The sequence below is a fragment of the Mirounga leonina genome, unplaced genomic scaffold (genome assembly GCF_011800145.1).
Source record: "Mirounga leonina isolate KUSES-001 unplaced genomic scaffold, KU_Mleo_1.0 Mir_200, whole genome shotgun sequence".
In the NCBI taxonomy this organism is placed as follows: domain Eukaryota; kingdom Metazoa; phylum Chordata; class Mammalia; order Carnivora; family Phocidae; genus Mirounga; species Mirounga leonina.
In genome coordinates this window covers 15794357-15915903 of record NW_023270503.1, presented here as the reverse complement: position 1 = coordinate 15915903, position 121547 = coordinate 15794357, and the positions used below count along the sequence as shown (strand labels likewise).

Genomic DNA, 121547 nt, shown 5'->3' with positions numbered 1-121547 from the left:
AATTTAAATTTTTAAAAAAATAGTGGGTTATGTCTACATGACCATCCCCCTTGGACCTGAGACTGAAGCAGGCTTCTTGGGCAGAGGCACCCTGCACTTACCTGTGGTTCGCTATTGGGGAGAAAGCATTCCTGTGTGCCCCTGGACATGGAGAAACATGACAGGCTTATGCCGGATCCCGCTGGATCCCCCACCAGTGCATATTGTTCTCCTGTTGCTTCTGCGAGGTGTCCTTTGCCGGAAGAAAATTTAGCCACTAGTATAATTATTTACCAAGTCTTGTGAGTCCTTCTGGCGTTGAATTACAACACATTTGAATTCCCAACCTCACAGGGTCTCTTTCATTAGAAGTTAGGGTGTTAGGGGGCACCTGGCTGGCTCAGTTGGTAGAGTATGTGACTCTGGATCTTAGGGTCTGAGTTTAAGCCCCATGCTGGGTGTAGAGGCTAATTGGAAAAAAAAAAAAAAAAAAAGGAAGTTAGGATACTAGTTGGGAAAGAATCTGAGTTTGAACATTAGGATGGCCACATGGGCAGATTCCAGTGAATTCCAGATTCCTTAAACCTTTTTTGCCACTAGAAGCAGCCCTTCCATCCCTGCCCAAGGAGGTCAATCTCCTCCTGCCCTAAGATCTTGTCACGAATTCCAAGATGCCCAAAGCCCTCTTTCTGCTACATTACATTCACTCTCAACCCACACCCATGCCTTCATGGGACGTTCCCTGTGATCAGTTCACGTGGGGAGGAAGTCTGGGGCTTAGTTTACAGATAGTTCTGCACGGTGGGCATGCATCAGCTGAGAGTGGACAGAGTGGAAATCCTCCCAGGGGACAGAACTTGGGACGAGGTACCCATTTGTTCATTTTGCCTGGAAGGAGAGATGGTCAGAAGAAAGGGTCTGTACCAAATCACCATTTGGCTGGGTAGTTGGACTTGGAAAGAACACAAGTGAAAAAATCAAAAGGCCTGAGGAAGAGATATGAGGATAGACCTTTGAATGGCAGAATATGAAGCTAAGTTGTGTTCCACGTGAGTGCTCACCAAAGAGCAGAGGAAGATTTTAATAATCAGATGGATAGAACGACCCATTCTGTAGACATCGGCCAGCCTCCTTCCCCAGCAGCTCCTGGGGACTCAATGCCAACCAAAGTAGCCGTAGTGACAGCAATGGAGGTTATACATTTGCTCTTGGACATGGACTTGTGCTCACCAAGAGTGACCTGGCCACAGCTGCTGCTGAGTGCCTAATCTGCCAGCACAAGAGACAACACTGAGCCCCTGATACGGTGTCATTGCCCGAAGGGATCAGCCAGCTTCCTGGTGTTAGGTTGATTACATTGGACCACTTTCATTATGAAAAAGGCAGCAAGTAATTCTTATTAGAATTGACACTTGCTCTGGACATAGATTTGTCTTCCCTGCCCACAGTGCTTCTGCCAAAACTGCCATCTGTGGCCTTAGAGAATGTGTCATCTGCCATCATGGTATTCACAGCACACGAAATGGAGAAGTGGGTTCATGCTCATGGCATTCACTGGTCTTACCATGTTCCCCCATCATCCTGAAGCAACTGCCCTGAAACATGGTTGAATGAGTTTTTGAAGATTAGGTTACAGTACCAGCTAGGTGGCGATACCTTGCAGGGCTGAGGTGATATCCTTCAGCATGTGGTATACGATCTAAATCAGCATCGTGCTTCTCCCACACCCTGGACCCAGGAGTCCAGGAATCAAGGCATAAAAATGAAAGTCACTCCTCCCCTTTCAGCCCTGTTGATCCAATAGTCAAATTTTTGCTTCCCATTCCTGCAACTTTAGCTTCTGCTAGTCTAGAAGTCTTAATTACAAAGGGAGAAATGCTTTCACCAGGAGACACAGCAAAGATTGCCTTGAAATGGAGCTTGAAGCTATCATCTGGAGTGTTTGGGCACTGAATAAAAAGGCAAAAGTACTGTCTGGAGTGATCCTGACTATCAAAGGGAATTTGGGTTGTTACTACATAGTGAGGATAAGGCAAGAGAATGCCAGAGATCCTTTGTGGTACCTTATAGTACTCCCATAGCCTCTGATTAAAGTCAAAGGAAAACGGTAATAACCCAATTTATACTGGTAATGGCCCACACCCTCCACAAAGGTTTGGGTCATTCCACCAGGCGAGGAACTATGACCGAGGGGCTTGCTCAGGACAAAAGAAATAAGTAGTGAATGATGGTAGTTATAAATACTAGCTATGACCTCATGACCTGTTGTAGAACAAAGACTGTAATGGTTACGAGTGTTTCTTCCTTATTGTGATTTGAATATATTTTAATAAACATTAGCCAAATTTTTAAAATCTCTTCTCTCAATGCTTTATCTTCTAATTTAAGATGTGCTCATAATAGGGCGCCTGGGTGGCTCAGATGGTTAAGCGTCTGCCTTCGGCTCAGGTCATGATCCCAGGCTCCTGGGATCGAGTCCCGCATCGGGCTCCCTGCTCAGTGCAGAGCCTGCTTCTCCTTCTCCCTCTGCCATTCCCTCTGCTTGTGCTCTTCTATCTCTCTGCCAAATAAATAAATAAAATCTTAAAAAAAAAAAAAAATGTGCTCATAATAAATAACTTTATGTGTAAGCATTTAAGTTATAAGAGGAGTATGAACCAGCTCGGAAAAGAATGTACATTCTCCAAAGACAAACAAGGGTCTTTAGGGAGAAGGTCAGTGTGGTTTTGGCCGTACGGGGGATTTTGTATCGTGTTGCGCAGAAGCGTGATTTTGTTACTGTCTTTATTTGGAGAGTAAGTCTGGTTTAGGGCAATGCATACAGGTGCCAAGTCGAAAAGGGATGGACTGTGGGGTCTTTGTAATGTTTCTACTTGCCTAGGCCAAATTATATTCTCCAGAATTACCTTTCCTGTATGTTTCTGATTAGAGCGGCCCACAAGACTAGAGATTCTCGTGGAGATTTGGAGGATGGAAATGAGACAGCGGCCAATTTTAGCTCAAACATGCTGTCATCTGTCTGCCCGCTCAGCTCATTAGCAGCCAGGCCTGCCACGGCTCCACCTTCCCTTGGATCCTCCTGGAGCGTCTCTGCCTCTTGGGCCAGGTGAGTGTGCTTAGCTCTATGATGAGAACCCACCTGGCATGAGTTTCCGTCCCGTGGACTGTCCTCATGGACTCCAGCTCACGGGATGCAGACTGCTTTTCCTTCTCTACTTTAGCTCTACTGTCCCTTCCTGACTGCCGGCCCTCTGTCGCTCAGTCCCCAGCATCACATATTGAAGGCACCAGCCTGAGGAGGACTGCCCACCCAGCTCCCACACTGCATGAGTCCAGCCCCTACACACGCACACACACATGCATGTGCACGCACACAGTTCCACTTCTCTGACTGAATCCTGACTGATACCATAAATCAGATTCAGTTACTCTTCAATGGATTCAGCGTTCCCCACAGCTGGACTCTGCATGTATGGCAACGCCTTTCTCCTCTATACATTGAGCAGCAACTTAATCGATGCAGAGCCCTGGGTCACATCTCGCCTTCCCTGTTGGCATCAACAGTTGCTGAGAAATTTGAAACCAACGTGACTTTGGTTTTTTGTTTGTTTGTTTTACTTTTATAAACACTTAATTTTGATACCTTAATGCTGTACACTTCTTTGTTTGATCTTACAGATTGGTAACTTCAGGTGGTACATTGATGTTTGTAGGGTTTTTTTTTTAAAGATTTTATTTATTTATTTGACAGAGAGAAAGACAGCTAGAGAAGGGAACACAAGCAGGGGGAGAAGGAGAGGGAGAAGCAGGCTTCCCGCTGAGCAGGGAGCCCGATGCGGGGCTCGATCCCAGGACCTTGGGACCATGACCTGAGCCGAAGGCAGATGCCTAGTGACTGAGCCACCAAGGCGCCCCCATCTGGTTTTTTCTATGAGCTTAAAAAAAAAAAAAGACCAATTTTTTTTTTTTTTTAAAGATTTTATTTATTTGACAGAGACACAGCGAGAGAGGGAACACAAGCAGGGGGAGTGGGAGAGGGAGAAGCAGGCTCCCCGCTGAGCAGGGAGCCGGATGCGGGGCTCGATCCCAGGATCCTGGGATCATGACCTGAGCCGAAGGCAGACGCTTAACGACTGAGCCACCTAGGCGCCCCGATGTGTGTAGTTTTTAATTAATTTTGCCTGATATTTAGTGAGCTTTTTGTGGTTTTCTTTAGTGAGGTTTTTTTGTTTTTGTTTTTTTTGAGAGAGAGAGAGTGAAGAGGGAGGGGCAGAAGGAGAGGGAGTGAGAGAATCTCAAGCAATGTCCGTGCTGAGCACAGATCCCGACAGGGGTCGCGATCTCAAAACCTTGAGATGGTGACATGAGCTGAAATCAAGAATTGGACACTTAACCAGCTGAGCCACCCAGGCGCCCCCGTTCCAGGTACTTTTAACCAAGACTGCCATCAGCAGGTAGTAGCTAGTACTATGGTGCTAATCATTTTGCAACTTATAAATGTATCAAATCAATACACTGTACACCTGAAATTCACACAATGTGTCAATTGTATCTCAAAAAAAGCTGGGAAAAACAAGACTACATTAGCATCACTACTTCACTTTTTGGTAAACTCTGGTCAATTTTTTAAAAAGATTTATTTATTTATTAAGATTTTATTTATTTATTTGAGAGAGCACAAGCAGGGGGAGCAGAAGAGGTAGAGAGAAGCAGGCTCCCCGCTCGAGCAGGTTGCCCAACGTGGGGCTCGATCCCAGGACCTGGGGATCATGACCTGAGCCGAAGGCAGACGCCTAACGACTGAGCCACCCAGGCACTCCTAAGTTATTTATTTAAGTCATGTCTACACCCAACGTGTGGCTTGAACTCACAACCCTGAGATCAAGAGTCGTACGCTCATCCAACTGAGCCAGCCAAGTGCCCCAAATTTGGTCAAGTTTTGACATTTCTAAAGTGCTTTTATTTTCTGTAATTTTGTTTCTCCTTATTTTCCCGTTATGCCAACTGGCGTTTCACCTTCTGACTGAAGTCTCCTCGTCTGCTTCTTCATTTCCTATTTCCTGGACTCCGTTTTTGCTCTAATCTCGAAAGGGAGCAAAGTATTTAGACTTTCCTAATACAAACCTTCAAAGGAATGTTCCTCATCTATCTTTTGTATCTTGCGTTAACTTCTTGAGTTTCGGTTTTTGTGTGTGTTTTTCAGGTTCGTGTGTTTGCCTACGTCTTTTTGAATGAGGGTGGTTATGGGAATCCTCTAATTCCCCTTCCAGTTCATCTGGTTATTTCTTAGATTGTTCACTGAGTTCTTATTCAGGAAGATTGGATGTTGTGGATCTATATGATCCATTTAGTCTTTCTGCTGCCTGAGGAAGATGGATGCTAGCAGGTTGGGCAGTAATTACTGGGAATGTATTCCCTGTGGACCACTAACAGCAGAAACACTCAGATTTTGTTGTGTTTCCTGCTTCAGGATGGACCAACCACTTTGGTAAAGAAGCAAAGTCAAGAGACACCTAGGGAGTCCTTGTTTGCTGGGTGTATTAGTTATGTATTGCTGCATAATAAGGTACCCATAAACTGTGACTTACAACATTTATTATCTGGTAGCTTATGTAGGTCAAGAACGTGGGTATAGCTTACCTGGGTCCTGTACTTGAGGGTCTCCCGAGGCTGTCAGCAAGGTGTTGGCCGGGGCTGCAGTTGAGACCCCAAGGCTCCAGTGGGGAAGGACCTGCTTCCAAGCTCACACTCAGGAGGTTGTCTGAGATTCAGTTCCTCCCAGGCTGTTGGACTGAGGGCCTCCCCCAGTTACTTGCCCTGGGAACCTCTCCCTAGGGCAGCTCACAGTGTGGCAGCTTGATTCATCAGAGCAAGCAAGAGAGGAGTCAGAGTTCAGGCAGGATCAAGGTCACCGTCTTAGATCTCAAAAGTGCTATCTCATCGCCTTGGCCTATTCTGTTCTTTAGGAGCAAGTCATCATGTCCAGCCCACCCTCGAGCAGAGGGGATTACAGAAGGGCATGAGTACCAGGAGCTGGACCATCATCAGGAATCATTTAGAAGCCAGCTGTCATGGTGGGTCGACACTCGGTCTTCTCGTATTTGCTTCTGTCTTTCCTCACCTCAGATCTCTTCTTGTCAGCAGCAGGGTCCGTGGAGAAAGCGTGGTGACACGTGGCCTGTGGGCTCTCCTCACTCCCCACACTCCCCACACTCCTGCAGTGGAAGAGTGAGCTCACCAGGCTGTTTTCCGTCTGTCCTGACACCTGCCCGACTCGAAGTCCATCTTAAAAGTGGGAGGAATAGTAGTGCAACCCTTAAGAATTGCTTGCACTCCCTTTGCACCACACTGCATTCCTGCCTTGAAGGGAGGCGCTGTGTCTCACACCTGCTTCTCTGAAAGTTTGGTCCAGATGAACAACAGATAACATGAACACCGTGTCACAGCCTTTGGACATTTATTCTATACTAGATGCTTTGTGTGGATTTTCACATCTAATTCCTGAAGGCTTCTGAAGTCAAGTACAATAATTTGTTGCCCTTTTATTTTTTTATTTTATTTTTTTTTTTTTTAAAGATTTTATTTATTTATTTGACAGAGAGAGATAGCAAGAGCAAGAACACAAGCAGGGGGAGTGAGAGAGGGAGAAGCAGGCTTCCCACCAAGCAGGGAGCCTGATGCGGGGCTCGATCCCAGAACCCTGGGATCATGACCTGAGCCGAAGGCAGACGCTTAACAACTGAGCCACCCAGGCGCCCCTGTTGCCCTTTTAAAGAATAGAAAACCTAGGCTTGGAAAGATCACGTAACTTGGCCGGGGTCCCATAGCTATGAGTGGCAACTCTGGAATGTAAGTGTGTAAGCACCATATAAAGTGTCAGATACGCTCAAGCAAACTCATTGTTTGGGGTTTGGTTTCCGAGAGAGGGTGCTTTAGGTTACTTTCTTTTCATCCCAATTCATTTTGTGAACTTGATTCATTAGTGATTACAATGTTGGATTTGGATTCAGATTCAACCTTTTTCTGGCAAGCACCATCCTGGGCAGTTTTCCCTTTTTGTTCTCCTGAGAGAAAGATTTAAATATGCCCAGTTTACAGATGAGGAAACTGAGAGGCAGAGCTCACACAGCCCACGAGGGGCAGAATAAAGAAAACGTATTTGTTTCTCAACTCATTGTACTTCCTGCAATGGTTTTTTCCTTGTTTTGCTTCTTTGTTCATTTAATACATTTTAACTTTAGGATTCTCCCTTCAAATATGCTTCTCTAATGGCTTTCTCGTGGCCTTACGTTCAAATCCACAATCCTTAAGTAAACCTGGAAGACCTAATAGAATCATCGTCTTCAGTCTCATTTGGTGTCTCTCTACCCCCAGCTCTTTGCACTGCAGCATATTAGAAGATGGGTTTTTGGAAGGATCCTATAAATTGTATTCTTCCCTACCCACCTTCTGAAACAATTGGAAAACAAAAACAAAAACGAAAAAAAAAAAAAAACCAAAAAACAAAGTCGGCAGGTAAGAAAACTGAAATAGATTGGAGGACATAGCTCAGTGTTTGAGTCAAAATCCCCAATCCCCAGTCTTGACCTTGAACCAAACCATCTAAGGGAAAGGTAGGCATGTGTAGGGCAGACACTGCCTCCCACTCATCCCAGTAGAGAGAGAAAAAGAAAAACCAAATCCTGAGATCCAGGACCTTTGCCAGATTGGATCTACCAGTCAAGAAATGTAGGCCAGTGTGTCTGCCTGCTGTGATGAGTTCTGTGGCCCAGCTCTTCCAACCTCCAGCCCACCCTCCAAGACACCATCCTGACTGCAGAGGTCAGAAAGCCAAAAACTGTAGCCACAGACTCCTTTGTAGCTAGGGTTCTGGTTGGAAATAGGTGCACATTTGATGGCGGCCCCTTCTGATTTTTGTTATTGTTGCCAGCACGTCAGGGTGTGGAAACATGAGATTTTTCTGCAGCAACCTTCCAGCACCCATCTTTGGCGCATATCAACGGGCTGTTGTGGCAGCTTCTTGACTAGGGTCTCCGGGTCCCTGACTTGCAACTGTGGAGGTCTGCGTTCAGTCCAGCGGAGGGCTCAGAGGTAGTACAGCTCCCCTCGTGGGCCATTTCTCCTGGGCTTTTGACGTCACCCCTGGAGACCTTATCCTTGAGCCAGCTCTTCACCGCTTTCCAGTCTTTCCAATGATGTAAGCATGAATACCTGGGAAATCCTTTTCTGCCCCAAACATCTAGAGAGCTTTCTGTTTCCTGCACTAAACTTTGAATGATACCATGGTCAGTGCCTGACAGTTAGCTTTTTAGACTGTAACACGAATGCCTGCCATTAACTGAGCCTTGGACTGCCAAGGCATCCCTCTCAGATACATCCGTGTCCAATGAACGTACCACCAACTACACACGTGGATAGAGAGCCAGGCCGCCCCATCCATGAAGCTCCCCTTTTAGAGAGCCCTGGGTGACCTACATAACTGGCCACGTGAGGGACCCTGCCTTTCCCCTCCGGTGCTCTGATTCTCCCTCTTATGTTTGATTTTTTTAAGTTTTTCCTTTTTTTTTTCGAGATATAATTGATAAGCAATATTGTGTAAGCTTTAGGCGTGCATCGTGTTGATTTGATACATTTATATATTGCACTGTGCTTACCAGCACAATGTTCACCAACACCTGTCATGTCACATAAATTTTTATGTGGTGAAGACAGTTAAGATCTAGTTTCTTAGCAACTTTGAACTTTATAGTACAATTGACTGTAATCGCTATGCCGTGCATTAGATCTTCAGAACTTTGCTTTAAATTAAACCAATAAAGAATGAACTCATGAAACCCTCGGCCCCCATCCTCAACCCAGAAAAGGCAGAATCCCAGGTCTGCTGCACTCTCTTTATCCCTGACCTCCGGGTGTGGCCCTCAGGCTTCTGTGTACCCTCCAAGGCTTGTGAGTAATAAACCTTGTTTTGTTAAGGTTCCCTGAAGGTCATTGGGAGGTGCATCTTGCAGCCTAGCGGCCAGTTGGCTCCAGTAGGAGGAGGGGAGGCCTGCAGCAGAACCAGGGGTCCAGGTGAGTGCCCCCAGGCCTTCCTAGCCGGTAGCCTCACAGCACCATCAACAGGCTGAGACCATCGCAAAACAGATACCCATCACGTAACTCACCCTTCCTCACGGGGGACCATTAAGGAAGGGCCCGAGGCCAGGATTCTTTAGAAACCAGAACTAGGGAAGGGCGCCTGGGTGGCTTAGTTGGTTAAGCGACTGCCTTCGGCTCAGGTCATGATCCTGGAGTCCCGGGATCGAGTCCCACATCGGGCTCCCTGCTCAGCAGGGAGTCTGCTTCTCCCTCTGACCCTCCTCCCTCTCATGCTCTCTGTCTCTCATTGTCTCTCTTGCAAATAAATAAAATCTTAAAAAAAAAAAAACCCAAAAAACCAGAACTAGGGAAGAGGCATTTCTCCTCCCCACCCCAACACCCAGTACTGGACTAGTCACGTGCCCTTCTCACCAAAATACCTCCTGCTCCTCCCCACCTGGTTACTTCTTCCTTAGCTTTCAGGTCTCAGCAAAAACAGGACCCCCCCTCCCAGAAGCCTTCTCTGGTCCCCCAGACTAGGTTAAGAGTCCCCTCCCTTGCCTTCCTAGCACTTTCCCTGTACTCTGTAATCCTCAGGCTTCTTATGATGATGTCCTTGGGTCCCCGGTACAGGGCAGGCCTTCAGTGTTCATTAGATGGCTGGCTGGCTGACATTCCAGGGTGGGGTTGGAGGAAGAACCGGATGGACCTCCTCCGGAATGTGAAGTGTGACCCCTGAGCTGCATTCTTGGTCCACTGGAGTTTGCTCTGTTGCAGGCTCTGACCTACGTCACTTGCTTTGGCTGGGAATTCAACATTTCATGACGACACCCACTTTTTGCTTCATCTGTTTATAAAAATTTGCCACATTTCCTCCTTCCAGAAACTTGGTCTCCTCACGGGTGCTGCCCTTTTTCCAACTCTAGTGGCAGATGAGGTTCACCGTAGCGGGATCCTTGGGAGCAGTGTCTTCAGTGACAGCAAGAAGGAGGGCATTTGTCACGAGGAACTGTCCTGTGACTTAGGGCTGCCTGTTGCCAGGTTGGACATTATGGAGGTCCATATTCATGCAGTGGTGTAGATAATCAAGCAGATTGTAGGTTGAATGTGCCAGGACTAAAAGCCTTCTCTGTCTTAAAATGGATTTGTTTGAAATCTTAAGAGCACTTCAACTACCTGGACGGGTCCTCTCCAACTTCACCTCCATGTCGTCCCCAGATTACTAAGACTCTCTGTTACCTGGTGCAGCTTCGGATGTAGGACTGACTCCCTGAGGTCACCATTATCTGTTCCCCCCAGCAGACTGGAGAGCTCTTCACGGGAACAGAAAGTGTCTTATTCGTCTCTCTATCCCAAGTCCCTGGCCCAGTGCCTGACACATAGAGTGCTTGCTTAATCTTTGCTGAACTGAACTAAATTGTGAGCATCATATTGGGAGCATGGAGCCTACCGAAGACATGGAGGAATACATGTCCAGTTTCATTTGGGACTTCGGTGATGTCAGTTTTCCTGTGGCCATGCAGTCCACCGCAGACTCTGGTGGCTGTCTGCATGAGACACCATGCACCTGCCCTTTCTCCCATCTCTCAGGATACCCTCCTGCCAGGTGCGCCTTCATCACCTGGAGAGCTCTGCCTGCTTGACCTTTAGCATGACCTGATGTGGGAAACAAAGGCAGGAGGAAATGCAGATAAAATTAAATGTCCTTATAACCTGCAGCCCTTGGACAAATACTCCAGGCAGGCAGAGAAGAACCTTCCTCCAGGAAGCTCCCAACGGTCTTAATGTGAATGCCTTGCTGGAGGAGAAAACCACCTTAGCTTGAGAATAGCCAGGCCTCCAGGATCCTCTGAGTCTTCTTTAGCATATGAAAGTCCTTTTAGAACTTCCCTTTGTCTTACCTCCTCCAATCCCAAAGTACAGAATCAGTTGCTCCCCATAATCCCGAGGCAGCAGCTCGTTCTGCCCACAGGTCCTATCCTATAAAACCACATTTTTGCACCAAAGATATCTCAAGAATTCTTTCTTGGCTATTGGCTCCGTACCCCAACAACACTCCAAACCACGTCAGCCCAACTGGGAACCAAACTTGGGTTGCATTATTTCCGTTATCTCATTAGGGTCTTGTTTCTTGACTTGTCAGGTCTTGTGGGAGATACGTAGAACTCTGATTGATCGGGTCATCAACAGACACTTTGGTGTTTTATTATTTTATTTTATTTTTTTAAGGATTTTATTTATTTGACAGAGACAGCGAGAGAGGAGCACAGCAGGGGAAGTGGGAGAGGGAGAAGCAGGCCTCCCACGGAGCCAAAAGCCCGACGTGGGGCTCGATCCCAGGACCCCAGGATCATGACCCGGGCCGAAGGCAGACGCTCAATGACTGAGCCACCCAGGCGCCCCCACTTTGGTGTTTTATTAAGTGAAACAAGTTTTCTTGTGTTTTTTTCCTTAAAAATGTTTGACCTTGAAATAATTTTGCAAAAAAAATTTGCCCTTCCTACCTTATCATCTTACAATTTAATTTCTGACTGCCATACCATGCTAACAGCTAACACTTATTCAGCACTTGGCATGTATGAAATGCTGGGCGTTTACAGGCGTCATTTGTCTTATTTATTCTTTACACTGACCTCATGAACTGGACACCTTAAAAAAATAAATTGTCCCATTTTATCTATGAGGAAATCAGTTTAGAAAGATGAAGTATAAGCACTTCTGATTTTGATCCCTACAGAAATTTAATTTTGATATGTTTTTAAACATCATGTGTTTCTATTTCATGCCCTACCCTGTTTTTCTTTTTCTTTCTCTTTCTTTTTTTTTTTTTAAAGATTTTATTTATTTATTTGAGAGAGAGAGAGCTCATGAGAGGGGGGAGGGTCAGAGGGAGAAGCAGACTCCCTGTTGAGCAGGAAGCCCGATGTGGGACTCGATCCCGGGACTCCAGGATCATGACCTGAGCCGAAGGCAGTCGCTTAACCAACTGAGCCACCCAGGCGCCCTACCCTGTTTTTCATTGAATAATATTGCATAGAAAATTTTCCAGTGATTGGAGCTTCCAGGTTGGTGAACAGATCGAAGTGCTGGGAGGGTGACATACTCAGAGAGGACATGGAAGCTCCACACCCGTCACCCCATGCCCCGCCCTAGGCATTCCTTCCATTTGGCTGTTCCTGAGTCATATCCTTGCTAATAAACCAGTAATAGTAAATAAAACAGCAACCACAACAACTTTCCAGGTACTTATGTAAATTTTATAGTTCCCATTTTCTGGACTCAGAGTAATTCTATGAAATTGATTTATAATGATTTATGTCATTGTCTTTATGTTTATGTTAGCTTCTCTTTACATTTACTGCCACAAGCATTCTTTATCTACCGCAAGATAATATTTTGAAATGTTAATCCTTGAGATGTTCTTCTCTATCTTACTGAGTGTATGATCCTTCACCAAATCATCCAGGGTCATCTAAAATGCCTGAAGAGGGGCACCTGGTTGGCTCAGTCCAAGGAGCATGCAACTCTGATCTCGAGGTCATGAGTTCAAGCCCCACATTGGGCATGGAGCCTACTTTATTTTTTTTTTAAGATTTTATTTATTTATTTGAGAGAGAGAGAGAGAGCACACAAGCAGGGAGAGGGAGAGGAAGAGGAAAAAGCAGACTCCCCTGCTGAGCAGGGAGCCCAATGCAGGGCTCAATCCCAGGACCCTGGGATCATGATCTGAGCGGAAGCAGATGCTTAACTGACTGAACCACCCAGGACCCCTGGAGCCTACTTTAAATGAATGAAGGAAGGAAGGATTGGAGCTATTAAAACAATGCAAATAGGGGCGCCTGGCTGGCTCAGTTGGTAGAGCATGCTACTCTTGATCTCAGGGTTGTGTGGGGGTGTAGAGACTACCTGAAAAGAAAGAAAGAAGCATTAGGAACCATAGCTTTTGATTTGCAATAGAAAGGAAGAGGTATTTGAGAATCAAACAAGACCCTGGAAGGAAAGGGCAGAGAATGTGTACCTTAACAACACATGGTGTCAAAGATCAACAAAGCTGGACCCTAATTAAAGTGGTGAGTGTGAATCTAGAATAAAGATTGAGGATAGTAATGCTCTGGCAATAGGGACTGAACTCACCTTCAGTTTATGCAGAGGTCTGAAATAGAATTGTAAATTTGGGATCAGTGGTGTATCAATGGCATGTTGGTTGCCAGCCCAATATTAATTCTCTTCTTGTTTCCTAATTGAGATATAATAGATATAGCAAGTGTGTAAATTTAAAGTGTGCAACATGTTGGCTTGCTACATTGATACATTGCAATAGGATTACTATAGCAGCATTAGCTAACGTCTCTTTCATGTCATATAATTATCATTTCTTTTTCATGGGGAGAACAATTAAGATCTAGTCTCTTAGCAACTTCGAAGCTTATAATACCGTATTGTTGACTATAATCACTATGCGGTGCATTAAATCTCCAGAAGTTACTTACTAGTTGCAAGTTTGTAACCTTAAACGTTTCCCCAGTTCTCCCATCTCCTAATCCCTGGTCACCACCATTCTACTCTCTGGTTTTATGAGTTCAGCTTTTTAAAATTCCACATATAGGGGCGCCTGGGTGGCTCAGTCCGTTGGGCATCTGCCTTCGGCTCAGGTCATGATCCCAGGGTCCTGGGATCGAGTCCCTCATCGGGCTCCCTGCTCAGCAGGGAGTCTGCATCTCCCTCTCCCCCTGCTCATGCTCTCTCTCTTAAATAAATAAATAAATCTTTAAAAAATAAAAATAAAATGCCACATAAAAGTGATATCATACGGTATTTCTCTTTCCTTGTCTGAATTACCTCACTTAGCATGGTACCCTCGAGGTCCATCCATGTTGTTGTAAATGGCTGGATTTTCTTCTTTCGCATGGCTGAATAATATTCCATTGTATCTATGTAAATTCTCTGCATTCTATCAGTCTTAAATTGCTCAGAGTGCGGTGTGCTTAGTTAAAGATACCTTCCTCGACTTCCCAGCTGCTAGGAATGGCCAGGTCTGCCCAATGGGAGGTAAGCAGAAGTAGGTGGATAGATTACCAGGATACTTTATACAAAGGGAGAGAGGAGACTCGGGTGCATTTATATCTTTTCCCTATCTGCCCAGAACGTAAACTTGCTAGAGGCAGAGCATCCGTCTTGTGATATAAGGCCAAAAGAGCATGCAAATGCAAGCTACATGTGAGGATGCTAGAGAAGAACAGAAGAGGGTTCCCGGGACAACGACGACGTTGTAGAGCTGCTGTACCAGCCCCCCATCACGTATTTTCAGTCTTACTAGAAAAATAAGCCCCGTGTGGTTAAGCTACTATAGTCACTTTTTCTGTTGCATGTAGTCAGATGCTATCCTGCTACTGAAAGCTGCTGAATCCAAGGGCCTTGAGATGGCCCAGGGAGAGTCCAGACTGTGAGGAGAGAGGGGGGCCTAGGAAGAATCCTATGGGAGCTTGAAACACTGAACAGCCAGGCAGAGGAGGTGGACTGGCAAGAGAACTTGGAGAAGTAGGAAGAAACTTGAAACTGGTGTTTAGCAAGGAGTGCTTGGAAGTAAACATCAAGAAAACCAGGAAGCAGAAAAGTTAAAAGAGGGGTGCCTGGGTGGCTCAGTCAGTTAAGCATCTGCCTTTGGCTCAGGTGATGATCCCGGGGTCCTGGGATCCAGCTCCACGTCGGGCTCCCTGCTCAGGGAGCCTGCTTCTCCCTCTCTCTTTGCCCCTCCCCCTGCTCGTGCTCTCAATTAAATAAAAATCTTAAAAAAAAAAAAAAAAGAAAAGTTAAAATAATCATCTCATAGCCAGATTACCTGGATTCAATCCTGGTTCAGGTCACTGCTACCCAGGTGGCCTGTGCCTAAATCTCCTCATTTGTAAAATGGGGATAATAATAATAATAATCGGGGTCCCAGGCTGGTTCAGTCGGTACTGCATGAGACTCTTGATCTCGGGGTTGTAAGTTCGAGCCCCACATTGGGTGTAGAGATTACTTAATAAAATAAAATAAAATAAAATAAAATAAAATAAAATAAAATAAAATAAAATGAACAATAGGCTATTGTGATGGTTAAGTGTGAAGGGCATACAATAAACCCTCAGTCAGCATTAGCTGCTGTCATTCCACAGAAGGAGGAAGGTTTTTGTTTTTGCATTTTTGTTTTTGGTAAAGGCTAATCCCTCAGGAGGTCTGCAAATGGTGTTATCCTCCACGGAATTAACCGACACGAATCATCAGGCAGGCCTAATGAAAGACCATCCCCCCGTAGGGTGGTGCAGAGTTCCTCCTCTGAGTCTGGCTGGCTCATCCTGTGGTTGTGTACTGGTAAACAGCTGTCCGTTCAAAGAAGCATTTAGAAGCATTTGTTGAACCCCGTGCACGTGTAGGGGCCGCGTTGGATGGTGGCAGGATACAAGGATGTACAATAAGTGTGTGCGCACGTGCATGGGTGGGGAGAGCCCTCTGGGGCACCAACTGCAACTGCTACCTTTTTTCTGCGGGGCTTGAGCCAGGACAGATGTGACCTTCAGGAGACACCTCAGGAAACCTGAAGATGAAGCTAACCTGGCATAAGGCAGAGCCCAAGAAATGGAGAGAAATGGAGAGAAATGGAGAGAGTCCCAAAGCAACGAAATATTTGAGCCCTGAACCAAATAACATCTGAAGGGAGGAGTATTCTCCATCTTTTCCTCTGGGAGCCTATGAATTGCTTAAACCATTTTGAGTTAGATTTTCCTTCACTTGCAACTGAAACAATCCTAAATGATACAAGTGATACCTAATCATATTTGCCTCCTGCCTTAAATTTCACTGCTTTGTTTGCAGTTGTTAATGCTCAATTAAATGAACCGTTGACATTGCCTAGCTAGCCAGTTTCGGAAACTGGAGTAAATCCTAGGTCCATTTTTCACAAAATTATATTATGGAAAATTGCAAACAAATACAGTCGTAGAGACAATAGTATAATGACCCACCATGTTCCCATCACTCTGTTTGGACAATGATCAACACATGAACAAACTTATTTTACCTATTCTACCTTCCACCCCCCAAAATGGATTATGATTATTTGTTTTTTGAGAGAGAGAACGAGAGAGCACATGAGTAGGGGCAGGAGGGTCAGAAGGAGGGGGAGAGAATCTTAACCAGGCTCCACGCTCAGCATGGAGCCCGACATGGAGCTCAATCTCATGAACCCCTGAGATCATAACCTGAGCCGAAATCAAGAGTTGGATGCTTAACCGACTGCGCCCCCCACCAAATGGATTATTTTTAAAGCATATCCCATGCTTTATTTTATTTGATCAGTGTGCTTGGGTCACAGGATGGCACGGTAACTGACAAGGAGCAGACAGAGCAGAGGTCTAGACCCCTTCAAGCCCCAAGACTTCTCTAGCAAAAAAGTCCCCTTGAGGCTGGAGAGGCAAAGTAGTGACTTTCCATTACATCCATAACAGTGAGGCCGGGGAGAGAGAGGGAGGGATCAGGGGAAGCTTTTAGAGAGGAAGAAGGATTAAATTGAACCCTGTGGGGGCGCCTGGGTGGCTCAGTTGGTTAAGCGACTGTCTTCGGCTCGGGTCATGATCCTGGAGTCCAGGGATCGAGTCCCACATCGGGCTCCCTGCTCGGCAGGGAGTCTGTTTCTCCCTCTGACCTTCCTCCCTCTCATGCTCTCTGTCTCTCATATTCTCTCTCGCAAAAAAAAAAAAAAAAAAAAAAAATTTGAACCCTGTGAGCTGGTTAGAATGTAGGTACCTAGAAAGACCAGAGAATAGGATTTATTTTTATTTCTAATAAGACAATAAGTGTAATTGTTAAGAAAACATTGGAAAATAAAGAAATATAAGAAAAAATAGTCATTAGGAGTCTCATTAGCCAAAAAGGTCACTGGGGTTGGTTTTCAGTATTTGGTTGTTTTTGCTTCTTTTTTTCCTCTCTCTCTAGGTTAGTTGTAACTGTACTGCAAATCTATATCTCTGTATTTTTATTTAACAGGATAAGCAGTTTTCTGTTACTGTGGACTCTTTGTAAACCTAAATTTTAACAGATGCATAATAGTTCATTAAGAACATATTCCATAGTTGATATGCTCAATCCCCCGTATTTTGGCATTCTAATTCCATTTTTTGTGTGTGATTACAAATAACCATGGGATGAATATGGTTTTGTTTAAAACTTTTTCTGTATTTAGCGTATTTAATTACTATGGACTGCCAAAAGCAAAATTACTGGTAAAAGAGTATGAATATTATAAAGAGTGGGGCATTTCTTTTTTCTTTCTTTTTTTTTTTTTTTTGCCCCCTGCCCATCTGAGTGGGCATTTCTAATACTGATTTTATGCCATCTTGTAGTGTTATATAGTAATCTCAAGAGGTGTTCCAATTTTTTGAAGATAAATTGATAGACACGGATGAATTTTAAGAATAGAAGCCCTAGAGTATATGACAAAGAAATAGGATTTTTTTTAATTTATTTTTTTTAAAGATTATATTTATTTATTTGAGAGAGAGAGAATGAGAGACAGAGAGCACGAGTGGGAAGAGATCAGAGGGAGAAGCAGACCCCCTGCCGAGCAGGGAGCCCGATGCGGGACTCGATCCTGGGACTCCAGGATCATGACCTGAGCCGAAGGCAGTCGCTTAACCAACTGAGCCACCCAGGCGCCCAGAAATAGGATTTTTAACTGGGCACACAGCTGTCTAGAAAAAAAAGGTCTACATTGGCCAACCTCCCTTGTAGCTCAGCGCGACCATGAGACTAAGTTTTAGCCAATGGAATAGAAGCAGAAGTGTTCTCTTGGTAGTGGATGGAAGCCTTCCCCATTAGGTATTTTTTGTCCTCTTTTTCCCTTTCTTTCATTTTACTGGCTAGAAAGTGGATGCCACCTTGTGGGGGTAATGAGCATAAGGACCAAAACACAGGCATGATGGGGAGGGAAGCCAGAAGAAGCCAGGGTCCTGAGATCTCTGAAGAATAGAGTCACCATTCCACTTTCCCACCACTTCCCTCTCTGCATGGGAAAGAAAGTTCTGTCTTAAGCCCCAGGTGGTTTGGGTTTTCGACCCCACAGAGCCAGACCTAGTTCTAATACAGTGTGGTTTTAGAAACTAGGAACGGCATTGCTATAGTCTGTTTTGTAAGCCGGGAGATGTTGAGAATTACTGCCATGAGAAGCATTTCAAATGTGTTTTGAGACCATATCATTAGGTTTCGCTTCTTAAGTCCTCCTGATCCCAGCACAAAATCTAGTGTCAGGAGCAGGTAATTCCAGGTTCAACGGTGAGATTCATGATGTGCAACCTCTAATACAGTTGTCTTGAGTGTAAAGGAAAAGAAAAGACTTGGGGCAGGGTAATCTTCTCCCAGTTTACCTTGTTTCCAGAGATTACCATCCCCACTCCAAGAACTATTAAAAGGCCCTCTTGAGAGAACTGCAACCAAAAATAAAGTGGCATTTGGCATCTCTCTGGGAACACATTTAACTCTGCTCCTAGAAGAATAACCTGTTTTAATTTGCTAAAAAGCTCAAGTCAAGCCGTGTTTTCATCTGGGCTGAGAAAAGGAAACCACTGAGAAAATATTTTAAAATAAAAATGCCAATCTAAAAAAGAAGTAAAATGCCAAGTCCAAAGAAGGTTGTGTTAGAATGTACTTCGGTTACAGTAAATCAGGTCTGCTGAAAACACACTTTGGGATTTAGATCTAAAATACATTAGGATTGGGGAGTCAGGGTTTTTTTTGTTTCTCAAAAAAAAAAAAACTTTAAAAAAGGATGGTTATTGGGGTGCCTGGCTGGCTCAGTCAGTATGGTGTCTAGCTTTTGCTCTCAGGGTCGTGAGTTTGAGCCCCACGTTGGGTGTAGAGATTACTTTTTAAAAAAAAGTTATTTGTGGACGTGGCGAAGGGAATGCAATATTTTACTGTGATGTTTAGAGCAATCGTGGTGCTCACTGTTCCCTGCCAAAGTTAGAATTCAGCAGCAGTGCAAATCAAGGTCAGACTCAAAAGCAAAGAGCTGCACCCAGGTGATTCTCTCCAGAATTAAATAGGAACGTCAAGTTAGCTTAATGTGACATCCTCTGGTGTACAGAGCTCTCTCTCTTTTCCAAATTCCCTGCTTACTGTCCCCTCTACCAAACCACATGGGAGGGGTCCGGCCAGCTTCTGCAAGATTCCCTCTTCCCACCTAACTCACTGTGGACTGAAGCTCCCGGGGTATGCACAACCCTGCAGTCCTCTCTCGAGTGAGCCGAAGAGCGGCCGTGCAGTCTGTGATTCTGCACATGGCAGCATGTGAGCCCGAGCCAGCCATCCTCTTGCCAGTCTGCACACCTCTGGACTACTCCAGTCAGTTGCCACCCACCTGGGGAGAGCAAACAAAGTTCAGTGTTGTTTTAGGCAAAGCCTAACAGAGGCGGCAAATGTGTCTCAAAGGAAACCAGGCAGTGCAGCCCAAAGCCAATACGATTACAAGGAAACATGCAACCATCCTCGGCCATTCTCTTATTATGATAAATAATTAACCCTCAGCGGGTCAAATTGTCCATTTATGTATGGACTTTAGGAGGCTTCTTGTATTATAAGACTTTCTCAGAATAGATATTTACCTCTAGGGTAAAGGAGACCGTGGCAATGAAATCTATACTCTCTTGGGGAGCGGGAGCGGGAGCAGGGGTGGGGGTCAGCCCCCCATTGAACTTGAATCAGTGATGGGTGTTACTATATTCCCGTGTATTCAGCCAGGATAACGGCTCACTATTACCTTGTGCTTTCTAAAAGCCACCTGCCTCTGTGCCTTGCTCACTTTCCCTTTAAGAGTTGTTAGTGTTTCCGCTGGTAAAGTTCCAAGTGCCCTCTGGACTAATTGGCACAATGTGAGAATTTTCCAATTTGGAAGAGAAAGAGCCTGTTCTCCAGGGAAGGCTCTTCAAGGTAATTGCTGAGATTCACGCCACTACCTTTGGCAGCTGTCACAAGAGACAAATCCCTCTTGCTGTTAGGAGCTGCTGGAAACCCACAGATGGAAAAACAGGAGCTCAGGGCAGACTTGCCAAGACCTTTGGAGCCGATGACCTTTCGAAAGGGAGGAAGTGGGGAAAAGGCCAGTGCAGGCAAAGGCAGCTGAATGACCCCTCCCCATCCCCCACACAAGCCCCACAGCTCTGGCTAGACTTTTCCACTGTCCTCTTTCTGAAGAGCTTCCGTGAGGCCAGGGGGCAGTAGAGGGAGCTCATGTATTAACCAGCATTCCAAGCAGGGAGAGAACAGCACTGCACTTGGAACAAATATTTGAACAAATCACGTGGGCTAGAGGGAGGGCCCAAAGGACGTACTGTATAAGAAAAGGTAGTGGTGGGGCACCTGGCTGGCTCAGTCCCTAGAGCATGGGACTTTTGGTTTCGGGGGCCTGAGTTCGAGCCCCACATTGGGTGTAGAGCTCACTTAATAAGTTAAAAAAAAAAAAAGATAGTAGCTAACCCAAACAAGGCTCCAAGAGGAATGTGTGTGTGCCCAGGGGATGAGGGGAAAGTGAGAAGCAAAGACACAGAAGAGAGGGGCGCCTGGGTGGCTCAGTTGGTTAAGCCACTGCCTTCGGCTCGGGTCATGATCCTGGAGTCCCTGGATCGAGTCCCGCATCGGGCTCCCTGCTCAGCGAGGAGTCTGCTTCTCCCTCTAACCCTACCCCCTCTCATGTACTCTCTCTCTCTCTCATTCTCTCTCTTAAATAAATAAATAAATCTTTAAAAAAAAAAAAAGACACAGAAGAGAGAGAAGGCCTTTCTGGACCACCATCTGCTACCCTAGAGGGCAGGGAAAATGTGTGGGAAAAAGGCCAAGAGGGGGATGAGTGTAAAATGGGTGGCAGGCTGGAAAGAAGGGTTGAAGAATGAAAATGGAATAATGGTTTTCTGTGAGTCGTGGGCTGTAGGTCCCCGCCCCAAGCTGTGGTTTCAAATCTTCATTCAAGTTGGTGGTGCTCCCGGTTGTGCGTGTGGGTGAACACAGTCTTTTCGGAAACTGAGGAGGTGCTGGGTTCTGCGGTCAGTTGACATGGGGTGAACAAAAGAGGGAACGGTGCTGGACACAGGAGGTAGGAAAGCCCCAGCAGGGCTGGGGCGCTTTTGCTCGTCTGCACATTGACATCACAGTCCTGGAAAATGGCAGGAAGGAGGTGGTGAGTCACCAGGCTGGACGTGGATTCAGCACTGCCTGACTCCACAGCCCCTGTCCCATTATCTGGACAGTCCTGTCCCTCGTGCACAGGCCTTTGGAACTGTTGCAGCTGGTGCCTAAAAGCTGATGCCTCTGTTGTGTTAGGAGGAGCATAACATGGGTCCATGTGTTCTGGAGCAAGATTCTCTGGGTGTGAACTGTAGCACAGGGATTGACTCGACCTTGGACAAATCATTCTGATTCTCTGTCCTTCAATCTCCTTGTCTGCAAAAGCAAGACAGATATAATAGGGCCTTCTTTGTATCAGGGGGAGTAAGGAGATTATGTACATATGAATTTTAGCACAACGCCATAAATATTCGTTGTTATTTTCATTACTTTCTAACAACACGGGACCATGCCATGAACCATCCTGGAGTTCAGCAATGCTGATGCTATCCTTTTATCTAGCTTTCTGATTCACAGGAAGAATTCAGGTTCTGGAGTCAGATTTGGTTCCCATCCCAGCTCTGCCTCCTCTAGCCGTGTCACTCTGGTCGCATGCCTTAACCTCCCTGTGAAAGGGGTGAAAAACACCTCCTCTGCCCTGCAGGTTGTTGGGAAGATGAACTACCATGAAAAGTGCCTGGCCACATGCTGTCCATTTGGTCTGATCGTCAAGTGGCCCAGTGGCTCCCCTTGATGACATACATATTCTAAACAGCTCTGGGGTCTCCTAGACTTCTCATACTTTTCCCACATGTGGTTAAGTTTGGCTAAAGTTAAACTCACTTGTTGGTAACTGTTCCCTCTGTGTTCTCTGGACATGCCGTTAGCCTCGGCTTAGATCTTGCCGGGCAGGTTGGCTGAAATCTGACCAGGTCAGTTCTCGAGAAATACTATGGGCTGTCTTGAGAAGCACTAGGAAACCTAAACTGGCTAAGATGGAAAACACGAAGTCAAACACATTTATTATGAGCTACCCGTTTCCCTTTCTCCTCCAGCTCTGGGTTGTTATTCATGATAGCTTTGTCTCCCCAGCTTCTGGGGACCTCCCCAGAGGCTGTCCCTGAATGCTGCCATCTGAACTCTTTACTCCTCCTAAACAAGGATGCCAAGTCCCATTACAGCCCCTCCACCAGAAGGCTTGATTTCTCTCAGGGTGTCATGGGGACCAAGATATTCTGTTGGGCCATTGAAAGAGTGACCACAGAAAGCGGAAGGACTTGAGAACATATATATCCCAATACAGGTGCTAGAGATGCATGACAATTGCCCCAGAAGAATGAATCTGAAGGCTAATGGTGGCTAGCTCTAAATGTGGGGTAACATGGTCTTATCCTTTTCTTCAATCTGTATTTTATAATCTTTTCTACAATGGAAAGGTATGGCTTTGGCAATGGGGGGAAAAATGACTGTTAAAGATAAAATCGATATTCTTAGCTGGAAAATTTATCCGACAGACGTTTACAAAGCCTGTGGTTATGGCCAGTGCTGGGCTTGGCCCTGGATGAACAAAAGGGATACGAAAGACTGGTGCACTCGAAGAAACTGCAACGAGCTGAAGAAAGCCTTCAGTAAACAAATAAATATGTCATGACAAATTGGGATGCAGGCAACAGAGGAAATGACCTGGCTGCTGGGCTTGACAGTAATGGGAGGAAGCCGTGCGTGATGGAACCTACTTGAGAAGGTGGTTAATAGGTGCCGTGTAGGCCCAGACCTGAAGGAAGAAAAGGAGTGTGCAATGCAAAGAGTAGGCGGAGGGGAGTTCCAGACACAGGAAGGGCCTGCAGGATGGTCCAACAGCAAGAGCGAGCTTGGCACTTGGGTGTGTTTGGGGAGTGGAGGTGGTATTGTGGAGGGGCAGGGCCCAGCTCATGTAGAGCCTCTAAGCCTTGGCAAAGATTGGGGTCTCCATTCTAAAGGCAAGAGGAAGCCAGCTAGGAGGTTCTTGAAAGAGAAGAAAGAGGCCAGAGTGACATCCATGGAGCTGGAAAGAGGTGCGTGGGTTTAGGGCATTTTAAAAGGAAAACAAATAGAACATGCTATTGGATCAGAGGTGGGAAGGAGAGGGAGGGAGGTGCCATAGATGGCTTCCTGTTTTCTGGCTTGGAATTATCTACCAAAGTGAGGCAGACTGTGGGAGGAACAGGTTTGGGCATGTTAAATTTCAGATGTCTGGGTTTATTAAAAGGGCAGCATTCAGAGGTGACTCAGCCCTCTGATGTTATGAAGTCCAATGCAAACAAGAGAAACAATTCACCAAATTGCTTTGGCATAACTTAATAGCTTTATAAAGGTTTAGTTCCCTATTTATACAACTGTTAAGGATCTAAAAGAGCCATGTATAATTTTCAGTTGTACTTTATTTCATTTTATGGGTGACGGTATGTGCCATGGGGGCATTTGGTAGTTTGGGGTCCCATAAGGATAATGGGTATAATCCTCATGAATGTTAAAGATCTAATATAGATAGACTACACAATATATTGAACTGATTTCCAATACAACTTTCTGGAAAATGTAAAGTGGCTGGTGGGTGTATGGTCTGTGGATACACGATAATTATCCTTTATTTAGCACTTACTCTGTGCTCCACATTCTGTGACACACACTATAAGTATCTCACTTCAGCCCCACATTATTTATCATCCATTTTACGTGTGAGAAGAAAAAGCTCAGAAAGGTTAAGTAACTTGCCCACCACGGTCACAGAGCTAGGAAGGGGCAGAGTCTGTATTGGACCCAGGTCTGAGCTGACTAGAAAGCTTGGATTTCTGTGAAGCAGATGCTGTCCTTGGTTACAGAACAGGTGCAAGCAGAGGCCGAAATGGGATTGAGAATGAGAGAGGTTTATTGGGGAGTGACACCCACAGATGGACAAGACCCAGTGCAGACTAGTCAAAGTCTCTGCCAGCCCAACATGGAGCTCTGAAGCAAAGACTGCCCATTTCAAGGGGTCCTGCATTTGGGCAGAGATGGGTGGGCCCTTGTACCACTACTGCAGCTCACTCATTGGCTGGGGAGAGCACTCCAAGAAGAGCATGATCTCAGCTTGAAAACTGGGCTGGCCCCTCAAGGCTGTCAGTGAACTGCACTCCTTGCATCAGGCGCTTAAGATCTCCTTAAATGGGGATCTGAGCAGTGCATCTCCCTGTCTATCACATGCTCTAAAAATTCTTAAAAATTCCTGAAAACCCCTTTCATCCAAGAGAAGGGTGTTTGTGAGTTATCTATTGGTGTGTAACAAATTGCCCCAAAATGTAGCAGCTTAAAATAGCAAGCATTTGTTATCTTACAGTTTCTGTGGGTCAGGAGTCCAGGCATGGCTTACCCGGGAGCCTCTGGCTAAAGGTCTTCTGTGAGGTTGCAGTCAAGCGTAGCTGGGGTCACGGTCTCATTCGAAGGCTCAACTGGAAGGGAAATAGGCTTCTGAGCTCACTTGTGTGGTTGTTGGAAGGCCTTGGACCCTCATTGCCTAGGCCTCTCCACAAGACTACCTCATGACATGGCTTCCTCCATGGTGGTGGAGGCGGGGGGGGGGGGAATTCCTCCAGGGGAAGCAACCGAGAAGCAGTGAGAAAGAGGACCCACAGTGGAAGTCATGGCTTTTTATAACCTACTCTCGGACTTGACATCCCATCACTTCTACCACATTCTATTTGTTAAAAAAGAGTTAGCAAATCCAGGCCATACTCAAGGGATATACAAGTACAAGAATACCAGGAATATTCAGAGGCCCTTTCAGAGGCTGCCTACCACTGGCAGGTGCGTATTCAAATAAACAACACTAATGAGGGGCACCTGGCTGGCTCAGTGGGTAGAGCATGCAATTTCTGATCTCAAGGTCTGAGTTCAAGCCCCATGTTGGATGTAGAGCTTACTTTAAAAAAAAATAATAATAAATAACGATAATGACAATAATGAGTTTACCCACCATGTGGTGAACATTTGCTATGAATTAGGGGTGGTATTAGGGCTTCACATGTATCACCTCATCCCTACTCCTTTATTTTTATTTTATTTATTTATTTTTAAGTAGGCTCCAAGCACAACATGGGGCTTGAACTCACCCTGAGATTAAGAGTCACATGTTCTACCCACTGAACCAGCCAGGTGCCCCCCTAATCCTTTATTCACTCGGGATCCATCAGCTAGCGGGCACTGCGCTGCTGAAAACAGAAAGACAACTGAAGTACGGTTCTTGCTCTTGAAGTGCTCATGTCCAGAGGTATAATTGGTTTCAGTGTTACAAAGGAGGAAAAGAGGGGTCACACGGTTAGCAAGTAAGTGGCTGAGCTAGGAGGCCAAACAAAGCTGGTCGGTATGACATCAGGCCACTAATTTTTGTGAAGATGGCATACTCCTGAATCCACAAGCTTGAAAACATTGCTAGTCTAAGAACAATTGTGAGGAAGAAACAAGTCACAAAGAATACATACAACGTAATTCCATTTATATGAACTTCAAAAACAGGGGCTTGCTTAGTGGTACACAAATAGACACACTGAACAGAACAGCCAAAAGTGATTTCCACAGATTAGGGTGGTGGCCATCTCCGAAGGGAGGAGGGGAATGTGAGGAGGGGTGGGTCCACTAGGGGCTTCTGGGGAGCTGAGTACTCTTCTGGACCTGGTGGTGGCCGCCCAATTTATAATGACAAATGCAACTGTACCTAAGTTCTGTTTGCTCCTCTGTATGGATGACATATTTCACAATAAATAAAATTAGAGTAACGAACAATCGTATGGTGAGGGATGTTACTGGCCAGGCGCAGGTACCCAGCATGGCAGGCAAAGAGCCACAGGGGGCAAAAGGTCTTTTTGCCTTCTGCAAATGTCCCATGCAGGTGAACCCACAGCTGGCTCACCACTATGGTAAAGGAGGTCTTTTGTGCATTAGACACAAAATAAATTCTGAGGAGGACAGTGCTTGGTGAGATCACCTTGCCGTTTGATCCAACGTGTCTGAGCATTCCTAAAAGGGCTGCCGAAGAATGAGACCCCATTCACGTTGTAACAATAGCCACTTGGAGCTTTCCACAGCCAAGTGTGACTCTGTACAAAAGCGTGAGGGAAAGCTCCCTCCCAGGTACCTCAGATTAATTAGGCTTTACTTTATTCTCTTTATGAGCCTGGCAGAAAAGTAGAGTGAGGTGGGGTGGGGACGGGGCACCTGGCTGGCTCAGCCACAAGAGCATACGACACTTGATCTTAGGGTTGTGAGTTCAAGCCCCACATTGGGTGTAGAGATTATATAAACAAACAAACTTTAAACAAAAGGGCAGAGGGGACTTCTGGGTTGGGTTTTGTTTGAGACTCTGGAGCCAGACCAGTTGGAAATACATGAGAGGAATTTGGAGGTCAGTCTCTGTCCACAAGAAGGATGGGGAAGAGGGAGGGGACTGGGAGAAGATGTCCTATCTCCTTTGGGGATTTTGAGCTCATTCTATTCAGTCCCACCTTGGTCAAGAGGGAGCTTAGCTTTCTGAATTACCAGCCCTCTCTAGATGCTTCCTGGGCTCCTGACAGTGTTCTATATATAGACTTGGGGGGGGGGGTTACTTGCACTTGAGGCAGGGTCACATGGAACTGAGGTGTGTTTAGGGCTGAGAAGAGCATCTCTTCAGTATCAATGTGTGTGTGTGTGGCAGGGGTAGGGGGAGATGTAGGATTGCCAGATAAACACCTGTTAAATTTAAATTTCAGATAAACAATAAATAACTTTTTAGTATAAGTATGTCCGAGGTGTTACATGGGACATACTTTTTTTTTTTTTTTTAAGATTTTACTTATTTATTCATGAGAGAGAGAGAGAGAGGCAGAGGGAAAAGCAGGCTCCCAAGGAGCAGGGACCCCGATGCGGGACTCGATCCCAGGACCCTGAGATCATGACCTGAGCCGAAGGCAGACGCTTAACCATCTGAGCCACCCAGGCGCCCCATGGGACATACTTAAGCATAATTCATTGCTTACCTGAAATTCAAATTTAACTCTTCAACTCAATATCCTGTATTTTTATGTCCTAAATCTGGCCACCTGAGGGGAGGGCGTTCAGCATCTGACGGCCAGGTACAGGCAGGCTGCTCCTGAGCGCTGTGCAGCTGGCGGTGGATGTTGCTTGCTTGATATGCTCATGATCCCTGCTTTTCTCCCCTTCCCCAGGCTTCGGGGGCTTCAACCTAGTGCGCAGGCTGTGCACCTGCTCTGCCACGGGATGTTTAGTAATATTAAGGAATTACTGCTCATTATGTTGTGTGATAATGGTATTGTGGTTATGCTGGGGTTTTTTTAAAGGAGGTCTTAACATCTTAGAGATGTATGCGAAAATATTTATTAAAAATAAGTCAAGGGGCGCCTGGGTGGCTCAGTCGTTAAGCGTCTGCCTTCGGCTCGGGTCATGATCCCAGGGTCCTGGGGTCGGGTCCCACATCGGGCTCCTTGCTCGGTGGGGAGTCTGGTTCTCCCTCTCCTTCTGCTCCTGCTTGTGTCCCCTGTCTCTCTGTCTCTCTCTGTCGAATAAATAAATAAAATATTTAAAAATAAGTCAATAAAATATTTATAGGGATGCCTGGGTGGCTCAGTCGGTTAAGCGTCTGCCTTCGGCTCAGGTCATGATCCCAGAGTCCTGGGATCGAGTCCCGCATCGGGCTCCTTGTTCTGCGGGGAGCCTGCTTCTCCCTCTGCCTCTGCCCCTCTATCTCTCATGAATAAATAAATAAAATCTTTAAAAAAATAAAATAAAATAAAATAAAATAAAATATTTATAAACAAAGTGATAAGCTATTTAACATTTGCTTCAAAATAATATGACGGGGGATAGCTATTGTGAAAAAAGGCCAGTCATGGTGGTCTGGGACTAGCACCAGAAGGTGGAAGAGACTGCAAAGGGGCACAAGAGAATTTGGGGGATGATAGAAATGTTCTGTATTTTGATTATGGCAGTGGTTTCAGGGGTGTATATATCTGTTAAATCTCATCAAAGTGTACACTAAAATGGATGCAGTTTATTATAAGTGAATTTTACCTCAATAAGGAAATAACCTCGATAAAGGGATGCCTCAATAAAAGTACTAGTTGGAAAACTAAAATATGAGAGGGGAAGTGGACAGGGTTATGGGTGAGACAGGGTTGGCCACAAGTTGGTTCCCAGTTGGTGGGGCTGGGTGGTGCTTACACATTGGTTTCATTATACTGATTATCTCCTTTTTGAACTGTGTACAACATTTTCCATAATAAAAAGGTTTTCAAAAGATAATAAGGGCAAAAGAAGAAAATTCTAAATTAGATGTTTTGGAATTTCTCAATAATGTAAAAAATATCATTGGAATTAGATTTGGTTGATTGAGTCTGATTCATTGGAATTAGATTGATAACTGTGAATGACTGACATAAAACTTTTATTATCTAGAAGGAGTCTGTATTCAGATTTCCTCTAAGTGACTTTGAATTCTCACCGCACATTAAGGAAAAAAAGGAGAATCCAGAAAAGCAAGTATGCATAATGGTACAGCCACTTTGGAAGACAGTTGGGCAGTTTCTTAAAAGCTAAACATAGTCTGACCATACGATCCAGCAATCACACTTCTTGGTATTAACCCAAATGAGTTGGAAACTTATGTCCACACACAAACCTTCATATGAATGTTTATAGCAACTTTATTTATAATTGCCAAAACTTGGAACCAACCAAGATGTCCTTCAGTAGGTGAATGGATAAACAAACTGTGGTACATCCAGACAGTGGAATAGTGTTTGATGATTAAAAAAAAAAAAGAGCCACTAGGGGGTTGGGTGGGAGAAATGGGGAGACATTGGTCAAAGGGCACAAACTTCCATTTATAAGATTAATAAGTTTGATGATCTAATGTACAACATGGTGATTATAGCTAATAATACTGTATCATATAATGAGGAATAGAAGCAGAAAAATGTTCATCTTCAGTTCAGAAGTTTGACCTATGGCCGGCATAGTTTTGATAAAGATCAAATATGTGCTGCTTGCTGCATTCTTAAAGGGTCTCATGACCCTTAACTCACTGATAGCTAATATCAAACTGAATAATAAGCACCAGCGAAATCTTACAAAAGTAGTTTTACATGTAGAAATTCGAAGACATTTATGATCATACACTCCCTGCATGACCTCTTCCCTTTGGGCACTAAGCATCTGACCACCAGCTTCATACAGCAAAAAGTACAGCTCTTTCTGCACACGGGTCCTGCCCCCCATGCTATTTAAATAACCTTGCTAAGTTGCAGGGTAGAACAGCTCAAGAATTCTTTCAACTATCCTGCACCATTTTGGGTGGCCCATATGGGGACAACAGAATGAGTCCAAGAATGTTGGTGTGACTTGATAAGTCTTCTTTACCCCCAGTCTTTGTTTCTTACCTGAAAGGGACCAGTGGGAGCTATTACCCAGTTGAGGCACTCACCCAAGGGGGACTGCTCCCTTGGGACTGGATCATGGCTAAAGCTCACAAGACAGTTGCCTGGATTAGATAGGAGTTCCATACTTTGGGTTATTTTCATGTTTCTCATTTGTCCTTCCCCATGGGCTGTTTGGTATTCTCCATCCTGCTCTCAGATTGAAAGTACTTCTAGCTTAGATATATGATGTCTACTATGATATAAAATAGCTGCCCTTCTTAACAAAGGCCGTGGCCTCTACCCCATCCATTAATTAGAGGCTTACAAAGGGTAGTATCATTGGTCGCCAAATATATCAACTCACTCAAAATGGAAAGAGGCAGCCAATCTCTGTGGCACTTCAGTCCATTCACCAGCATCTACTGTAGCCTAGGATGCAGCAGGGAAGTAAAGGGAGGTCAACATCCCTTCTCGAATGGCACAAAGGTGTCAGAGCAGTTGAGAATGAGGGACACCTCCCACCACTCTGAACCCCAGGAAACTTTAGCAGTATTCCTGATGGGGCACCATTTGGAAGCTGAGGGGAATTATGGTAATGGACTCCTAGTTAGTTAATGTACTCTCTTCATTTTATGGGAATTAACTATGGGATCAGCTTCCTCGATCCCAGAGGATTCCCCTTTGGCCTGTCTCCTAGCACACTGGAGTCAATTTGGACAACAGGATTTGAAGAAGAAGCGCCTCATCTTCTGTAATAATGCCTGACCTTAATATTCGCTGGAGGATGATGAAAAATGGCCCATTAACAGGTCCCTAATACCTCAATACTATTTATCAATTAGACCTTCTTTACAGGCATCAGGGAAAATGAACCGAAGTCCCTTACAACCAGGCCTTTATGCCAATGAGTCAGGATCCTAATCCAAGAGAGACTTGTAGGATGTGTCTGGTAGGATACCAGGCCCCTCCACCTTTAGGTGCTTTAGATGATGATTGTTTAAGTAGACTACCCCAATCAAAGAAACCAACTGAGTCAGACAAACAAGAAAATCAATCAGTAGAAGAAAAAGTTGAAATAAACCTGCAAGTTAAGCCCAGGTCTCCTAGTAACTCCCCCTCCATACAAACCTTTGGAGACTTCCACTTCTAGTCCAGCAGGACATACTAGAAGTGGAACATCATACCCCCCAAACACTCAGACTAAGGCAGGATTATCTACTTCAGGAAGTAGCAAATGGGGCAATGGGCACAACTAAGGTCCATGTCCTATTTTCCATGTCAGATCTTGCTCAAATAAAACAACAATGAGAATGATACTCAGAGGATCTATCCAAGTTTATAGATGGATTTCACCAGGTGTCTCTAACGTTTGATTTAACCTGGCAGGATATCTGTATTATTCTAACACACTGTCGAACCCCAGAAGAAAAGGCCCAAATTTGGGCTGGGGCACAAAAATTTGCAGATAAGCTGGCAACTAGGTATAGAAATCATTACCCAATAGGAGGAGACACTGTTCCTAATGCTGAGCCTCATTGGAACTACCAAGAGGACAGATCTGGCAGAGAAAGATGAGACCATATGGTCACTTGTTTATTGGAGGGAATGAAAAGAGGATTTTCTAAATCTGTCAATTTTGATAAAGTTAAGGAAGTAACCCAGGCAGATGATGAAAATCCAGCCTTGTTTACTAGAAGTAATTTGTAAATATACAAATTTAGACCCAACCACACTGGAATGAATGGCTATCTGAAATATGCATTCTATGAGCTAGTCAGCACCAGACATTGGCCATGAATTGACAAAAATGGCCCTAGGCCCTCAAACTCCAAACCAGTGGCTTCTGGAATTGGCCACTGGAGTCTTTAATAACAGAGATATGACTCTAAGACAGGAAAAGGACTGCAGGGCGAAAATACAGGGCAGAACGTAGGCTTAAATCCTGGCTGCACTGCCATGGATCCCCCATAAGGCCAGGCTAGCCAGGAGCAACGGAAAAAGCTGGTATCAGACAGAAGGCCAGGTAAGACCCCATGCTATAGGTACAGCCAAGTTGGACATGGGAGTAAGGAATGTCTTGATAAATGCCCTTCACCAAGACCATGTCCTGCCTGCAGGGCAGAGGGACATTGGAAAAGGGACTGACATTGTCACCAGAGGGAGAGGAAGACAGGAACTCATTCCATTTTTTTTTGTTTTTTAAGATTTTATTTGTTTATTTGTCAGAGAGCGAGCACAAGCAGGGGGAGCGGCAGGCAGAGGGAGAAGCAGACTCCCCGCTGAGCAGGGAGCCCGATGTGGGACTCGATCCCAGGACCCTGGGGTCATGACCTGAGCCGAAGGCAGACGCTTAACGACTGAGCCACCCAGGTGTCCCAGGAACTCATTTCCCAGCTTGAGAGCAACAACTTGAAGAGATGGCATGACAGGGCCCTGAGGCTGGTCTGGCTCCCTTGAATGTCAAGATGGCTGAGCCCTGGGTTACCCTGGAGGTGGTACGTAAGTTCATTGATTTTCTTTTTTTTTTTCTTTTTAAAGATTTTATTTACTTATTTGAGAGAGAATGAGAGAGAGCACATGAGAGGGGGGAGGGTCAGAGGGAGAAGCAGACTCCCTGCCAAGCAGGGAGCCTGATGCGGGACTCGATCCCGGGACTCCAGGATCATGACCTGAGCCGAAGGCAGTCGCTTAACCAACTGAGCCACCCAGGCGCCCAAGTTCATTGATTTTCTTATTGATACAGGAGCCACTTACTCTGTCCTTGTTCAGCATTCTGGCCTGACCTTTCTAAACATAAAATTACTGGAATAGAAGGAGAACCTAACTCATGCTTACAAACTTTTCCTTTAACCTGTAAATATAGAGACCAATTAATTACCCACTCTTTCCTGGTTCTCCCTTCTTGTTCCACTCCCCTGTTAGGAAGGGACCTCATGTTGAAGTTGGGAATCTAGTTCAAACTAACTAGACAGGAGGATGGTCTCTTCTCCTTGCTGATTGAAGAAAAACTAGACATCCATCCTGGAATTTCCTCTAACGTTTAGGAACAAGTAGACCCACAAGTTTGGAATTGTGATATCCCCGGGAAGGCGATAAGGGTCCATCCCATCAAAATAGCTCTAAAGGACCTTGCTACTATTCAATGCAAAAAACAATATCCTTTTAAGACAGAAGCCAGGACTGGCCTCCAACCACTCTTAGATACATTTCTTAAATGTGGAATTCTTAAACCTTGCCAATCCCCTTATAATACTCCCATTTTGCCTATTAAGAAGCCTAATGGAGAGTATAGAATGATATAATAGAGCAATTAATGAAGCTGTCATCCCTATTCACCCTATCGTGCCAAATCCTTATACTATACTAACTCAAATTCTGGGCCATACAAAATGGCTTGCCGTGCTTGATGTAAAGGATGCTTTCTTTTGTAATCCCTTAAGGGAAGGGGCCCAGCCTCTATCCACCTTTGAATGGACTCCATTAGGAGAACACCAAGCCTGCCAGCTTACATGCACAGTCCTACTGGAGAAGTTAGAGACAGTCCCCATTTGTCTGGCAATGCACTCAGGAGAGAACTGAACTGAGAACTGAGACTTCTTACATGGCCTCAGGAAACAATAGTATATCAATGATATTTTACATCTTTCTTTTTTTAAGGTTTATTTATTTATTTATCAGAGAGAGAGAATGGGAGACAGAGAACATGAGAGGGAGAAGCAGACTCCCCACCGAGCAGGGAGCCCGATGCGGGACTCGATCCCGGGACTCCAGGATCATAACCTGAGCCGAAGGCAGTCGCTTAACCAACTGAGCCACCCAGGCGCCCCTATCAATGATATTTTAATATGTAGCCCCACAAAAGAGGCCTCAGACTATAATTCTACTGTTGTACTAAACTTTCTTGGGGAGAGAGGATACTGAGTATCATTGAAAAAGGCTCAAATTTCTTTCTTTTTTTTTTTAAGATTTTATTTATTGATTTGACAGAGAGAGACACAGCGAGAGAGGGAACACCAGCAGGGGGAGTGGGAGAGGGAGAAGCAGGCTTCCCGCTGAGCAGGGAGCCTGATGCAGGGCTCGATTCCAGGATCCTGGGATCATGACCTGAGCCGAAGGCAGCCGCTTAATGACTGGGCCACCCAGGCGCCCCAAGGCTCAAATTTCTAAACAGAAGGTACAGTCCTTAGGATGTGAATTAACTCCTGGACATCATTCCCTGTCAATCAAGAGAAAAAGAGCTATAATAGAATTGGGGTCACCGGCCACAAAAAAACAACTCTGAACCTTTTTAGCAATGGCTGGATTTTGCAGCCTATGGATCCCAGGGTTTGGAATCTTAGCCAAAACTCTATATGAAGCCACTAAAGGGCCAGATGAAGAGCCTTTAAAATGGGATAAAGAACAACAGGAGGCCTTTCAACAACTAAAAACGAAACTATCCTTGGCCCTGGCTCTAGCTTTACCAAACTTAGAAAAGCCATTTACCTTATTCGCTGCTGAAAGACAGAAATACTAACACAAAAATGAGGGTATGAATCAAGACCTGTAGGATATTTTCCAAAGCCATTGACAAGGGAGCCCAAGGATGGCCAGGATGCCTTTTAAGCAGTAGCACGTACTGCACTACTAGAAGCATCTAACGGGACAGCCATTGACAGTGATGACTCCTCACCAGGCTCAAGGAGTTTTAGAAACTAAAGAACATCAATGGATGACAGGGGGATGGCTAAGTATCAAGCTATGTTTTTAGACTCCCCCAACGTTGTTCTCAAAATCTGTCAAACCCTAAACCCGGCATCCCTCATGCCTGCATCAGACCATGCGACTACTGCCTCTGTACCTGACTGTGAAGAGGTAATAGAACTAGTCCCTTCCAGCCATCCAGATCTAAAAGATCAAGCCAGGGGGGGCGCCTGTCATGAAGCGTCTGCCTTCGGCTCAAGTCATGGTCCCAGAGTCCTGGGATCAAGCCCCGCATCGGGCTCCCCGCTCAGTGGGAAGTCTGCTTCTCCCTCCCCCACTCCCCCTGCTTGTGTTGCCTCTCTCGCTGTGTCTCTCTCTGTCAAATCAATAAATGGAATCTTTAAAATAAATAAATAAATAAATAAATAAATAAATAAATAAATAAGTAAGTAAGTAAGTAAAAGATCAAGCCATAGACAACACTGACAATAGTTGGTTTACGGGCAGTAGTAGTTTTATAGAAGGAGGACAAAGAAAGCCTGGCTACACAATTATTAATGAAAACTATTGAGGCCAACCCATTACCAATCAATGTGGGGTTTTTTTTGTAACTTTTTTATTGTTATGTTAATCCCCATACATTACATCATTAGTTTTAGATGTAGTGTTCTATGATTCACTGTTTGTGCATAACACCCAGTGCTCCATGCAGAATATGCCCTCCTCAATACCCATCACCAGGCTAACCCATCCTCCCACCCCCTCCCCTCTAGAACCCTGTTTGTTTTTCAGAGTCCATTGTCTCTCATGGTTCGTCTACCCCTCCGATTTCCCCCCCTTCATTCTTCCCCTCCTGCTACCTTCTTCTTCTTTTTTTTTTTTCTTAACATATATTGCATTATTTGTTTCAGAGGTACAGATCTGAGATTCAACAGTCTTGCACAATTCACAGCGCTTACCAGAGCACATACCCTCCCCAGTGTCTATCACCCAGTCACCCCATCCCTCCCACCCCACCCCCCACTCCAGCAACCCTGTTTGTTTCCTGAGATTAAGAATTCCTTATATCAGTGAGGTCATATGATACATGTCTTTCTCTGTTTGACTTATTTCGCTCAGCATAATACCCTCCAGTTCCAACTACGTCGTTGCAAATGGCAAGATCTCATTCCTTTTGATGGCTGCATAATATTCCATTGTATATATATATATACCACATCTTCTTTATCCATTCATCTGTCGATGGACATCTTGGCTCTTTCCACAGTTTGGCTATTGTGGACATTGCTGCTATAAACATCGGGGTGCACGTACCCTTTCGGATCCCTACTTTTGTATCTTTGGGGTAAATACCCAGTAGTGCAATTGCTGGGTCATACAGTAGCTCTATTTTCAACTTTTTGAGGAACCTCCATACAGTTTTCCAGAGTGGCTGCACCAGCTTGCATTCCCACCAACACTGTAGGAGGGTTCCCCTTTCTCTGCATCCCCACCAACATCTGTCATTTCCTGACTTGTTAACTTTAGCCATTCTGACTGGTGTGAGGTGGTATCTCACTGAGGTTTTGATTTGGATTTCCCTGATGCCGAGCGATATTGAGCTCTTTTTCATGTGTCTGTTGGCCATTTGGATGTCTTCTTTGGAAAAATGTCTCTTCATGTCTTCTGCCCATTTCTTGATTGGATTCTTTGTTCTTTGGGTGTTGAGTTTGATAAGTTCTTTATAGCTTTTGGATACTAGCCCTTTATCTGATATGTCATTTGCAAGTATCTTCTCCCATTCTGTCGATTGTCTTTTGGTTTTGTTGACTGTTTCCTTTGCTTTGCAAAAGCTTTTTATCTTGATGTAGTCCCAATAGTTCATTTTTGCCGTTGCTTCCCTTGCCTTTGGCAATGTTTCTAGGAAGAAGTTGCTGTGGCTGAGGTCGAAGAGGTTGCTGCCTGTGTTCTCCTTTAGGATTTTGATGGACTCCTGTCTCACATTGAGGTCTTTCAACCATTTGGAGTCTATTTTTGTGTGTGGTGTAAGGAAATGGTCCAGTTTCATTCTTCTGCATGTGGCTATCCAATTTTCCCAACACCATTTGTTGAAGAGACTGTCTTTTTTCCATTGGACATTCTTTCCTGCTTTGTCAAAGATGAGTTGACCCTAGAGTTGAGGGCCCATTTCTGGGCTCTCTATTCTGTTCCCTTGATCTATGTGTCTGTTTTTGTGCCAGTACCATACTGTCTTGATGATGACAGCTTTGTAATAGAGCTGGAAGTCCGGAATTGTGATGCCGCCAGCTTTGCTTTTCTTTTTCAACATTCCTCTGGCTATTTGGGGTCTTTTCTGGTTCCATACAAATTTTAGGATTATTTGTTCCATTTCTTTGAAAAAAGTGGATGGTATTTTGATGGGGATTGCATTGAATGTGTAGATTGCTCTAGGTAGCACCAATCAATGTTTTTTTTTTAAAGATTTTATTTTGGGGACGCCCGGGTGGCTCAGCTAGTTAAGCGTCTGCCTTCGGCTCAGGTCATGATCCCGGAGTTTCAGGATTGAACCCTGCATCAGGCTCCTTGCTCAGTGGGGAGTCTGCTTCTCCCTCTGCCTCTTCCTCTGCCTCTCCCTCTGCTCCCTCTCCCTTACAAATCTTTATTTATTTGAGAGAAAGAAAGAGTGCGCAAGTGGGGGCAGGGGCAGAGGGACAGAGAGAAACTCAAGCAGACTCCCTGCTGAGCACGGAGCCCTCCTTGGGGCTCAATCCCATGACCCTGAGATCTTGACCTGAGCCAAAATCAAGAGTCGGATGCTTAACTGACTGAGCCACACAGGTGCCCCAAGATTTTATTTTTGAGTAATCTCTACACCCAACATTGGGCTTGAACACACAACCCCAAGATCAAGAGTCACATGCTCCACTGACTGAGCCACCCAGGTGCCCCCTGATCAATATTTCAGCTCAAAAGGCAGAACTGATAGCTCTCCCTCGAGCTCTTCAGTTGGCTAAAGGCCTGAGTTAATATATATATAGATTCAAAATACACCTTTCTTGTACTTCATGCATACCGTGTCATCTGGAAAGGAAAGGGGATTATTAACTAGTGATAATTCCCCTATTAGATATGGACCTGAAATTGTAAATCTATTAAAGGCAGTTCATGTCCCTAAAGAAGTTGTTATAATATATCTTAGAGAGGACATCAAAAGGGAAAACATCTAGAATCTAAAGGAAATAATCTAGCCGATCGGGCAGCCAAACTGACAGTTCACACTAAACTATTTACGAGTCTACCAGTCTCTAATCCCTTAAGCACTGTTGTTCCCATGTATACTATAGAAGAGAGCAACAGAGCACTTGGGGAAGGATCTACTAAAACTGCCAAGGGATGGTATAAGAATGATAAAGGAAAAATCTTTGTCCCTAAGGAAAAACAATGGAAATTAGCAACAGGCCCACACCAGGCTACTCATATGGGAAGAGAAGCTTTATGGGATTTCACCAAATCCTTGTTTGATGGAATAGGATTAAAAGCCCTTTTACAAAAGGCATGTAAATCTTATATGGTATGTGCCCAGGTTAACTGAGAATGTTCATAACAATCACCCCCCCTTTCTAAGGTTTTTAAAAATATTTATTTATTTATTTAAAGAGATTTTATTCATTTATTTATTTGAAAGAGAGAGAGAGAGAAACAGCATGAGAGGGGGGAGGGTCAGAGGGAGAAGCAGGCTCCCCACTGAGCCGGGAGCCCGATGTGGGACTCCATCCCAGGACTCCGGGATCATGATCTGAGCCGAAGGCAGTCGCTTAACCAACTGAGCCACCCAGGCACCCTTTTTATTTATTTCTGTATAAGTTTCTTTTTAAATTTTTTATTTTTTTTAAAAGATTTTATTTATTTATTTGACAGAGAGAGACCCAGTGAGAGAGGGAACACAAGCAGGGGGAGTGGGAGAGGGAGAAGCAGGCTTCCCGCAGAGCAGGGAGTCCGATGCGGGGCTCTATCCCAGGACCCTGGGACCAGGACCCAAGCCAAAGGCAGACGCCTAACAACTGAGCCACCCAGGCGCCCCTATAAGTTTCTTTTTTTAAAGATTTTATTATTTATTAGAGAGAGAGTGAGAGAGAGAGCACAAGCGGCAGGAGGGGCAGAGGGAGAAGCAGGCTCCCCACTGAGTGGGGCTTGGGACGTGGAGCTCCATCCCAGGACCCCGGGATCATGACCTGAGCCAAAGGCAGATGCTTAACCGACTGAGCCACCCACGTGCCCCTAACATTTTTATTTATTTATTTATTTATTATTTTTTTAAAGATTTTATTTATTTATTTTAGAGAGAGAATGAGAGACAGAGAGCACGAGAGGGGAGAGGGTCAGAGGGAGAAGCAGGCTTCCCGCCGAGCAGGGAGCCCGATGCGGGACTCGATCCCGGGACTCCAGGATCATGACCTGAGCCGAAGGCAGTCGCTTAACCGACTGAGCCACCCAGGCGCCCAATATTTTTATTTTTAAGTAACCTCCACATCCAACATGTGGCTCAAACTTACAGCCCCAAGATCAAGAGTTGCATGCTCTATCGACTGAGCCAACCAGGTGCCCTGACCAGCACCTCTTTTAATATTTGAACAAAGACATGGAACATATCCTAGAGAAGACTGGCAAATTGATTTCACACAAATGCCACCTTGTAAGGGATATAAGTATTTATTAGTCTATGTAGATACCTTTACTGGATGGGTGGAAGCCCTCCCATATAAGACAGAAAAAGCTACTGATGTAACAAAGACTTTATAGGGGAAATTATCCTTGGTTTGAGCTCCCTTGATCTGTTCAAAGTGACAATGGTTGAGCCTTTACAGCCCAAGTAACTCAACAGGTAGCCCAAGCCCTTAAAATTAAATATTTTTTGCGTTCAACCTGGCATCCTTAATCAACAGGCAAAGTTGAAAAGATTAACCATAATTTAAAAAGATACCTTACAGGGCACCTGGGTAGCTCAGTCAGATAGGCATCCAACTCTTGATTTCGGCGCAGATTGTGATCTTGGGGTCGTGGGATTGAGCCCATGCTGGGCTCCACACTCAGCACAGAGATTTTCTCTCTCCCTCTCCCTTTGCCCCTCCCCCTGCTTGCTCTCTCTCTAAAATAAATAAATAAATAAAACCTTAAAAAAAAGAGAGAGATCTTACTAAGATGAGCCTGGAAAGACAAGAAAACTGGATAACTCTTTTACTAATAGGTCTCTTAATAAGAACCACCCCATGGGAAGGGTGCCTGGGTGGCTCAGTCAGTTAAGTATCTGACTTTACCTCAGGTCAGAATCTTAAGAGTCCTGAAATAGAGCCTTGTGTCAGGCTCCATGCTCAGTGGGGAGTCTGCTTGTCCCTCTGCTCCTCCCCTGACTTGGTCTCTCTCTCTGATAAATAAGACAAAAACCCCAAAAAAACAAAAAACACCCTATGGGAAAGATTGGGGTTAAGCCCTTTTGAATTAATATATGGTAGACCTTTCCTTACCATTGACTTATCCTTGGGCCCAGATTATAATAACCTCTTAAATTTTTCATTAGAAGCTGGATTAATCCATAAAACTCTCAACAAATATAATAATAAGGTACTGCCAAAACCAGACCTAAGGAAACTCAAATTTCTTTGCAAGTAAGCCCTGGACAACTAGTCTATTTAAAAGATTGGAAGGCAAACAACTCTGGAGAACTAATTCCTAAATGGAAAGGACCTTACAGGGTCATATTAAGCACTCCCATTGTGGTAAAACTAGAAGACCACTCGACATGGGCTCATATTTCCAGAATTAAACTTATAACCCCCTTCAATACAGGCTGACAACAAACTGGACAATGTGCCCTCTTATCCTGTGAACCAGTGGAAGATCTCAAACTCTTCTTCAAACAACAAGATAAGAAAAAATGAAGGTCTTTTTTCTTCTGCTTGCTATCTACAAACCATACCTAAATGGTAACTCTTTTCTACAATGGGCACAGCATTACTCTGAGCTCCAAAACCAATCTTCGTGCTGGATTTGCAGCTTACTGCCCATATCAAGCACTTCAGGCCTCCCTTGGTGGGTTTCTCCGTGACAAGGTACAGATTGGCATTATTTACATCAATACGTCACTGATAGGATACATCATCCTAATACCAGCACATATAAGGATATTTCTTTCTTTCTTTTTTTTTTTTTAAAGATTTTATTTATTTATTTGACAGAGAGAGACAGAGTGAGAGCAGGAACACAAGCAGGGGGAGTGGGAGAGGGAGAAGCAGGCTTCCCGCTGAGCAGGGAGCCCGATGCGGGGCTCGATCCCAGGACCCTGGGATCATGACCCGAGCCGAAGGCAGACGCTTAACGACTGAGCCACCCAGGTGCCCCCATATAAGGATATTTCTATCAGTAAAAAGATGTTTCTTGCTGGCCTGTGTTACATGGTGAATGTTACATGGGACTGTCCAGGCCATAAGAGACCTTTCTCTTATTCTCAAACTACCAGAATTTTAACTGAATATGCCAATCCACAGATAGGCTCAGGAAGGATTATATCAAATATAGGATGGATATATGTGGTTTATTCCCACAGTAGGACACCTAAGCCAAAAGATCCTTTTATGCTTGGAACAGAAAAACCATACCCTTGATTCATGGCCCAATAATACTTGCCAAATGGGATGGCTCCCTCCAGAAGCCTGGGACCATACCCTTATTTTAAGGCAACCAATTGGTTTGCTACTGACTGGACAAGGTGACCAGACATCAGATGGCTAGCACCTCATGGAACACAATGGTTATGTGGGTCAAATTTATGGCCATGGCTGCCACCAGGCTGGAGTGGAAGATGTACTGTAGATTATTCCTGGACGCATGACTGTGGCAATTAGACTATCGTAAGTCCAGCTAATCTCCCATATCTAAAACAATGATGGACAAGGTCTGCATTCCATGGGTATGACCATCTGACATCTATTTTTCTTCCATCAGTAGGTCTATAAGATGGTATATGGCACATGGAGGCCCTTGATAAATACACAATTAAGGCCTTAAATGGCTCTCAAGATAGCATTATATTATTAAATACTAAAATGACCCAATTGAGTAAAGCAGTTACAAAATAGAAGGGTATTAGATGTCTTCACAGCAGTGCAAGGAGGAATATGTACCATTATTAGAGCAGAATACTGTGTCTACATTCCAGATGATGGCAAAAATATAACAGGGTTACTTACTGATATGAAAAATCAAATGGGTGCTCTTAAAGGCCTCACATTGTCACTTAATGATTGGTCACATTCCTGGTCAGGAGGTGGACTATGGTCTACACTAAAGGGTCTTACTACTCTTCTTATTTTCATCATTGTAATAATCCTAACGTGTTGTCTCTTTTGCTTTGTTCTCTCCTCTTGTTAAGATACATGCAAACAGTTCCTGACTCCTTTGCCCAGCCAACAGATGGCCCTTACTACTCCAAACAAATTCACCCTGATGTCTACTCTTGACTCTACAGCAATGGCCTCCCATTATAGTTACTTGTAAGGACAGATAGTGACCAATCTTGGTCCAGAGGTAGGAATATCTCTCCAACCCCATCAGCTTGAAGAAGTTGCAGGAGATGAGCCCTTTGTCCTTCAACAACCTTAAAGATTTAAGGACTGAAAATTGGTCAGGGGAGAAATGATGAGGGATAGAGGCAGAAAAATGTTCACCTTTAGCCCAGAAGGATGGCCTAAAGCCTGCATAGTTTTGATAAGGATCAAATACGTGCTGGTTGGTGCATTCTTAAAGGGTCTCATGACTGCCTGTACATCTCACCTATAGTTAATATCAAACTAAATAATAAGCACCAGAGAAACCTTGAGAAAGTAGTTTTACGTGTAGAAATTTGAAGACATTTATGATCTCATACTCCCTGCACATCCCTTTCCCCTAGGGCACTAAGCATCTGGTCACCAACCTCATACAGCAAAAAGTACAGCTCTTTCTGCCCATGGGTCCTGTCCCCGTGCTACTTAAACTTACTAAGTTGCACCATAAAATGTCTCAAGAATTCTTTCTTGACCATCACGCTCAATGATCCCGCAACACACATACTCAAATGTTGCTAAGAGAGTAGATCTTAAATATTCTCACTACAAAAAAGAAGTGGTAATTATGTGATGGGATGAGGGTGGTAGTTAATACTATGGTGTAATCATTTTGCAATTTATAAATGTATGCAGTCAGTATGTTTTTTTTTTTAAAGATTTTATTTATTTATTTGAGAGAGAGAATGAGAGAGAGAGAGAGAGAGCACAAGAGAGGGGAATAGGAGAGGGAGAAGCAGACTCCCCGCCGAGCAGGGATCCGGATGCAGGACTCGATCCTGGGACTCCAGGATCATGACCTGAGCCGAAGGCAGTCGCTTAACCAACTGAGCCACCCAGGCGCCCTGCAGTCAGTATGTTTTATACCTTAAAATTACACAATGTTATGTGTCAATTATTTCTTAATAAAGCTTGGGTAGGGGGAGGTGGGGGAGGGGGAGGGAGAAATGAGCCACCAAGCCAGGAAAAGACATAGATGAAACTTAAATGTGTATTTCTAAGTGAAAGAAGCCAGTCTGAAAAGGCGACATACACATGGTATGATTTTAACTATATGATTTTCTGGAAAAGGCAACCTGTGTAGTGGTTGCCAGGGGCAAGAGAGGAGGGATGGAAGGGAGGAATGAATAAGTGGAACACAGGGGATTTTAGAGCAGTGAATGACATTATACATTTGTCAAAACCTATTGAACTATAAGGATGCCTGGGTGGCTCAGCTGGTTAAGCGTCTGCCTTCAGCTCAGGTCATGATCTCAGCCCTGGGATCAAGCCTCAATGTCCTCGGGCTCCCCGCTGAGGAGAGCCCGCTGCTTCTCCCTCTCCCTCTGCCCCTCCCCGCCCCGCTCATGCTCTCTCTCTCTCAAATAAATAAATAAAATCTTAAAAAAAAACACCAAAACCGTATAGAACTATCTAACAGAGGGAATGAGGCTTAAGGTAAACTGTGGGTCTTAGTTAATAATAAGGTATCAATATTGATTCATTAATTGTAACAAATATACCACACCAATGCAAGATGTTAATAATAGGGAAAAGTGTATACTTGGGAGAGGGGGTATATGGGAACTCTCTGTACTTTCCACTCAATTTTTCTATAAATCTAAAACTGCTCTAAAGAAAAAAAATCAAGTCTGTTAATTTTTAACAAAATAAGGGAAATAGAAGAAAAAACTCAAATTATATGCTTTGGAATTTCTCAATAAGGGAGAGTTGCTTTTAAAAAATCATTTAACTTGCATTTGGTTAACTATGAATGACGGGAAGAAAATTATCACCTAGAAGGACTTTACATTCAGATTTCCTCTAAGTGACTCCATGTTCTTGTTGCACTTTAACAGGGAAAATGGAAATCCTACAAAAATGTAAAAGACAGGCAGAAATATCCAGTCATTCTACTCTGCAAATGTATGCTCCAATCTCTCTCTTGTTTAGCCCAGCAGTATTATTGTATGTAACCACCCTGTGTTTGCTGCCTTTGTTTTCTGGTTCCAGGGGAAGGTGACTCATATCCACAAAGGGTGGGTGTGCAGGGAGGCCCTCCAGAAATTTGAGGAGAGTGAGGAAGAAGTTTGAAATATTAATTACAGCCACATTTACAAACGCTGCTGATATGGCTGGGAATTGCCTCCAGAGGTTGGGATACGTTGCTGTTGGAAGTGGTCTCAGTTTTATGGCTTCTTTTTTTTTTTTTTTAAAGTAGGCTCCATGCCCAACGTGGGGTTTGAACTCACAATTCTGAGATCAAGAGTTGCAGGCTTTTCCAACTGAGCCAGCCAGGCACCCTGGGGTTTATTGCTTCTTAACTGTTGAAAGCCAGCTTCCCGCCAAGTGTCTGGGAGGACACACCCAGTTCCCCAGCTCTGGCTAGATTTGACAGTGAAGGGTTCTCACTGAGCTTGCTGGCTGGGAACTGAGCCACCTGTCAGGAGGGAGAACGGGTCGCACTTAACTCGAGGGTGCTCCCAAGTGGCTGTGGACCAGCAACAGTCCCCTGCAGAGAGAGGGAAGATGTGTGAGCCAAACTGTAAGTATAGAAGTATCAGTGGGTAGAGAGCTGGAGAAGTCCAGGGTGCAGAATCCTTGACTGTAACTTCCATTAGTGGGTTGGACATGCCAGCATCACAGGGTAAACCAGGAGCTTAGAACGACTCATCAATCACTAATATTTATTCAGCACTTAATCTGTACCAGGCATTGGGCTAAATGCTTAAATGCAGTATCTCATGTATTCTTCGCAATGATCCTCGAGGCAGGCACCCTTTGGATCTCCACTTGACCGACGAAGAGTTGAGGCACAGAGAAATTAAGTCACTTGCCCGGGTCACCAAACTATTATGTGGTAGAGCAGGGAATTGAGTCTGGCTTGCTGGACCTGAGACCTTGTCTTCTTACACGCCACGCCAGTGAGGAAAAGGCAAAAAGATTAGGAAGAGCAAGGGTTCCTTAAGTGGCTACGGTGGCTTTCAGCTATAACTGCTTGATATGGGCTACAGATGGGTCTACTGATAAAACAAGAACCTAAGTGGGGCCGGCAGGGGTGGGGGGGTGGGCGGGCTAGGATGGCGGAGAGCTGTGATGAGGGCTCTATTGCAGCAAGAAAGCTTTTCAAGGTCAGAAGTATAGTCTTGGTACTACCAGTGCCTAGCATGGTGGTGAGCACATAGTAGGTACTCAATAAGATTTGCCAAATGAATGCAGGAAAGACCTTTTTTGGGCCATCACAGCCATTTACATGGAATTACCCCTAGGGCCCTGGTAAATATCCAATTGCCTGCTGATGATACTCTTTTTTTTTTTTTTTAAAGATTTTATTTATTTATTTGAGACAGAGAGAATGAGAGAGAGAGCACATGAGAGGGGGGAGGATCAGAGGGAGAAGCAGACTCCCTGCCGAGCAGGGAGCCCGATGCGGGACTCGATCCCGGGACTCCAGGATCATGATGACCTGAGCCGAAGGCAGTCGCTTCACCAACTGAGCCCCCCAGGCGCCCAACCATTTTAATAATTTTTAAGATTATAGTTCAGTGGCATTAAGTACATGTTGTGCATGCTGATGATTTTTAAATGATACACAAATTAAGAAAGCAACAATGCCTTTCCTCCCTAAACTGGTCAGCATTCGTATTGGTCAGGACGTCATAGGTTATGCTGTGGTAACATAAAACTCCAAAATGGGGACGCCTGGGTGGCTCAGTCCGTTAAGCGGCTGCCTTCAGCTCAGGTCATGATCCCAGGGTCCTGGGATGGAATCCCACATCGGGCTCCTTGCCATGCGGGGAGCCAGCTTCTCCCTCTGCCTGCCGCTCCCCCTGCTTGTGCTTGCTCTCTGTCTCTCTCTTTCTCTCTCTGATAAATAAATAAATAAAAATCTTAAAAACAAAAAGGAAACCCCCCCCCCAAATCTCAGTAGCTTTAGAAAAGCAAAGGTTTAGGGGGTGCCTGGCTGACTCCGTTGATAGAGCATGCAACTCTTGATGTCAGGGTCAAAATTTCAAGCCCCACATTGGGCATGTAGCTTACTTACAAAAAAAAAAAAATAAAGGTTTATTTCTTGCTCATGCTTACATGTCCATTGCAGGTCGCTGGGTGTTCTGTCCCACATCATCCTCACTTTGGGAGCCAGGATGACGGGAGAAATAATACTTTTTAAGGGTATAGTTCAGTGGCGTTAAGTACACGTCGTGCATGATGATGATTTTTAAATGATACACCACTTAAGAAGGCAGCGGGGGTGTTGCTGGTTGCTGTGGCAGAGAGAAAGTAGTGGCCAGTCTTGCACCTGCTTTTAAAATGTCTGCTCACATGTTATTGGCCAAAGCCAATACCGTAACCATACCTAACTTCAAAGAGAATGTGGAAATAGGCTCCTATCCTGTGTCTGGAAAGAAGGAAACAGAAAATTTGTGAAGAGCCCTGTGAATGAGCACTACTAGTCTCTTTCGGTTGCAAATGACAGAAATTAGATTCGAACTGGCTGATGCACTTGTTGCTGACACCTGTTGGTATGTCAACAACTGGCCGGTAGGTGGAGGAAGAAGCTGGGAATTGGGGTGACCGCAACTGGGCAACTGATCCCCACATCTGAGAAAGTCAGGTGGGTGGATAGCAACTGCGCCTACTCCCAACATTTGTTGGGCCCAGGTAAGAATATGAATAGAGACTCATGTACCATGTCTTAAATAACTAAAAGCTTAAAATCAAACAAATAAATGGCTAAATAAAATATATTCTCTCTACTTTAACAAATATAGCTTCATCACAATAAAACATACTTTCATGACAAGAGAATCAGAAAACATCCATAAGGGGCACCAGCTGACTCAGTCAGTAGAGCATGCGACTCTTGACCTCAGGGTCATAAGCTCGAGCTCCATGTTGGGTGTAGAGATTACTTAAAAATAAAATCTTAAGGGCGCCTCGGTGGCTTAGTTGGTTACGCAACTGCCTTCGGCTCAGGTCATGATCCTGGAGTCCCGGGATCGAGTCCCATATCGGGCTCCCTGCTCAGCGGGGAGTCTGCTTCTCCCTCTGACCCTAACCCCTCTCATGTGCTCTCTCTCATTCTCTCTCTCAAATAAATAAATAAAATCTTAAAAAAAAAAATAAATAAAATAAAATCTTAAGGGCACCTCGGTGGCTTAGTTGGTTACACAACTGCCTTCGGCTCAGGTCATGATCCTGGAGTCCCGGGATCGAGTCCCACATCGGGCTCCCTGCTTAGCAGGGAGTCTGCTTCTCCCTCTGACCCTCCCGGTCTTGTGCTCTCTCTCTCTCATTCTCTCTCTCAAATAAATAAATAAAATATTTAAAACAATAAAATAAAATCTTAAAAAAATCCATAAAGCTTTAGTTTTTATATGACTGAAAACCAGCAAAATAGCAAAGATAACTGAATGTAATTATTACTGCAAATGTAAAGCCAATGAATATTAACTTCAATTTCCTTGTTTTTTTTCTTTTTGGTGATTCATCTATATATAATATACATAAATTGTCTTCTATGGCTTTTGAAATATATTACTTTTAAAATAATAAAGAAAAAGAAATATAATTTTTTATTATATTTCATAATATAATCTAGGTAAATTGAGTAACAAAGATTTATTTCTAATTATGTTGTGTATGATTTCTTCTCTTATGTTGAAACACATTAAATTAATAATCTCATTTTTAAAAAAAGGTTTTATTTGTTTATTTGCTAAAGAGAGAGCAAGCACAAGCAGGGGGAGTGGGAAGCAGAGGGAGAAGTAGGCTCCCTGCTGAGCAAGGAGCCTACCACGAGGCTTGATCCCAGGACCCCGGGATCATGACCTGAGCCAAAGGCAGACACTTAACCAACTGAGCCACTCAGGTGTCCCAATAATCTCATTTTGAGTTCTTCATTTTATATAGTGATCATTTGGTGCATTCTATCTATCTATCTATCTATCTATCTATCTATCTATCTATCATCTATCTATCTATCTATCATCTACCTATCTATCTAGGAGGCTCCATGTCAAGCATGGAGCCCAATGTGGGGCTTAAACTCACAACCCTGAGATCAAGACCTGAGCTGATATCAAGAGTCAGATGCTTAACCGATTGAGCCACCCAGAAGCCCCTCATTTGGTGCATTTTATTTATTTTTTATTTTTTTTAAAGATTTCATTTATTTATTTGAGAGAGAGAGAGAGAGAGGATGAGCGGGGGGAGGGCCAGAGGGAGAGGGAGATGCAGACTCCCCGCTGAGCAGGGAGACCGACATGGGGCTTGATTCCAGCACCCCGGGATCATGACCCAAACCCAAGGCACAGGCCTAACTGACTGAGCCACCCAGGCACCCCCATTTAGTGCATTTTAAAACTTATATTACATGTTGAACATTGTATCACATTTTGAAATAATGTCTATGAAGCCTAGAATATTTCCATTGTTTTCTATACATGTTGAGCTGCCATTGCCACAAAGAGCATCATTATCTTCGATTAAATACTAGATACACATGGGGCGCCTGGGTGGCTCAGTCGTTAAGCGTCTGCCTTCGGCTCAGGTCATGATCCCAGGGTCCTGGGATTGAGCCCCGCATCGGGCTCCCTGCTCTGCGGGAAGCATTGCTTCTCTCTCTCCCACTCCCCCTGCTTGTGTTCCCTCTCTCGCTGTGTCTCTCTCTGTCAAATAAATAAATAAAATCTTAAAAATAAATAAATAAATACTAGATACACATAATTTTATAAGAACATCATACATCACAGAAGAACACCATTTGTCTTTGTTGAATAGTATTTTTGTTTTGCTGTTTATTCAGTCTCTTAAAAAATTAATTCTAGTGGTCATATAAGTATTTTTTGTGTTTACATTAAGTTTCACTTTAGTCAAGAACCTGCATGTTTCGAGACAGAAACACCTTAATTGGCCAAGGCTGATCTTCAGGATCAGCTGTAAACTGTCACAGCAGTAGTAACAAAATTTATGTTTTGGGACCTAGCATGTAAGACATAAAAGCTATTTCTAGTTTCTTTCTCCATCTAAAATAACTCTGCTGTAAAGTGAAATACTAAATTTTCTGCCATGTTCATGCGATTGAAAATTATAACCATTACTTTTTTTTAAGATTTTACTTATTTGTTTGACAGAGAGTGAGAGAGCACAAGCAGGGGGAGGGGCAGAGGGAGAAGGAGAAGCAGGCTCCCACTGAGCAGGGAGCCCAATGCGGGTCATGACCTGAGCCGAAGGCAGCTGCTTAACCGACTGAGCCACCCAGGCGCCCCTGAACCATTAATTTGAATTAGATTGCCCTTTGCTAGGGACGTATTTACACTGTCTGAAAGATGTGACAGGCATTTTTCAGGATCACTATCCAATAAGCATAGTAAAGCTCCAGAGGTTTTTAGTTTTCACATTCAGTTGCAGATTTTATAAATGCAATTTTCTTCATGTGCTGATGGACTGCCCAGAATTGCATTTGGCTTTCTGAGTCATGACTTTGTTATGAATAATTCTTTATTTTCTCATTGTTTTGATCAATAATTAAGTCTTCGTTTAATGAAGAATGAGAAGTTGCAGGAACTTCCCTGATCTTTTCAAATTGTGGGTTGGAAGATTTTTTTTGTTTATTTTCATTGTTAGTTTGATTAATAATGAAATCTTTGTTAACTAAAGATTTGTAAAGTCCTGTCTGCAGTTTTTATGTGGGTCATGCTCAGCTCACTTTTACTGTTTCCAGTTTTTAGAAATTTAAACAGATGACTTTCTATTTCTTCTTCTTTCAGGCTTTTTCTTCTCCGAACTCCACTTCTGCATTTTCTGTCTCTATGATAATTTTTACTTGTACTCACTTTCAAAAGTATTTCAATAAAGCTGAAATTCATATCCAAACATTATGGAAAATTTACATTCTTATTACAATTTTTATAAAAACTCAATTCTAGCCTTCACTATGTATCTAGTTGCTACTGTATTTGTCCATCCAGTTGCCAATTCATATAATGTTTCAAGAATGTTGCATCTAGACCTACATATATACACATTCAAGAGTAATATGAATTATTTAGTGTTACGAAATATTCCTTAGCTGTCACTTGCAACTGTTGCAAATACCAAAACCACCGCACCCCTAGGAAATGATACCTTGTTAGGTAAGAACCCATTGCATTCATGCTAGCTAGGAGGAAGGGTTTGACAAGTTAATTGATTTGTCTTTTTTTTTTTTTTTCTTAAATGCTTCCTCCTCCTTGTACTCTGGAGCAGTGTCTAGCTCCGTGTTATCAGCAGTACAACTTCATGGCATTGGTCTCAGTCCCTTTTTGTTTCAAGGACATAGGGCTAGAAACGTAACAAAGCGATTTCTTGGGATCTGAACAGTGTTAGTCACGAGAACAAATGTTTAGGGTTTATGGATTGTGTTGTGCCAGCACTGAGTGTCGAATCCCAACTGGTAGGCACCCTTACGTTCCTTAACATACCTACCTGTCGTGTTCCTGTTATATGATGTCCTCCAAAGTTCGAGGGCTGGGCCTCTTTTGCCTGGGTTAAGGGCAGTGGTGACCACTTTGTATGTTGTCTTAGGAAGGAGTGAGAGATCCTGGCAGACTAGAAACTAGGAGAGGGGCGCATGACTGGCTCAGTCAGAGGAGTGTTCGACTCTTGATCTCAGGGTTGTAAGTTTGAGCCCCACGTTGGACATAGAGACTACTAAAAGAAATAAACTTGAAAGAAAGAAAAAAAGAAAGAAAGCTAGGAGAAAGGAATCAGTCCAGGTGAGATTTGGGAGTGAAGACAGAAGACAGGTAGATTCACTGTAAGGCTAATGAAGCTTGGAGGTCCTTCACTTGACATAGTACTCCAACACCCATACCTAATTCTGTGTTCTTTTTCTTTTTTAAAGATTTTTTTTATTTTTATTTTTTTATTTATTCATGAGAGACAGAGAGAGAGACAGAGGCAGAGGGAGAAACAGGCTCCCCGCGGAGCAGGGAGCCCGATGCGGGACTCGATCCCAGGACCCTGGGATCATGACCTGAGCCGAAGGCAGACGCTTAACCGACTGAGCCACCCAGGCGTCCCTGTGTTCTTTTCTTAAAAATGGCCTCAGCCCATAAAACATAAGTTTGAAAAACTTAAAGCAAGGTTACCAAGGCTCAAGTCAGGCAGGTTCAGGGTAGTTCAGGGCATGTCCCCTTCTGGTGGCGTCCTGGCGTGCTTGCTAGGAACCAGAGGCATATGAGCTGGAAGCGCAAGGCCTGGGCCGACCCGATCAGGTTGTACAGTAATGTCAGAAACTGTAGTAGCAAGACTCATCCCAATCTCTGATCAATAGAAATACGACGCAAGTCACACCTGGAATTTCTAATTTTCTAGTGGCTACATTTAAACAAGTAAAAATAAACGAATGAAAGTATTTCTAATATATTTTATTTACCCTGCTGTAACCAAAATATTAATGAAGTCCTTAAGATGCGGTCTGTTTTTCACACTTGCAGTTCATCTCACTTCAGACTAGCCACATTCCCGTTGCTCAATAGCAACCTGTTGCTAGTGACCACCATGCAAAGCAGTGCAGCTCTCGATAACCCACTGTCTCTGCCTTTCAGTCAATGCTGGCTGAGACACTGTATTCTTTTCCTATTGCTGCTGTAACAGATCACCCCAAATTTCATGGAATAAGATGATACAAATTTATTCTCTTACAGTTCTGGAGGTCAGAAGTCCAAAATGGGTCTTACTGGGCTAAGATACAGATCAGGCTGCCTTCTTTCTGGAGAAACTGTTACCTCGCCTTTTTGAGCTTCTAGAAGGCCATCTGCATTCCTTGGCTCATGGGCCCATCACTCCCACCTCTGCTTCCATAGTCACATCTCCTTCCCTGACTCTAACCCTCCCACATTCCTCTCATAAGGACCCTTGAGATTATGCTGGGCCCACACAGGTAATCCATGGTAATCTCCCTATCTCAAGATCAGTAACTTAATGACATCCATCGAGTCTGCTTTACCATGTAAGATAGTGAATTCACATGTTCTGGAGATTATGATGGGACATCTTTTTGAGTTAGTATTTGCCTACCACAGGTGCTTAGGAGAGGCTGAGGCTTCAGGGGAAAGATGCTAGGGCCTTCTGCCAAAGTAGGGTCAGGGAAAGCAAGAATGGCTCCATTTTGTCCAGAGTAAGAGCAAGAATAAGTTGGAATTCTATAGGAGAAAAATGGAGGAAGCTGAAGGTGTTGGGTCTTTGAGGTAAAATCAAAGGTTCAAGGTTGTCCCAACCAGCAGGGTTCCTGTTTTCTCTCCTCTCCTCTCCTCTCCTCTCCTCTCCTCTCCTCTCCCCTCCCCTCCCTTCCCCTCCTTCCTCTCTTCTCCTCTCCCCTCCTCCTTTCTCCCTCCCTTCCCCCTCTCCCTTCCTCCCTCCCTCCCTTCTTCCCTTCCTTCTCTCTTTCTTTTCTTTTCTTTTCTTTCTTTCTTTCCTTCCTTTGTTTCTTTGTTTTTTTGTTTGTTTGTTTCTTTCTTTCCTTTTTTCACTATTTAGGAAACTTGTCATCGTTTCCTAAATGGAGCTTCTCCTCAAGGATCATATCCATTCCACACCACCCCCTTCCTCCCTGTCTGCTACACACACACACCCTCCGTGCACAAATCAGGCAGAACGCTCACGATGTGCTCAGTGGCAGAGTGGATCATTCAAAAATTAAAATATTCGGGGCACCTGGCTGTCTCAGTCAGTAGAGGATGTGACTCTTTTTTTTTTTTTTAAGATTTTGTTTTTATTTATTTATTTGACACAGAGAGAGAAACAGCATGAGAGGGGATAGGGTCAGAGGGAGAAGCAGGCTCCCCGCTGAGCCAGGAGCCCGATGTGGGACTCGATCCCAGGACTCCAGGATCATGACCCAAGCCGAAGGCAGTCACTCAACCAACTGAGCCACCCAGGCACCCGAGGATGTGACTCTTGATTCCAGGGACATGAGCTCAAGCCCCACGTTGGGCATGGAGCCTACTTTTTAAATTAAAAAAAATTTTTAAAGTTAAAAATTTTTTTAAAGATTATTTATTTAAGAGATAGAGAGCATGCACAAGTATGGGGGGCAGAGGGAGGGGGACAAACAGACTCCCCACTGAGCATGGAGCCCTACTGGACATGTGGCTCGATCCTAGGACCCCGAGATCATGACCTGAGCCAAAGTCAGATGCTTAACTGACTGAGCCACCAAGGTGCCCCAATTTTTTTAAATTTTAAATTTTTTTAGAGAGACAGAGACAGAGAAAGCATGAGTGGAGGAGAGGGGCAGAGGAAGAGGGAGAGAGAGAATCTCAAGTAGGCTCCACCCCCAGTGCAGAGCCCAGCTCTGGGCTCAATCTCACAACTCTAAGATCATGATGTGTGCCAAAACCAAGAGTTGGAGGCTCAAACAGACTGAGCCAGCCACCCAGGCACCCCTGGAGCCTACTTTAAAAAAATTAGAAAATTCACTGAGTGAAAAAAATAAATATGCACTTCATGTTCTCATAGGAATACTATTACAATAGGACAGTGGACTCCTGACCGAGGACTTGGCACTGAATAAGTCAGAGATATGGCCAAAAATACATCCTAAAAGATTATAGAATCTGTAATCACCTAGAACAATAGAAGTGTGTGACTCCACAATTTCTATTAAACAGACTTAAATGAACACTCTGCAATGACTACACAAAGAGTCTAATGAGCTGTGGAGTGTATAAAAGTGCCATTGGATCATATATTTGATCTACAGCCCAACTGGATGGCTATAATATGGTCAATGAAAATCTTGCTCAATTTGTTAGAGTTTAGGATGACTCATATGAGATGATTTAATGATCCAAAATATCTCATAGATGCCTTTATTTTCTCTTGGTATATTTCCCTGGAGCCAGCAAAGGTATTTTAAACTATTTCCATGAGTCAGTACATCCAATGCTCAAGTGCTCAATGTGTTATTGGTAACAGTGGTCATCTAGCCAACTTGGCCCAGAGCACTGAAGGAAGACACATGGGAAGGGGTGGGGACCTGGTACTTCATTCACCTGCTCAGTAGTGCCTGCCTGGCTCTTGGTAAAGCACATGACTCTTGATCTCAGGGTCATGAGTTTGAGTCCCACAATGGGTGCAGAGATTACTTATTTAAAAAAACCACACACACTCAGGATATACCCAGGGAAGATGGTCCACAGGTGTGGGTTCTGGGAGGCTGTCCAATTTGCAGGCAGGGCATGGAATCTGGGGACCAGGACAATTGATGATGATAAGCATTTTTTTTAGTAAAGCAGGAGGTATCAGGGTCATGTGATATGACAAGAGGTTGATAGAGGGTAGCAACAGAACAAGTAATAAATTCATACCCTTGGTACTCTTGGATGCCACACTCACCACTTAAGATGCTTTGGAATGAACCCCAAAGATCTGTGACATGTAGTCATTTGTCATTTTGCCAGAACAAGCAACTGACATGGGAACCAGTTGAATGAATGACCAGTATCCCATCCCACCATGACTCTGGTTCTTAGCTCATGATTGGGCATGCAGAAACTTCCCTTAGGTGATTAAAAAAAATGACAATAACCACAATTTTTTTTTTCTTTGGAAAAGAAAGTCAGCTGCTGGTGCTGGTATTAAAGTAAAGAGAAATTCGGTCAGAAAGTGAAATATAACTGAATGTCGAAATCACCTGTGCTGGGCTCAAAGGGAGGAACATTCCGATTGGACTCTACAAAAAAAAAAAAAACTGAAAACCTGGTGATCAAGGGAAAGTTACATTTTAGTGAAAGTTGAAAAGGAGAAATGATGAGGCCATGTACAACAGGCAGGTGACTCTGTATCTGGAGAATAAGAACCACTTGCACAAACAATGTAGGGGTTCAGAGTGGCTTGGAGGAGTATTGCTTAAGCATGTCATGGGTTGGCTGCAATCGGAAATCAGACCTGAAGGAGCTGATATCAGGAAAGCGTGTTTGCAAGGAGTGCCCATGGCTCCCGGCTGGAGTTCAGAGGACTTGGGTGGGGTTGATGGGGTACAGCAAATCAGGGACTTAGTCCTAGGAGGCCTAGAGAGAATGCTCAGCCGATAGTCAAAAGGGCATTTTTGGCTCTGGGAGCAGGGCAGAAGCCAGCCAACAGAACCTACGACAGGGGCAAGAAGTCAGAGGTGGTCTCTGAGCAAACTTAACTTTGTATTGTGTTCTCAAGCAGCAGACTTAACATCCTTAACCTTCCTTTTCCAAAGTTAGAATTGGTCCTAAAAATTATTACGGGGCTTGCTCTCCTCTGCTCCTGATTGGCCTCTTTTTACCAACTGCTGACCCTATTGACTGACGGTGGCCCCAGACTCACTGCCAGATGCTTGACAGTGACCCTCAAAGTAAGTAACTACACAGGGGCACAGCTTCCCACTGACCTCCCGTGAGCTTGCTTTTGCCATCCCATTTCAGTGCTGGATGTGTTTAGCTTCTCAGATTGACCAAACAGTGACCTCTTCTCTGATCCCTGACTTCCCGACTGGTCCTATACTTCCTGAGCTACTCCCACCACTGTGCACGCTCTCCTTCCTGTAATAAATTCCTTATTCCAGAACTTGTAGAATTTCTGCTTCCCTGAATAACCTTGGACCATATTACTAGCAACCTGTGTAGACTCCAGGGCAATCGAAGCATGGAAGCTTCCACCTGCTTACTTATTATGAAGATTCTTTGGTTGCAAGAGACAGAAAGCCATATTGAACTAATTTAAGCAGAAAAGGGGGACCTTTCTTGGCTCATATTCTCAACCCATGAAAGTGCAGGGATGACGAAAGCCAGGAGTTCAAAAACGACTGGTCTCTTCTGCTCTTTCCTGTTAGCTTTTTTCTTTCCTCTATCAGGGAAGACTGATCAGCCTAGCCTGGGTCATGTGCTCACTACCTAATCCAGTTACAGGCCAGAGGAATGAGGCGTTATAATCAACCCAGCCTGGATCACCTCCTCCCCACGTTTATGATTTACGGTTGAGTCTATTATCAGAGGGAATGTAGCACAAATGTGACCTCCGTGGATTTTGCTGTGAGCTGGGAAGCCACGTTCATTTACATTGACAGCACCCCATTTAGTAGATTAAATTGGGCAATTGTGAGCATAGATAAAGCCCTTTCTAGCTAAGGTATCCAAAGAGATATCTAGTAGTTGGAAGACACAAATAAATTGCATAGGCTGCTCAGAGAATCTGATAGTACACTAAAATGCTTTAGGACCTTTTTACACTGTACTGGAAATCCTACAAACAACCACCAGGATATTACTGGGCATCTTTCTTGCTTGCTTGCTTGCTTTCTTAGATTTTATTTTTTAAAAATTATGTATATTTTTAAATCAGAAAGAGAGTGAGCACAAGCAGAGGGAGTGGCAGGCTGAGGGATAAGCAGGCTCCCTGCTGAGCAAGGAGCCTGATGCGGGGCTCCATCCCAGGGCCTTAGGATCATGACCTGAGCCGAAGGCAGCGATTTAACCAGCTGAGCCACCCAGGCATCCCTTAGATTTTATTTTTTAAGTAATCTCTACACCCAACATGGGGCTCGAACTCACAACCCCAAGATCAAGAGTCTCATGCTCTTCCAACTGAGCCAGCTGGGTATTACTGGGCATCTCTAGATGGAGCTCTGAAACATGCCTCATGAGAGGCTCGCTAAGACAGGCAGAAGACATTCTGACAATGAAAGAGTGGAGACCATCTTTGTTCTTAGACATTACAAGAAACAAGAGAATGAAGGGTAGGAGAGAAATAGAAGTTTTAATCAGGAAATGAAGTGAAAGATGGAGATCATTACACCCTTACCACGTTGAGTCTCCCAAATCACAAACATGGTATATAATCTCTCTGTTTGTTTAGGAATTCTTGTATGTCTTTGAATAAAGACTTTAGGTTTTCTCTATAGTAGTTCTGACCATATTTTGTTAGACTTCTTCCTAGATAGTGTATAGATTTTGGCCCTATTATAAATGGTATTTTTAAAATTAAATTTTCTCATCGTTTGCTATTGGTGAATAGGAAAGCAATTTGTGAGTGGGGGCAAGGATCTTATGTCTAGAAGCTTTCGTGAGCTTTCTCATCAGTTCCAAGAGTTTATCTGGAGAGGCTCTTGAATTTTCTTCTAATATTATCTCCTAATTTTCACGTGAAAGTTAATTTTCCTTAGGTGAAAATCCGAACGAAATAATACAAATCTAGGACCATAATACCCTGTACTAATTTTCCTTGCTTTAACATTTATACATAAACTAGTATTTATTTAGGTCTGACTGGAGTCTTATGGTCTATGGAAGTGTTTGGCAAAATGTGTTGCATCCACCAACATAGGGTTTGCCTATTTCATACTATATTCTTTCTTAAAGATTCACAAAGGCTCGGAGAAGTCCTGCAAAGAAATCTTTCTAACTTGGTTAAATCCTACATTCCAAACTGATTTCATCATGAAATCCCTTTTCAAGCAAAATCTTCCAGTCCTCTGAGGAACTACTTTTTACAAAGGGCACACTTTGGGAAATGATGGTCTTAGGAAACATAGTCACCATGAAAATCCTGGAGATCCAGGATTTTCTCAAAGAATCTACTGTCTCTTTCACTATATTCTCTGGAAGCTGAGTTGTGTAGAACAAGGCTCTACTTGGCTTTTTCAGTTTCTACTCCTCCGTCTTTAACAATAACTCCCTGTGGGTTAATGCCAGTATTACAAAAGAAAGAAAAATATGCATATTAAATCTCATGAGACTACCCACTACTTCTATTCCTTGGGAAAGCTCCACAGCTGGTCACAGTGGGAGATCATCCTTGAAATTCTGTCAATATATTTTGACTGATATGGAGATGAGATCTTTCTCTGCTTCTATTGCTCTTCCTGCTAAAACCCAGGCCATCAGCTCTTATGCCATTTTTCCCCCCTTACATTGTACAGAACCACATGTGTTTATCGAAGGCTGTCCTTTCTGTGTTCTGGATTATGTACAAAGGCTACAAATTTATCAGAGTACAAGTAAATAAATGAAAATAGAAAAGGCCCACAAGTAGGAACATATTTTATTAGGGGAAAAATGTTTTAATTATGTAAATCTTCCTTATGTTACTATTTTTTTAAAGTAAACTCTACGCCCAACGTGGGGCTCAAACCCATGACCCTGAGATCAAGAGTCACATGCTGTAGCACTGAGCCAGCCAGGTACCCCTTGCATTACTCTTTCTGATCAGAGTGTTTATTCTATCATTTGAAAGGATAATGGTGTATCCATCTCAGTGGGTCTCACCCTGGTGTACAGCAGAATCATTTGTGGAGCTCTGAAAAAATATAAATAGTTGAGCCCTAACTGAGATCCTCTGAATCAGAATCTGTAGGGAGAAGCTTAGGCACTTGTATTTTATTTATTTGAGAGAAAGAGAGTGAGAGAGAGAGAGAGCACGAGCCAGGGGAGGGGCAGAGGAAAAGCAGACACCCCATGGAGCGGGAAGCCTGATGTGGGGCTCAATCCCAGGACCCTGAGATCATGACCTTAGCCGAAGGCAGATGCTTAACTGACAGAGCCATCCAGGCACCCCTGTATTTTTTTTTTTAAGATTTTATTTATTTATTTATTTACTTATTTATTTATTTGGGGGGGGTAGGCGCACAGTGAGAGGGAGAGAGATTCTCAAGCAGACTCCATGCTGAGCAAGGAGCCCAACTTGGGGCTTGATCCCACGACCCTGAGATCACGACCTGAGCTGAAATTGAATTGGACACTTACTTGACTGAGCCACCCAGTGCCCCCAGGCAGTTGTATTTTTAAAAGCTTTACAATTTATTCTCTACCATTTACTCTACGGCCTTTCTTTTTTAATAAACCATTTTTCCATATGGCCTTGCCTAAATCTTTCCTCTGATTTTGATTTTAAACAATAAAAAATATTTTTAAAGCAAAATAAATCAATTCCAAACCCACTTCCCAAACCCATGAAAAATTGTTTTCCATGTCTGGCTCTAGTCCTTTTTCATGTAGAGACATTTTTGAATTCTGAATTTGTCACTTAGCATTTTATTTATAAAATTTTCCATGCTATAATATAGTGATAAGAATTGCCATTTTAGGAAATATATAATATTCCAGAAAGTATTTATTTGTATCATATTTTAGCTAACCATTCTCTTACTATTGGACGTTTAAGCTGTTTCTCTATTTTTTTTAAGTGATCTCTACACCCAATATGGGGCTTGAACTCACAACCTTGAGATCAAGAGTCTGATACTCCCCTGATTAAGCCAGCCAGGTGCCCCTGTTTCTCCATTTTAGACTGCTCTAGAGAAAAATGGCAATGAAGAGCTTGACGTGTATGTTGCTTTTCTTTTGAATCAATTCCCTTGAGATAATTTTTGGAAAATCTAGTTATTGGGTCAAAGGATATGAACGTTTTTTATGAGTCTGTTAATGATTACTAAATTGCTTTCCAAAAGATTGAACAAATTCACAAAGCCTGCCCCAACTCTATGGCATAATTGCTGAGGTTTTCAGGGAGGGGCAGGCAATACTAGAGGCCTGTTGGGTGTTCCCGTAACAGGTGGAAAAAAGTGTTTCCAAGTGTAGCAGTCATATTACCTTACTTAAGAAGTAAATCAAGAAAACAAATAACAACAGTATTTGGTCACCCCTCAACTATCTCATCTACCATGTGCCAGTACTTTCCTTGCGTTCTCTCTAATTCTCAAAAAAAAACCAAACAAATAAACAAAAAACTTGGCAAGTTAGATGTTACTGCCCCTCATCTTACAGATGAAGAAAGGGTGGAAGAGATTTTGAGTAACTTGCTGCCCAGATCTGGGTCTAGGTCTTAAGACACTGGCAGCCTCAGCCTTCCTTCTCTTGGAGTCCCCAGCCCCTATGTAGGGAGGTCCAGCAAAGCAGGAGGTCTGGAGAGATCGCAAAGAGACAGAAACAAACACCGGGCCAGCCCAGCTGTTCCAGCCATGACAGCCGAGGCACTAGACATGTGAGGGGCGCCATCTTGGATCCTCCACTTTAGTCGAGTCACCCAGCCAACAACATATGGAACAGAAACAAACCATCCCGATGAGCTAACAATCAGTGGTTGTTTTAAGCCGTTTCAGTTTTGGGATGGTTTGGTATGCAACAACAGCTAATGGGAGCAATATATTTTATTCTGGTGAATGTCCAATGCAGAAAGAGTACCAGGGATACGTTCAAGCTTCCCTAACTCTAACACGGGCCGAATATAACTCACTGACATTTACCACCTTTCATCCCACCTCTGTACCTACCTCTGTCACAGCACCGACCCCACCGCACATGGCCTTCGTGTATGTTCACGTCTGCCTTCTCTACCAGATGGGGGGCATTCACCTTGGTAACCAGAACACCTTACACAAGATCTAGCACAAAATAATCGTTAATACATATTTGTTGAGTGAATCTTGACTTGCTCTTGATTGCTTAATAAAAACACTTGAAATGGAATAATAGCTTTTAGTTCTTGGGCTCAGCACTGTGCAAAGTATTTCATATGGATTATCTCACTTAATCTTCACAAAAATCACATGAAGTAGGTTCTGTTATTACCCTCATTTTACAGATGAGGATACTGAGAGGCTAGGTCAAGTTATGTGAGGTTACAAGTGTTTTCTTTTCTTTAATTAGTTAACTAATTAACAAGGAGATAGAAGTTTATTAAATACACTGCAAGGGAGCATTGGGCAGGACAACAAAGGAGAGACTGCCTGCCAGGAGGTGGGGGGGGGGTGTTGTTATTAGGGGGAGTGAGAAGGTATGGGAACATATGGAATTTTCTGGTCCCTGTTCCCAGTTGTAAGTAGCCCATTGGTCAGCTAGGGCCTATGGCTATTTTGAGGTGGGTCGCCTGCTGGGCCTGTCTGTATTCAGTCCGGTGGTCACTGTGGGCCCTTCTGCCTTACTGAAGCTTCTATTGCTCAAGCCTGTTTGTCTAAAAGCGGCCTCTACATTCCTCCCTGATGGATTGACGATGACAAATCTTTGGCATTTGGGTGGAGGTCTCATCTTCAGTAGCTGCTTCCTGCTGGATGGGGGTGGGGGCTATCTATCAGGGGTTCTGTGCAGTTAGAGAACAGAGCATGGTATTAGATTAACGTGCTGAGAGGAGATCTGAGTGAGATTCTCTGGTGGCCAGGTCCATGGGATTTCAGGGCAGGGGACCCTCCGATGGCACAGGCTGGAACCCTTGTGGAATCATCATTTGTGTATGGAATTGTCTGGATTCACTCAGACCCATAGGAACGTGTGGTGCCTGTAGATCAAGGTGGCGGCTGGACCCACGGGAACAAAGGAAAAAAGGGGGTGCAGAAAGAAGCAAGGTGGCTGAGAGTCAGCCGGCTTCAGGAAGGGTCCCAACTGAGTCTGCAATATGTGCGGATTCGCCCTGGACGAACGACCAATTGTGCCACGCATTGGGAACGGAGGCCTCAGGAGGACCGAGTGGGCGAGGCGAGGACACGGGCAGTCCAACCTTCCACCCTCAGACTTTCAGACCAACACCAGAGAGCCGCCCTGGCCAGAGACCATCAGTTGTCTGAGGAGTACGAGGGTTGGGCTGCCAGAGGGCCAGAAGGAGAAAGGAGAGGGAGGGAAGGATCCCTCTAAAGGGCAAGGGGGAAAATCCCTTACCCTTTAGGGCAAGGGTGGTCTGGTGGGTTCCCCCTGGGGCTTCGGATCCTCACGGAGGAGTAACCTCAGCTAGAGGTCGTCAGATCCCCAGGGAGTACTAGAGTCAGTCGACCAAGGGAGAGTCCCGAGAAATTCCCAGAAAATCCGGGGAGAGTCCTGGCCCCGCATGGCAGCGGTTCCCTATGAGGGCCACCGAACGGCGGCGGGGGGCGGGGGGGTGGGTGACCCGATTGGGTGGGCAGTGAAAGGATTCACCCCAGGCAGAACAAAGGAGATAGAAGTTTACTGAAAACACTGCAAGGGAGCAGGGGGCCGGCCAGCAAAGGAGAGGATGTCTGCCACAAGAGCTTTTTAAATACCAGTGCTGAGGGGCGCCTGGCAGGCTCAGTTGGTGGAGCATGTGATTCTTGATCTCGGGGTCGTGAGCTCAAGCCCCATGTTGGGCATAGAGATTACTTAAAGAAAAATTTTTTTAAAAGAACCAAAACCCAAACCAAACCAACAAAAAACTGTGCTGAACAAGGCAATAGTTTAGCCCGGAGGTCTGGTTGGCTGATTGTTGTCATATAGACAGCACTCGTTCTGTTAGGACTCACTCCCAGCTGCAGGAAAGTCATGGAGGGTTGTGCAGGTTATGTCCTGCACAAGGACATCTAGCCCAAGGGCAAGTAGAGGCTGAAATCCAGCCTCTGCTATTGCACTCTGCTCACAGTGGAGCCTGGCACAGAGCTGTGTCTGTCTGGGGGAAGGGACACCTGTTACCTAATTTGCACAATGCCACTGTGTGGGCTAATGGCAGTCCTGGGTAGAACACGTCAGTTTGTAGGAAACTGGAATGTCTCATCAAACGGAAGTGAGAAACTTGCCAGGTTTTAGAATAGATAGAGCCAAGAAAACGGTTCCAGAGGACTCGCGGAGGGTGAGTGGAGGTTGGGGACAATGGAAAATTTGGGTGCAGTGTCTGAGCTCCCATATCCTTACGTGCTCTACCCCATCACTCCTGGAGATGGGTCACCTTGGCAAAAGGTCTCCTCCCCACGGATGTTCCCATCCCTGCGGCTTATCTGAGACTTCTAGATCTTGCTGTTGCAGACGATCCCAGCTGCAGTGGCACACAAAAAAGTATGCAAACTAACAAAATCGACACTGCACAACAGATTATAAATCTTAGCAGAGAGGGCTCACTGCAGCGTTCTAGAGTCTAAGCAACTTGCGTGTCCCTACACAGACACGCAGCATGGTCAGGTGGCCTCCTGGGAGGATCACGACAGTGTGCCCAGAAGGAAATCCCTCCTGTGGGATAAAACGAAGTAGGTAACGATCTCTGATAATTAATTGCTTCTCTATATGCATGAACTTGGCTTCAGGTGAAGGACCTAAATTGCTTTTGGGTACAACTCCACCCTGTCTGAAGTAGTTTACAGAGTTTCTTAGGCTCTGCTTCCCAATTGTACTGCCATTGGAATGAGCTGAGAAGAGTGGAGAGGGCTCTGGGAAAGAGCCGACCGCACCCCCGCAGGACGCCCACAGAACAGAACCCGAATGAAGGTCTTATATATGTAGCCGAAAAATTCTCAGGAAATATATGGTGGTGATGGTGCCAGAGCCTGGGTACTGGCTGAGGTCCCTTCATGATCGCCACTTGGATGGGGCCTCTGCTCTGTGAAGCCAGGACACCTTGGGTCCAGAGGGGAGCAAGGGGACAGGCCCCTTTTATCACCCGCTAAGTAACTTCACATTCCCTTTTACCAACTGGCTTCCATGGGTTCAAGAAAGAAAGGTACCGTATCAGTGTCTTAGGGTTGCTGGAACAAAGTATCACAAACTGGGTGGCTCAAAAACAACAGAAATATGTTGTCTCAGTTCTGGAGGGAAGCAGTAAAAAATGAAGGGGTTCGAGAAGGGTTGTCTCTTTCTCATTCCTGGTAGCTTGCTGCCAATCTTTGGCATTCCTTAGCTTACAGATGCATAAACCCAATCCTCTCTTGTCCCATGGTGTTTCTCCCTGTGTTTCTTGTCTTTCCGTGGCTGGCTGTCAGATTGCACTAGGGGTCAAAGCTACTCTGGCATGACCTCAGCTTAACTTAAATCTGCAACAGCCCTATTTCCAAATAAAGTCACCTTCTGAGGTACTGGGGTTGGGACTTCAGCATATCTTTTTTAAAGGGACACAATTCAAACATGGAGCAGACATGTTCCTGTATGAAACCGCTTGCTGATTCTCTAGGTCTTCCTCCAGTAGCGCTGTAGGGAGTTGGTTAGTCCGTGGGCTCCAAGCCAGATTTCTGAGGTTAAAACCTTGCCTCCGCTGCTGTGTGACTAATGGCTGCAGAATGGGAATGCAGTAGAATGAGAGCATCTAGTATTTGAGGTTGGTGGAGGACTAGGAGAAAGTACTTTGCACAGTGCTGGGCATTAAGTGCTCATTAAGTAATAGCTATGGGTATTATTATTCCCTTTTTTTTTTAAAGATTTTATTTATTTATTTGGCAGAGAGAGACACAGCGAGAGAGGGAACACAAGCAGCGGGAGTGGGAGAGGGAGAAGCGGGCTCCCTGCGATGCAGGGCTAAATACCAGGACCCTGGGATCATGACCTGAACCGAAGGCAGACGTTTAACGACTGAGCCACCCAGGCTCCTCTCCCTAACTCTACTGACTTCTTTAGGAGTAGATCGTTTACTCTTCTCCGTAGACACACATGATCCTGGGGTATAACCAGTGGAGAATGGGAGGGGTTTAGTTTCACTTGTTTATTCAGAGTTCAAGCCCCACATTGGGCATAGAGATTACTTAATAAAAAAATTTTTTTAGATAAAAGAATAAGATATTATTCTTTTAAAAAAATCCACTTTTTATATGATTTTCAATACATATTTGTATCTCCAACGTGGGCCACTTCTCTGAACTCCAGACTTGCATACACAACTTAACTGCTTATTTGCACTTGAATGTCACAAAACGCTATATAAGTAGTGGGTCCCAAATGAAACCAATGATTCACTGCCCCATCTTCCCTCATCTCAATAAATTGTACCCCATTTAACAGTGATTCGAGCCAGAGGAAGCATTGTTCATTGTTCCCTTTTTCTTACCCACAACAACATGAATGAAGTAATCTTTTTTTTTTTTTAAGATTTTATTTATTTATTTGACAGAGAGAGAGAGACAGTGAGAGAGGGAACACAAGCAGGGAGAGTGGGAGAGGGAGAAGCAGGCTTCCCGCCGAGCAGGGAGCCCAATGCGGGGCTCGATCCCAGGACTCTGGGATCATGACCTGAGCTGAAGGCAGACGCTTAACGACTGAGCCACCCAGGCGCCCCTGAGTGAAGTTGGTACTTCTTCCAAAATATATCTTGTGTCCAAAGCAGTCTCTGCATACCCACTGCCATGACTCTTAGCTCAGGCCACTACCATTTCTCATCTGGCCCACTGTAGCAGTCTCTCTTCTGGTCTCCCTGCTTCTGTACTGGTCTTCTAATCCATTTTTTCTGTAGCAGCTTCAGCTCCTTTTAAAGACAGAAGTTATATTGTATCTCTCTCTCTCTCTCTTTTTAAGTAGGCTCCACACCCAACGCAGGGCTTGAACTCATGACCCTGAGATCAAGACCTGAGCTGAGATCAAGTGTCAGATGCTTAACTGACTGAGCCACCTAGGTGCCCCTAGTATTACTCTCTACTTAACCTTTTTTAATGGCGTCCCGTTCATTCATTAAACACCTTTTTTACTGAGTGCCTTCAATAATATCAGCTCTTGTGAATAAATGAAGTATATAGAATGTAGATAGTGATAAGTGCTATGAAGAAAAATAAAGAAGGGGTGAGGGACAGAGAAGTGTGTGTGTGTGTGTGTGCGCGCGCGCGTGCACGCGCATGTGTGTGTCATTACAATTTTACATAGGGAGAACAGGGAAAGTTTCACCGAGACTGAGTAGATGACCATTGAGCAAAGGACTTGAAAGAGGTAAGTGAAGTCTGCAAGGTTCTGCAGAATATTCCAGTTGGAGGAAAAAGCAAGTGCAAAGATCCTGAGATGGAAGCATGCTTGGCTTTGGGGCTGAGCAGAGTAGAATAAAACCCAAGCTTTACTATAGTTTATAAGGTGGTCTAGTTCTCTTACCCTCTCCCCACAACCTTCTTCCCTCTGTCTGCAACCTTCTTTTTCCAGCACTGCTCCCAATCCCCACTATATTCCATCCGCACTGATCTTCTAGTTCACCAGAAGCTGTTTCCTCCTTTTGCCTGTGTTGTTGCCTCTGCTGAGAATACTTCCTAATCCTTATTCCCAAATACTATTTGCAAGGCTGGCTCCTTCTCAACCATTAGTTTTCAGTTTAAGTTTTACTTTATGCCTTTGGAACCACAGAACTTTGCTATTTCTTTCCTATTTCAGCTTCCTCTTTGTTTCCTTCATAACACTAATCGCAGCATGCAATTGGGATTCATATATATATATATGAATATATACTTAAAAACTCAATAGTAAATGGTATCTCATTGTCATTTAAATTTGCATTTTGGTCACTAATGAGGATGACGCGCTTTCCCAAGAAATGGTTAGTGGTTAGCATGATCTATTTGCCCAAATGTTTACTTAACGTCCCTATTTCTTAAGACTGAGAACAGGCCTAGCCAACTGCGACCCCATCCTGTTCACTTGTCTGGGGGCAATTTATTTTCCCGTTTCCTGGCAGAGTTAGTGACTCATGGTGACCACCTCTTCGCAGGAATTTTTCCCAAACCCAAACCCATTTAGAAGAAAGTGTTTGTTTTAGTTCAACATCACCGAATGTAAAAATGGGCAAAAAAGGCTGCATTTGAGTAGTGCCAGGTACTCTCTATTATGCAGTCATTATTGAAAAATCATTAATGGCCACCTGATTATGCATTTTAAAGTACTGAGAGTTCCGGGGGAGCAAGGGGAGCCCTGCCCCTCACCGGCCCCTCCGGCTTTTCCAGGGGGCTGTCCGCGACAAGGCACGCAGATGGCCTAACTGACGCCGGGAGACCGCCCAAAGCCGAGGCAGGGGACCCCACCCTGCGCTCGCCGGGTAGACCTTCGAGATTCCGCGACGTCTCCCCGACTCCAGCCAGGCTGCTCTCCCCAACCCCCCCGCGATTACAGCTCCTCTCGCGAGAGCCCGAGCGAGGCCAGGCTGCGGGCGGCGGCTGCGGGATGTTGGCGGAGCGCTTCAGACCGCGCCCTCTCTGGCGCAGCTGGGAGAAGCGCGGGCGGGAGCGGCAGGCGGCGCGCACGCGCAGGTGAGTGGGGCGGTGCGGGGGCACCAGGGCGGGGGGCGGGGCCTTGCGTCGCGCAGCGGGCACGTCGCGGCGCGTCCTCAGTATTTAATGTCTCTGTGTTCCTCCGGCCTGGGCGAGCACGTGGGGGAGCGGCCGCGGCGCAGCGGGGCTGGGCTGCTGGGCCCGGGGCCCGGGGGGGGGGCGGCGGCGGGCGAGGAATTCTGCATCCCGACTGTCGCCGAGGACCTGGTGAGTTGGGGCCGCCGGGGCGGCTGGCCCGAGGACCACCTGCCAGGCCCCCGAGGGCGGCGCCGTCGGGCGCTGGGGAGTCTAGGGTGCAGGTGCGGTGTGCGACGTGCGCTCCAGGTGTCCTGGAGGCGGGAGGCTGCGGACGCCGAGCGCGTGCGGAGGGGCTCCGGCCCGCCGCCTGCTGTCAGGCAGGCCCTTTCGCTGCCGTCGCCTGCGCGCCCCCTCGTCCTCCCCCGCCAGGGTTGTCTGCCCGCGGGCTCCCGCTGACAGGTCGCGTGTGCGCGGCTGGGGCCATGGTCTGCGGCCGCGTGGTGCCCCCTACGCGCGTCACAGCCCTCCGGGCCGGGGGAGGCGAGGACGCGGCGCCCGGGCCACCCCTCTGCGGCTTAACTTTCCCCGAGCGCGCACACCCTCCCGTGAGATAGACCCGAGCGCGTCCCACCCAAGGTCGCCCAACCCCACACGCGTTTACTTTTCAAAGGTCGTGTGTACCCAAGCCTGACCCGGGAGAGGCGGCGGCGGGGCGGGCTGTGGGCAGGGCCAGGTGCTCGTGAGGCCGAGGAGGTGCCCCGAGGCCCGCGGGCAGCCCTTTCTTCCTCCTGAAGGGCTGGAGTTGAAATGGTCACTTCAGGAACCTTACTCAACTTCTGGGCCCCTTGAGCTCGCTCTGGGTTGCTCCCCACCTGGGCCCAGCGGTGGCAAGCCCGTGCAGGTAGCCTAGCCCCCGGGAGTTCATTGCGGCGAACCTGGGGAAGAGGCTTGGTTTGCGGAACTCGGAGGATGGGCTAGGACACGGTGGTGATTGGAACCCTGTTTCGGGGGCAGGGACCTTTTGAACCGAGTTAGGGTCCTGAGGTCAAAGGCCTGGTGTCTCTCGAGATGATTAGCATTTGCAGACCCTTCAAGGGTGTCGGGAGAGCTGGAGGCTGTCCTGCCCGTTGTGCCCGCTGACTTCATGCCCCGAGGCGCGTGGGTCACGTGTCACACTCCGCCTGCACCCCCCCACCCCCCGGGCCCGGGGTGTGGAGGGACCACGCTAGTTTCGGGGTTATGGGTCAAAATGTGCTTGGGAAGACGTGGTCTGAACGCCTCGGAGTCAGGCTTTCACCAGTTCCATTGTGCCCTAGGGTATAGTCCCTCCCTATCCCCCTCCTAGGGAGGCTTAGGGAAGGAAAGGCGCTGTTGATGGTGGGCGGTGCCGAACCGACCCGGGACTGCTGGAAGCCCTGGGCGTTTCGAGATCTTCCGCTCTTGCAGAGATGCCCAGGTTGGCGGGTGCCTTCCTCCCGCTCGGCCGCCGCTAACAGAAACCCGGTGCTCTTCACTCCAGGTGTAAGTGGAGGCCGCTCAAGCCAGGTAGGGCATATGGGCGGAGCAATTAGGTTAAGCGAGCTGTCTTTTCCCTATTGAAGTGCAGGCTACTTTGTGTTTAAATTTATCTCCTGCCGGGAAATTTGGGCTGCTGGACACCTGGTACGGTCGTATCTGTTGGTTTGCTATCCCCCCCTCCCCCCTCCTCCCCTTTGTCGCAATTACTGATCAAGGAACACCATTCACAAAAAGCTGTTAATTCTGGCAACTAGTAACCTTACTGTGTTGTAACCAAGTGCTTCCCAAATTAGTTTTTCTTTCTTTTTTTTTTTTTTTTTAACTCTCTATTCAGAAAGCAAAGCTTGGACTCTTAGTAAGCACCACCCATCCCCTTTGCTCTTAAAGGCATAGAACATCTTAGAAATGAGTAGAGGGTAGCATGAGCATGATTTGATCATTTATCACATTTCTCTGTTTCTGGCATTCAAGTGGTTCACCTGCTGATTATTTCAGACTTTCGGAGGGGTCCCTGGCTGGCTCAGTAGGGAGAGCATGTGAGTCTTGATCTTGGGGTTGTGAGTTCGAGTCCCACATTGTGTAGAGATTACTAAAAAATAAATAAAACTTAAAAAACTTTCTGAACACTGGAAACAAGTTATGTTTGGTGGGGGAGCTTTTGTGTTGAACTCTAACCTCTTTCACACCTAACTAGTTTTGTGGGTTTGGGCTATTAATTCCTGGGTGTATTCTCAGACAAAATATGGCTCTAGGATAGAAGAGGGCCTTTTGATCCTACAGATATGCAAATCACTGAAGCTTCAGTGCCTACCTGGATTAAGCTGGCTCCCTTGTCATGCACATTGCTAGGTGATGGCCCAAAATTTGCAGAGAGCTGATCCCATCTAAGCCCTTGAGTGAGACCTCTGAGTCGCTGGAGCCTTTTGTATGAATATCCTTTCCTCCTTCCAGCTGTTCGTAGGAAGTACATCAGCCCTTGGCTACTGCAGGGTGAGCACATGGGTGTGTGTTGTCAAAGGGGCCTGCTCAGGTGCCAAGTGGCTGTGGCTCCAGTATGAGATTGCTGAGCATCAATATTTTAAAGCAGTTTGTTTTGCTCTAGCTGGTAATCTAAATTATTTGTGGTGCTTTGGACCCAGGCCTGGCCATAGTCATCGTTTATGGGTGAAGGCTAGTTTTAGCCTTTACAGTGTTCCCTCTCATCCTAAAGACAGATTGAGATTATATTTTAGACTGGGCACTGTGCCTGGTTCATGATGGCTGTTCAAGCGTTGCTTTTTTTCCTCCTCCTAAAGAATCTCTGAGATTAACGTTAAGTTTCTCTTGAATCACTTGAGTGATTTGGATTTTATTAAAAATACCCCTCCCCCTGGCCTCTGACCTGGAAACTTGGTTGGAAGGAAAGCAAATTGGTTTCCCCACACTGCTACCAGCCTCCTGGCTCTAGCTTGCAACAACATGAGTTGGTCGAGTGCACGTTTCAGGGTTTTGAGGAGTGGGCACCCCATGTGCCTGGCCAGCTTGTGCCTTCCAGCCCCTTCTCCCCAGGCCACTCCTTCCTAATCTTCCCTGTGAGTCTAGAACGAGAGGACCTCTCTGTAGCTTGGTCTGTTGTGCTGTTGTGAGGAAGTCAACAATTTGGTTTATGAGTTAACCACCTTCTGTTTGCCATTCTGTTTTCCTCTGCTCTGGGGAGGCAGAGGTCCTCTGGGCCTCTTGTCCCACTGAAATCCTCTCCTACTGTTTGAGTTGCTAATCTGCGTGGGATGTATTTAAATCCTAAACTTGGCTGTCTAAGGCAAGTTCTTTTTTCCACAGCCCTTTCGGGTGTAATGCCTCATGCAGGTTTCACCTTTATGATCATTTAACATTAAGTACCCATTGTACGTGGCACTCCACGGAGCAGCTCCTGGCTCCAGTACCTGATTTTATACTTGGGCTGTGGAAAACAGGATCAATGATGGTGTTTTGAGTGGGACAGAGTCCGGCTGGAGAGGTAGCTGGTGGGGATGTGAGAACTGTAATTTTAGAGGATGCCTTTTCCTTGACAGTTACTGTCTTGTGCTGGGAGAGTTACAAGCAAATACCCTCCTGATCCTTTAATTCTCACACCTCTGAGTACAACTGAGGAGGGTGACGCTGGAGGTCAATCGGGATAGTTTCAATGGCTAATATAAATACAAATTGAGGGGCAGAGATACTGACAAGTATGGCATGTGCTTAAACTAGGTCCTCTGGAGAGCTTTTGTGAGAAGAACGAAGGAATAGTCAAATCCGTGGGCTTTTCTCCTAATCTTTCTGTTGCTTTCTAAGCAGATTGTTGCAGTGAAGGAGTGTGTGTTATGCAGCATTTTGAAGACTGGCCTTCAGTAATAAGTAGCTTTCAAGGTGTCCTTCTCCTTACTTTTCCTCCTATTAAATGGTCTTCATTCTGTCTGAATCCTGGCCCTTTGGACATTTCTACAGCTCAGTTTGGTAGTTTGCAGCAGTTGATAGTAAACATTCTGTCCCCATCTGCTAATACTGGCTGCCTGCCTTCACTCAGCCCGGTCTTACTGAGGCCCAAACATTCAGGAACAAAGCAGAGCCCCAGGTGAGTTGTGGAAATAAAAATGTACAGTGCTGAGGGCTCATGAATGAGGCTTGTTTCAACGCTGGGTTTAGCTGGCAAGAGCCCTGGTTTGGGGGGTAAGGACGGGGTGCGGCTTTCAGGGCTGAAACCTGGCAGTGGTTCTAAACCCTTCTGGGGTCTCAGTTTCTTCAGCTGGTTAAAAGGAGGGTTGGTCAACATGAATCAAGGGTGTTGAGATTCTGCTCCTTGGAGTGCCTCTGGGCTGCTGCGGGGTGGAGTTACCTGCAGGGGTGTGTATGGGGAGGGGTGTGTTTGGGCTAGGAAGCAGGGCTCTGTGGATAGTGTAAGTCAAAGACTAAAAAAATGCCACAGTCCACTGTTTTAAGTGCATCTCAAGTTCTCTTAGCTCTAAGATGCTACAGTGCTAAATATTTTTTAAGTTTTTAATTTATTTAAGTAATCACTACACCCAGCATGGGACTTGAACTCCCGACCCTGAGATCAAGAGTTGCATGCTCCTCCCTGATCCAGTCAGGCACCCCTTATTTTTTTATTATATCTCTATTCTTATCTCCTAAATCTATCCTTAAGGGAGAGGGTCTAGAGCTGCCTTGTCCTATAGGGTAGCAACTAGTGATGTGTGTCTGGTTCAATTTAAACTTAAGCATCAGGGGCGCGTGGGTGGCTCAGTTGGTTAAGCGTCTGTCTTCGGCTCGGGTCGTGGTCCCAGGGTCCTGGGATCTAGTCCCAGGTCGGGCTCCTTGCTCATTGGGGAGTCTGCTTCTCCTTCTCTCTCTGCTGCTCCCCCTGCTTGTGCGCTCTGTCAAATAAATAAAATCTTTAAAAAAAAAAAAAGTAAAACTTTTGAGCATTAAATACAATTTAAAAATCCATTCCTTGGTGACATTGGTCTCATTTCAAGTGCTCCGTATCTTCATGTGGCCAGTACTGGACAGTGCAGGCCTAGAACATTTTCACCATCACAGAAGGTTCTAGTTGGGCAGCACTGGTCTTAGCTTTGGTCCAACTGTAAAAGCTTAATTGCCTCACCTTGTAAGGCATCACATGTTTGGGCTTAGTCCTCTAGAGTCCACCAATCCACAGCTTTGGTGACAATTATTTATCAGCTCTATCTATGGCATGTTAAGAAGCAAGTTCTGGTTTGCCAGTTGGGAGGGCAGTGACCAATTAAGAAATGGTCCTCGAGAGAAGCATGGTGAGGAGTCTGGGGATGGGAGCACTGAATCAGGAGGGGCAGATGCTAAGTCCTCAGAAAGCTGTTTTGGTTTGAAAATTTATTTTTTTATTTTTTTATTTTTTTTGGTTTGAAAATTTATTATCTTAAAGGCCCTTGCTGGTTGTTTAAGGCCACTGTCCTTGGTCTTTAGATGTCAGCAGATTTGCTACTTGGTCCTTCACTCACCCACCTGATGGCTTCCTGCAGGATCCCACTGGGAGACCAATGCTGAACCAGATTTGCAGACACCTTACAAACAAGCGTCCTTTTCATTCTGCCCCTCCAGTCTATCTGGATGTTAGGAGGCCTATTTCTTTCTTTCTTTTTTTTTTTTTTAAGATATTTATTTGTTTGTTTGTTTGTTTGTTTGACAGAGAGCACAAGTAGGCAGAGTGGCAGGGAGAGGGAGAAGCAGGCTCTCCGCTGAGCAGGGAGCCGGATGTGGGGCTCGATCCCAGGACCTCAGGATTATGACCTGAGCCAGGCGCCCCAGGAGGCCTATTTTTATGAAGACTTTGGGAAGAGTTGGGCCACAGTGGTGGTCCTGAAGTGTTGATGTGGGGCTAGCTTTGGGGAGTGAGCTTTATTTCCAGATACCCCCCCATCTAGTGCTGGGCATGCCTGCTCGACTGGCATATAATGTGAGAGCTCTCTTGTTTTGGAGTCACCCAGCACAGGATGCAGAACAGGTACCTGTTAAGCACCTACTGTATACCTGGCATCTTAGGAGGGTCTTTTTTTTTTTCCCCCCCCCAAACCATAGTTGACCCTTGAACAACGTGAGGGTTAGGGGAACCAGCCTGCCCCCCCCCCCCCCCCCCCCCCCCCCCCTCCTTTGTGAAAAAAAAAAAAAAAAAAAAAATCCACGTGGAATTTTTGACTCCCCAGAAACTGAACTAACAGCCTAACGCCAACTAGAAGCCTTATGGGAACATAGTAGTCAAATGAACACATATTTTGTATGTTATGTGTGTTCTATACGGTATTCTTTTTTTTTTTTTTTTAAGATTTTATTTTTTGACAGAGAGAGACACAGTGAGAGAGGGAGGGAACACAAGCAGAGGGAGTGGGAGAGGGAGAAGCAGGCTTCCCGCGGAGCAGGGAGCCCGATCACGGACCCTGGGATCACGACTTGAGTCAAAGGCAGACGCCCAACGACTGATCTACCCATGCGCCCCTGTACTGTATTCTTACAAAAAAGTAAGCTAGAGAAAAGAAAATGTTAAGAAAATCATAAGGAAGAGAAAACATTTACAGTAATGTACTATGTCCCAAAATCTGCATACAAGCAGACCCATGCAATTCAAACCCGTGTTCAAGAATCAGCTGTGTTCCCTTTTTATTTTATCTCAACCCTATGAGGTAAAGTAGTTCTCCTTTGCATGTGAGGGAGCTGAGCCCCTGAGTAAAGTAAGCGGACCCCAGGACGCAGGGCTGCCTTGCACTTAGATGAGGGTTCTCTCTCTAGCTGCTTGCTTAGAGACAATTTCTTACTTACTGCCCTGTCATCCTTCCATCCTCATCTGGAAAATGAAACTGAGTTTTTAAAAGATCGAAATGATATACCCCACAAACAGTCAAGCTCTTCGGTGTTTTGAGTCCTCAGCCTCATTACAGTCCTGTGGAGGTATTAGTAATCCATTTTACAGGATGTTTTCATTTTACGGGAAACTGAAGTTCAGGATCCTACTCTAACACTCTTGTCTTTCCAAAGTCATGTTTTAGCTCCAAATTATGCAACTTTCCAGTGCCTTTGAGCGGCACAAATAATGACTGTGACTAAGACAGCCTTGTAGGCCTTGTAAGACAGCTGTGCCTTAGGGCCTGGAAATGGCTCTGCAGACTCTGGTGTAGCTCAGTCACCTGGTTGAAGACAACCTCAAGTCCCTCATTCCTTGGCTCATAATAATGCAGCCTGTCAGACCTCACATGGAGGTCATGAGACCCATCCCTCAACGGGCTGTCGCCTGGGAGTAGCCTGATCTGTCTGTGCTGGAGGAGGCACAGATCTGGTGAAGCCCAGCCCTCAGCACGCTGCACTGCCACCCCTACCCCTTCTCCTCCAGCCTTGGCCTGGGACGATAGGTCTGAAGGCTGTAGACCTCCTTCCTGTCCCTCCACAGAGAAAGGAGCAGGAGTGACTTGCCGAGCAGCCTTGGAAGGAGGCCTGCACCCTGATGTGCCTTGAGCTCTGATGAGAAAAGGCTGTGCTCAGAATAACCTCCCTGCTTTGTCCTTTGACTTTGGTGAGGCCCACCCAGCCAAGCTTCTGCTGTGTGCTATTTTTAGCAGGTGGCATCCTTTAGGAAGGCCAAGTACATGTGGTTTCAGCATACAAGCAGGTCCTGGTGCGGACGCTACTGCTGTCTCCCAGTCAGGAGGAAAGAGAATAAAGTCACCCTAGAAACTCATGGGGTGTGTGGGGGTGGGCAGTGGCTGCCTAAGAGGTCCCTGGGGCTGCCTTTTCTGTTCTGGATCTGTGGCAGAGGCCCAGTCCTGCCTGGGCCAGGCAGGGCCCTGATACAGGCAGCCCAGGAGCCAGGAAACGCCCTAGTTTCAGGACCTCTTGTTGCCCTAGGGGCCAATTTCTCTGGAAATTACATTATCCCATTTTCATGGGAAGTCACCCGACTCAAGAACAGGCCTCCACACAGGCACTAAAAACTCTGTAAAACTGTGGTTTTGTTGGCAGCCTGAGTACTGGCGTCCTCTGGCTTAAAAACGAAAACAAAAACAAGAGGCGGTAAGAGCCATGCCCCTTACTAGGAATTCTCACTGGTGGGGCCACTGAAGCTGAAGCGATATGAAGGAGTTTGATGAATTCTGCTCCTCACCACCATCCTGGCTTCTCCCCCTTTTTTCTGTTCCTCCCTTCCTCTAACTCAGAGCTGCCAACTCCAGCCCATCTTTTTCTGATTAAGAAACCTTCGAGCCGTATAAGGCCCTCTGTTGCCTATGGTTTATGTTGGCTGGAGACCGAGGTTGTTTTTGCAAAGTCTGATTCAAAGAAGTAGCAAGGGTGTGTGTGTGTGTGTGCGCGCATGCACTTCCATTCCCATCTGCTCCCTGGGGCTGGACTGACTTCTTGGAACAGATTCATCTGAGAGGGTGGGGGGCTAGAGTAAGGTCCTCACATTGGCTCCAAGGCTAATTAATGAGTGGTGTGACTGCAGGGCTTCCTGGCAAACGCATTTGCTGAGAACTCCAAGTAGAAAGTGAGCCCCTATTGGACTCACGTAGTATATACCTGCTGATCTACCAGCCAGAGAAGCACCCTATTTCTGAAATAGATTCCAGAATTTGCTTCTGTTTATTAGTTAAGAAACTACAGGGGCACCTGGCTGGCTCAGCTGGAAGAGCATGCAACTTGATCTCAGGGTCATGAGTTCGAGTCCCTTAAAATTTAAGGGGCACCTGGGGGGCTCAGTTGGTTAAGCGTCTGCCTTCGGCTCAGGTCATGATCCCAGAGTCCTGGGATTGAGCCCCACATCGGGCTTCTTGCTCGGCGCGGAGTCTGCTTCTCCCTCTGCCCTTCACTCCCCCTCATACTCTCTCTCTCTCTCTCAAATAAATATTCTTAAAAAAATAAAATTCAAAACTGCGTCATTCAAAAAATTTAAAAAAAAGAAAAAAGAAACAAAACTATAGCCCCTTGTCTCTTTGGGCAAGTCTGTTCTCCTCTCTGGAGGAAGTTGGGTGAACCTGTCCCTCTGCGTTCTTGACCTTCAGCAGAGCTTCAGCTCGGTGATGGTGGGGAGCGATTTCTATGGCAGCAGCCCTTCGACCTCATCTTCACCTCCCCCCCTTGTTGCTGTTGCTTGAGTTAGCCAAGTTTGTTCCTGCCTTAGTACTTTGGCACATGTATCTCCCTGCCTGGAACTTTCTCCCCCTCTCCTTTCCCTGTCCTCTTAGATCTTGGCACGGCTGCTCCTCACTGTTCCAGCCCTGCTGCCACCTTTGGAGAGGCGTTCCCTGACCATTCTTTCTGAGGCTCCCTCTCTCCCAGGTACACTTTACCAGCTCTTCTCAACCTGGGCTCCGTGTCTAAACTATGGAACACATGACTGAGTGACTAACTCAACTAGTACCCTTCCAGATGCACAGGAGTATAGTTAACTCATTATGTAAAAGGGGTGCCTAGGCTCAGTTCTCTGAATACCTTTTGAGAGGCTGCAAGTTTATCCTGTTAGGTTGCTGTATCTTCACAGCGTCTTCTCTGAAATGTGACTCCCTACCCCTCCCGCTATCTCTGCTTTCTGAGGGCACTTTCCACCACCTCAGCCCCCTCTCCGGTGGAACCTGGCTCACAGTGGGAATTAAAATCTTTATTAAATGACTAGCCCTGAGGGGTCCTGCTACTTGATGCTGGTTAGACTTCAGTGGGGTAGGGAGACCCAGTGCCTTGGCTTGGAAGGGTCTTACCATCAGTAAGCCCCTGCTCTTTGTGATTACTACTGTTAGGTCAGCAGGGCAGCTGGGGGGCTCTGAAGCAGGATTGACTTCAGTTACTAGAAAACAAAAGCATTACATGTTTGTACATAGATGAGTTGACACTCACTACATATTATACTGGTTAACAAGAATCCTAAAGTTCTATGGTAATAGAGCATCTTTTGCTATTTAATAGTTAAGAATTTTTTTTTTTTAAATTTATTAGAGCGAGAGAGGGAGCACAAGTAGGGGGAGCAGCAGAGGAAGAGGGAGGAAACTCTCTGCTGAGCAGGGAGCCTGAGGTGGGGCTCCATCCCAGGACCCTGGGATCATGACCTGAGCTGAAAGCAGACGCTTAACTGATTGAGCCACCCAGGTGCCCAAGAATGTATTTTTTGTTCTATCAAAGCACTGCTGGTAGAAAGATTTGATACACAAGTTATACACAGTTATTCTTTGAAAGAACAGCCCTTTCTGCCGACCAGTCCTCTCCTCTAGAGGCAGCTGCCCTCAGTTCTTCTAGGCTGTCCTCCCTGCCACTTATGTCTGTATTACTAAGTGGGATGCTTTCCTTGCTTGCCTGCCTGCCTTTTTTTTTTTTTTTATGTTACCTGATTTGTTTTTCTACTCTGGAAGGTAAGGACTTGACTCATTCCTACACTTTTTTCCTCTCCTCATCTTCTTGATACAGAGGAAGTTAGCACAGCTTCTGGTCAGGCTGCTGTTGAGAGTGTATATTATGCTGTAAATATTGCTTATGGCCTCAAAGTTCTTGGTTTTCCATATTTCCTTTCTCGTGTCCCCCCCCCCCCCCCGGAGTATTTCTTTCACTCTGTTGTCTGTGTCTCATCCCATCTCCAGCTCTTCACTGTGCCTCGGCGGTTGCTCTCAGAGCGCCTCATTGTGCTCAACACAGCAGGTGCTCAGCTGTTCATGCTGCTCCTGGGAAGCACCCCTCTTCCTTGCTCTGCTTCCCCTTCATCCTGGGACTCCATGCTTCCCTTCTTTGGTGTTGCTTTGTGCATGGGTGCCCCCTCCTTTCTTGGTTTACTCCCTTGTCTTGGTGGAGCCCATCTTTCAGGAGCTTGCTGAGAAAAAATGGGGGAGGGTAAGCAGCCAACAAGAAGCAGGCTGACTTGGTCCTAAGAGACAAGGACAAGTCCTTCTGAAGGCATTGGTTTGGGGTATGGCCCAAGACTTGGTGGGAAGTCAGCAAAGACAAGGAGGTGCCTGCAAGCCTTTCACCCTGCCAGCAGAGTATCTGGTTTCACTTTATGGAATAGTTTGAATGAGAGGGGTCTGGATTTGGGCATCAGGTGCTGAGGAAAATGGGTATGGAACGAAAATCTGCATATTGAATGGGACAACCCAAGCCCTCTTGGCTCTCACAGTGCTGGCATTCAGGCTAACAACCTCTCCACCCCCAGGACATTAGAACATTCTAATCTGTGGAAGCTGGCAGCCTGATTCCTGTTTGTCCCCCACCCCAGCCAGGATACTTGCCTGACTCTTGGACCAAAATTGTCCGTTGGTCAGTGGCAGAGGGTGGTACCAACAGGCCCATTGAAGAAGGTCATTGGTTTTTTTTTTTTTTGGCCCCAAAAGAAACTGTTGAGACTTGAAAGTGCCTCGAAAGTACATTCTGTCTGTTTCATTTCTGTGTTCTGCTGTGCTTTGTACCTGTAGGTGCTCATAAAGATTTGTTGGATAGAAGTGACCTTAGGCCTTAATGTGATTTCTGAGCTGGTAGTATTCCACTGTCTGCCATTTGGAAAGTCAGTGTCACACCTGTCACTCTGCTCACCTGAGGTGGTGGCGCGAAGGGCTGCTTGCCTCACACCATCCTTTCTGATTCCTTCTAAAGGAGTGTGTCCTCTTCATTAGCTTCATTAGCTTCATTAGCTTTTTGGGGGATGCTTGTTGTCAGAGCACAACTTCCTATTTTGGGCAGTCTTGGGTAGTGTTCTGTGGTCATGGGCGGGAACTCTGTGTACCTAGGAACACTTCCTTGGCACCTGCTTTATCACTATCCTCAGAAATCTGTCAGAATTTACTGGTAAAGCAATCTGGTTGCCAAGAGCTGAGGATAAGGGACAGGATGGATGTGACATAGTTGTTTAAAGTTTTTGAAAACCACAGAAACTTTGAAAACCACATTCCTACTCCCCAGATGAAACAATGGGAAGACCTTTGTAGAAAATACTGATCCTTCCCCCCCCCCCCCCCCCCCCCGCCTTTTTTTTTTTATCATTTGAAACCTAATAAGACTGGATCTGCCAGATATTTGGTCAGCAGAGCAAGGGAGACTGGGCATGTCACCTTTGTATGGAGTTTTTACCAAGTTTTCCAAACTGGGAGTTAGTTTAATTTGTAATTGAACTAGAGGAGAAACATCTCTTAACTTGAGACCATGTCCAGAGAGGGGATTTTTTGCTTCTGGCTCTTCTTACCTGGAGCTCCTGGGATTGGGCTCTGGGTGTCCATTTTGGCTGGAGAAGGCTTCACTGAGCAGGTGCTCCCACCCAGATGGTACTGGGTTAAGCCTCCAGCTTCCTGGAGAGCAGCCCAGGAAGTGGTCTGTGACTTTTGGACAGCTGATCTACTGAGAACAGGGAGGGGGGATGGGGCCACGGTGCCTCACCTGGCTGCTCTGTGGGGCCATCACAATGAAGGGTGTGGAGGACAGTATGGGACCTCACAGCCCCACTGTGAGCTAATTTGGAATCTTCAGGGTGCCAACGTGAGTCAGAGCCCACACAGGCCCCCTACAGATGAAGGTAACAACTGTTTGAACATCAGGGCTGGGCTGAGACCTACATCCCTGAGGCATGGCTCCAGCACTCTGATTCCTGGGCCCCAGCCATGCTGCTGAGGGTGAGTGGCCCAGCTTACCATCGTCCTCCCCCCTCAGGGACAGCACCAGACACCGCCCAACAAGGTAGGCCCTGGCTGTCACAGCATTTACCCAGCTCTTGTGTTTGTTTCCGGTCTGCTCGGAACACCCTCTAGGACTGTGCTGTCTTGTAGGTAGCCACCAGCTGTATGTGGCTATTTAAATTTAAATTAATATTAAATAAAATTTAAAATTCTGTTTCTCAGTCACACGGGTCACATTTCAAGTGAGTAAGTAGCCGCCAATATTGGACTCTAGTCGCCACTTGGAGATCACCCGGGCGTTTGCCTCTTGTGACCTGCTCTGCTTTGGCCGTGTTTCAACTGCTGCCGCTTGCCCCCATTGCCTTGACAGTAAAGGTCACACTTCTTTTGTCTGGCCCCCTACCAGCTCTTCAGCCTCGGCTCCCAGGACTTGTCCTGCTCTGCTCTGCTCTGCTCTGGGACTTGCCACTCCCTTCTACCCCCAAAGGCAGCTTGGGTTGAGAACCTTAATTTATGTCATTAACCCACCCTTTCAACCTGAGCAAATTCTGGCTGCCTCTGAGACAGGCTTCTTCGGGTTCTGTTTGCCTGCTTCTGAAATTGGGCTCAGCTTGGTGCAGGTGTGGGTGTGAGCGAGCAACACATACACACAGATTCTTCAGTATGTGTTGTGAGCTTCTGGTGGACAGAATCTTTTTTTCTTGCAGCATCTTAAACATATTTATGTGTGAATTATTACATGAGTGAATGTATGTGTGTAGCCTCAACCTGATGAGAAACCAGGGGGCCCTCTTGTGGTCTTGCACAGACCTCTGTGTGTGTGGTCTTCCTCCACTAGTGGGGGTGGAATGGGAGGGGGACCTTGGCCTGGCCCACAGCCTGCTGCTCTTCCTGAATGCAGTGACAGCAAGTGCCAAAGGGTCTGCATCATGTAGCTCTTTCCTCTCCTTTGAAGAACCCCCTGCAAGGGGAAAAGCCCCTCAGCAACAACTTGACGGGCTGGGCATTCTGGAGATGGAGTGTCTTGGACACCTGGGGATAGTCTTTGGTAATGTGAACACATAACCCTGGAATAATGGAAATATTCAAATTTCCACTTGAGGGGGGCGGTATATAAAAGTCCATTCAGAATGCTAAGTCGATGTGACTTCACTGACCAGGCCCAAGTCCACAGTGGACTTGATAGCCTAAGCGCTTCACTCCTAAGTGCTTGTTGTTATGATCAACTTTCCCATCAATTAATTATATGCAGCTCTTTTTTTCCCCACAATAACTGCAGCCAAATGGGCTTAGTCACTGGGACCAACACTGTTTGTACTGTTCCCAGAAATTTGTTTTGTTTAGCAGAAGGCTCTAGACTGCAGTAACTGGGTTGGTCATTGGTGCTGGGAGTGAGGCCGTTACTTCTCCAGAGGTAAGCTTTTCTGAGAAGCTGCAGGTTCCTCTGGGAGAAAGGAAAGGAATCCTTTTAGAACCTGGACAGAGCAGGTGAACCTAAGGCTTTGTGGGGCCATGGCACGTGCCTGCCTTCGGCTCTCTGTGACCACTGGACAGCCAGCCAGCGTGCATCTATTCCTGGGCAAATGGGCCTGCTAAAAATAAGCAGGCAGCTATTCCAGCAGATTCAAAATAGCCACTTCTCCCCACCAACCCTCAGGCAGGGCTCTGCCTCCTTCTGCAAGGCTTTTCTCTGGCTTGCCTGAGTGTCTGGGGCCTCGGGAGGGGGAGGCCCTGGGGGAGGTGGCTGCCTTCAATTAGCTTGTGAGTGTGAAGGCTATTAGACCGACGGTGTTAAATGCCACTGATATCTTGAAGTTAGGTTTTTTACAGAAAACACCAACCCAAAAACCAGGGCAAAGAGAGCAACTCAAGAGTCTGTTCCCAGAGAAGGAAGGTAGGCTGAAGCGTGCACATCTGTGCATGTGGGCCTATGTGTGAATGCACAGGTCAAGGCGGCCCTGTCTGAGGATTCAGGAAAGGTTGGGGCCTCTTAGAGCCCCTGTCTAGGCCTATCAGACAATGTAAAGCAGGGAAAACGGCACCCTCCTGATTCACAAGAAGTCTGAGGTGAGATTGGCTCCGGTAAGACCCTTGGGAGTGAAGGGCTGAGGAAGGGAGGGACTTCTCATGACTGGGGGGATGTGGGGGCTTCAGTCACCTGGCGCTCCCTGAGCAGTACCTCCAGGCAGTGGTGCCTTCAGTGAGACCCCCCGAGGCTCCTTTGGATGGGGCGGCTGCTGATCCTATGGGCTCTTGGCTCTTGGCTCTGTTCTTGGTGGAGATGGCTAATATCTCTAATCACAGCCCCCAGGTAGCAAGGAAGAAAACAAAGCAACCCTTCTGTCTGGGGATCTCATACCTCTTCCCTCAATTTGTGGGAGCACTTGAGTTGGGCACTTCCTGTCCCCAGAAGTCCTCATGGAGAAAAGGGCTTTCCCTGGAGGAGCAGGGATCCTTCTGGCTCTCCAGCTCTAGTGGGAGCTGGGGTGAGTGGTGGGCACTGGGGATCCAGGTGGGGCATTCAGTATTCTCTGGGTTGGGTGATGCCGTGTCAGGGTACACTTTCTTGGGGGCCCTCGTGCCACAACAGCAGGAGGCATCCGCCTTGGAATTGCTGCCGAAACTGTTTCCCGAGCTGTAATTAGCCATGTAGCTACAGCTGACTGTCTTTAGAGGGCTGTGGAGGGTGGGTTTGGGGGCTCAGAGCCTCCATCCCTGGGGAACGAGTGGGCCGGGGTGGGGAGGGTTAGGTGGGTGAGTGGGTGGAGGTATCCTGACAAGCTGCAGAGCAGTGTTGTGGCCCCAGGTGACTGGTCCTGTGCTCGGTGTGAACTAGGTCCGGGAGAAGAAGGGATGAAGTGGGGGCTGGGGGACAGTTACACGGGGGGCCAGGGTATGGGTTGTAGTGTGGATCAACAAGGGTGCAGGACCAAAGCCAGGCTGGGAGGGTATGCCTGAGTGTGGGCCTCTGCCTTATAGCTGGTTCCTGGAATCTCCAGAGGTGAAACGGGGGTCAACTGCTGGGCCCTTAGGATCAACTTCTAGTACCAAGGGGGTGAGAGGCACTTTGTATCTTGGGTAGCAACTCCCTCCTTACACACCTCAATTTGAGTTTGGCCTTGGGCTCTTGGTGTGTAAAACAGGAGACTGCCGTCTATGGGTTGTTAAGCCCTAGGATTCTTTATCTTCCTCTCTACCCCACTGCATGGAATCTTGTTCCTGAGATCAGAGAATTGGTAGAAGACCATGGGAATCGTAACTCTAAACCCTGTTGAAATGAGATTGTCTAGTTAGTAAGGAATCGGAATCTAAATTGACTGGCAAGAGGAAAACCCAGGTTGAGACGCAGCCGCACTTACTGTTGCAGGTCACCTGTTGGGTGGGACTGATCTGACTGTAGGCCATGTCACAGGCATACTGCCTTATCCTGAGAGCACCCTTCCCCCAAAGCCTCTATCCCTTCTCAGATTTTATTTTTATGCGGAAGACGTTGAATACAAAGCAAATACCCTAATGTAATCTACCACTTCTTGGGGTTTGTGCACATTGTTCCAGGAAAGTGGTTCTCCAACTTGAGTGTACAGTGGAATCACCTGGGTTGGGGCACCTGGCTGGCTCAGTCAGTGGAACGTGCGACTCTTGGTCTTGGGGTTGTGAGTTCGAGCCCAATGTTGGGTGTACAGATTACTTAAAAAAATAGAAAAATCTTAACCACCACCCCCCAACCAAACAAACCAAAAAACCTGGTACCTTGGTCTGACCCTCAGAGATTATGATTTCATTGATTTGGGTGCCACTTTGGCCTTGGGATTTTAAAAACTTCCCAAGTGATGCTGTGTTCCACTTAGTTGGAGAACCACTGAGAGAGAAGTTTAAATCTCTCTCCCCAAAAGGAAGAGATTTTTATCTTAGATTAGCAGATAAGATTTTTATCTTTATATTAGCAGATAAGAAAAAAACGACTGGAACTAATAAATGAGGTCAGTAAGGTTGTAGGATTACAGGATCAATGCGCAAAACTGTCTCCTCTCCTACAACTGAAAGGCTTGGCATGTATCCTTCCTGGTTTTTCAGTAGGATTATGTGGACATAGACGTTCCATGTAGGGTGGTCTACAGCTTTTATTTTCTGTGTCACAGCAGTTTTTCCACGTCCGTACGTGAGCTCAGCCTACTTCTCTATCACTTACGTGGAATAGAACCCGAGTTCAGGTCCTTGGCTGTATGACCTTGAGCTTTTTCTTTTTTTTTCTTTTTGAGTATTTAAGTAATACCTACACCCAACTTGGGGCTCAGACTTGTGACCCCAAGATCAAGAGTCGCATGTGCCACTGACTGAGCCAGCCAGGCGCCCTGACCTTGAGGTTTTTTTGTTTTGTTTTAATTTAAGCAGACTTCATGCCCAACATGGAGCCCAGCTCGGGGCTTGAGCCCAGCTCGGGGCTTGAGCTCAGGACCCTGAGATCGAGACCTGAGCTGAGATTAAGTGGAACGCTTAACCGACTGAGTCACCAGGCGCCCTGCCGACCTTGAGCTATTTTAACCTTGATGATGGCAATACATTCCAGACCAGGTGGTTGAGGATTAAGCGATACAAGGGAGAGCATCTAGTGAGGTTCTGTGTTTGAATGTGAAATTGTGAGGAGTGTCATCGAACTTTTTGCCTAGAGGGATTGATAGAATCTTCTGAGCCTGGCCACTGCTTAGCTCTGCTTGACATTTTCCAGTCCCACGGATTTACTTTCAAATATTAGAAGGTTTATAGCTTTCCCCACCCCCTCACTTTGGGGCAGAACATGTTTCCCAGTGTGCTTCACTAACTCTAATGTGTTTGTGAATCCCCTGGGGGTCTTGTTAAAATGCAGCTTATGATTTAGTAGGTCTGGGATGGGGCTGTATTTCTAGCAGGTTCCCAGGTGATGCTCACTGCTTCTGGACCGTAGACCGCCCTTTGAGAAGCAGAGTCCTAGAGCAGTGGTTCCCAGTGGAAGCATAAATCCAAATTAAGCACAATAAAACACAAACCCAAATTAAGGTATAATTCACATATCAGTGGAGGATTTTTGGTTTTAAGAAGGCTTGTGATTTTTTGCAGACAGAATAAAATTTACTGGCATGGGAGGTACTGAATTATAAGCATTCTAAAATAAGTCTGTCACAAACCTCTAAAGAGAGCTAACCCAGCTTTGCATAGCACTTAATACATATCTCAACTAATCCTCGTACCAACCATGCTTTATGAGCTATGTCCCCATCTTAAGAGGAAGAAAACTGAGGTTCCTATCTCCTTTACGTGTCTGCTGCCTGCTCCTGGCCCTTTATTATGTCTCCTGGCCCGGACCCAACTGACTTAGGTGTCCGGGTTCCTGTCGATGGATAATGCTGTCCCTCCTGCTCCCCTGATCACCCGGGAACACAGTTTGGTGCATGTGCCTTGCAGACCTCTGCTGGCTCTCTGCTGCCTACAGGATAAAGTCCAGATTCCACAGGGAGGCCCCAGAACCCTCACTGAGTCCACTGAGCAACTTGATTCTGCAAGCATGGCCAATTCCTTGCCCCTGTATGTTTTGCTGGTCCCTCAGCTTGGAGCCTCCCCCTCATCCTTTTGAGTTCTTACTCCTCCTCTGTTCCAGTGCTTTCTTGCTGCATAACTGTTTCATTGACTTACAGTTTTGTGGGTAATGTGAGGGACATACATACATGTGGTTTCACGGGTCTTTAAATATACTCCAGTGTCGGGGCACCTGGGTGGTTCAGTTGGTTAAGCATCTGACTTGATTTTGGCTCAGGTCGTGAACTCTCAGGGTTGTGTGATTGAGCCCCACGTTGGGCTCTGCACTCAGCGGGGAGTCTGCTTGAGATTCTCTCTCCCTCTCCCCTGCATGCTCTCTCTCTCTCAAAAAAAACCCCAAAAAACAAAACTCCAATGTCACCTGAATAGATAAGTGTTCTGGGAGTTTAGAGAACTAAAACACTAAACACACTATCCCCTTGGGGCAGCATGGAATTTGGCATTGAGAAGTGATGAAGGAAGGGACTTCGGTCCAAGAGAAGGCTCGTCTTGTTTCAAGGGAGTGTGCATGGACGAGGGAGCAGAAGGGGGCTTATCTCCCTGCCTACCCGCCTCTAGTGGATCACGCTGTGGGGACAAGCTGGGGGAGGGATGCCCCTTCCAGGGGCAGGGGAGGGGAGAGAGAGCAGCTGGTTATCTTTCTTGTGCAGTGACATCAGGATCCCCCTGCTTGGCACTCATAGCATCCCTCTCTCTCCTCCTCTCCAGGTATAATTTCTTTAGGCCTCCGGGATGGCCATCCAATTCCGTTCACTTTTCCCCTTGGCATTGCCTGGAATGCTAGCAGTCCTCGGCTGGTGGTGGTTTTTCTCTCGTAAAAAGCATGTCAGCAGCCAGGACAGACAGGTGGAGGCCAGCGCTGTGGAGCTGAGGGCTGGCTGTGCCATCAAAGAGCCACGCCCCAGGGAGGACCCCTGTCCTGGAGTAGTGTCCACGCCCCCCAGCATCGGACTGCTGGAGGAAAAGGAGCCGTCTACCGTGAGCAAGCCTCCCACAGAGCCCCCAGCCTTGCTGCGGCCACATCCAGCCTGTCGCAGGTCCGAGTCCTCAGGCAGCCTTCCTAACACCACAGACATGAGATTTCGACCAGGAACACGCAGAGATGAGAGTGCAAAGATGGAACTAGCCCTAACGGGTGATGAAGCCGGGTCCGTTCCTCCAGAGTGTCCCCTCCCGACCCCAAAGAGTGTTCCTTTCCCCCACGAAGCGGCCGAGGTGTGCAAGCGAGAGTCCCCGTTCAGTGCGACAGGAGGGCGGGGCTGGCAGGGCCAGGCTGTGGCCCCCCAAGAGAAGCCGAGAGAGACTGGGGGGGCCGAAGGCACCGGTGACGCAGTGTCAGGAGAAGGCATGCTGGAAGAGGGTGTGCTGTCCCTGGAGCCTGACTCTGAATCGGAGAGCAGCAAGGCGCCCAGCCCCGCTCCCTCGGGAGCTGCGGGGGAGAACGGGAAGGGCAGCCCGCCACAGACGGAGGAGGAGGAGGATGCGGTGGGGAAGCTGCTGAGCAGCCTCATCGAATCGGCTCACACGGAGCTGATGGAGGATGACGAGCTGCTGGCGCCACGGGTCAGCGGCGGAGCCTGCCACACAGATGGCACAGGGGGGCCGGGCAAAGAGACTGTGGAGCAAACTGAGAAGATCGAGCAGGCTGCCTACCAGATCATCTCCAGAGTGATCTTGGAGGCAACTGAAGAGGTGCTGGCCACCACCGTGGGCAGGATTGCGGATCAGGTGTATCAGGCTTCAGCTGGTCAGCTCCAAGGGCAGAAGGAGGAGAGCTGTGTGCCGGTCTGCCAGAAACCTGCCCTGGGGCAAGATGCTGAGGAGCCCGCTCCAGCCACCGAGGACTCCGCGGCCTCCGCCAAAGACGCCGTGCTCCCCTCGCCACACCTGCCCGCAGAGGACCCACCACCACCAAAGACCTACAGAAGCTGCCTGAGCAGCCCTCTGTCCAGCCCCACCAAGGACAGGAAGCCAAAGAACTCCGCACACCACATCTCCCTGGCGCCTTGCCCACCTCCAGCCGTCCCCCAGGGAGAGTTGCTAGATGAAGCCCGAGTCCTGGTGGAAAATGCCGGATGCATCCCCTGCACCTCTGACACCAGCCAGGAGGCCCCTTCAGTGGCCTCTGAGCAGTGCTCAGATTCCATCAGCACTTCGGGGCTTGAAGACTCGTGTACAGACACCAACTCAAGCCCCAGGAGCAAGGCCATCTCCCCGCCGCCGCTGCTAGAAAGTACTGTGCCCTTCAGCAATGGGGTGCTGAAGGGGGAGCTATCAGACTTGGGGAATGAGGACAGATGGACCGTGGATGCAGAAGCAGATCATTCGGGAGGTAGGAGGGTCTTGGATGTTCCTCGCTTAGAGGACGGGGTGGGGGTAGGCGAAGGCTGCTGGTCTGCCTGTCCCTCTGCTGCTCCTGCAGTAGTAAATGCTCTTCCAACTCCGAGTCCCAGCTGGCCTGCAGAAAGTCGGGGCCCAGCGGAGCGCTGGCTCTCCCGAACCCCCCAAAGCCGCGGGAGCTGTAACTTGGTTCGGCAGCCGGGGACCTTCCCCAGTCCTCCCGAAGGAGCCAGCTCCATGTTGGGTTTGGTGATTAACCTCCGTGTGCCTCTTCGCCTGTCTTAAACCTAACCTCTTAAAGGCGTTTGTAATGGAGAGGCCTCCTTAGCTTTAATTCCCAAGTCCCAAGAATGGGTGTGAACTTTTTTTTTTTCCAATGGTTTATTTCCTTTTAATCATGTGCTTGTTCCCATGTCTTCACCTGCCTTCCTTCTCCAGAAGCTCTTACCGGGTAAGTGCCCAGAGAGCGGCCACAGCCTTGACACTTGAGGGAGGCTCTCACTCTCCTGCCTTGTCGCCACTATTCCTCCGCAGAGAGCCTCCGCCATTTACTTTCTATGCAGCTGCAGTTCCGTCCCCAGGAAAGAGGGGCACTTTGGTCACGAAGTGTCCACTGGGGGTTTCGAGTGCTGACCCCAGCATAGACAGTTCAGACCGCTCACATACAGGTCAGCAGCTCCTGACCCTGGTTTCGCAGCCACCCTGGGGTACTTTCAGTTATCTCCTGCAAAGGGGCCGTGAATTCTCTGTGGGGGTCTATGACTTGCTTGTCCCGGAGCCACTCCCTACTGTCTCCACTCCAGGAAGGTTGGGAGTGTTTAGTGGGAGTTTCACTCCTTCCAGCCGCATCTGGTGTGTATCCCACACCACATTTTGTCACCTCTAAGATGGCTGTTGAATTAAGACACCACTGATTTCTGTACCTCTAAACGAAAGAAAACTCACCGTTGTGATCATGATCATAGAAGGCCAGAGACCATAAGATGCATCCAGATTTCAGGGATGTTAGGATGTTTTTGTTTTTTTAAAGCTCTTAAAATGGGTAAACAAAAGTTTTTCTAAGAATGAAGGAGTTTCCCTTTATCTGCTGGCCCTCAGCTGAATTAAGCCCGTCAGCCATGTCCTGCCACCTGTAGATGGATCGTGGCAGCTACGCAGATGTGGCGAAGGCCTGGAGTTGAGGCCTCACGGGAGAGCAGGCTGATGGTCGGGAGGTATAGGGACAATAGATAGGAGGCTGGCGGTACCATTCACTCGGCACTCCGGCGGGCAGAGCGCAGGCTCCTGCCTCCCTGGGATCTGCACCTGAGCGTGCACAGCCCTGCCTGTGCCTGAGGAAGTTGAAACCAAGGGGGCCTGGGGACCAGCAGCTAAGGGAGCTGGCTGCGAGGGCGGCCTGCTAGAGTCCCTCATGGTCTGAGCCACCTCTGGGCGTCCCTGGGGTGACCCATATCGGTCAGTCCTGTTCTGTCCGGAAGAGGCTGGGGCCCCTGATGTTGAGGGACAAGGTTACTCTGAAGGTGACTCGTCCTTAGCTGGGGACTGAATCTGCATCCAGACAGTACATGCATTGCTTGGCAAAGGATTATGTCCAGGGTCTGGAGAAACCATGTGGATAGTAACCTAATTAGTAGAATCTCAGGAGCGATCTATTTCTGGCCGTTAAGTCGTCCATATTTAAGCCAGAATCCTTCCTCTTGAGCTGGTCTGGACCCGTGTTTTTCTGGGATAGCCCCTCCGGCACACTCTTGAGTGGGAGTGGAGCAGACCTCATCGATGCCAGGGTCCTGCTTCCTGCTCTGTCTGGGGCATGAACTTCAGCCCAGTCTTTTGATCGGGGGTAAAGACCCACCGTGAGCCCAGAAGAGCATTCAGAGTTGCACAAGTCAGGCCTAAGCAGAGGGAGAGAGGGGGCCTCCTTCCTTCCTCTACTTCCAGTAGGGCCCCGGGGCAGGATAAGAATGGGGCCCTCAGACGAGCCCGCAAGGGAGGACTCTTCTAGCTCTGCTTGACCGAAGTTCACCGTCCATGAGCCCCGGCTGGGGGCCGTGGGGGACTAGAGTCCCTTGATGTTGAGGGGCTGGTGCGGTTGGAGGGGCGTGGGCCAGTTGTGACTGGCGGTGGCTGTGGAGGCCAGCCCTGCCGGCCGGCTCCGGGGACCGTGTGGACCTGTTGGCCCGCTCGCCACCCTGCGGACCCCCCTTCCCAGCTCACCACTTGTCCCTGCTCCAGCAGCTGTGGCTGGGCGTGGCCGCCAGTTCAGCAGGTGGGGCTGTGAGTGACAGGCTAAAATTAGGTGTATCTACACCCCCAGTCCTCCTTTCATCGGGGTTGTTCTAAGCCTTCTAGATTTCGGGTTGACAGGCACCTGCCAAGCTTGAGGAGGGGGTGTGGGGCGGGGGCCTCCTGGGGATGTGGATTTGGGAGTTGTGCGTTTTTGACTGCTCTTAGCTGGTGTCTGGGTGTCTGTGCATGCTGCTTCCTCCCCTGCAGGCTCAGACGGGAACAGCATGGACTCAGTGGATGGCTGCTGTGGCCCCAGGAAGACTGACAGTTTCCAGAATGCCCAAGCAGGCTCCAGTCCTAAGAAGGTGGACCTCATCATCTGGGAGATCGAGGTGCCCAAGGTAAGGGCTGCAAGTTCCACGTTCCCTCAGGCCCAGGGTCATCGGGCTTAGCGGGGAGGGACAGTAAGCCAGAGGCTGGAGGGAAAGGGGGGGGGCACACTCTACCAGGGCCCAGAGAGCTTCCTGCGATGTGGAGCTCCCACAGCTGCCTTCAGGGGGGGACTTGTTCTCATCTCCTTGAAACTCACAGGCTACTCACTTTCCCCCTGGGGCTTCCTCGTGTGCACTGGAGCTCCCATCTGTTTGGAGATGCTAGCAAAAACCAGACTGAGGACATGGGCCAGGCGGGAGTCCCTTCGCCGTGCTCTGCTCTAAAGCTCCCCAACGCAAAGTATATTTGATAATTGGGCATATTTCGGAGAGCTTGAAAAGTATAGACCTGTATGAAGAGAATAACAAGCTGCTCTAATCTCACCCCCGGGAGTGACTGTGAAGACGGGTGTTTCCTTCTCGTCTTGCACCCTGTGGTTTTTAAACAAAACTGAGATGATGTTGGTTTAATTAATGCTTTTAAATATTTAACAATTTAATTTTCCTGTGTTATTCTTTGAAAATATGATTTTAACTGCATTATTCATTGTGTGAATGCCAGTTTACTTCACTAGTCTTCAAATCCAGGGTACCAAAGTGGTTTCGAGCTTCTTGCTGTTCTAACTTAACAATTTTATTAGCTTGATCTTGATGTTTATTGCTGGGGCTCAGAAATAATTGGCCAGCTGAATTCTCCTGGGCACTTAGCTCCCTGCCGCCGTGGAGACTTGGCTTGGTTTGAACTCTGGGTCAGGTGGGCTGCTTTGACCCCGGGGTGCTGGCTCCCTTGGTGTTTTCTCCCCGCCGTGACCCTGAGAGCCATTGTACCCTCTTTTCCAGTGGTTGCAAAGGGTACGGGCAGGCAGCTCTGGGTGCAGCGCGACCGTGTCCCTGGGGACTCTGCTGGGGTGGGGTCATTTGGGATTGTCTCAGAGCCTATCTTACTTACATCATGGCTAAGTTGGGCTTCTTCTGTCTGCCTTGAGCTCTTGGCACGCTGGGCACTTCTGCAGGCCTCATGCTCCAGAGGCTCTGGGCCACTGTCAGTTGGCAGCAGAAGCCCAAGGGTTCTTTCTTTGACTTTTATTTTCGAATGGACCCTCTTTATCTTCGAACCCGGATAGACTTGAGGAGGTGGAGGAGTCATAAATCGACCCTTGTGCTGGTGAAACCTCTCCTAGTATAGATTTGGGAGGAGAAGATGCTGGCTTTGCAGCTTTCTGGATGTGGGCCACATTGTCAGGGAAGAAATGGGAACTGCTGAGAATGGGAGCCAGACTGTAGTTCAGCCACTTAGTAGCTGTGTGATGTTGGGTGAGTTACTTAGCCCCTTTGAGCTTGTTAACTTCATCTGTAAAATGGTGATAGAAGTATCTGTTTCAGAGCTAAGGGCTCAGAACAGTGGCAGATGACTGCTGGCATGTTGACAGTTAATGGTATGTTTGAGCTTGACCTTGTGTAAAACAAAGGTAGGTCTTTGGGAACATAGGGAATTGGTTTCCCATTAACACCCCCAGTTGTCTCTTTCTCTCTCAGCACTTAGTTGGTCGGCTAATTGGCAAGCAGGGGCGGTATGTGAGTTTTCTGAAGCAAACATCTGGTGCCAAGATCTACATCTCAACCCTGCCTTACACTCAGAACATCCAGATCTGCCACATAGAAGGTCAGTGGCAGCTGCTGGCTTGGGTTTCATTGTCTTCCCTGAAATGTAAAGCATTTGAGTCCCAATCATTCCCCTTTTGGAATCTTAAGTCTCCGAATAGAAAACCCTGCTCATCCCAGGTGAAGGGAACGTGGGGCAGTGGGGAGGGGGGGGGTCTTCCTTTAGCTCTCCTCTCCTGTTCAGCTACCTGAAGGAGCCTCAGCTCCCTCCCCCAGATCTTCTGTCCAGGAGAGGTGTGGGCACTCAGATGGGCAGTATGGGGGGCCTGGGTTTAGAGTGCCTGCTGCCTCACGTGGCTCCCTCGCAGAGCAGAACGTGGTTGCCCTCTGGCCGGTGAGGGTTGGGCCTTTCCCATCTGCTAGCCTCCTCTTGCATTCAGAGCATGGACACAGCGGCAGAGGTAGCACTGGAGAGGTCAGTGGGTTTCAAGCCTCTTTAGATGCCTTTCTTCTTAAGGCGAAACTTCTAGCTTTTTGGCTCCGTAAAGATACACATGAACTCTAGGAAAACTCCTGTGGAGTGGGGCATGTGCGGGAGTTTGGTTTTGACGTTTGTCATACCCACTGTGACTCTCCTGCCTTTACCCCCCGTTTAGGTTCTCAGCATCATGTAGACAAAGCACTGAACTTGATTGGGAAGAAGTTCAAAGAACTGAACCTCACCAATATCTATGCCCCGCCCCTGCCATCACTGGCACTGCCTTCTCTTCCAGTGACTTCCTGGGTGAGCATGCGCCTGGGGGACCGGGCCAGACCAGACGTTCTTGTCTCCCTGTCACTCCAGTCTGCCCCAGATAAGAAACTCCCAAGACTGTGGGCCCAGAAGGGCAAGAGCTTGTTGATGCCTGTGACCTCTCACCTCTGGCCGCCTCTGGTCAGTTGGTTCTGCTTCTAGCCTGCGTTCTCTGCGGCTGGGCTCTGGGGCTGAGGTGCTGGTACAAAGCCAGACTGCCTCTGTCCCCACTTAGAAGGACCATTCTCCTCGGGCTCTTGACACCCGGGCACCTTTTGTGTTTTCAAGGCATTTGCCTAGAAAGGATTATAGTCTATCCAGGAGACTTGGTGCACCCAGACTGGCTTGGTGATGTGTCCAGAGTCCCAGGCTAACACCTCTGAGGCCTGGATGGGACCCACCTTTGTGGGCCTGGATGGGCTTGGAGTGGGTCCTTGTGTTCCTTACTCCTAGTTCAGCCAGGTCTAGTGGAGGCACTGGTGAAGGATTCCCTTCCCCTTCTCCTTCCCTCTCACGGGAGGTACCTATATTATAAAGGAGCAGACATTCTCCCCACTTGACCCTGGGATCCAGGTGGCTCTTTGGAGGTTGCTCCTGGAGTTTGGCAGGAGGGGAAGCTGACATCTTGGGGCCTCTGTGTGCTGGGGTCTCTGGGGTCTCTGGGGCCTATCACTCGAGATCCTGCAGCATGCCTCCAGCTCTGTTTGAGCCTTCTCTCCCTGGTAGAAGAATTGTAGGGTTCTGTAGGCCAGAGATGATGATGGCACTTCACACGTGGGCTGAATGTGCTGCTTTAGGAAAATTGTCTCCCTGGTGTTGGTTTGGGAGGGTTGACTTCTTGGTTCTAAATCTTGCCCCCTCCAAAGATGCTTGTGCCGTGGCGGGGAGGGATGGGTGTCCAGTTACTTTCATGCTTTACTTCTGAGTGCTAGCATTTTTTTCCCCAGCAGGCTTGGACCAGACCCACTCTTTACTTGTAAATAATTGAGCGGCTGGGATGGCTTCCTTCCCTTGTTCTCTGTGTGGCTTGGTGGAACTGGAGAGGAGATCCCAGGTGCCTTTCAACCAGCTGCACTCGGGGGAGGTGGGGAGGTCAGGACTCTTAGCCAGAGGCCCAGCCACCTGACTGGAAGGTGGCCTCAACATCTTCCTGTGTCCAGGGCACCTAGATGTTGCCGGTAACTTGGCATCAGGAAAACTAGTGTCTAGGGACAAGTCATTTTGAGAGCAGGCTTGGCCTCTGCCAGGGCCTTTAATGTTGGGCCTGGCCACTGAGCAAACCTACATTCCAAATCCCAGAGCGGGGATGAGTTGGGAGGTCTGTGGAGTGCAGAGAGGAGGAGACAGGGTGACTCAGACTGTTGGATTCTTGCTGGCAGGAAAGCAGAGTAGAGGGGCCCTGCCGGACTTAGAGCTCCTGGGGTCAGCTGCAGGGCCCAGGTTGCTGGCTGACAGGCCTGGGGCCTGCCCACCTCTTACTCTCCCCTGGCTTGTTCTCTGTGGCCCCTCATTCCCTTGCTTCAAGAGAGGCTCCTGCCCAGGCCCCTGCAAGGTATCCGCAGCTGGCTCCTCCCTGCCGGGCCCCGGGACGAGGCTGCCTCTAGAGGTTGCTCTTGGCATTGCAGGGCAAGGGCCGCTGGAGTACGCCTTCCGTGGCTGAAGTCGTTGACCCTGGGCTTCTGCCATTTGGGTGCTCTGTTGCTTTGGGCTGCCACGCCCTTCTCAGGTGTGCCAGCTCAGGGGTTTGCCCTGGGGCCTCCGGGCTTACCTCAAGCCTGAGAAGAGCAGGATCGCTGCAGTGCCTGCTGCCCCTTCCCCTCCCTGCAGCTCATGCTCCCTGATGGCGTCACTGTGGAGGTGATCGTGGTCAACCAGGTCAACGCCGGGCACCTGTTTGTGCAGCAGCACACGCACCCCACCTTCCACGCGCTGCGTAGCCTGGACCAGCAGATGTACCTGTGTTACTCTCAGCCCGGAATCCCCACCTTGCCCACCCCGGTGGAAAGTGAGTGCTGCCTGGGCCTCCGCTGGGAGCCTTGGCTCCGGCCAGGCCAGGGGGAGGAGTCTTGGGGGGGCCTATTCTTCCTTTGGTCTCGACCCAGGAGGAGCACGTCCTGGGATCCTTCACGTGAACAGCATCCCTGAGTTCTTGCCAGCAGCGTGGAGTTAGTCTGGGCTGAGCCTCCCAGCTCTCCTAATGGAAACGGTCTTTCCACTGGCGTGACGGAGTCCCATGGCATTGGAGTGGATTTTTGGCACACGAGTTCAGATCCCAGCTCTGCCATTTATCTGTTTACTGGGGGCGATGCCCACTTGTTTCAGGAATCAGGGTTGGATGTATGTGTGTTATATGTAAAGTACCTGATCCAGGTGATGGTTCTCGGAGACGCTCCCTGAGAGCAGTAGGCCCTGCTGTGGGGTGTCTCACCTCCATGTGACCGATGAGAAAACAGGCTCTCAGGTCAGATGGCTGGCCCAGGTGATACCTGAGCACGAACTGGGCTCTAAACTCCGTTGTGCTTCGGAGTGTATGCTTTATCACTTTTTCTTATTGCTCTTGTTGGCAAGAATCCAATGTCAGAACGTCTCTTCACCCACCCCTAGCAGGGACTCCTACCCTGGAGCACCCTGATGGGCTTTTAAGGATTTAGGGAAACCTTTGTAGCAGAAATAAGGATTTAATTGTCATCAGAGTCTCTTAACGTTGCTTCAGTCCATCAGTGAGGACCAAACTGGGGTCTAAGAGGACTGAACCAGGGGCTCCCTTTAAGGATCAGGGTGAGGACATGGTGTGGTCAGCTCTGTGTGCAGGCGCTCACCCCGTAGTTCCATGTGTCCTGTCCCTGCTGCCGTGGGGCGGGGTAGGTGACTGCTGGTGCACTTGCTCCCTGGCCTTGGCTGCCTGGGAGGCCTGTGTTCTTGGCGCCTTCCTGAAGCAAAGGCTAGAAGAGGCGGCCTTAAGCCTACGGGTCCTCTTCTGATCATTTAAGAGTCACCATGGGCCGGAACAGGCTAACAAGATCTGCTGCACTTGGGAGGTTCTTGATTTTTTCTGGGACTTTCCCTTAAGAATATAAGTCCCCCTTCCCTGAGTTTTGGATTTTACTTGGTTCCTTCTGGTCAGTCCTTGTTCATCTCAGGCTTTAGTAGGCTTCAGAGTAAATGGATCTGGAAGAATGCTTTTTGGTCTAGAGAGCTTTTGGGTGGCATACATGGGAGGCCAGATTTCCCACGTCCAGGTCCTTCCCTTGGCGCCGGTCTCGGGCTCCAGGGCAGCTTTGGAGGCTCCTGGCTATTTCCTGGCCCTGTAGGGGCACAGGCCTCTGAGAAGTAATGTGGGGAGGTGGGTAGCATCGACCGGGGTGACCCTTGGTGCCCTGCCCTAGGCCAGAAGTATCCACACGCTCTCTTCCCGACCTGCAGTAACAGTCATCTGCGCTGCCCCCGGTGTGGACGGTGCTTGGTGGCGAGCCCAAGTGGTGGCCTCCTATGAGGAAAGCAATGAAGTGGAGATCCGCTACGTGGACTACGGTGGATACAAGAGAGTGAAAGTGGACGTGCTCCGGCAGATCCGGTGGGTCCGCGCTCCTCAGGCATGCACACACCCCGTGTGTCGGGATGTGGGATTACTGCAGAGCTGGCTCAGTTTTACCAAGCCTGGGACATAGGTTGACTCTTCTGCTGCCTACTCAGGTTTAGCAGAGTCTGATAGAAACAGACTGTACTACTTGCCTCAGCTAGAAAGGCCCGTCTTATGGCAGAGGTCCCCCAGGTATCCTAGGGCAGAAGTGAAGCAGGCTTCTCTCTGGGAGCTTGGTGCCAGGAGTCCCTCTGAGGTCAGCTGCTGCAGCGGGGAGGCCTGCATTCAGGCATGCTGGGAGCTGCGGCCTGCTCCCTTTCGTGTATGCCTCGGCTTGGCTTCGTCTTGGGTTTGCTGAGGGCTCACAGCGCTAAAGCACAAAGTAAATACTGGCCTGAAATGGAATCAGCCTTCAGGTTCATAAACAGTGTTCCTTCCTTGCCTTTCTAGATCTGACTTTGTGACTCTGCCGTTCCAGGGAGCAGAGGTTCTTCTGGACAGCGTGATGCCCTTGTCAGGTAACAGATGGGACCCCTGGCAAGGTGGGAACCGTGGTTGAGAGTAGGTCTTTCTCCCTGAGAGCCTTCGTTTGTGCCCGGAGGACTTAGGCTAACACAGCTCGCGGCCTCGGTCAGAGTTTGACTGGATGGGTCTGCGCCGAGGCCCAAGCACGTGCCTCTCTAACAAATACTCAGCTGATGCCACCAGTGCAGCTGGCCCGTGGACCACCCTTCCAGGGCCGCCGTTCTGGACTTTCCCCAGGCCACCAGCTTGGAGAGGTTTCTAACACAGGATGTAGCTGAGAGCCAGGGTCCTAGCATCCACGGCCGAGGGTAGGTGTGGAGGCATGCAGCACTGCTCGGCTGGGCCTCCGCGCCCGGGGCACCGCGGGGACCGTGCTGACACTCACGGGTGCGGTATCCTAGACTGACCCCGTCCCCAGACGGAGGGGACTAGCGGAGTGATCTGGGCAAGGTGGCCTTGCCGGTTTTCTAAACTCTCTGGAAAATGGGATGGTATCTGTCCTTCGGGGTGGCTGAAGGAATTACATAAACCCAGGAACTGGTATGTGGACAGTGGTCAAGTTGCAGCTGCCCATGATGTGGAATTTGGTATTTGGAGGTGATAGTCCGCTCGTCTTGTTCTGGTCTGCATCCGGGACGTGCGCTAGAGGTCCTACAGGCTCGCTGCAGTCTGGGCCGCCCGAGCGCTGGGTGACAGCCTCCTTCTGTTTTCCTGTATTGCTCTTGTGTGGTCCCCTCCATTTCTGTCCATCTCCGCGGTCTGTCCAAGCGCAGCTGCAGCGCTCCCTCCTCCGCCAGGCCCTCCCCAGACCTTTGTGACCCTGCCTCTCCATCCGTGCCGCCTCTTGCCTCGGCTCTGTGCTTGTGCCTAAGTGTGTAAGGCGACGGAGAGTGCCGCCCCGTGCCCTGTCCACTAGCGGGGGACTGCCCACGCCGCGCTCTGTGGCCCCACCTTCGTCAGGTGTCACCGGAGGAAGGTTCAGCCCGGGCAGCGCCCGGATTAGGTGGTGCTGGCGGCGGCGGCAGCGTTCCCCTTGAAGGCAGAGTTTCTGTCCCTTTGCTCCTGTCCCCTGGCAGCAACCTGTAGCAGAGCCCCTGTTGAGTGTACCCGCTTAGAGCCCCTGGCCTCCGTTCCTGCCACAGGTGGCTCTTCCAGACGGTTCCCCGGTCCCTGGCAGCATCTGCTCGGAAAACCCCTGGAAGCTGTGTGAGCGACAAGGATGTTTTGCCTCCGTGAAAGCCTAAATGCTGCTTTTCTTTTTCCTTTTAAAGATGATGACCACTTTTCACCTGAAGCCGATGCAGCCATGAGCGAGATGACCGGAAACACAGCGCTCCTGGCTCAGGTGTGTGCCTGGGAGGCGGGCAGGCTGGCCAGGGTCTGTCTAAGGAGCCTCCTGCCTGGCTTTTGGGCAGTGCCTCCCGGCCTCTTACCAAGCATCTTGGATTCTTGGCAACTGACCTTTGAATTCCTTTCTCCTTTGTGGCTGGGGCCCTGGGTTGGGCAGCAGTCTTTAACGAGGGGCGCGTGCGCGGGGGGAGCTTTTAAACATGCTTGCTTTCTTCTGTTGTTTTTCTAGGTGACAAGTTACAGTCCAACTGGCCTTCCTCTCATTCAGCTCTGGAGTGTGGTTGGAAATGAAGTAGGTTCTGTTCTTTCCCTTTAAGTTATTGGCCAGTAGTCATGGATTGATTGGGAGCTGATTCTGCCGTTGTGTCCTCTTGAGCTAATCAGAGGATGTAACTATAGACCAGTGCACCCTCCTCCCCCGCCCACCGGGACGTTTAGCAATGTCTGGAGACATTTTTTTGGTTGCCCCAGCCAGGGGTAGCAATGCTGGTGGCATCTGGCAGGTAGAGGCCGGGGAGTGCTGCTAAATCTCCCACAGTGCACAGGACAGGCCCCACGACAAAATGTCAGTGGTCCTTCCTGGACGTAGGCCTTTCTGGACCTTGTGTCCACTGGGTTTTCCCCACCCCATTTCATGGTGTTAACGCTTAGATTTCTTTAGTGTACTGAAAAGCCCGCCTTCATGCCGACAGAACATTCAGTAAATGCCCCCATTGGCCTAGAAGAGTCCTGTCCCCCACCCCCCACTTCTCTGGTACCTGGGGTGTGCAGTGGTCATCTGGGACTGAGAGAGGGAGAACCCTCGTTGGCCTGACAGCTGGCCCCGAGGTGCAGTGGGTAAAGCTCTCAAGGGAACTTTGTTTTCTAGGCGGTGTTGATAAACCGGTCGCTGGTGGAGCGAGGCCTTGCTCAGTGGGTAGACAGCTACTACGCGAGCCTCTGACCCCCGTCCCCCACAGACGCTTCTGGAGTCTTTATACACTGTTGAAATTGGGCTTGGCGCTGAGGCAAAGACGTTACATCAGAATAACAAACGTTATCTTCCCCAGAAGGTCGTCTTTTCTTTTTTTCACACTGTAGTCATGTTGAGAAGTCTCCTCTCTCAGACAAGGAAGGAACCATGGGTTCTTTCAAAGCCATAGGATGGTGTTTAACAAGCCAGTCAGTTTAGCCTGGTTCCAAGCCTTTAAAAAAAAAAAAGAGTGAAAGTAAAACTGTCTCAACCAGGTTGTCCTCTACCACCTCTGTTCCCGTCTTCCTTCCCACCTCCTCCCCTCATTCAGAACCAAACCAACCGCAGCAGACGGGCCAAGGGATGTGTTGCCTGAGAGGGTTTCTTTTCCTTCAAAATCTTTCTTCAGGGATCAAGACATGAAATCACTAATTGGTATTGATTACTTGTACAGCTTACGTCAACGAATTTATGATGTTTAACCAGTTTTTATAAACTTCATCTAGGTCCTAGGAAGCAGACTTTTTAATGCGTATGTAAATACGAAGCAGTCAGACCTCCGGCCTTGGCTGGTGGGGGAGGGGAATGGTTATCTTGCCAAGCCTGGTTGTAATTTGTAACCATTTTCTATTTGTGCAAACTCTGTAAATATATGTTTAAAAAAATGTAATATTTTGTATAAGATACACTGGAGAACAAAGGGAACTGAAGATTTTTCCACACCACACATCATCAGTGAGCCGCCCCGCGGGCCCCTGCGGCTTCCAGCACATCGGACAGGGCGACTGTAGGGTAGAGATTGTGAGCGGGGATTTTTTTTTTTCCTGTACAAATTTGTTAAAAAAAAAAAAAAATCAACTCATTTGAATTACCTTCCTGTGGTGTGTTTGATTCTTTTTTTAGACTGGCTTTTAGCATTGTGCCGACATAAGAAAGTAACTTATATAAATCTTGAACTGTATACATTGTAGCTTTGAGTCCATTTCTTCCAGGGTGAGAGGGTTGGGGTGGGGAGTGAGGTGGTGGTGAGTGTGGAGGGGCCCTGTCTAAAGGAGCCCCTTTAGCCAGAAATTTCCATTTTTTTCCCTCTCCTTGCCCCACAAGGTGGCAGCCAAGCTTCCTCCGGCTTCCCCTAGTGCCTCAGATAGCCAGGCCTGAGTTTAAAGCACTGATTTCCACAGTTCTTTGGGTGTTCTCAATCGATCTTTGAAGTTATGTCCTCTGTTGCGGTGCTAGGAACAATATATGCCTACATGGGGAGAGCAGAGTGAAGTTTTGATTTTTTAAAGATTTAAAGATTTTTATTTATTTATTTGACAGACAGTGAGAGCAGGAACACAGCAGGGGGAGTGGGAGAGGGAGGAGCAGGCTCCCCGCCAAGCAGGGAGCCCGATGTGGGACTGGATCCCAGGACCCTGGGATCATGACCTGAGCCGAAGGCAGACGCTTAACGACTGAGCCACCCAGGCGCCCCTAAAGATTTATTTTACAGAGAGGTTGTGCTCACAGGAGGGAGGGGCAGGGGAAGAGGGAGAGAGAGAAAGGATCTTAAGTAGATGCCCTGCTGAGCACGGGGCCCAACATGGGGCTCGAGATTATGACCTGAGCGGAAATCAAGGGTCTGCTGCTTAACTGATTGAGCCACCCAGGTGCCCCAGAATAACATTTTGATTTAACAGACCCTCCAGGGCAAAGGCAGGCTTGGGCCCTTTGGCCTGTGTCTCGGAGCTTACCCCCCTCCCCCCACCACCGGGGTTTCTAGAGAGTGGAGGCTGCCCAAGGTTCCTTCACACTGAAGGAATCTTCCCACAGAGCTGCAGCCACTCTCCCCGGCCGTGGGTAACGAGTGGTTAACAGACTGTTTCCCTCATCTGTAGGATCAGATCATGGGACCAACCTCAAGGCAATGAGGCAAAATCATGGGAGTGTCCCCTGCTCGTACAGAGCTTGGCCCAAGGCAAGCTCTTATGGGGTCGGAGCTGCTCATCCTAAGTCCCAGCCGTAATTGGCAGTGACATTGGCCAGCTTGGGTTACACCCAGTCTCAGCTTTTTCTGTACAACTCTGTACCACTGGAGCAGACAAGGTTGTGTGGGAGCCTTCAAGCCAGTTTGGGGAGAGTCGCAAAGCCTGGTGTGCAGATTTGGCCTTTGGGAGCTTGAAAGGTTTTAATGGAGGGAGCCACAGAATTCTGGTGCCTGGTGGGGGACAGGGTGGTCCAGACAAGATAAGGGCTTCCAGTGAGACAGCTCCTGGGGTGATGGGTCAGGATCCCTTGGACAAGGCCCCCAGGATTGGGGAAGATGGGCATTGGGGATGAGGAGGTGGGCTGCTCAGGGCTTATAGTCTTAGCCTTCAGGGATGGGTCCCTTTAAGGAGATTTTGATATATGGGAGTAAAGTGAGTTTAGAGGTTGGAGAAGGTCATGTACTCTTTGAATTAACCCTTCTCAGATTACAGAGTTCGGAAAAAAGTTGATTTTGACCATTTTGCTGGTAATCTTGTTCTTATGGAGGGGTAGGCTTATGGAGGTCCTCACTCCCCCATTCTGGACGTCAGTCCTCTGAGCCAGTGTATTTTAGACATCTGCTCTGAGTTAACTGGGCCATCCAGGGGGATGGCTTAAGTATGACTTTGAAAACTCATGGTCCTGGAGGGAGACTTGGTCACCTGCCCGGGGGTATGGGGAAGACAGGTGGAATGCTGGTGCAGGAGGCTAGAACTTCCAACCTGTTCTTACTCCAGGTGTTTATTTCAACTGCTTCCCCTCGGGTCCTCTGGGCCCTGCCAAGTGGGGCTGCTCCCAGCGGGGTGTCAGCATGGAGGCTGGGGCCCAGGTTCCTGCTACGCGTGGTACAGCCTCACACACGTCCCTTAACTGTCACAGGCTTAAGATAAACCAAGATGAGTAGCTGGAGTGATGGAGAGCTTATTGTGTCAAGACAGGGTGCCGTTTTGCAGGAGATACTTGGTCCTCATGAGACCCCAGTGAGGCAGAAACTGATCCTGGAAATAGATGGTGACTTAGAAAGTGGTTTGCAGTTGGACACTCAAAGCCAGACTCTTGTCCCAAGGCAGGTCGCAACCACAGCCGCTCTGAAGTAACACGAGCACTGATCATGCTTTGTTCCACATCCCCATATAAAGGCGACAGTCATTAAAACATCAGCCTGCAAAACAGTCTTACAACTGAGAATGGCAAAAACACCACGGCAGGAGGTGATCAATCACTTGGCTTATATGAGAGATTAAAATTTGAGAAATGTAAATAAAGCCAGGAAGAACATGTAGCATCTAGGCCAGAGTGAATGGTTTTGATCTTCGATGATCTGAAAAGGAGAAAAATCTCCACTGGGAAAGGTCATCAGGGATGTGGACAGAAAAGAGAACATCTGGATTGTTTCTACACCAGCACTGCCCAGTAGAAACATGTGAGCCACGTGTGTAATTTAAAACTTTCTAGGAGCCTCAGTAGAAAGGAAAAAACCAGGTGAGACTAATTTTAATAGTTTGTTTAACCTAACATTTCAACATGTAATGCACATTGGAAATATCAATGAGATTTTATAGTATTTTTCATACTCAGTCTTGGGGAATCCTGTGTGTATATTTTACACTTGCAGCCTGTCGGGCCAACTAACCACGGCCCAGGTGCTCAGGTGGCTACCTTGTGGGGTACCAGACTGTCCCACCGATCAGCATCATACCAGTACTGACGGCCTTATGTTGATGTTTGTCCTTATCTTATTCAAAAAGCTCTAGGTTCCTTTGCATATTTATTTTTCCAGATGACCTTTAGCATGAATTTTTTTTGAGAGGCAATCATGGTGAATGTTTTACCAACATTTGGAAAAAAATAATGCATGTTGTTGGTTTGTTATAAAGTTTTATGTAATATATTAAATTGAGCTTGTAAATTATTCATATCTAGTTTTTCTTTCTTGCCCTCTCCCTCCACTTTTTTTTTTTTTTGTCTGTACTTTCTGTCCATTCCCAAGAAAAGTGCATTAAAAGTTTCTGGTATTGTCATGCTTTCCTGTTCTTCTTAAGCGGAAACTTCTGAAAAAAGCTGTTGTGTTGCTAGGTTTGCAAAAGCTCATGGGTGATATTTTCTCATCAATGTGAAATATCTTTGGTATTCTGTTTGGTGCTTTTTGTTTTAAATTTTGTATTTTTTTTCTGTCATTTAATGAGGTGGATGGATGGCTTATAAACAGCACACTGCTAGAATTTTTTTCTTTCTTTTTTTTTTTAAGATTTTATTTATTTATTTGAGAGAGAGACTGAGATAGAGAGAGCATGAGGGGGGCAGGGTCAGAGGGAGAAGCAGACTCCCCGCTGAGCAGGGAGCCTGATGTGGGACTCGATCCCGGGACTCCAGGATCATGACCTGAGCCGAAGGCAGTCACTTAACCAACTGAGCCACCCAGGCGCCCCTAGAATTTTTTTTCTTTTAGCGAAATCTAAGAGGTCAGTAGGTGAATCTGACTTGTTCACTGTAGTCACCGTTGCAATATTATTTGCCATTTAGTTCATTTTTCTGTTTTGTTTTGGGGTGGTTTTAGGCCTTTTTTTTTTTTTTTTTTTTGCTTTTCATTTGCTTGATCAGAACTTTTCCCTGTAGTAAATTTAGCATTTTTATTTTTTAAAAGATTTTATTTATTTGAGAGAGAGCAGAGAACAAAAGCAGGGAGTCGGGGGTGAAGAGGAGCAGAGGGAGAGGGAGAAACAGACTCCTGGCTGAGCAGGGAGCCCAACACGGGGCTCAATCCCAGGACCCTGGGATCATGACCTGAGCCGAAGGCAGACGCTTAACCGACTGAGCCACCCAGGTGCCCCTAAATTTAGCATTTAACATCTTGTTTCTGTGTTATCAGTGGATATCAGTTATTCGCCAGTAACTCTGAATTTATGTTTCTCTTAATGTCACGTAGTTATATTTCCTCCTTTCTCCCCAAAAGGGAAACTCAGCAGAAAGATTTCTGCCTTTCTTTCTACAGATGTGCATGCACACACTTTCTCTGTCTCCTGGGTTTTGTTAGAATCATCTAGAATCCAGTTCAGAATGCCAAACTTTTTTCAGATATGCTTCTATCTCAAGAGTTTTAGAATGGTGACATTAAACTTCAGTCACGTTACCGGGAAACATTTTCGCCAACTTTGTTTCACCAGCTTTATTCCTACTATTTCTTACACACCTGCTCCTGAGGTCTTTATTTTGATTCACTTTTGTCTGGACTATGACTTTGACTTTTTTTGGTTTTCAGAGCACCTTGTACATCTGAACATTTCTGTCTTTTTGTCCTGACAATGGCAGCAGGTTACTAGGCTGAGCACCTCTGCTGGAGTGAAGGTCACCTTGCCAAAAATCCCGTCTTCCGTCCCCTGCAGTAGGATTGTGCATCCTTGTACTCTTGCACTCAGGCGTGGTCCGTGAAAGGTGGGTAGAGGCAGTGCGGGGCCCAAGGTAGACTCACTTGCTCTCTCCCTCCCAGCCATGGCTGTGCTGCAGGTGGGCCTAGTCTGTGCACCTGCGTCCTGGCGCGAAGACCACAAAGGGCTGGGTTGCGGCCAGTCCCCCATGGATGCAGGTGTGCGAAGCAAGTGTGTCCTAAGTCACTGAGGTTGAGGTGGTGTGTTATCTGCAGCCTGTTCTAGCCTGTGCTGATCGATGGTCCCTCGTTCTGGGCCCCTGACTTTTCCTCTGAGGACTTAGAGCTCTGGCCGTGGGGCTTGGGGCAAGGGTCTCACCCTCTCTCCCCCCATCCCGCATCCGTAAAACCCGGGGGTGACTTAGATGAACACAGAGGTACTTCCCAACTTTGCCTTTAGACCTATTTGTTCTGTAAATAAGAGCCTTCCTGAAGATTCCTGTTAATGAGGCTGACTGACGTATTTTTACAAAGCAAATTATCTAGGCGAGATCTTGGCTGTTTGTTGCTAGAAATAGGCCCAGCTGACATCTGGTCGGGCAGATACCATTTTCTTGAGAAGCCCTGGAAGGCCCCGGGAGGCAGACACCTCCTACCTCGACCTGGGATGGATTTCTTATGTTTCTCCAGCTTGGCTTGGTGACAGGAGCTCTGCCTGCTCCCACTGATGTCTTTCTCTCCACTGAGTGCCTGCTGTATGCCAAGCTTCCTGCGAGGGGCCCGTGAGGATGAGACACACACTGGCCCGTAGGGAAGCATCTCTCCCTGGGGAGGGTGGCTCGGTGGTCTCTACACAGATGGTGCTTTCCTGTGGAGGTGCCTTCCCTCACTTCCTTAGGGGATCCTGGCAACCGCTGGGGAGGTGGGAAACAGGCTACAGATCAGCAGCTCCAGGACTGGGACTCGGGCCTTCGAGACCCCAGACCCCAGACTCTGCTCTTACGTACGTGCATGTGATACCTCTGCTTCTCATGGTGGCCAAAGGGGCCATGTTGACGGGGGGATGAGGGAGGCTAGCATTCCCGTGTTTCTGGGAAAGCTCCTTGCAGGAGGTGGCCTCCACCACCTTGAAGGAAGAGAAGGCCAAGGAAAGAGGTGAAGGTGGTGGGGGCCACCCTCCCACCAAGATGGGGGCTGTCCTGTAGCTCTGGCTCGGGGGACACTTGGAGAAAGAGATGGTAAAGGAGGACGCACATCTTCACAGGAGGCTGTCTGCAAATACATCATGTGTACAAGTCCTATCTTTTTGTTCTCGTTTTTTTTAATAGGTGATACAATTCATGATTCCAAAGATATCTAAGGATAATCAGTGAAAGGTGGTTTCCTTGCTGTGTCCCCCAGGCCCCCACGTTTCATCTCCAGGGAGATGATGTAGTTTTTCGTGTCTTCTACGAGAGGGCCCATCCCTCACACACACAAATGACAGCACCGCGTCAGCCTCAGGCCACAAACCAGACCTGTGTTTGTAAATACAGTGTTACTGGCCCACAGCCGCGGGCGTTGGGTTGCATATTGTCTATTGTGCTACAACCACCAACTTGAGGACCTGCCGTAGAGACTGTGTACCCTGCAAGGTCAGAAATACCTAGTCCTTTACAGAAAGAAGTTCGCTGACCTCCCCACTATGAACACTCCTGCATTCTTGGCCCTATTTAATCAAACTTAAATGCGGCCTTAGTATTTCCTGCCTCCTTGCCAACCGTGACTTCTTTAGACTTGGAGAATTACAGAATCTTCAGGGTCCCTAAGGTTGTCTGCGGTGGGCAGCTCTGTGTCTTGTAGACTCCCTCCTGGTAGAAGCCTTGCTCCTGGTAGGGCAGTCCAGCACAGAACCCTCCGCTCACACAGGGTGGGCACGAACCTGGGGTAGACCAGGAAGATCCTTTTTGGGTATCAGAGTGTGGTCCACAGTCCCAGAGTGCTGGCAGCATCTGGGAGCAGAATCCCAAGCCCCACCCTACTGAACCCACTCTTCCTTTGCCTATGATCCCCAGGGGATTTATGTGCTCCTGCAGGTTGGCAGAAGTGCCGTTCTGGGGCCGTAGCGTCTTAACTGGCTGCATACTGGAATCGCTTCGAAACTCCCAGTGCCCAGACCCATTCTCAGAGATGCAGATTTCACTGGGCTGAGATGCAGATTTCACTGGGCTGGGCCGCAGCTTGGGAGTTGAGATAACATTTTTTAGAATTGTTACTTTTGGAGTATGACACGTATGTTAAACTACATAAAGTGCATAATTCTTGAGGGTAGGACGTGATGCCCTTTTACACAGATAAACCTGGGTCACCCTAGTCAGATGATGATGGACGTTTCCAGGACCCCAGGAGTTCCTCTCATGCCCTGTCTGGCCAGCACCCTCTCCCCAGTGACCACTATTCTTTGACCTCTGTAAGATTAGCTTTGCCTTTCTGGAACTTTGAATGAATGGGATCATCCAGCAAGGACTCTTGCATCCTGCTCCCTCCACCGGCCTCGAGGTCTGAGAAGGTATGTGTCTTCTGCTGCATGAACATACCACAGCTTCTCTACCCGTTCTTTGATGAGTGTTCATTTAGGTGTCCCTTTGGGGCTGGAATGAATAAAGCTGCTCCGACTCACTCCTAGGTTTTTGGTGGATGTATATATTCATTTCTCTTGGGCCTGCATCTGGGAGGAGGACTCCTGGGCCGGGCCGTGGGGCCGGATTATGTTTAGACTCAGTAGTTATTTGCACATCAAGATTTATAAAAGCTCACCAGGGGGGCTCCTGGCTGGCTTAGTCGGTAGAGCATGCAACTCTTGATAATCAGGGTTGAGAGTTCAAGCCCTACATTGGGTGTAGAGATTACTTAAATAAATCTTAAAAAAAAAAAACAACCGGGCGCCTGGGTGGCTCAGTCATTAAGTGTCTGCCTTCGGCTCGGGTCATGATCCCAGAGTCCTGGGATTGAGTCCCGCATCGGGCTCCCTGCTTGGCGGGAGGCCTGCTTCTCCCTCTCCCACTCCCCCTGCTTGTGTTCCTGCTCTCGCTATCTCTCTCTCTGTCAAATAAATAAAATCTTTAAAAAAAAAAAAAATCTTTAAAAAAAAAAAAGCTCACCAGGTGACGCTGATGTGTTTCTGGAACTGAGAATCCTGCTTGAGAGAGAGACCTCTCTGAGCTCTTCCTGCCCAGCTGCCCTTCCGGCTCCTGTCCTGTTGCTTTGCCCAGTGACCTTCCAGGCAATCCCTAATCCATTTCTGTTGCTTGCCACTATGAATGCTGTCTAACCAGATGTGTGATTCCAGGCCAGTCCCACCCCACCCCTGAATCCACTTCCTCCCTGCTGATTGGATTCCAGCCTCGCCCCAGTATCTCTCCCGCCAGAGCCCTCAGTACCTGCAGCGACTGAGCTCAGTCTCCATCACGCTCTTCCTCCTAAATCCTCTGGGCCCTCCAGACATGCAATGGATGATTCCTAGCATCCTGTCTCAAGAGGACGAAGAGGGTTGGCATGAAACCACTGGCATAAAGCATGGAAAGCACTTAGCACGGGGCCCGGTGGAAAGCATTCAGTAAATGATGCCTAAGTGCAGATCATAGAACATTTCCATCCACTCCCAGTTCCAACGCATCCAGAGTGGTGCTGTCCAACGTGGTGGCCACTGGCCGCATGTGGCCACGGAGCGCTTGAGACATGACTTGTCCAGATGGAGAGGTGGTGTAAGCTTAAACTATACACTTTGTGAGAAAAAGCATGATTGAAGAGAGAGAATGAAACATTTTGGTTATAGTGGATTACAAAAGATGCGATCGGTCACACATGTTTCTTTTTGCTTCTTAAAGGGTGGCTGGTGGGTAAGTGCACATCCCTCGTGGCTCCTATCGTTTATGGGGCAGCCCTGGGTAGAGGAGTGCCATGAGAGGAGGTTACGCTCTTTCCAATAATGTTTCTCAAGTTGGGGCTCAGGCCATTTGCTTCAGAGCTTACCTGGAGTGCTTGTTAAAAATGCAAATTGCTGGGGCGCCTGGGTGGCTCAGTTGGTTAAGCGACTGCCTTCGGCTCAGGTCATGATCCTGGAGTCCCGGGATTGAGTCCACATCGGGCTCCCTGCTCAGCGGGAGTCTGCTTCTCCCTCTGACCCTCCTCCCTCTCATGCTCTCTGTCTCTCATTCTCTCTGTCTCAAATAAATAAATAAAATCTTAAAAAAAAAAAAAGATTCAATTTATTGAGCAGCATTTGGAGGACAAACACCAAAATCTGTTTGCACCATGTCGTTTCTGGCCTCAAAAGATTTCAGTCTCAGTTCTGCCCTGTGGTTGTTCCGAGGATGAAAAGAGATCATTTAATTTCAACAAAAAGCTTACCAAGAAGGTAGAGATAACAAAAGTGAATACCCTGCGCTCAAGCCATGAAGCTCTTGGTGTGTGGGGAGGGGTGAATTTCAGGGTCTTGGAATTTGCCCTGTACAAATCGTTGCCACTGTGGCCTCTGACCACTAGATGGCGCAATATCACAAGTTTCTGGAAGGACACCCTCCCTACAACTGCCTCCACAGTGGTTCTCCAAGTATGGTCTCATTCTCAGAACTTACCAGAAATGCAAATTCTCAAGCCCTACCTCAGACCCACTGAATCAGAAACTTTTTAAACACGCCATCCAGGTGGTTCTGGTGCACACGGTTGTTTGAAATCACTGTCCTAGAGTCGACCTTGGGGTAGCTTGGGTAGGTAGATGTAAGTAGGAAGTGGGATTGAGGGGTTGCTGGAGAGAGGGTGGGAGTGAGGTATGATTGGGGGCAGAGGGGGAAAGGGGATGTGGGGGAGGTAGGGGAGAGGGGAGAGTGAAGGTACCCATCGCAGGAACAACTCCGAATTGTCCAAATTTGGGCAGGGCTTGTGCAATTCGGGGAGCAGTTAAGGGACAAGAGACTAGGTGGCAAATTTGCATTTCTTTTAAGGTAAAGCATGTCAAAGGGTGTCATTTGGTTGGAGGAGAAAGGGGGTCATTGTGTAACCCCCACTCTGGATGGAAGGCCAGGACCAGGAGCAGAGAAAGGCCAGCCGATGTCCCCACTATGGCTGTTTACCTCTGCCCATTCTGACATGTCACCAAAGCACCATTGTGTTAATGGACTAAAACCTTTGCAACCCTCCCAGGACAATCCAAGAAAATGGATGCTCAGAAATCAAAAAGAAGCTCGAGAGTAGGTGGAAAAATCACTAGTGAATTAAAATCTTACTTCTATCGTTTCAATCCTATATGTACCCAAAGGGGCATCCAGTGCCAGAATGAATTTATATCTTTTTTTTGACACAAAAATTTCTTTTGCAGGTGGCTACTGAGCCTTCAGATGCATTTGCAATGCATCATGCAAATAATTTTTTTCAGCTATGACGTATACAGTTTAGTTTGATTTATTTTTGATGTCAGAAACAAAATGGAAAGTTGGCACTTTAAAAATGAGTGTGGCTGGCTGAATAAATAAATAATATGGTCTTGGCCAGAAGCTGCCAGTGCCTCCTTAATTGGTCATTGATTCTTTAATTCTCTGCACTTTAACATCTACGGAAATTAAGAGGCCACAGAGCATGGAGATGTCTTTTGTTAAACAAATTAAGGAAGCCCGGTTTTAGAAGGTGTAGTCCTTCCTGGGCTCTGACACAGCCTTTAAAGGCAGGAGGACGGGAAAGCCAGGTGCCCTCTGTGGTTTCTTCCGGAGCAGGAAAGGACTGTCACCTTGTTTTTCCAGCTATGAATATTTATGCATGCACACGGACCTGAGGTACATAGAGAACACGGTGCAACTCGGCAACAGGGACACGGTGCGTCCCTCCTGTGGTTTTCAGGGGCATCCGGAGGTGGTCCGGCGCAGTTACCTTCCGGAAGATGTATTTGAGTTGCCCAAGTTCAGATCCTGGTGGACTAGCCTGGGCAGACCCAGTCAAAGGGCCTGGGGAGTCTCTTCCATTTCTCTCAGGGGAAGTTTTCTTTAGCTCCATTTCCAGGCTGGGTGGGGGCACCGGCCATTCTCACCATCCTCAGGGGAGATCACTGATGCCACCTAGAAAGTCTTCCAGAACCCTGTGGGCCTCCAGAGCCCACAGCTCCCTGCCACCCTTGACCTTCAACCCCCTGTCATTGCAGACGGTCGAAAGTTCTGCCTCTCTCCCCTCTGAGCCTCAGCAAGGGCTGTGTCCCCTGCTGGTTCTCCTCTTTTCCCCTAACACACCAAGGCTCCCTCCTCCAGGAAGTATTTCCTGTCTTCACCGCCCACCCCCCACCTCCCACCTGTGGGAGATAGCCAGCTGCAGCTCATCCCCAGAGCACACCCCTCGTCCTGCTGCTGGGACATCACTTCCTGGTGGTGTGAGTCCCTCGAGAACAGGGCATGTATCTTATTTCTGTAACTCTAGCATGTGAAACAGGACCCAGAACATCAGAGCCCTCAAGAATATTTGGTTGAGTGAATACATGATTGAGGGCATTTGCCTTTAAGCAGATACCACAGAAACTCAGTTAACAGGATGAAATGCCCCAAAGGTTTCCATGACTCTTACCTTGTCTTGGGTTCTAGCCTCTCACGCCTCTGTGTCAGGGATCTTCCTTATATCCCATCTGTGCCAGAGTTGCCTTCAGGTGGAGCTGGAGAAAATGCGTGTGGAGCCGTTGGGAGGTCGCTCACGCCAGTGGCGGGGAAGTCTGGGACAGGTGGTGCTCGTCTCGCCTCTGGTGGATCCGGGCTAGATCTGGCAGTTCAGGTATGAGGTCATATGGTAAAAAGGACATATCCTGCTGGGTTTTAGGCCCTTGAACACGATGTATCTGACCACGGGTATGTGCACTAAGACTGAAACCTCCCAACTTCAAAGGCAGTCTACATACATGGACGTCTCTGGGTTGGCATACAGGCTAAGAGCTGTGCGATCTCAGGGAAGTTACTTAACCTCTCTGGGCCTCAGCTTGCACATCTGTAAACTAGGGTCACCTCCAATAGTAGGAATTAGATGTGAATTTCCTGGCATCTAGGGTGCACTTGATAAATATTTTGTTTATTATTTGTGCCCTTTAGCTTGCCACATGGGGTAGGCATGAGGATAAGATTTGTAGAAGTTTCAAACCAGTTGGTCATCTTTGCTTCTGCGAGTTCTCGCAGGATGGGGTCTCCCCCTCTTTCTGGGTCCAGGAGGCCCATCATTTCCTCCACATTGAAGACCCCACTGCCCATCTCCTCTACTCCCTGCTCATCCTCTGGAACCACCCCAGGATGGCTCCCTCGCTGCAATTCCATCTGCAGGGGGATGCCACCATCAAAACACCTGCCACCCAGACCCCTGTTCCCAAATACCCTCTCCTTCTGAGCCTGGCTGCGGGGAGAAGCTGGGACCCCCGCCCTGGCACATGTCCTCGGCTGGCTGCCTCCGGGACCCCTCGCCCGCCTCCCCTCTCTCAGTCCCAGTTCCCCTTCCCAACAGTGTCTTCATTCCATTAGAATTCTTGCCCTTCTGCTTCCCACGTCAGCTGCACACCTGCCTGTCTCAGCCACCGCCAACATCCCGCGTCGCGTGTCCCCCGCGCCAGGCGTCTGGCCCTCCTCTCTCTCTCTGGCAATTAGGATTCCCTCCCCAGCTCACGTCAAAAGCCTCTGTTCTTCTCCCTGAACGTTCAAGTTAACTTCTACCGACTGTTTATTCAGCCTCCGTACCAGCCGGCTTGCTCCTTACTCAGCAAACGCAACCCCCAGAGGGGGCACTGGGGACACCAAGCCCTAGTTTCGGACAGGATGGAAAGACACGTCAGAGCGTGAGGGGGCAAGGCGGGGGTTCTGAGCCCCCATGTCCCAGGAGCGGGGGCGTGGGCAGGGGAGAAAGGAACCGGAGGGGCAGCTTGCCAATCTCAGGTGCTGCTTTTTGGGTTAGCCCACGGATACATTTGCATGGGTAGTTACAAACCTGTCTGTGTGTGTAGGAGGCAGGACGGGCCTCCTCTGAAGAGAATTTGGGGCACAGAAGAAGATGGTCCAGCAGGGAGGGTGCAAAGGGGAGAGAGGAGGCGGGAGGGGAGGAGGTGGGAGGGAGGAGGGCTGGGTTGGTGTGGCCAAGGAGAATGCCCACTCTCCCCCTCCCCAGCTTCTCAACCAGGGTGGCCCAAGGAATACCCTGTCATTGAAACTGTTTGCCATGAAGTGCCCATGTCACTCCTGAGTCTTCATGGAAAATTCGATTTTTAGGCGTCAGCCTTGTATTTGAGTTGCTTAGGGCGTGGGGAGGGAGAAGAGGTGTGTGTCTCATTTGTGAACCAATGTCAGGGCGTCCATAAAGCCACATCCAGGAGACTGGGCTGAGAGCCAGAACCAGGGGAGGCTGGAAGCCTGGAACTTTAAGCAGCTGGGGATTTGGAGAAATCTTGGGGAATCTGTGGAATGGGGCAATCGGATGGATCAATGTTACCCGTTAGGGAGCCGAGAGACCTGACATTTGGGATTCTCTGTGTAAACACACACACACACACGAATATATTCATAATATATAAAATGTATAAATGCAAAGTTATTCACATACAATATGAATAAATTATATGTAGTATGTATAAATATATTTATAAATGTAAAAAAGTCACATAAGAGAGATAAAATTTAAAGGATATAAAAGCTAGGGGTGCCTGTGTAGCTCGGTCGGTTAAGTGTCCAACTCTTGCTATCAGCTCAGGTCTTGATCTCAGCGTTGTGAGTTCAAGCCCCATGTCGGGCTCCTTGCTGAGTGTGGAGCCTACTTAAAAAACAAAAGATATCAAAACCAAATATATTCCCATAATACAAGTATAACACGTGTAAAAGCACACATTGTAGTATATAATCATGTATATAATTATACATAAAATATAGAATGTGTAAGAATGTTTTAAATATGTGTAACTTATGGACATACATAAAATATTATATAAGTAAAATCTTGGGACACAAAGTCAAATTGTTTACTTTCCCTACTCTGGCCATCTCTAACTTTTATTTGGGGTGCTTAGTCCACTTACATTTTTCAACTTTATTGCTGTATAATTGGCATATGGTCAGTTGCACGTATTTAAAGTATACAACTTGGTAAATTTTGACACGAACGCCCAGGTGAGCACATTGCCACAGTCAAGACGATGAACATATGCAGTCACCCCCAATAGTTTACTTGAGTCCCTCCATAATCCCCCTGTCCCTCCCCAACCCCGTCCCCAGGCAGCCAGAAATCTGCCGTATGTCATTGTCGATTAGTTAGTGTTTTCTGTAAATGGAATCATGCGATGTACTCTCTTCTGCCTGCCTCCTTGTGCTTAGCACACTTTGAGGCTCGTCCATGTTGGTGCGTGCATCAGCTCTTCCCTTTTTGTGCTGTGTTCCCTTGAATGGATATACCACACTGTTTATCCAGCCGCCTGTGGAAGGATGTTTGGGTTTGACCTTCAAACGAAAATCTCGAACGTGCCCACCCCCCCCGCCCCGTGCCATGAGTTGCAAGACGTTTCTCTCTCTTCTCAGGCTTCTCCTCATTCCTTAAGAGCCCCAAGGACTGCGGGGTTCATTTCTCCGTGTGTTGGTAGTTCAGGGCCTACTGCAGCACAGGGAGACCTGTCCAGGCTCCGGCCCTGGGCCACCCCCTGCCTCACTGTGCCCTCATCGCCTTATCCGCACTGGCCAGTGGGCCCTGGGTGTCGGGGGCAGGCTAACACTTGTTCCTCGTGTCCGTGGCTTCTCAGGGAGCTGGGTCAGGAGAGGTCCTGGAGACCGCCGAGCGCGGTGTCCACGTTAGCCCTGCTCTCCCAGTTTGCTCCAAGCTGGACACAGTTGTGCCTCTCAACTGTGTTCGGGCAGATTCTGGGCCCCGCCCCCAGAGGTGTGCACAATGGTCACGCTCCTGTGAAAGCTCATGCTGTGATCACCCAGCCCCTGCTGCTGAGCTAGAGCCTCATTGCTGCCCCACAGGGTGTCCAGCTATTTCTGGAAGGCTCTGGGCTTTCTCATCGGCATTTCTCCGTGTTCCATCCAGCCTGCTGACCGCTCTCTCCCTCTCATTCAGTCCCCGGTGGCCACACTGGCCCCCCTCACTGTTCCTCAAACACACAGGTGTGTTTCTGCCTCAGGGCCTTTGCACTTGCTTTCCCCTCTGCCTAGAATGCTCTTCTCCCAGGTGTCTGCTAAAATTTCCCCCTCACCAACCTTTCCTTTCCCCCTCTCCTGTCTTATTTTTTTTCTCTAGGCATCACCATCTAACACCCCCTATAGTTTACGTCCCTCTTGTTTGTCATTATCTCCTCTGTCGGAATATAAGCTCCACAAAGGCAATCATTTGTCTGCTTTGTTCACTGGTAGTTCCAGCTCCCAGAGTTGCTGGCACATAGCAGGTCAAAAGAAAGAATGAATAAATGAACACCTGTCTCGCGTTCATTTTATTGGAGAAAATCCCCCCCAGGATGAGCAGTCAGAGGCAATTTCAACCTGAAATGGGTGTGAAACTGCCACCCTGTGAGCTGAGGGCACTTGGCTGTCCTTGGCAAGTCCCGACAGACCTAGTTCTGGGCCGGGGCTGGGGCCGGGGCCGCTGGGCCGTCAGTCCATGTTGGTGCGTGCATCAGCTCTTCCCTTTTTGTGCTGTGTTCCCTTGAATGGATATACCACACTGTTTATCCAGTGTCGAGTAAAAACATCCTAATTGGGTAGCAGCGCCTCCAGCAGCAGCGCCTCCACTTGTTTTGTTCAGTTTTCCCTAGGAAGGGATCTTCCTAGCATTTCATTCTGCACAGTGAGATAAAATTGGTATTTTATTAGCATAAAACTACAGCTTTGCATTAGTGTTTAACTTACGAAATGAGGACATGGGCTCGATGAAAATGAAAGTCTGACCAACGGCGATGTGGTGGCCTCAACTGACTGGATCCTGGAACAGAAAAAGGACATAAGTAGAAACACCAGCGACATCTTTTTACTTACAATGTTGGTGTCTTTCGTTTTGACAAACGTACGTCCCGTCTGACAACGCCATCCTGTATGAGAGCAGATACTCGGAGGAACCGAAGCGGGGTGAAAGGTATTCGGGAACTCTCGGGACTACCTTTGCAATGTGAGTGTGAATACAAAAGTACCAAAAGAAAGTTTATTTAAAAATTTTTATTGGGGGCGCCTGGGTGGCTCAGTTGGTTAAGCGACTGCCTTCGGCTCAGGTCATGGTCCCGGAGTCCTGGGATCGAGTCCCACATCGGGCTCCTGGCTCGGCGGGGAGCCTGCTTCTCCCTCTGACCCTCTCCCCTCTCATGCTGTTTCTCTCTCTCTCTTTCTCAAATAAATAAATAAAATCTTTAAAAAAAAAAAATTTTTATTGGGGCGCCTGGGTGGCTCAGCTGGTTAAGCGTCGGACTCTTGGTTTCCACTCAGGTCGTGATCTCAGGGTCATGGGATTGAGGCCCTTGGGTAGCCCCCCCTTCATACTCAGGGGGGAGTCTGCTTCCCCCTCTGCCCCTCCCCCCACCCTCCCACCCCCCCACCCCCGCTCGTGCACCCTTTCTCTCTGCCCCTCCCCACCACTCGTGCTCTCTCAGAGGGAGAAATAAATAAATAAATAAATAAATAAATAAATAAATCTTTAAAAGATTTTATTACAGTAGTAAATAAAATTTAACCAATAAAAACTACACGTGACATTACGCACAACAATGATCATCTTGCACAACATACAAACTATTGGTTTGTGTTGCTTTGGTTACACAGTATTGAAAGAAATCTGGGCTCAGCGAGGTGGTTGGAAATGGCAACAGGTTGTAAGAGCTGCGGGCCCCACGGTCTCGGGGACCCGCTGCTCTGAGACTGAGAAGACGGGGAGCTCGTTCCGAGGTCTGGAGAATGGGACAAGCAACGCGGTGCCAGTCTGCGATGGGTTAACGTTTTGTACAAAGCACACTGGAGCGTGTGCACATTGTTCCCTGCAGCTTTTTAAAAGTTAAAACTGTTTTTGAACGATGACATCTGAATCAAACATTTGCAGAACCCGTGAAGCATCTTTAGGGCTTTGCCAAGCAGTTTGAAAGCCCTTGGTCTGATCACAAGCTCCCATTTTGCAGATGAAAAAACCTAAGGCCTGGCCAGGAGAGAGGACTAAGGTCTGCCAAGTCCAGGACCAGCTCAGGCTGTCCTGCTCCCAGCCATAAGGTTTATTTCTATGAATGGATGTAACTGGATTATTTTTCTGGAAACTGCTGGGTAGGAAGTCATTGAATGTTTCAGCCTACCTGTTCTCTTGATGATCATTTATGCTCTTTCCATTTTTTAAAGCTCCAGTGAACTCTCTTGAACGTATCTCCTCATTTACGTGTCTAGAGCTTCCCTGAAGGTGCCATTGCTGGGTCATAGGGTGTAAATACCCTTGACTTCACTAGGAAATGCCAGATTGCTCTCCAAGTGCTTATAGAGAGTGCCCCCCTTCTCTGCTGCAGAGCGTGACCCCCGTGGCTCCTCATCCTCACCAGTACTTGGTGTCGTCAGAGCGGAACGAGGCAGTGTCCCCCTCTGTCCCTCTGGTGTGTGATACCCTTGCCCTCTGGAGTCCTTGATGGTCCTGTGTCTGTGTTCTAGCGCTGAGCCCATCCTAACTCACTGGGTGACCTGGGGCGAGTCACTTCCTGCCCTGTCCCCCAATCCCAGCCTGACTCTCCGCATCTGTGGCATGAGGAGGAGCCAGAGGTTCCCAATCAGGATGTTTTTACTCGACATTAAATTTTCAAAACCTTCCCCGTAAAAACAGATGTCCTCGCAGTAGTCAATGACTGAGAAAATACAACATGATCCTAGGCTACTGTGAGTTCATTCATGATTTACAATGAATTTGTATTTCACTAAGTAGTGTAACATGTAATCCATTTTGAAATGGCCATCAACGTGTCCGTGATCACCATAATTTATTCGGTTTGCCCACCATGTTTTATACACATGTGGACGCATGCCGCATACCCCAGATTTATTCGGACTCCCTGAGTCTCTTGCCCCGAGGCTGGAGACGAGGGGACTAGAGGGTATCGGTGAAGAGGAAGGTAGCGAGGTGGCTTCAGAAGGCCACCCCCCGGCTGTGTGACCCCAGCAAGTAGTTTTTTCCTATGTGTCCCTGCGAGCACCAGGCACTGCTCTACGTATGCTTCCTGTATTTGATTCTATGCTTAGACCAGTTCCTGGCACGGAGTGCCCTCTGAATGTTTTATCTCAATTAATCCTTCCAACAGTCCTGCGAGGGAGTTCTTATTCATTTATTTATTCACTAAGTATTTCTCGAACACGACCACGTTCCAGGCATTGATTAGGCACTGGAGATCCATCGGGGAACTGAACAGTCACAATTCTCTGCCTTCATGGAGCACCCCAGTATCCTGACTTTCTCCGTAAGGATGCTGGAGCCCAGAGACGTTCAGTGCCTTCCTGAGCCCACACAGTGAACGGGACACATTTGCTTGCTTTGTCTGCTGGCTCTTCCTCACAGAGCCCCCCACTTCCCTGGAGCACTGCTCCTGGCCGCACCCAGTCTGTCCTCATGCCACCTGCGGCAGCTGCACCGGGCTCTCTAGATCCTGCGCTTGACCCCTAGGCCAAGCAGGGAACATGAGTCCCCTTCCGTGGGGTTTTGTACTTGGGACCAGAGAAAGCACAGAGTCAGTCCGTGGAGGCCGTTGGCTGTCCTGTTTTCTTCCATATGGAGGGTGTCACTCTGGAGGGAGAGAGAACGGACCGGGGGAGGGGCAGGGAGGGGAGAGAGAGGCAGGCTGGTGTTCATCTCTCCAGGCTCAGCCGTTCCTGACACCCGGCCACATTCCTCTCTGACTTCCCGGAGACACCCAGTACCCTCATAACAAATGCCCCCCCCCCTTTTTTTGCTTAGACTTGCAACCAAAGGAATCCTAGTTAATAGCCCGGGACACAGCAAGTGCCTGGGAGCAACTGCTCTAAGATGCTTCGAGCTCCCGACACACCCTAGATTGCCTTTTGGCATGTGGAGCGGGGTGTCCTGTTCTTAGATAACTTTGCAATAGATTCTCTACCTTCAGAGCATGTGGCTGAAAACTCACTCTTAATAAATCAGACGGGAGCTTTCTGCATGGAAAAGAGCCTCAGCCATACATCATTTTTGTTTTCCTCTTGGGGAGAACAACTATGCCACAGCAATAACCTGCCACGTATATGTCTCAAAGCCCTATTTATATAGCCATATGGATAAATATATATAAATAGGACTGTGGAATAATAAATTAAGGGATCTGCTCATCCATAGAAGACGTATGGGGCTTTCAGGACCTAATGGCGGCCTGATTCAGTAAGAAAAATGGGTCTTCAGCAGGATGTGGCCAAGAATGAGATGAGCCCATAGCCTGATAGAAAGCCCACCGGAGAGGTGGAGGGGTGGGGAGGACTGTGTGAGGAGCCGGAAGCTCTGGCTGAATGAGCTGTAGGAGGCAAGGAGTGGGGCAGGGCTGTGGCAAGTCATAAACCCTGCGCTGTCTTCCCAATGGAGCCCCTATTCTGCTGTGTGACCTTGGGCAGGTCACTTGCCTTCTCTGAGCCTCATATATAGGTGAGGGATGTGGACTTGCTGACCTCCAAGGTCCGTTTTTCCACCCCACCCCCCCACCGGCATCTAAAATGACTCTGAGCTCTGTGGCCCATGCCCTTGAAATGTTAAGAAGATCTCAGTTAGGTTGAGGTTTCCCCTAGGCCTTGAACAATCCCTCATGCTCCTCATGGGTCTCCTACCTTCTGGACGCTTCCTCAGAAGGGATCTGTAGTCATATGACCAAAGGCCCTGGGGCAGTCTAAACAACAACATGACTGGAATTACTGCTACTTCTCCCATGATTCTGCGTGACTGTGGCTGGAGGCTTCATGCTCATGACCTGTGGCTAGCATTTATGGAGAGCTAACTGTGTGCCAGGCACCATTCTCTACACTTTACATGCGTGAGCTTGCGTCATCACAAGATGAACCCGGGAGGGAATTACCATTAGCTTCCCTATTTATGGATGAGGAGGCAGAAGCACAGAGAGGTCCAGTGCCTGGTGCCAGGTCACACAGCTGGGGAGCGAAGGTGTTAAGATGCCCTCCGGAGTCTGACTCGAGCATCTGCATTCCTAATCTCTGCTGTGAACTTCTGCGTGCAAGGGCAGAAAGGAGGCTAGAAGAGGTTAATTAATGTGTGAACAGACAGGATCCTTGGAGTTCTCAGACCTGTCAATTTCATGGGAAAGGATAGAGAGAGAAAGTATTCTTGCTGCTCCTTGTGTTTCTTTCGTTTTTTTCCAAGTCAGTCAATTTTTTTTTTTAACAAAAGTCTATTTACAGAAGCGACACCTAGGACCCAAGATAACCACGCATCAGCCATGCTTCAGTGAACCCCCAAATCAAAGATGGACTGGATATCGTGTACCTGATGGTATTGGCTTTTTCAGGATTTCAGACTATTTTTTGTTCTCTCCGTGGGTTGAAACCAGGCTTTTGTGACTTGATGAGGACACATTTCTCCTGGGGTGTAATAATGCAGCTGGTGTTAGACCTAATGCCGAAGAGAGAACATTTGCTATTTTGGAAGAGTTAATCCCAAAGCTTCTTTCTTTGGCTCCTGCCTTTAGAAAAGGCATTTCTGAGACAGGTCCAGGCAAGACTGCTGCCTCAATAATCGGCCCTCAATCATCTTAACGCCAATCACAACACTTTACTGAGCGCTTGTAATGTGGCAGGCCCGCTGCTGCAGGCTGGTTTAATTCCCCTAACGCTTCCTGAACGAGTCTTTCTGTCACTCCCATGTTATAGACCGGGACCTGAGGCACAGACATGAAGCAGCCAGGCCCAGGTGCTCCCGCCAGCGAGGGGCAGAGTGGGGACTAGACCCCAGTGCCGGACACAGGGTTGTTAACACCAGACTCTGTGACTTCCAGGACTGGCCATCGAATCTGGGGAAAAATGAAAATGTGGGGCCCCTTGTCCGACAACTACTAAGAATTTGAAGACAGTGACAGCAGAGTATTAACCAATCGTGGGGTCCTGTGTGTCTGCACACAACACATGCCCAGGAAGTCAGTCCAGACTACCCACTTTGGGCAGTTTCCTGGCACCTTCCGGCTCCTGGGCCTCTCTTCCAGGGCTGGGTTCTCACAGAGGTATGCCTTAGGATGCCGGGAAAGCTATGGAAAGGACCAGCACAACCTGGGCTTTAGAAAGTCTGGGATGGTGGCAGGTGTCTCCCAGGCAGGAGGCAGAAAGGGCTCAGGGTGTGGACTGGACACCCTGAGGCCGTCCTCTTGCCTCATCAGCATCCCCAAGTGGGCACTTGGCCAGACCCCACTGCTTCTCCAGGCTGTGCGTCAGGGGTCCTGACTGTCTTTATTTGTCCTGTGGCTGTGTCCATGATGGGGCCTCCCAGAAGCTCAGAGAGGGCCAGACTGTTGCTGCCTTTCTTTAAGCTTCGGTTTGTTAAACAATGAAGCAACATCAAAGCAGGCTGCAAAAATTGTAGCATATTTCAAATGTGTACCTGTTTAAAACTAAGGCCATTTGCACAAAAAAAATTCGTAAAATGCAATATAAATGTGCTTTTCCCAAGACAGTTATTGGATTCCTTCATTTGTAGCTTCTACATGCACAGTAGATTCTGGTAAAAGAATATAATCTTTTTTTTTTTCATTTTTATTGAGATATAACACACATACAGTAAAGTGTGTGTAAAGTGCACTGATCCCAGGTATACAGCTTGCTGGTTTTTACTTATGTCTACACTCCTGTAACCACTACCCAGATCAGGATAGTTACAGCACCCAGAAAGGTCTCACACGCCCCTTTGAAGTCAATACCCCCAACAGGCAACCACTGTTATGACTTGTATCACCAGGGGCTGGTTTTGCCTGTTCTTGAATGTCGTATAAATGGAATATTTTTTGAGTCTGTTTTCTTTCTTTCTTTTTTTTTTTTTTTAAAGATTTTATTTATTTATTTGAGACAGAGAGAATGAGAGAGACAGAGAGCACATGAGAGGGGGGAGGGTCAGAGGGAGAAGCAGGTTCCCTGCTGAGCAGGGAGCCCGATGAGGGACTCGATCCCGGGACTCCAGGATCATGACCTGAGCCGAAGGCAGTCGCTTAACCAACTGAGCCACCCAGGTGCCCCGAGTCTGTTTTCTTTCACTGAACATTATGTCCCAAATCATCCGTGTTCTCGTATGTGGCCATGGTGCATTCTTTTTACTGTTGTGGGGGTGTGGTATTCCATTGCATGACTGTGTACAATTTGTTTACCCATTCTCTTTCTGATGAGCATCTGGGCTATTTCCCGTT

General features: G+C 47.4%; 1 protein-coding gene across 3 annotated transcripts; it reads left to right on the top strand.

Annotated features, from left to right (window-relative positions):
• Positions 1 to 66909: 66909 nt before the first annotated feature.
• Positions 66910 to 99775, top strand: AKAP1 (A-kinase anchoring protein 1). Of its 3 annotated transcripts, none has more exons than XM_035026775.1 (11): positions 66910 to 66998; positions 85724 to 87347; positions 89849 to 89982; positions 91549 to 91675; positions 92271 to 92398; positions 94235 to 94412; positions 95831 to 95981; positions 96438 to 96505; positions 97784 to 97857; positions 98092 to 98154; positions 98731 to 99775. In XM_035026775.1, exons 2-11 carry the CDS (start codon positions 85748 to 85750, stop codon positions 98803 to 98805), a joined length of 2598 nt encoding a protein of 865 aa, XP_034882666.1. In that variant the 5' UTR covers positions 66910 to 66998; positions 85724 to 85747; the 3' UTR covers positions 98806 to 99775. The 3 variants fall into 3 exon arrangements, with proteins under 3 accessions (XP_034882666.1, XP_034882668.1, XP_034882667.1); XM_035026777.1 differs by lacking the exon at positions 66910 to 66998 and adding an exon at positions 68187 to 68354; XM_035026776.1 differs by lacking the exon at positions 66910 to 66998 and adding an exon at positions 81140 to 81511.
• Positions 99776 to 121547: the final 21772 nt, after the last annotated feature.

What these genes read in the sequence shown, in the direction of transcription:
- AKAP1 (XM_035026775.1), top strand. Translation starts at nt 85,748, where the DNA reads ATGGCCATCCAATTCCGTTCACTTTTCCCCTTGGCATTGCCTGGAATG. An exon ending in AGAAGCAGATCATTCGGGAG is followed by an intron (nt 87,348 to 89,848) that starts GTAGGAGGGTCT and finishes CCTCCCCTGCAG; the next exon opens with GCTCAGACGGGAACAGCATG. An exon ending in ACACAGCGCTCCTGGCTCAG is followed by an intron (nt 97,858 to 98,091) that starts GTGTGTGCCTGG and finishes TTGTTTTTCTAG; the next exon opens with GTGACAAGTTACAGTCCAAC.